General features: G+C 38.8%; 18 protein-coding genes across 25 annotated transcripts; 8 read left to right on the forward strand and 10 right to left on the reverse strand.

Moving 5' to 3' along the window:
- The first annotated feature begins 6026 nt into the window (after nt 1-6026).
- LOC103435082 (protein FRIGIDA-ESSENTIAL 1-like) lies at nt 6027-10100 on the forward strand. 2 transcript variants are annotated; one of them, XM_029103174.2, is made up of 5 exons: nt 6027-6489; nt 7013-7238; nt 7398-7627; nt 7709-9276; nt 9386-10100. In XM_029103174.2, the coding sequence occupies exons 1-5, from the start codon at nt 6045-6047 to the stop codon at nt 9413-9415; spliced, it is 2499 nt and encodes an 832-aa protein (XP_028959007.1). In that variant the 5' UTR covers nt 6027-6044; the 3' UTR covers nt 9416-10100. The 2 variants fall into 2 exon arrangements, with proteins under 2 accessions (XP_028959007.1, XP_008371700.3); XM_008373478.4 differs by having other exon boundaries at nt 6028-6489; nt 7407-7627.
- Nucleotides 10101-14037: 3937 nt separating this feature from the next.
- Nucleotides 14038-15621, forward strand: LOC103434821 (auxin-repressed 12.5 kDa protein). Of its 2 annotated transcripts, none has more exons than XM_008373176.4 (3): nt 14038-14604; nt 14740-14947; nt 15262-15621. In XM_008373176.4, exons 1-3 carry the CDS (start codon nt 14493-14495, stop codon nt 15299-15301), a joined length of 360 nt encoding a protein of 119 aa, XP_008371398.1. In that variant the 5' UTR covers nt 14038-14492; the 3' UTR covers nt 15302-15621. The 2 variants fall into 2 exon arrangements, with proteins under 2 accessions (XP_008371398.1, XP_008371400.1); XM_008373178.4 differs by having other exon boundaries at nt 14272-14604; nt 14743-14947.
- Nucleotides 15622-16881: 1260 nt separating this feature from the next.
- Nucleotides 16882-22426, reverse strand: LOC103427855 (putative E3 ubiquitin-protein ligase RING1a). The gene is made up of 10 exons (XM_008365937.4): nt 22091-22426; nt 21873-21915; nt 20665-20723; nt 19286-19367; nt 19010-19130; nt 18871-18912; nt 17952-18482; nt 17660-17767; nt 17339-17548; nt 16882-17178 (listed from the first exon to the last, which is right to left on the reverse strand). Exons 1-10 carry the CDS (start codon nt 22182-22184, stop codon nt 17149-17151), a joined length of 1320 nt encoding a protein of 439 aa, XP_008364159.1. The 5' UTR covers nt 22185-22426; the 3' UTR covers nt 16882-17148.
- Nucleotides 22427-27067: 4641 nt separating this feature from the next.
- LOC103434820 (mitochondrial arginine transporter BAC1) lies at nt 27068-29681 on the forward strand. Of its 3 annotated transcripts, none has more exons than XM_008373174.4 (8): nt 27068-27376; nt 27872-27961; nt 28108-28209; nt 28396-28500; nt 28575-28673; nt 28754-28942; nt 29038-29136; nt 29264-29681. In XM_008373174.4, exons 1-8 carry the CDS (start codon nt 27284-27286, stop codon nt 29396-29398), a joined length of 912 nt encoding a protein of 303 aa, XP_008371396.2. In that variant the 5' UTR covers nt 27068-27283; the 3' UTR covers nt 29399-29681. The 3 variants fall into 3 exon arrangements, with proteins under 3 accessions (XP_008371396.2, XP_008371397.1, XP_028959008.1); XM_008373175.4 differs by having other exon boundaries at nt 27085-27376; nt 28754-28934; XM_029103175.2 differs by lacking the exon at nt 27872-27961 and having other exon boundaries at nt 27085-27376.
- Nucleotides 29682-29891: 210 nt separating this feature from the next.
- On the reverse strand, nt 29892-32468 carry LOC103434819 (squamosa promoter-binding-like protein 3). Its single transcript, XM_008373173.4, has 2 exons — nt 31918-32468; nt 29892-30793 (listed from the first exon to the last, which is right to left on the reverse strand). The coding sequence occupies exons 1-2, from the start codon at nt 32268-32270 to the stop codon at nt 30697-30699; spliced, it is 450 nt and encodes a 149-aa protein (XP_008371395.2). The 5' UTR covers nt 32271-32468; the 3' UTR covers nt 29892-30696.
- A 10506-nt stretch (nt 32469-42974) lies between these two features.
- On the forward strand, nt 42975-45535 carry LOC103434818 (dof zinc finger protein DOF1.4-like). Its single transcript, XM_008373171.4, has 2 exons — nt 42975-43490; nt 43677-45535. Exons 1-2 carry the CDS (start codon nt 43422-43424, stop codon nt 44742-44744), a joined length of 1137 nt encoding a protein of 378 aa, XP_008371393.3. The 5' UTR covers nt 42975-43421; the 3' UTR covers nt 44745-45535.
- Nucleotides 45536-56144: 10609 nt separating this feature from the next.
- Nucleotides 56145-58524, reverse strand: LOC103435080 (dof zinc finger protein 1-like). The gene has a single exon (XM_008373476.2). The coding sequence runs from the start codon at nt 57347-57349 to the stop codon at nt 56465-56467; it is 885 nt and encodes a 294-aa protein (XP_008371698.1). The 5' UTR covers nt 57350-58524; the 3' UTR covers nt 56145-56464.
- A 684-nt stretch (nt 58525-59208) lies between these two features.
- LOC103434812 (desiccation-related protein PCC3-06-like) lies at nt 59209-60776 on the reverse strand. The gene is made up of 2 exons (XM_008373163.4): nt 60502-60776; nt 59209-60257 (listed from the first exon to the last, which is right to left on the reverse strand). The coding sequence occupies exons 1-2, from the start codon at nt 60640-60642 to the stop codon at nt 59475-59477; spliced, it is 924 nt and encodes a 307-aa protein (XP_008371385.2). The 5' UTR covers nt 60643-60776; the 3' UTR covers nt 59209-59474.
- A 4024-nt stretch (nt 60777-64800) lies between these two features.
- On the reverse strand, nt 64801-65882 carry LOC103434813 (uncharacterized protein ECU03_1610-like). The gene is made up of 2 exons (XM_008373164.4): nt 65689-65882; nt 64801-65591 (listed from the first exon to the last, which is right to left on the reverse strand). The coding sequence occupies exons 1-2, from the start codon at nt 65824-65826 to the stop codon at nt 65007-65009; spliced, it is 723 nt and encodes a 240-aa protein (XP_008371386.2). The 5' UTR covers nt 65827-65882; the 3' UTR covers nt 64801-65006.
- A 2138-nt stretch (nt 65883-68020) lies between these two features.
- Nucleotides 68021-69143, reverse strand: LOC103434814 (uncharacterized protein ECU03_1610-like). 2 transcript variants are annotated; one of them, XM_070821659.1, is made up of 2 exons: nt 69010-69143; nt 68021-68871 (listed from the first exon to the last, which is right to left on the reverse strand). In XM_070821659.1, the coding sequence occupies exons 1-2, from the start codon at nt 69106-69108 to the stop codon at nt 68140-68142; spliced, it is 831 nt and encodes a 276-aa protein (XP_070677760.1). In that variant the 5' UTR covers nt 69109-69143; the 3' UTR covers nt 68021-68139. The 2 variants fall into 2 exon arrangements, with proteins under 2 accessions (XP_070677760.1, XP_008371387.2); XM_008373165.4 differs by having other exon boundaries at nt 68968-69143.
- A 340-nt stretch (nt 69144-69483) lies between these two features.
- LOC103434815 (B3 domain-containing transcription factor LEC2-like) lies at nt 69484-76312 on the forward strand. The gene is made up of 9 exons (XM_017332588.3): nt 69484-69610; nt 71680-71778; nt 72287-72425; nt 72584-74052; nt 74140-74214; nt 74466-74566; nt 74684-74730; nt 74825-74898; nt 75484-76312. Exons 4-9 carry the CDS (start codon nt 73483-73485, stop codon nt 76090-76092), a joined length of 1476 nt encoding a protein of 491 aa, XP_017188077.1. The 5' UTR covers nt 69484-69610; nt 71680-71778; nt 72287-72425; nt 72584-73482; the 3' UTR covers nt 76093-76312.
- A 361-nt stretch (nt 76313-76673) lies between these two features.
- Nucleotides 76674-79796, forward strand: LOC103434817 (small ribosomal subunit protein uS5c-like). Its single transcript, XM_029098313.2, has 2 exons — nt 76674-77928; nt 79331-79796. Exons 1-2 carry the CDS (start codon nt 77249-77251, stop codon nt 79578-79580), a joined length of 930 nt encoding a protein of 309 aa, XP_028954146.1. The 5' UTR covers nt 76674-77248; the 3' UTR covers nt 79581-79796.
- A 380-nt stretch (nt 79797-80176) lies between these two features.
- Nucleotides 80177-86138, reverse strand: LOC103435081 (transcriptional corepressor LEUNIG_HOMOLOG-like). Its single transcript, XM_029098312.2, has 16 exons — nt 85648-86138; nt 85417-85514; nt 84964-85076; nt 84739-84866; nt 84507-84546; nt 84320-84419; nt 83904-83950; nt 83637-83795; nt 83186-83239; nt 82846-82993; nt 82580-82689; nt 82326-82475; nt 81940-82095; nt 81309-81425; nt 81010-81216; nt 80177-80703 (listed from the first exon to the last, which is right to left on the reverse strand). Exons 1-16 carry the CDS (start codon nt 85680-85682, stop codon nt 80557-80559), a joined length of 1809 nt encoding a protein of 602 aa, XP_028954145.1. The 5' UTR covers nt 85683-86138; the 3' UTR covers nt 80177-80556.
- Nucleotides 86139-88366: 2228 nt separating this feature from the next.
- LOC103434811 (uncharacterized) lies at nt 88367-90950 on the reverse strand. Its single transcript, XM_008373162.4, has 3 exons — nt 90763-90950; nt 90486-90643; nt 88367-89049 (listed from the first exon to the last, which is right to left on the reverse strand). The coding sequence occupies exons 1-3, from the start codon at nt 90841-90843 to the stop codon at nt 88929-88931; spliced, it is 360 nt and encodes a 119-aa protein (XP_008371384.1). The 5' UTR covers nt 90844-90950; the 3' UTR covers nt 88367-88928.
- Nucleotides 90951-92180: 1230 nt separating this feature from the next.
- LOC103434809 (nonsense-mediated mRNA decay factor SMG7-like) lies at nt 92181-96981 on the reverse strand. Of its 3 annotated transcripts, XM_070822801.1 has the most exons (7): nt 96818-96966; nt 96031-96169; nt 95677-95916; nt 95335-95585; nt 95097-95219; nt 94790-94986; nt 92181-94377 (listed from the first exon to the last, which is right to left on the reverse strand). In XM_070822801.1, the coding sequence occupies exons 4-7, from the start codon at nt 95506-95508 to the stop codon at nt 92334-92336; spliced, it is 2538 nt and encodes an 845-aa protein (XP_070678902.1). In that variant the 5' UTR covers nt 95509-95585; nt 95677-95916; nt 96031-96169; nt 96818-96966; the 3' UTR covers nt 92181-92333. The 3 variants fall into 3 exon arrangements, with proteins under 3 accessions (XP_070678902.1, XP_028954144.1, XP_008371381.2); XM_029098311.2 differs by having other exon boundaries at nt 95335-95916; nt 96031-96142; nt 96818-96981; XM_008373159.4 differs by having other exon boundaries at nt 95335-95916; nt 96818-96981.
- Nucleotides 96982-102801: 5820 nt separating this feature from the next.
- Nucleotides 102802-103523, forward strand: LOC103419688 (protein RALF-like 19). The gene has a single exon (XM_008357787.4). It carries the CDS (start codon nt 102945-102947, stop codon nt 103314-103316), a length of 372 nt encoding a protein of 123 aa, XP_008356009.2. The 5' UTR covers nt 102802-102944; the 3' UTR covers nt 103317-103523.
- A 4437-nt stretch (nt 103524-107960) lies between these two features.
- Nucleotides 107961-109049, reverse strand: LOC103419689 (VQ motif-containing protein 4). Its single transcript, XM_017327911.3, has one exon. It carries the CDS (start codon nt 108934-108936, stop codon nt 108184-108186), a length of 753 nt encoding a protein of 250 aa, XP_017183400.2. The 5' UTR covers nt 108937-109049; the 3' UTR covers nt 107961-108183.
- Nucleotides 109050-118987: 9938 nt separating this feature from the next.
- Nucleotides 118988-120309, forward strand: LOC103434808 (non-classical arabinogalactan protein 31). Its single transcript, XM_008373158.4, has 2 exons — nt 118988-119547; nt 119805-120309. Exons 1-2 carry the CDS (start codon nt 119136-119138, stop codon nt 120101-120103), a joined length of 711 nt encoding a protein of 236 aa, XP_008371380.2. The 5' UTR covers nt 118988-119135; the 3' UTR covers nt 120104-120309.
- Nucleotides 120310-131000: the final 10691 nt, after the last annotated feature.

The raw sequence follows: 131000 nt of genomic DNA on the forward strand, positions 1-131000 counted from the left end.
CACAGCCGAAAGGTTTAAGGAATACACGGCCAATTTGAAAATTCGATTGGAACAGTCCACACCGTATTATCCACAGGCGAATGGGCAGGCCGAGGCAAGTAATAAAGTGTTGATTGGCATCCTCGAAAAAATAATAAAAGAAAGGCCTGGCATGTGGCATTTGAAGTTGAACGAGGCGTTATGGGCATATCGAACGTCGCCCCGATCGGCGACTGCAACAACCCCATACGCATTGACTTATGGACACGATGCGGTGCTACCAGTCGAGTTGAGCATAAATTCGTTGCGATTAATTGAACAAAGTAGTTTGTTTAGCGCCGAATATAATCAGTCCATGAGACAGGAACTAGAAGATTTGGAAGAGGCGCGACTTGACGCTTATAACTTACTGGTGGCACAGAAACAGATTGCCGAGCGAGCCTATAATCAAAAGGTACGACATAAAACATTCGGCGAAGGTGAATTGGTGTGGCAAACGGTGTTGCCCGTAGGAATAAAAGATCCTAGGTTCGGCAAATGGTCGCCGAATTGGGAAGGGCCGTTCATTGTGCATAAGGTATACGGCAAATGGGCGTATCATCTTAAAGACCGGACTGGAATAGTTCACAAATTACCGATTAATGGGAAGTTCTTGAAGAAATACTATCCGGTCACATGGGAAATGCGTGAATAAAAAATTTGTTGTAGAAAAAAATCATTCCATTAAAATTGATAGGTATTACAAAAATGAGTAGGTCGAATACATTCAAGGAGACGAGGGAAGAAGAGTGCTGAGCAGAGCTTTCAACTCCAACCACCGCACGTCGGCCATAATGACTTCGGCTTGCCGATTCTTTTTGTCCAGCCTCAGGCGCTCGACCCGTTTTTTGGCCGCCGCATACTCAGTTAGGCGATCCTTCCCGCCTGACTCGAAGTCCCTCGCAAGCTCAGAAGCAATGACCGACCGGCGTTTTGCTAGTTCGGCCATCTGACGGTCGAGCTCGGCTAACGTTTCTCCTTTTGCCCGTAGATCGTCAATCTTCGGACGGAGAGTGTCTTGAACGGCCGTGGCGGCTTGCAGGTCCTGTTCGGCCTTCAGAGCAGTCTGGAAGATGCTAAATGTCTCCCGAACGCGCTCCAAGGCAGACGATGCCCGAACAATGGCATCTCCACTTAGGCGACCGTCGGCTCCAAGGTCGTTCAGACACACGCCGAGCAGATCAAGACCTTTGCGCTCAAGTACTTGCGATGGTGAGAGTGACAGGACTTCTCGCAACTGGGCTAGGGCGCTTGGATCGGCAACCTCAGTCGGAGCGGCCGAAGGGCCGGACTCTGCAGTCGTGCTGGAGAGGAGAGCTTTGAATTCAACCTCCCATGAAGCCTGCACGAATAAACAAGGTTAAGCTTAAAGGAAGTCATGACAAGAATAGCAAGAAGGTGTCGTTTTTAACCTGCCGAGAGGAGACCTCGGCCATGTCCCCAGGGTCGTTGCTCGAACCTAAAGAACTCAATGGTCGAGCCCAGTGTCTCAGATTGCTTCTCACTTCACGCGGCCGATGGAGGTTATCTACGTTTGATGGCCACTGAGGCGGCCAGGAAATATAGATAACACCCTTCGGCGCATAGAATTGACGGTGAAAAGAATGTACAGGCACCTGACATTTAGTTTTTCCTTGTTTAGAATTCTAAGGCAGAAAAGCAGTCAGGAGGAAAATTGAAGGTACTTACAAAATCCGAGGTAACCTCTTGTGGAGGAATATGGAAGCCTTGGTCTTGAGGATGGACCGGCGATTCCGCCGTGGCCTCGGGTTCCTCGAGCAGCCGTTTGCCACGGTCGGCTGCCGATGGGCCGACTGGCGCAGCTGCTTCAGTGGAGGCAGGGACGTCCTGGTCCTGAGAAGGAACGAGAGGTTCGGCCACCGCAGTCGGTTCCTCGACCGTGCGCTTGCCACGATTAGCCGAGGAGGGGCCGGTTTGAACCGCCATCTCGGATACTGGAGGAGGTTGTTGACGAGTATGAGGACGACGCGCCAGCGGGACCTCGTCGCTCCCCTCACTCTCTTCCAACACGAAGACCGTGGGCTTTGGATTCTTGGGAGAGGTTCCCTCGGTCGTAGGAACCGCCTGTTGTGAGACAGGTGCCTTCTCGACAGAAGAAGGTACAACTGATTCGCCGGCCACAGAGGCAGGCCGTGCTGGGGCCGTCTCTATGGCCGAAGTCGGCTGTTTCTTGACCCCAGAATGGCCGGCGGCGGGAGAAGGGGAAGCACTGGGAGTCGTCGTGTGGCTGGAGATAACGTGGATCTCCCGTGCACCTTTCTTCGCCAGTTGTTTGACCCGCTTGGCAGGCGGGGAAGGCTCGATAGCTGGCCTGGCCTCTTGGCGAGGCCGTTTGATCAGCACGGCCCTACCAGCGGGTTTATCCTTTTGGGCCACGACCGATTTTTTCCTGGCCGTAGCAGCGGCAACTGCCTCCGTCTTTCTCAAAGGCCGACTACCTAAAAAAGATAAAAGACAATTCAGTGAGGCAAATCAATATGCAAGGTTGATGGAAAGGAGGAAAATGGAACAGGTACCTTGAGTATGAGGGGCCGAGGCCTTCTTAGGTCGGTCGCCGAAGAGTCTGCTCACCACATCTTCGACCGGCGCACTAAAGAACTCTTGGGTGTAATTTTCCCACCACTCACCGAAGGTGTCGGTGCAATGAGTTTCTGGGGTGGCTGGTCGAAGCCGGAATTTTTGGCAGTGCTCTTGGAATTCCCTCACGGCGGTTCTACACTCCTTCTCGGAGGAACGAGGTTCGCGTCCACGGCTTAGGACCGTTCGGGAGGAGAGAAGGGGGATAGGGCAGCCCTGAAGGTAGCCGAGCTGTCGGGCAAGGAAGTTCGGATGATATACTTCCCAACCTGACCGTTTCCCATCACAGCCGAGAGGGAGGTCGCGAGCAAGCACAAACGACCCCCAGGTCTGACGAAGATCGGCGTCCTCCTCCGCGCTCCATGGGGAGGTAGGCAGCCTGATGGATGAAGGATAGTCTCGACGACGACATATTAGGAACTCGTCGTTGGAGAAGTCGTCGAGAGCGAAGAGGTACCGAAATACCTCTTCGGCTTGATGGGGAGGTGTCGGTCGAGAGGCCAGTTGAGGTCCAAGCGCATCTGTTGGTGAGAATTCAGCTATGGTCGGCCGAAGGGAGGCGAAGTATACTTGCAACCAGAGTTGGAAGACCCAGAGGGGACCATTCTGGTGTGGGTCGACCTTGTGGAGGGTCGCCTCGGCCAGGCAGCGGAAAAGTTGGGCGAGAATATTGGAACTCAGTGCCAAGACATGACCACTAGCCAGGGCTTCGGCTACCGGCATGTTCTTGACCAAGCACTTGTTTGACTTGGTACAACAAACGTATTTGTTGTACCAGTAGAAGAGGAAGGCTTCATGCTCTCCCTCTCGCAGGTCCTCTTCTCCTCGGCCGGCGAAGTGAAGATAGAGGGTGTTGTAATTGCAGAAGTTCTTGTGGAGCTTCTGAATATCTTCCTTCGACGGGATATGACCGTCACGGTTCAAGGTCTCGAAGGCCCGACGGTCGAAGAGCGTTTTCAGGTCGATATTCGACGGATGCCCAGAGAGGGTCGCGTCGACAGGGATCCCGGTCGCCGAAGTCCCCAAAATGGCAGTGATATCCAGGACGGTGGGACCAATGGGACCCAGAGGAAGGACCATCGTGTTGGTGGCCGAGCACCAGAAGCACAGAGCGGCTTGGAGAAGCTCCTTGTCGGGGACGATTTCCATAGACGAAAGGAGAATGGCGTCGTAGAGGCCAAGGGCCTTCCATTGCTCGCCGAAGAGTCGTTCCATTCGAACGACCCAGGCTGCCCAGGATGTGGTCGTCGAAGGCCAGGAGCCTTGGGGTTTAGCCGCATCCCATCGCGACCATTCAAACCCTTGAAGCAAGGGTGTTAGGCAGTGCTCCTGGAGAAGGCCGATGATAGTCGCCGGTATTGTAGCCTTGAATAGAGGACCCAGGATTTGGTACTGGGTGCTCATGTCGTTTTCAAACCGGATGGTCTTAATCGAGCTCCGATCAACAATCTTCTGGTGTTGGTCACATTCCCTGGAAAGCTTGGAGATGAAGGACGCCATTGTGAGAAAGAGGCACAGAGTAAAGGGGTTGTCTGGGTTGGGGATTTACAGACGAAGACTTGGAATAGGAGAAATGCACTAGAAATCAATGGCAGAGGATTTCAGGAAGTTTGAGAGCGTAAAAATACAAATGAGGGAATTTCGGTATTTATAGAGTTATGGGGGGGAAGAGCAATCGTTCGAAATTCAAAACAAAGGGCAAAATCGACCGGAGGAATCGTTGATCATGATGAACATTTGGGAAATGCGGTTGAGAAGACCGACGGTTTTAGGTTTTGGGGGCGCACGATCGCGTGTGACGGCGAAGTTAATGACGAAAGACGGTTCGACGCCTGCACGATGACAGGTGGGCTCACGGATTGATGTAATGGCTCGCGGATTGAGATAGTGGTCATAATGGCAAGACGGTTCGGGCAGGCGCACGCTTCAGACGTCATTATCGGGGATTGGCCATGTTGGAGGATGCCACGTGGCGAGTGGTTTAGCAGGAGCAAGATCGTGCGATCGTGTTCAATAAATGCGCCTTGGAACTCGGGTATTGGGATCCTGAGTGGTAGATTCGCTTCTTCAAGGCCGAAACTCGGCCGAAGGTTTTAGGCCGAGAACCTCAGAAGCGAGGGGGCAATGTTTGGGCCCAAAATAACAGTTTGGGCCGAGGGAGGAATCACTTTCGGCCCGGGAAGACGTACGGCGAGAGGGTCATGGGGCGTTCAGCTCATGGGCTTCTAGGCCTAGGTCGGTTAAATCAGAGTGCAAGTCGAGTCCTAATACAATAGGGACCCTCGACGAGATCAGTAAAACTAGAAGGCGAATCCGGCTCAGTTAAGGACTAGATTCGTAGTCCTAGCAGAGATAGGACTGATCGAGGTAATGTCAATCCGGAGAGGGAAACCTAGTTCGAATAGGATTGGAACTCGGGCTCGGTGTTCTGCTACTATAAATACAAGACATTCAGCAATGGAAAAAGCCCCTGCAAATCAACACAAAAATTACCCTGCGCAAACTCTCACAACTTGAGATCTTTTTCTTTTCCTTTTTCGCTGACACATATTCCGTTGGCATCAACAGCACTGTGGAAGCAACCGGTGATATCTTAAGTCGGCATAGATAGCTCTGTCACCGTAGAGTCGGTCGGTCTCGCAGTATCTTCCGTTGGCATCAACAGCACTGCGGCGAGAACGGTCGGTTGCCTATCCAAGTCTCGGTCGAGAAGGGTTTTCGAATCCTTGTTGGTCGAGGTCATCTCATTAGCCTTCTCGGCGAGGTGAGGTGTTACAGTTATTACATTCGGCACATTGCAAGCCGAATTCGGTTCGTGAACTTTGTAAGAAATAGCAGCCTTGTCTTCAGGCTCGAGAACCCAAGAGGCCGAGACGCGTTCCTTTCTCGGCCGCAATCGCAAGACGCAGAAGTCAGTAGCGCGACCCAACGCAGCATCATCAAATTTACTCCTCGGCCGAGCCTCGGCCGACGAGTTGGCACGCCCCGCAATCACCGAAGGAGGTAGTTAGCTTAGAATATATTCGGCCTGCGCGCCACGTAGGCTTTGTAATTTCTAGGGTCAACAGTACTATTCACTTTACCCTTTATTTTGTCATTATCATTAAAACTCAAAGTTTTCAAGCCCTTTTCATTAGTTTTCCTTTTATTCTAGTATGATCTAGTATTATTCATTTTGTCCCCAAATATTTGACTTTCTTTTTCTTGAATAGAGTTGTCTGTCTGCTCTTGGAATCCTTTTTCTGGAGATTTTAAGGATTTCATGATCGTGATCGTTTATCATATATCGTGTAATCATTTTTAATTACGTACTATTTATATTTAATTTAAAATTTAAAATTTTAAAATGATTTCTGACCGCACAATATACGATAAACGATCACGAATTCCTAGGAGGAAAAGTATCCGGATCCTTTTCCATTGATTACATGGAACATCTACGGTTTCTTCTAGTCCAAATAATTATGACATCAGCACTTCCGGTACCCGAATTGCCATGTGTTCCTTGGCCGACGGAGATCAGTGAAGCTCTCAGTCTCAGCGTCCCCACAAACATCCACACCAAGTCTCACCGTACCAACGTATACAGCCGCGCACTCAGAATGCCTCACAGCCGCGATGACCAATCTCTGAAACCGGCCGAATGCTCCGAATACGATATCGAGGAAGAAGAAGAAGAAGACCCCGAGATGTTAGAAGAAGAAGTGGAAGAAGAAGAGGAGGAAGAGCAGGAGGGGGAGGCGGAGGCGGAAGAAGAGGAGGAGGCGGCGGAGGCGGAGGAGGAAGAGGATATGGAAGACGAAGTAGAAGGAAGGGTTGAAGTGGATATGGATATTTCAGATTCACCAATTCAAGCCCATGATCATCAGAACGGTTATTTACCTCTTCTATTAACCTAGTTTATTTACCTCTTCTATTAACCTAGTTTAATTTTAATTTCTTATAATTTGTTTGATTTTTTTGGAATTTCGGTGTTTTTTGCTTCTTTTGACTTCGAATTTTGATTGATTCTGTAAAATATGGCTTGATTGTAGCAATTCATGTTTCAATGCTGTGCCTTTTTAGCTTAATTGGAAAATTTTAGGTGAAATTAAGTAATGCAATTGGGTTATGACGAATTGTTGTAAACTTGGAACTGTAGTTTGAAGAGTTTGGGAAAAGGTTTCGGTTTGCTTGTTTGAACTTATAGGTCAAGCATTCTACTTGATTCGAAATCCGCCCGTTATTCGGTTCAATCATATATCTAGAAGATGAATGTGTTCCAGTTTTTTAGAAAAATTTAGCTCAAGGATAACTGGATTGTTATTGAATACGTATCAACATTCTATCTCTCAACAACATTTTGGTATAAAAGATGATTATGTGGTTGTTAACAAGGATGCTGGAATCCCTTCAGGCCAGAGAACCTCTGTAGACCTACGCGATGATGGCAACAGTCATCTGTGTAATAGTGAGATTATGGATGCTAAAGCCGCCAGCTCATGTAGCGGGGAAGAGATGGCTGATGCCATCCCGATGAGGGATAATTTAGGTAAGGAGGTTAGAGGTATTGTGAATCCAGAGGATGGGATGAAACAAGTGGACATGCAGCAGAGGAATGATAGAAAGCAAATGGATTCAAGGTGAGGTGATGTGTTGACCCTTTATACGTTTAAAATCTTTTCATTGTAGAGCCAAATCCAATGCATTTTTAATATTTAGAGTGTTGGATTAACATGTGTACCTGGTGGCTAATTATTTGCCTTTTGAACCAAACCTTTACCCATCCCACTAACTGTCAGGTTTTTCAGGTTGGGTGCTTTTGAGATAGGGACCACAATTACATCTCCTGCGGTTGAGACTAGTGATCGAAACAAGCACCCAGCTATTATATGTGATTTCCATGCAAAGGGTTGGTGCATTAGAGGTAGTTCTTGTAAATTCGTCCATGTAAAAGATAATCCCAATAGTTCCCAACCACAACCTGAGGGAGATGTTGCTAATTCTACTAGAGAAGTCCAGCTTGATGAAGGTACGTTGTATCTTCTTGGGTATGGATGTCAAAAAAGTGCTCTCCTATGACGTTCTTATTAACACCCTTCTATTGTAACAGGTCTAAGAGACATTACTGAGAGATCAAGGTCACCTGGTTTTCGTGACCCTCTGGCCTCTTCAAGTGGAAGTGATTTTGCATTTTCTTCACATCTCACATCTGAAAAGATCCGATTTTTGGAACACATAGGAAGACAGCACCAGTTTCATGAAAAGCGCAAGTTTCCAACAGTTATAGGGGAGGAATCAAATGTGGGCGAGTCCACTGATGCAAAGAAATTGCATTCATCCAAAGATGATCCAGGCTTTCTCTCATCGCTTAAGGATATAGAAAGAGATGATCAGACACGAAATTGGCCTGCTGATAAAGATAAATCTATATTTATGAGCGGTTTGCATCCTGAACCTGGATTTTTTTCAAATGGATCTATTTCATCATCAGGCAAGTACTTTATAAGGAAGAACTCTTCACATTCGAGCGGTGTGGGGGAACCAGATGGAATTTGGAGCCAGCATGTGCACCGTGTTCATAGTTCCCCACTCATGAACCTTGCTTTGAATTCAAGCTCAAGAAATCTTTCAACTACTGGCTTGTTTCCAACTAGCCGTATTTCATCTTGGACTGGATTTTCTTTGCCTTCTAGTTCTTCCAATCTCGATGCAAGTCCTCATGATACTCTTAAGCTTTTTGATCGAAGTAAGGATTACCGGTCTTGTACTAGATTACCTCCCTTGCTGAAAAGCTCTTCTCCCTTCTCTAGTTCTGAGTTGAAAAGTTTTCCTGTGATCAGCGTGTCATTGCACTCTGCTGAAATTAAAACAAAAATTTCTTCAAATGACTGGGAGCCATCTGTGCCTTTCCGGCCATCTTTTATTCTTCCTTGTGCGTTTCTATCATCTTCAGGGAGGCAGTATGACCCTCTTCATGACAGCATTGAGTTACCAAAGTTAGCAAACATCTCTGGTGAAACTTCTTTCTATCCTGAAGGGGCAACCGTTATGAATAAATTGCATCAGCAAATACATGGTGAATCTGCTAGTGGGACCACGCGGCCAGCTTGTGATGGTGATACAAACTCTATGTCTTCACATAATACATATCATGAGAAGGTATTAGATAATAGCTGCTGTATACGTGACCATAATTCACCTGGCACTGAAGCAGAGACAGTGGGGACTTCTGCTGTATGCCTAAAAGGAACCATGACTGGACAAGAAAATCCCTTGGGCCTGTCTCATCTCAAAGGTAGTACAAAACAAAACAAAGCCAGTACGGCGTATGGTGATTCTAGACATGTAAGTGACAGTTCTGGACACCAAGAAGACATAAAAGTAGATAGATTTAGAGATAAGAATGAAGTGGATGGTGAACATTTGACAGACGGGAATGTACAGCAAGAATCAAAAGCTGTGAGGAATTTCCGTGCAGCTCTTGTAGATTTAGTAAAAGAATTGTTAAAACCAAAATGGCGTGAAGGTAGTCTCAGCAAGGATGCACATAACATGATAGTCAAGAGAGCAGTAGAGAAGATTATCAGTGCTTTTCAGCCCCATCAAATCCCACCAACCATAGAAACAGTTATCCAATACTTGTCTGTATGCCGTCCAAAAATCTCAAAGCTTGTTGAGGTTAGCCTTTTCTTTTTCTTTAATTTTTGGTGATAGTGTGATGAAGCAGATCTTGTGTTTTGAGCATACAATTGTTCATGGAATCTGACAGCCACTTGTTTCATTGCAGGGATATGTTGTAAAATATGGAAAATCTTGAGATGTTAGGCCAAGTGATTTTTCTTTTGCAAATTTTCCTACACAGTTTACTAATCAGAGGTCATGGACGGTTGGTTTAGTATCCCCTGTTTTATATAATCAAAACTGAGTTTTTGTAGAAAGTTTTTAATTTTTTTACAAGATTTATTCTTTCATAAATTATTTATGTTACTGACAATTCATAGATTGTGAGGTAAATGGTGTCATAACTAGGACTTATCTTAGTCTCTGTTATAAGAAAATGGTTATCATTCATTTCATTTTTATGCAAGGAAGATTGCCTTAGGCTTGAATTAACTCAGCTTGAGGGTCTTTGCAAATTTTATCAGGTGTGTAAATGCTGGTTCTTAGTCTTTCTAAGGTCAGTCTTCAATTCTTAGGTGCTGTGGAGTGAAAAGGTTAAATGAAACCTTTTGGTTTGGGAAATTGGGAATTAATGATACCCATTTTGGACCCTGTGAAGTTGAACTTACAGTTTGTACATTAGTCTTCCATGAGTTAGGATGGATATGTAATTGATCAATTTTTGGGTATCTTGATTCTTGAGTTTACGTATACCTTTATACTGCCTACAAAGCACTTGGAGAGTGGCAGTTCTACTTTAGGATAGTAAAGTGTATCGTTCAGAAATTGTAAATACCTAAAGATGTTTGATTTAAATTTATGAAATTCAAGTTGACATATAATTGCTAGCAGTGTAATTTGAAGTTTTACTCTTCCTCCTCCATCCTCATTTTTTGTTATCATGATCTGTAACTGTTCAGATTCTTCTGGGTAGTGTTTCATTATGTGAAGACATGTGGATTGAGGTACTCTTATTTTTCTATGGCATGCTGTTATTTCATACTTTGGTAATTTACTCTCATGTTTGATGTGAAGTGTTTTTGACAGTTCCATTCCCATGTTGGCCTATAAGGGCCCAAATCTTTGAGCTAAGGCAGTTTCTTTTCTTTTTTCTTTGTTTATGGAAAAAAGATCGATATCCTAGTACCTTGTTACTTTATTTCTCCTTCAAAAAACAGTTTATTGTCATGGAGTCCTAAAACTCAGATTTTCTGTCGGAAAATAACTTACATATGGGATTGTTGGTGAGGTCTGATAGCTGCAACTACAAAAGCTGTAAAATGAATCATGCTGTAATAATTTCCCATTTTCCCATCTCTAGAATAAGTTAGGTTTGACCAGATGTACGGTTTCTCACCCCGAGTCAAAATTTGTTATCATAAAGGCCTAACAAGTTTCCAAAAGTAGCTTAGTTTTGGTATGATCAAGATTAGGATTAAGTAAAAGAAAAGGCAAACACAGGGCTTGGGAAATGATCTGTAGTGTTGATGTTAGTGTTAGATCCAGGCTGCTTTACATGATGAATGACTTCAGTACGTTAGAAACGATACTGAGATGCCGTGAATCCTGTAGGATATCAGATAACTTCATCTGATCCCGGTAGGTTGAATTATACTTTTTTTAGTTCTCTATACAATGCACTGCAAAGAAGTCGGGACTGTTTATCGGTTTATGGCATTGACTGCTGCAAAACAGATTTGTATTAGTGACTTTAAGTGACCTGAGACTGTTGAGAATCTATCATCGAGTTGTTTATTGATCAGAGCTTCAGAAAAGAAATTCATATCTGAAATTTATTGATTTTTGCTAACTGAAACAAACTCAGGTTATATTGAAGCCTCGCTTCGAAATCTAAGTTTCTTCTCTACTAATTGAATGGACTTCTGATTAGCTGAAATATAAAGAATTGAAAAGAAAAGGAGCTTCATGTCAACGTGACTTCCCATTTTGTTCTGACACTCTATGTGCTCCCTTGATTGGCTTAGCAACTTGGCATTCCTTGCAAGGGAAGAAAAATGATTTGAATATTTTCTTGCCAAACGATGATCTTGGCTCAGGCTTCTCCTTTTTCTCTTGGTTTCTGGATTCTGGAATTGGCTTAGCATATACTTCTGTGCCACCGGTGGTTTCACTTGATCTCCTATTTCTGGTACGTGTTGCTCGTACTGGACCATTGATGCTAAGCTGGTCAGTCTTGAGACGTTGCATTGATTCAAACGCAGTTGCTTTTGGTACGATCTGACCATTCGAGATCAACAGGTCTGCTGGGTAATGCTTGATTGGGTCAGTGACAATGGACTCTGTGTGACTGAACTCAAACTCTGTGTCTTGTTTGTGAATTTGATTAGCTTTGTTAGTAGGAGGAAGGCACTTGGATTGCTGATCCTGAACACAGATGAGGCCCGCGAATGATAAGGAATCGAGTGAATTGCTATCGGCTGCAGCATCCACAGTGATCTTGTTTTGCAGGCGGGCTGCCATTGCTTTGATGATGATGCTTTCATGGTTCCAAGCTTTCCAGGTTCTATATATACACTTCTGGATAAGGGCAGCAGGTGTTGATTTGAAGTTTTGAACTATTCTTTTTTGTCTTGCTTGTTTATTTTTCACTTCTGCTGCTCTTGCCGTATTGTGTCAGCCATGATATACTCTTCTCCTTCTATTATTTTGGATGGTTAGGCAGCTTGGAAAGAACGAGATATGATGAGAATATTTCGAATATTCAACATAGTTTTTGTGATTCATCAAATGCGTAAAATTTGAAACTAGCCTTTGATCTATTGGTATCTGTCTAGTTTGAGAAGTTTTCAAGTTCGACTTACATAGATGACAATAATGATTTATACTTGTGATGAGTTATGATACCTAGTTGCGATACCTAGTTGCGGCAAGTTCTGTTGGGGTATTTTCGAAGTTTGACTTGCATAGATGTCGAGAATGATGTGTATATGTTAGTGATGAGTTTGATACATGGTTGCGGCTAACCTCGTCGGCAGGCAACTTGTAGCCTTGTGGGTGTTTTTTTTGGGTATGGGCGTGGATGATACCAAAGTAAAAACAAGGTTTGGACTTGGTTTGTGGAAATTATACTTATTGTGGAGTGGTTGTGGGTGTGGCCGGACGCCGACTCCCACCAAATCTGTTGTTCATCTACAAAACCTTAAAAATAAAGATGGCTTCGAGATTTCAAGGAACTTTTGTCTGGTGCTTTTGACCCCTACATTAATTACCAAATTTCCTTTAAGAAGCTGATGTTATCGAGGATGGCATTAGCAATGTTAATAAATTAGAAATGCTAAGGGACTAACCATCACGGGGTCCAGTGGTTGTTGACGAATTTCAGATCCGTATTTCACAAGGCATGCCTTGGGTTCGATTCCTAACGCTTGTGAATTGCACGATGGTAGTTAGCAAGAGGTTGAAATGCCTCTATGAGTTTTCTTAGCCCTCAGAAGAGTGGATTGTCATGGCGAAACAACTAGTTGGTCCCCCTTTTTAAAAAACAAGAAATTCCAAGGGATTTTCTCCGAGAGGAATTCTTCATGAACTCTTTGTCATATCACAGTTTAACGTCCATTTTTGTGCCAATATTATAAAACATTATATTAAAAACATGAGGTGGCAGAGAATCTATAGAGAGCTCCATTTTTTAGAGATTCGTCTTAGAATTTCTCTAATTAAATCACCTACTAACGAACTAAAGGAATTATTTTGTTGGTGGACTTGACTTTGTCTAAATTGATTGCTACACAAAATGATCACTTCACAGGATTTGAGTATTTCGTCAAAAACTTAGGTTGGTTGTTGGGCCTTGAAACCGGGTCCATTTTCTGGACTCGGGAGGTGGATTCGGATCCGGAAGGTGGGTCAAAAACTTAGGTTTGATTGTTGGGCCTTGAAACCGAGTCCATTTTCTGGATTTGAGAGGTGGATTCGGATTCGGATTCCGAAGGTGGGTTTTGGGCCTTAGGTTTAGTTTGGAGGGAGAACAACACAATCTGCCAAATGAAGGGATGACCCGATCGTTGCAGCTGTATGAATCCTTGAAGATGCTCCGAGACCGTTATCTCTTCCAAGTTTAAGAAAATCATATTTCAATAATAAAGAGGATGAAAGTAAACTTATCCTTCTAATCCTATTATGAGTTTGGAGAGAATTAGAACCGATAAGTTTCGTTTTTGAGTAATTAATCTTTTACTCTCTATTTGGCCGTAATTTTTTTTTTCTCGCAACATATCTCTAAACTTGAGATTTATGCAATCCAGTCGAATCCTATGTACCAAAATGTGTCGAGAACATAGCTAGCTACACTAAGTATAATAATATTGGTAAAAAGTTTTAGAAAAAAATTTAACAAATAATATATTATTACACTTGACATACAAGACGTGTTTCCGACGTGCTGAAAAAATTTATCGCACCAAACGAGCCACTGACAAGAATTGAGGGACTTGTTGGAAAATACGAACCCAATCAGAGTTTCCCACATGTCAGTCTGACCCATGTCTCCATCACTTTGTGGGCCCCACATTGCTCTGAGGAATAGGACAAACTTTTTAGCATTGAGCGTACACTTGTGAAGCAAATCCCCAGCTAACTTACATTTAGACCTTAGGTGGATATTTTATGGCGGGACCCAATTTTAGCAAGTCTTCAGTCTTATCCATTTCCTTCGTCCTTTTCTCCACTCTCATTTTTCCTATGGCCACTCACCTTCACAATTATCGTTACCCTACACACTGCATCGGATAAAGGTAATGTTAGATAGACTAAATTTATAAACTAAAAAATATAGAAGTTCATGATTGAATTATTAAATATTGATTAACACAATCATTTTTTATTGATGACATATTATTTAAATTACAAATTTTGCTTATAAATTTAGTCTCTTTAGTATTATTCTTATAATCTTTGATTCAGTAACAATGCCGTCATTCCAGGTGGAAGTAGCAAAACAAAAGATAACAAAAAGATAGTGTTATATATAGACTTATTTTTGTTTTTAAAATTGATTTTCCTTCATTTATTATATTCGACAACTGAAAATTAAGACGATATAAGAAAGTAAAATTGAGTGTATGAATTACATAATTTTTTAGCAAAATTTTAATGGGAGAGGAGATATTTTAGCTTCAAGTTGTATTATAAATAGCACCATCTAGACCTTAGACCTTTAGATAGAGAGAGAAGAAAAGAAGAGAGGGAGAGAGAGAGAAAGAGAGAAAGCAAAAATGGTTCTGCTTGAAAAGCTTTGGGATGATATTGTTGCCGGACCTCAGCCTGAACGCGGCCTTGACATGCTTAGGAAGCCGGCTCCTAAGCCCTTGAATATCAAAGCCAAAGGTACTACAATCATTCTCTGGGCACGACGTTCGTTCTTTCTTCGTCGATCGTTGGCCCTTTTTAATATGTTATTTGCTATGGATTCAGAGTTTTTCACTTTTGGGTTTTAATTATTATTAACTTGGTGATGTGTAGAAGTGGAGGGAGAGTCGAGCAAGTTGACGATGCCGATGAGCCCCGGAACACCAGGTACCCCAGGCACCCCAGGCACACCGGCTTCCGCTCGTGCTAAAGACAACGTTTGGAGGAGTGTGTTCCACCCAGGTAGCAACCTTGCCACCAAATCCATGGGCAACCAGGTTTTCGACAAGCCACAGCCCAACTCTCCCACTGTCTACGACTGGTATGTATACGTAGCCTAACCCTAATAACGCACGCATAGAACTAGTTACAAATTTTTAATCGAAAAAAAAGAAAAAGAACCGATAGATACAAATATGGATACTATAAAAAAAGAACCGATAGATACAAATATGGATACTATAAGTACTGTGATTATATACGTAAAGTTTGTGACCAGTTCTATTTGTGCGTATTTCGAATATTAACGTAAATAGATCTAAGCCGTAGATCGAGGATCTGTTTGTTGGGTTTAGATCTATATGGTTTGTTGTTGCGATCATGGGTTAACCTTTTATGTGTGATGTGATCTCACAGGCTCTACAGTGGCGAGACCAGGAGCATCCATCATCGTTAAGGTGACGAAGAAACAACTGAGCTGACCAGCAGCCAGTCACCAGGGGCTGCATGTAAATAGTGTATCTGTTCATCTCAGTGTTTGCTACGTGCCCCGATGAGGGTTTTCTGATGGCAATGCGATTAGGTATCCTTTTGGATTTTGTACTTAGGGCTTTCTTCCAAGAGAGCTCACTGTCTTGGAATTATATGTGAGATTGTCGTATGAACACTTGTGCGGTGATGATTGTTGGGTCAGATCTACCGTTGGATGGTTGTGAGGAGTTGCTGTCGTGTTTTTGCTATAATCAAATAAATAAATATCTTCTGGATGTTATTAAATGTTATGATGACTCAATTATTTGGTTTTATCGATCACCGGATTGAGTCATTCGAATCCTTAAAATCTAATTTAAGGTTAAATTTATTATAATTTTTAAAGGAAGTTATGTTTTTAATCGGTAATTAAATTTCAAAGGTTCGGATCTTTTGATCCGATGATCTTAGTGGAAGAGATCCGATTCTGATTTTATCTATCCACACGAGATTAGAATCCAATGAGGATTGAGGACGACTTTATACGCTTAAATACATAAATACGTCATCATGGAAGTATTTCAAATTAATAGCTTATTATACAGAAGATATTAGATATTTTAAATCTTTTTTAATATTATAATATATGGTATATAGTCCTCGTATTGTTAATAATTTGGTCTGTCCATGTAAAGGGACCCACATGTCTATGGATAAGGAAGGAGAGAGGATTGCAATTGAGACGTTACGTGAGGTTGGTGAGTGGGGCCCATTGGAAAGTGACAAATTATGATACATTATCTTTTATCATAATCAATAATGGAGTCACTAATCACTATAGTTCATATAGTCCATAATAAAATGGAATCATGGAAATGGGAGATTCATCTATTTCTTTTTGGAGGTAGATTGTCTGTCCTCCTTTTATCATGTTTTTTTTCATTATTTCCTATTTGTGCAACCATAGTTAAATTACGTTAACATGTTTTATTATCTTTATAAAAAATTAATATAAAATGTTGACGTGACTTAATTATGATCGCACAATGTAGGAGATAAAGGGAAGGGCATGGTAATGGGAGGGCAGACAATCTGCCTCCATTCTTTTTTGTTCCAAGGACAAATTAGGTGGGGGCTAGGCTTCGTTTTGGTGCGTTGGATTGAATTGAAATGTTGCTTGCAAAACAATTTACAAAACCCGTAGATTGTAACGTCTCGTCAGTAAGACAATATAATAATACATTTCATTATTGGTGGAATCATCAAAAAGCTACTGTAACGTTTCTCGTCAATAATACAATACTTTTTTAACACCCCGCACATTGTATTATTGGTGACGTCCTGCAACGCATGTAAATCTCTCTCGTTGTTGAGTGATTAGATTGGATTATATAGAAAATGAATTTTGAGAGGGAGGGAGCGAGTTTACTTTCAACTTTGGGATACTGCCTGATTGAAAAGACTATTTTACCCATACCTATTATTCATTCTCACACTCCTCAATTTTCGATCATAAGATTGAATAAAATGAAGAAGAACAAACATTTAATAAGTGTACGCGAGAGGTAAAAATGAGGTTATAAATAGCACTACCCAATTCATATTATATAAGTACATAAAATAACAGTTGAGTTGGTAACAAGCTCGGAGCATGACATGGCGATTTGCATCTGCATCCAAATTGCTCTGTACTTGGCGGCGAGTTTCTAAAGCAGACACTCTCTTCTATTCAACAACATATGCCAGCAGCTGGGTGATCACAATAGACATAAAAGGAGAAGGAGAAGGAGAAGGTAGAACCACTTGTTTTCAGATTTCTCGTCATCGTCGGCTTCAGTTCCACTTCTTCTGATATGCCAAAATCTGCAAAAATCATACATACAAATACGCACAATATTAAGAAAGTAAGGAAATTTTTAAAAACTTCTAGACTCTCTTTCTTGATGCGCAAGCCTTCGTCGCGCACAAGTTTCCGCTAGCTCTATTGGTCGTGTGAACTTTGAAAGAAGTGCTCACTGCTCACCAGATAGCCAGGAATGAGATTGTGAGTTCTAAGTTCTGCCAAAGTTTCTTCTTCTTTTAAAAGTTGCAGGTTTTCTTTGCTTGAATCCAGAACAAGAGACTTGGAAATTTGAATATTGGTGGCAGTTGAATGACTGAATTCGGCATGCAGCTCTTTCACCAAGTATATTTCAACTTCTTCAGCTTGACACGCCGTTCGGAGAGCTACATACTGTGTACAAATAAAACCAGTTTCGGTATGGTGATGAAATCTTCGGAGATCCGAGATTGTGAAAAAGCCATCAAATGAAAAAAAAAATGCAACAAACAGCTGAAGGATCACCTGACATAGTTGTCCAACTGACAGAGTAGACCTGCAGCAAAGATACGGCCGCTGCAAACTTGGTATTCTTTGCTCATCCAAAGACACAAGCAGGAGGTGGATGTCCAACTGAAAGAAATGAGAAAACGTTTGATCCAACCATCTCGGTACTGAAGCAGATTGCCAGATAAAAAGTCTAAATACACATCATATATACATAGCGTGTGTGAAGGAATGATCTCAAAAGGCACTGCTCACAGTCCCCTATCACAGAAGAGTCATGACAAGATCGTCAGCCTAAACTCTAGATTACCTCGTCATCATTATCTCCTGGGTTTCGAAGATACTCTACCAACTTAGAGAGACGGATGTTCCTGGCATTTTTACCACTGCCACCACTTGTACTGCCATACCGTGTATGACTCCGCATGCCACCTTTTCCCCAGGAAAGCCTCTCTGAGCTGCCAACACGCCCCACAGATGCACCCAGAATCTCTGATTTGTTCATTTCATAATCATTTTCATCATCACTATCTGCATTAGCAGCTGCCGATGAGGGCTGATAATATCGATCTCCTCTCCATCTTTTGGATCTCTTCGGTCTTGGTTCTGTGCGCTCATCACCCGAAGATAAATCTCTACCACAATCATCACCATTTACATCCTCATTGTCATTCGACCCTTGATGTTCAGCAACATTTCTATAGCTCCTTCTCCCCCTCGCATTTCGATAGCTACCCCGTGATCTCCTCATAAATGCAGCTGCTGTGGCTTTAGCTGTTGTTCGTTTCCTTCCTAGTGCCTCGGTTTGCCGTCGAAATGTCTGGGCAATGGAAGCTTGGATCTGTGCAAATAAGCTCAAAGATCAAGGGCCCGAAGTAACAAACTAAGAACAAAAAGAAATCTCTATACAGTTCCACTAACTTCATGGTGACGAGTAACACCTAAATGATGAAAATGCGATGATTCTAGTGTAATACCTTATTATGTACAAATTGCATTGTTTTCGGTAATGAGACACAGATGAGACCCACATACAAGTAGATAATCAAGTCTTAACTAAAAGTTTCAAGGAATGACTGTTCCAGGGTTTTACAAAACCAGAGAACTCATCAATTGCATGAGAAAACTAGAATAACTCGCCGTTTGTTATTTTTCTTTATTTAGGGTTAACTTCCAATTAAACCATATACTTATTAACCCTAAAAGAAACTTGAAACTTGAATAGTCACCTGCTTATTGCGAGCCTTCTCCTCTTCATGAAAAGCCAATTCCTACAGGAGGTAATCAACCGTCAGTTCTCTCAGTTATAATTTAACTTACAAAAAACAAAATTTACAGTTGAGATGTTGTAAATCAGCATCGTAGTACCTCTTCCTCATACTTGTCAATATCCGGATATATAGCTGCAATTAAGGAGTCGTAATTTGGGTCATCTCTCAAAGAGCGACGACTTGCACAATGGGTGCGGCAGGCAGGGCATTCATTGTTCCTGCAGCGAAACCCAGTTACCAGTATTGAGAAGTAAAGCCACAAACTCAAATTTTCTAATACTTTGTGACATCCTCCAAACAAAATCTGTATGACAAAAATAACTTGAACGTTCATTTGAATTAAAAAGGAAAAAGTAATAGTTTGAAGACATACCCCAGGCGCATGGACTTGTCAATGCATTCCCTGCAGAAGCGATGCAGGCATTCCATCACTGTCCTTGTTTTCCGAATGATCCCTATAGATACCAATCGGTAAATGAATTTCTTTTCTTTTCCAATGTACGAATGTAAAAGGGACCAATGAGTACTTTGCTTGATATAGTCTGATGAATTGTCTCAATATTTAGAAAAATTCCAATATGAACAAAGAACTATTGGATGTGAAAATTCTCAATCTTTGGACATTAATTTCAGCCTGCATAATTAACATAGATTTAGACCGTCCAAATGGTTTTAAGTTATATTGGCACATCAATAAGGCTGCTTGTGTTTATCAGAGGAAGATATTCAAAAGATAATATAAAAATTTAAGGCTTTAAATATAAAGCTGAGGATATAATTCTATTTCTTCCATTGAATTTACCATGACATAGAAACTTATGTACTTCCGTTAACAGAGTTATGGGCCAAAAAAAAGAGAAAATAATAAGTTTGACAGCATTGATGCTTTGTTGAGCTGAGATGACTGTCTTTCAATTAGTATGTAACTACCTATGAGCTACTATCATGAAAATGTGACTCTGCATGTGAAAAGAGTAATTCTGTTGAAGAATGTAATCCATAAATTCTAACATCTATAAAAAAAACCTAACAACTGCAATTTTAGGGAAGAAGATATAAGTACCAACTCAGAGTCGCCACAGAATTTGCAAATATAACTCTTAGATATTTTTTTGGATAAAATATTTTACAAATTACACAAAAAATTTCTGTCTTTAAATTATATTCTTGTAAAAAGAAACAACCACAAACTTCTGAGAAAATAAGACAAATATTGAGCTCTCTACTATACCCAACTGCAAATTTTATGCAGTATAAAAACGTTAAAAACAAAAAATTTCATGTCTATGTCAGCAGAGCAAACACATTGATAGTGGGCATGGGATTTCTCATAAGGGTTTATGGATAAAGTTGAAACAGAAAACAGCAGAACCAAATATCACTAGATTCACAACCCTGTATTGGTAGCTGATGTTTCGGCACTGACAAAGTGGTACATACAATACATGGTTTCGGACAAGTTAAACAAAACCAATATTTCTGACTTGTATGCAAGAATTTTTTTAGACAAAGGCATTTCAAGATATTCTAATATCAATGCTGCAACACAACAAACGACATAAGCATGCGAAGCGAATATGATGTTCTAGAACTGAACTATCAACTTCCCTTTGATAATAGATAATAAACTTTACTCTATGCTGGTACCCAACAATATTACCTTTTACAAAAAAATAGAACCAGAAGAGATCAAAATGCTTACTTGCCATCTTGATTCAGTTATAATCCAAAATTTAGTATGCCAAGACATACCTAAACAGATGGGGCACTGGACTTCTTTCCGAATTTCTGCCAATTTCACTATGACAAATCTGTGCATATTACCAATAAAAAGAAAAATTAGCATAGAGCGGATGTAATGTATAATATGTCGGTTGCCCTTTGTGCAAGTTTTTATTTTTGCACGCTTATAATTATACAAAGAATGAAAAATGTGTGCACTCCAATTTCTCAGAGGGAAATACAGAACCTAGCACAAAAGAGAGAAAAATATGAAAGTACAGATTTTCTGCAGAAAGAGCATCTGTAAGCATAGCCAACCCCACCTCGAGCCATGATCAGATAAAATAAATCATTGATCATTTTATAATACTGATTTCGTCCTCAAGCATAAATCCATCATTACATGGAACTTTTCATACCATTTCATCAGCCTGGACAACACAAATGCATATCGAAACTAAAACATAAACTGCTGCATGTTGTGGGGTTGCATTTTGCAAGCAGCATACAAATGCCCAATTCAGCATGCATATTGACGTTATTGCCAGCATTGTTTACCATATCCCAAAACGAAAATAAGAACGTTAGTTGCTTTCTTTTATAAACATGTCAACAATTCTATCTAACGAGTAAAAACTAGCAAGCTTGGCGTGGTAAATATTCTGTAAGTAAAACACTTCTATGTGGAAGTTTAGCAGAACAATGAGAACCCAGTAGAGTAAGCAGATTGTTTGTTCCTTCAGCCAAGCACCAACAAGACTGAGAGAGTGAGAATTTCTGCTCGAAATGACCCAACAATCATCGAAAATTTTGACAAGAAGCGAAACGAAAATGATCAGAATCTGCAGCTAATGAGCAAACCAGATTGGGCAACATGCTTGAACCACCCATGCACGATGGAATTTGAAGCTCGAATTCAAAAGATCCAAAACCCAACTCCACCAACCTTCTTCCCAACACAAACACGGCAATCCATCCCAGAAAAACAGAAGAGAAAACCCACATCAACCCAAAAGCCATTGCTTTCACAGTGGCATACACACGTCAATCCACCCAGCTCAAACCCAGCAACCGCTCGATTACCACAAACAAAACAAAACCCAGCACGAAGATAAGCATGCAGATCCCAAATCACACCCAGCATTCAAACATCAAACAGTTACACAATAAACGGAAACGACCACCAAAAACAGAAGAACGAGAAAAGCAATGAAGATAAAAAGAGAGAAAAAGCTCACTCGTCTTTCTCTTCGGTGCTCTGCGACGGGCTTCGATCGGACTCTGAGGAGCAAAAGGGAAGAGAGAGAACAGATGAAGCAACAGCACAGAGAATCAGAGAAAACAAAAATCCAAAAACCATGTGAGGGGGAAGAAACGTGCGAGTACGGTGTTTGTATATGCGGTGGGTTGGAAAAATCTAGAGTTGGGTTTGGGCGTTGGGAGAAATAAGACGTACCCTCTTCGTCTTGCGGCGTTTCGTGGCTGTTTTCGCGGTGGTTCTGCGGAGGATCATCTTCCATGGCCTCATGGGTGCGCTTCTGTGCCGGCATTGCTCTGGTTTGCAGCGGAACTTTAGCAAGGAACGGAACCGTTGTGAGTGAGGTAAAATTGTTAGCTGATTGTGGTGCTCTCGGAGAGAGGAGATAGAGAGGTATGAAGGTGGCGGTGGTCGGCGGTAGTGGGTGGTGGAGTGTGGCTGACCAGAGAGAGGCGGAGGGGCAGAGGCTCGTGGTCTTACCGAAAATTCTTCTATTTATAAAAAATAAAATAAAAAATAAAAAAATAAAAAAAGATGGAGACAATTCAAGCTTGGGTCTTCAGTTAACACGTGTATATGCAGGGGTAATATGGTAAATATATCTTACTTTTTTGCTTTACTTTTTTGTTTTTGTTTTTGTTTTTTTAATCTTTGGGTTTACGTTTAGTTGCTGGCAATTCCTGGATTTGTAGTAAAAATAAAATCATAAAAATTAAAAATTAAAAAAAATAAAATTAAAATAAAAACTCTCTAATAGAACAATTATTCTTTCATGTTACGTATTAATTAATGATCTAAAAAATTTAACGATTAATTTTGCATGCAGAAATATAACAAATTTGTATAAAGATTAAATTTTGCATAAAACCTATACCATTTATTGATACTATCGTCGGAAATATAGAAAGGAGAATATGGATTGATTAACTAACATGCACCCGAATCTTATTTTCTCTTTAATTTCTCCCTATTGCCACCGACTTGTTATTGTTAAATTTGTTCTTACTAAACTATCCCTAAACCGATACAAGTCCATTATCAATCTATCAGATTTGGAGTTTCATGTTTTCTTAACATTTTTGTTTTGGTTTTGAACCTTTTTCGCCAAATACTTCAGTAATAATATCTAAGTTTGAAATTGAGATTCGCAATAATTTTTTACGTTAAAGTTGAGCGCATTGAGTAAGGTACAATATAAGTATGACTAGAGACTAGCCAAAGTAACACGTTTGACATTCATTGGAAGATACTGAGTTTGTCAGAGTGTTAGATAAGTAAATTGTGACTTATTATTCCATGTTTGACGTCTCTTATGCTTATTTTTCAACTGAAAGCACCATGTATCTACATGTATATTCAAGATCTAACCAATAAAGTATCTATAAGACGATGCTTTATTCATCTAATACGCCAATACTCTCCTAAACAATCATACAGAGGGGAAATTGGTAAAAGTGTCCACTTGTTTCTGTTTGATTGAATTCTGGTGCCCCTTGGAAATGAATGACTTGATTGTGTCTGCATGTCATTTCATTTGGCCTTTTATACAATCCAGTCAAGATTTAATATACATAAAGGGATTTAACAAATAGCATGACAATGTTGAAACTGAAAAAGAACGGTATGCATAGATACAGTTTATGCAGATCCTATGCTTCAAGTTTTCTTCGTATACTCGCGCTGCATTACTGATGCATATAGTTCTGAAAAATGGACGTTGGATCTTATAGTGCCACAGTTGGGCGGGAGGAACTGTACGTATGTCCTTGCCTCTGTTGTGCAATTTTTGTTTCCCACCCCTCCAATAAGGGTATCTCCAACTGAAGGTTGATCAGAAGACTCGTTTTAGCCCTTTGGTCATTCAAGAAATTAATATTTTAATGAACGTGCATGGCCAAATTTCTTACTATCTCCAACCGAGGGCCATGTCACAAAAAACCGTCTCCAACTGAGGACCAAAGGGCTATAGTATGAAATGTGAAAAATTGAAATAAAATGAGGTAAGATAGTATAGATAAGTGAAAAATATGTGAGAAATGGTGTAGGAAAAAAATTAGAAAAAAAAAAAAAAAGTGGGCTGGGCATAAAAAGCAAAAAATGGGCTGGAACAAAAAAAAATAAAACCTAAACCCTAAACCCTAAAGTGGGGCAAATGGAAAAGAACAAAAAAAATAAAAAAAATAAAAAAATAGGGCTAGGCAACGGGCTGGCTAAAGATGACCAGCCGATTGACTCTTTGCCCTTTTTTGTCTAGTGGGGTCCACAAGCCCTTGGGCCTGACCTTCGGTTGAAGACAATTTTCGGGCTATTTTCGGCCATCTGGACCTTTCGGTTGGAGATGGCCTAATTGGCTTGTTTGTTTGCTTGATTTAAAAAGTCCTCTTATGCTTCATGTCCTGAATCCTGATTGAGTTTAATCACATTAGGTTTCTCCCCATCAACTTGTTCTGGTGTTGTCACAAAAGTTTTAAAGTGAAAGTTTCCGCTCTCATATCAAACGAACCAACCGGGAAATACACAAGGAGATTTTCCTGCGATGCTTGAAGTTGAAACAGCATCTGCTGTCCATCCTGGTGGTAGTGGTGGCGCTGTCGTTAATTCAGAGGGTCATATGATCGGACTTGTTACAAGGTATGAAGAACTAAATTGTTGTATGCTGGTTGTCTTTAATTATTTTGCTCTGTGTACGGCATGTTTTATAAGAATCATATCCAAAGCAGTGTAGTTGGTTAACTAAATCAACATGACAGATTTGCACTTTCAATGGTATGTGTCTTGATCAGAAGACGCTGAAGTTTGTTATTTCTACCAACGTGTTGCGTATCTACGTTGTTATTGAAGCTGCTTTCAGTGTCATCATCGTCCATTCAGATCTTAGACGTGTTCATTTGATTTATATAAGCCTGTTTAATGAGATATATTCTTGAAACAGTAATGCAAGGCATGGTGGAGGAACAGTTATACCGCATCTGAACTTCAGCATTCCATGTGCTGCTCTTCTGCCCATCTTCAAGTTCTCAAAATGTTATTTAGTCAACTTCTTATTTCGCACGTACTGGTCGTTTAAATTCATTTTCTGTGCTTGAATTTTTGTTTTATTGTTGGTGGCATACCGTATAAGATGTGTGGTGGAACTTGGTTCTTTTTTAGCAGCCGAAGGTAAGCAATCCTGAGAGATCTGACTACTGCAGTTTTTGTTGCACAGACATGCAGGATCTTTCACTTCTCCAAGTTCTTGACCAACCAAGCCGTTGTCTTTCTTCTGTATGGGCGTTGATGCCACCTCTGTCTCCCAAACCCCCTCCTTTGCCGCCTCATATTCCACCCTCTTTACTACAAGATAACAACAAAGAATCAAAAGGCTCTCGTTTGAAAGATTTGTCGCCGAAAGAAAATATGTGTTTGAAAAGCCATCCCAACTTGGCAAGGCAAGAAAACTTCCTAACAATGTTGTTCATAGCAAGTTATGACGTGCCAGCATCCTGCAGATATCTACTGTAGTACATCATATATGCAGCATGAATTTGATGCAACTTGCAGTAAAAACCGTATGATTTTAATTCTACCCTATTTTGCGTTCAATATTGTGGGAATGACTTCGGCGCATGGTATGTGAATGCTCTTAAACCAATTCATCAACGATCCTGTGCAATCCGTATGATAACTTTCTTAATCGTCTTCTTGTTCCACCTTTCCGCTATTCTTTTGCGGCCTTTTTTATACAAAAATATATTTACAGTAAGGAGTAAGAGAGTGAAATAAAGTACCAACAATGCTTTAGGATCTGTTTGGTATCCTATTCGAAAATTTTATCATTTCTTAAAATATTTCTTGAGAACATTTCTTGAAATCAATTTTTTTTAAGATTCAAAAAGATGATTGGTTTGCGATTTAAAAATTTTAAACCTTACGACTTAAACTAGACAAAGAGATCTAAAAAGAAGGGATCGCAAGAGAGGGAGAAAGAAGAGAGAGAGGAGGAAATAAAGTAAGAGATGATTGAAGGAAAGAGAAAGAAATGAGAGGATCGGACGAGATAAAGAGAAAGAAGAGTGAGAGAAAGAACCAAAAGAATGAAGATAACGAATTGGATGAGAGACGAAAAAGGTAAAAAAAAGAGGAAAGAGAAAGAAGAAAAGAGTGAGAGATAGATTTGGAGTGGGAGGGGAGAAAGGAGAGAAAATAAATGAGTGAATTTAAGTTTAAAAACTCTAAAAACTTACTTTTTATGTTTTTAGAGAATATACTATTTTTTTTAGTTAGTCTTAAGTTCAGTTTTTGAAAATAGTCCTACCAAACAAGTTTTTAAAATCTAAAACTTGAAAATTGTTTTTGAGTTTAAAATGTTGAATTTAAGTAAAGTACCAAACATACCCTTAGTTTCTTGTGAAAAATGCATCCTTGTCAGTTGAAAAGTATGCTATTGGAGCCAGAATTTTTCTTGTTAAGTGAGTCTCACGCTATTGGAGCCTTATGATTGGGCTAATATGGCCTTGTAAAGGAGAAATTTTTTAGTATGCTGAAAACATAATTCGGTACTAAGTGTTATATAATTAGTTGAAAACTATAAAAAAAAAAAAAAAAATTCTACCCAAACTACTACTCCGTTAGTAGTCTAATCTTTTATTTGTCTCACTAACCTGGCCCAGAAAAAGAAAAAACCGCCTATCATCCATTGCTCTTGGGTATTCCAATACCCTTTCATGATGTCGCGTTTGAATCCTTGAGAATGAATGCATGATATTTAATGTATTGAATTTTGTTCTCGACAAAAATTTCTCCTCACAAATGCTTAAACTTCAATTTGAGTAGATAAATTTTGTTGAGCTAAAAACTGTGTTTTCAGTTTTGAGGCTCGAACATGTTATCTTCAGGTCCTGTTTGGTACGTGGGACGGGACAGAATGGAGTGGGATGAGACATTCTGTTTCATGTTTGGTGCGCCTAAAACAGATGGAAAGCGACGTTTCACATGACGAATTTTAGGTGAATTTTTGTTCTACCTTACCCCTGGAATGATTCGTTCCACATCTGTGGAACACAAAATTATAACATCTCCGTCTCCTTCTTCTTCCTCCTTGTTTCCATCCAAGGACATTTTTTATCCCTCTCCATTCCCTCCCGTCCCGTCCCGTCTCATTCCGTTTTATCCCATCCCGTTTGCATACCAATCGATACGTCGGACAGTGGGTCTTGTGTCACATCGCACTTACCAAAACCAATCGCACAATATTTGCGATTTTCCCAAAACAGCCCAATAAAATTTTGTATGCGGCGGTCCTGACCCAGAGACTCGCCTCTCGTCTCTCGCGCCGCCGCCTCTCTGGTCTTAGCTATTTCAACAATCCCAGAAATAACACAAGCCAATTCGCACAGAGAGAAAGAGAGAGAAATGGCGGACAGCTCCGGTTACAAGGAGTACGTTGCGGGCTTGATCGCCGGCGTGGCCACCGTTGGAATCGGCCATCCCTTTGACACCGTCAAGGTAAAATCACATCTCTTTGATTTTGTCAACTTTCAGTGGGTTTAATGCTGGTGAGGTTTACTTTAATGGGTGTTGCTTGAAAATTTGATAGAATTTGGAAGTAAAATGTGTTAAACAATGCCAAAGTTTAGTTTTTGGAATCTGGGTAGTTTAAATTTTGATCGGAAAATGTTTGGATTAGTATCATATTAGTGGAAAGAATCAAAATTTAGATGATATACTAAACTTGGTTTTAGTAGCAACTTACAGAGCTTAATTTTCCTTTAGGTATACATTGTTGCCCTGTTTTCTTATTAGCTTGATATTCTGTAAATTTACCTTGGCCAAGCTGTAATCTTTCGATCCATTCGTCGTCTTGTCACATCTGTAGTTGATGATTTCAGGATATTGTTTACCTCTAAGATTATCTTTTGTGAACTGTTAAAATGTATGGACAATTTCTCTTTATGTGTCAATTGTGCTTCCCGTTAAGGTTGTCTCTGAATGTTGAATTAGGTTAAGATGCAAAAACACAACACTTCAGCACACGGGATTACGTACAGGAATAGTTTGCATTGCACTGCAAGGATACTAAGGACTGAAGGCGTATGATTCTGAACTTTATCTAGCTGAATATCTCTAATGTAACGATCTAGAACCATTTTTCTTTCGGAAAGGGTGCCAATGTTATAGAATTTGAGTTTCCGCATCATCTTTTCCAGGAGAGCTGACTGATATTGGGTCCTTAACAGATTAAAGGACTTTACAGAGGGGCGACATCATCTTTTGTGGGGATGGCTTTTGAGAGTTCAGTTGTTTTCGGCATGTATTCCCAGATCAAACAGTCACTGCAGGTTTCAACGAAAATAAAGTGGACAATCTTTGTTTATTTTATTTTGTAATGATCTGGATAATGGCTTCTGTTAGATGCATAATAGCGAACCGGTTTAGTGACTTTATTGATACGACTTCTATAAAGATATTGTATATCTGTTATGGTTCTTATGTGACGTTCTTCTGAATTGCAATGACACTTGAAGGGAAGTGCCCAAGGTGCAGGTCCACAGCCGAAGGTCATAATTCCATCTGCAGCTTTTAGTGGATCAGTCATCAGTTTTATATTATGCCCCTCGGAGCTGGTGAAGGTATGAGGAATTGGATGGTTTTTAGATTGTTCCGTTGCTTCTCACGGTATACTTATTGCACTGCTTTTTTCCAGTGTAGGATGCAAATTCAAGGCACAGACTCTGTGGTCCCAATGTCTAGAAGATATGGCAATCCTCTTGATTGTGTCCTTACAACTGTGAAAAATGATGGGGTAAGAAAATACTGTTATTTCTGGCGACAATGGCAAGCATAACTTTTTATGATCATTTTAGGTGATTGAATGCTTTTCAGGTTAGAGGAATATTTCGAGGAGGTTTTACGACATTGTTAAGAGAATGTATTGGAAATGCGGTCTTCTTCAGCATTTATGAGTATGTCCGCTATCACATGCATTTACAATTGAAATCTGCTTCAACTGACCACAGAAACTTGATTGACGTGGGAGTTGGGATTGCTAGTGGTGGCCTTGGTGGTATAGCAGTATGCATCTTCACAATTTAACGTTCTCTAGTACACAAGCTCACATTCTTATTCCACTAGACTTATAAATTCTGATGTTCTCACCCTATGTCCAGTTTTGGTTGGCTGTTCTACCCTTGGACGTGGCAAAAACCATAATTCAGACGACTCCAGATAAGAACGCAACAAGAAATCCATTTCAAATCTTGAGCTTGGTAAGGACACCCCTTTCTCTCTCTCTCTCTCTCTCTCTCTCTCTCTCTCTCTCTCTCTCTCTCTCTCTCTCTCTCCCAATCCCCCGGAAAATGTTTAAATTGGCCTTTGTTCTTTTTTCCTCTGTAGATTTACAGAAGGGCTGGATTGAAAGGATGCTATATTGGCTTGGGTCCTACTATTGTTCGGGCTTTTCCTGCTAATGCAGCAGCAATCGTCACCTGGGAGTTGGCCATAAAACTATTAGGCATCAAGCGCGACTAAGCATTTCTCTACAATAACCAAATGCTTCCAACCTGTTTGGCAACTTTTAAACCGCATTCAGCAAGAGAAAATTCTTTCACTCAGATGAACTCCAAGGGTGTTACTATGCATTGTTTTCTCGATTTAAGGAGCTCGAACATTTTTTCTACAAGAAAATATCAGAGATTGGAGTGGTTTGTTGTGAGATTTTTTTTGTAATGATTGTTGAAAAGTTTGTATCAAGGATTTCACATGTTTTATTGTAATTTCTGTCAGCTGAAATAGAAGTTTTTCTAACAAAGCAGCCAAGAAGTTTTCGTTGGTGTTTTTCTGTTCTTGATATTACAATTTTTTGAAAGATTAGAGAGAAAGGTCTGGACATGGCTAATTCATATGGTAAATTTGATAGCCCTCCCCGTCCCGTCACACCCGAAATGTGATGATGTATATATATATGCTGTAATATGAGTGAATGTGTTCATATTTGTGGCTATATTGGTATCAACAAGTAAAATACATGCTAAACATAATTAGATTGGTAATATTAACGAACACTGTGACGGTTCATTTCACGTACATGTTATTCATAACATAATAATAAGAAAGATCTTAGGACAAAATACCATGATAATGTATGATAAAAGTTAGTGACAAATTAAAGCATGTGAAGAAAACAAGAATTATCGTTACCAACTGAACAGATCAAGTGGTAGGGTTGTTTCAAATCACAGCCAAGAATCATGAAGCACAATTTCAAGGTTCAAAATTGTGCTAGCAAAGAAGCCAATATTCCTTAATTAATGCATACCGGGGGGCCCGGGGGGTGGGGTGTGGGAGTTTCAGTGGTGCATACGTATAATGAAGGCCGAGGGTTGACAGAAGATAGGGAGCTTATCGTATGCTTAGTAGAAACTAATAAGGGCTCGTTTGAATGTGTTTTTAAAATGGTTAAAAGTAAGTCAATCTTCCTTAATTAATGCACACTGGGGGGGGGGAAGGCCGAGGGTTGACAGAAGATAGGGAGCTTATCGTATGCTAGATGGAAACTAATAAGAGCTCGTTTGGATGTGTTTTTAAAATGGTTAAAAGTACTTTTAAAGAAAATATTTTTTGGTTCTAAAAGCACTTAAAATGTTTTCTGCAATAAGCACTAATTATGTACTTCTTCCAGGAAGCACTTTAAGTGCTTTTCAGAATTTACTTGCATTTTTACTAAGGATTAGTTCTAAAAACATTTTCAACAAAAGCGCTTTCAGTTATTTAAAAAACACATCCAAACAAGTACTAAATTAATTAGAAATGCCGCCTCCATGTCCATGTTATTGTAGGGAGGTCTTCCGACGCCGCTCATTGTGTCCAGCTAATCGCCGGCGACAACTCCTTTTACGGTCATCAAACTCCGATAGGCTGTGAAACCTGTCAATGCACCACCATTCATTCATTATTCGACTCATGACTCTAGTGTCTTTCCTACCATGCACTTGAATGCACTTTTTTAAATGCACAGTCAAGTTTATTAGGGACATATTGACAACTCTAAATAAACTATAGAGTTAAAGAATCAACAAAATCAACGACAATTCGCATTTTTCTTAAAAAGGGCAGTTAATCATTCTTTAGAAAAATTTGTATGTGTGTATCTACAATTTATGTTGATGTAGAACAAAAGGCCGAAATGATTGAAGAGGAAATGGACCGTCGGAAGGCAAAAGGATGCAATGAGAATTTGCAACTTTGGCGTTCGAGTTCCAATTTAGGCCTATGATACATTTTCAAAAAGGGAACGATGCCATGGTTCAAACATACAATGGATTTTGGCCATCCGAGATTGTTTCAGCCTCCAAAACGTAGTTTTAATTTATGTTATAAAGATCGAACATTTGGGTTGTCGTCCGATTAATGTTGAATTATTGTCATTTTAATGTCGAGAGTCCTTTGAGTTGTTTTAGGGGTTGTAACCCGTTTATTTAAGCCTTTTGACTGTTTCAATGTGATTATCAATTATCAATTAAAGTCTAAACACAACTACTTTTCGACTTTCTCTCAAACTCTGATGGACTCCAAAATTCTTGTTTTTTGAGGGTTTACGGCTGTATCTCTCCTGCTTCGTGCTGCGTCATATATATATATAATTTCTAAGTGCATGAAATTAACAAAAATTATGTGTCTACATGAATAGTAATTAGGCAACAATTAAGAAAACCGTTTAGCTAGGCATACTCACTAATATGGAATTCTCTCCATAAGATATGGCATGAAACTGTAGGTGTGGGGTTCTTGCAAGTTTAATTCATACTATAAACTTAAACTACCTGGGAACCTTTTCTTTTGAAAAAACTTTAAGGGAAAAGGTAAACCCTGCATTTCCCAGCAAAAGAGCTCTCTGAAAGAGGGCACTTTATTTATTTATTTTCTTGATCATTATCACATGAGAGAAGAACTCCATAGATAAAAATGTTTGAAGGTTGTCTAAATGTTTAATGGAAGAGTTATTATTTGCAAAACTGTGGTAGTTGAAAAAACGGTTCTAAAATTGTTACCTGCTACACTGCTGGCAAAAGCGCTGCCGGATTCCACCCATGAACACCGCCGGAGCCTTGGCATGAACGTCACAGACCTTGTGGCGGCGGTAGTATTGCTTTAAATCACTCAAGTCAGCATTGCAACAATCTACCTTACAACATGGCCCTGCTGTAGACCCTCCTGCACCAGATCTTCTCCCTGTAGGAGGAGGAGCAGTACTATTCATCATCATCACTGTATCTCTCCTCTCATCCTCACCATCCACTATAGATGGTGTCCCACTCCTACTTTCTTCTTCTTCCTCCTCCTCCTCTTCCTCTTCCTCGTATTTCACCAAGATCCTCTTTCCATGACCTCTGCCTGATTCCATATTTTTCCGACGAAAGGAGAAGCAAAGAAATGAGAGGAGAAGGAAGATGTTAAATTCAAAGGAGAAGCAGGCTAAAATGAAAACATTGATCAAACAGCAAAGGTGTAGAAAAAGGAAGAGAAGCGTGTGTGTGTGAGAGAGAGAGGACCACAAGTTCCATTTGTTACTTTGTGAGCACAAAGTATAATAGTGAATGGTACCTCCAAACCCTAGAAATATTTACTCCAATAACACATCATCTACATATGATTTTTACACTACAACAACATAACACAGTTCAAACTCATCTTCACTAATTAATATCTAACCTCAATTTTAGACTTAATTAGTGCTCGTTTAGAGGCACTTTTCTATAAAACCATTTGGATGAAGGAACACTTTTTATGTGTTTCTCCTCCTAAATGATGTTGGGCGCCCTCTCAAAATTACTTCTAGACGAACCTTTATTAATCACTACTTATATTAGGTACAGCCACGAATTTAGTGACTAAATTTGGGTTCGGCTAAACCAGCTAGGGGTCAGCTACAGCTAGGTTATTTCGAAGGACACTTTTTTGTAATTTGAGATGGCCTGGAGGACACTGAAACGCGTTAATGCATGTGTGATTATTACGCCATATAATTTTTATATAGAGCACAGAGCTTATGTCTAATCCAATCATGGATCAACCTAATCAACAACTCAATTTTTGTAAAAATGAATTTGATTTGTACATCTGTCTATTCGTTACAAGTTTATGTTAGAACGAGTCTCACATAGGTAGAATAAATGACTTTACATGAGTTTATAAGTAAGTTGGATTACTTTTCATGTTGCCAATTGACTTTATAGTAGAACCTCAATTTTCTTCACGGTTTCAGAGCAGGTTGTCCCACGTGTGAAGTCAAACGGCCACATGTGCTCCATGTCACCCCATTGTGTTGTTTACGTATTGGGCTTGAAAATTCGACACATGTGAGGGGGCTTGTTAAGAATGAGTCGCACATTGATGGAATATGGATCTTGCGTGGGCTTATAAGTAAATTGAGTTACTCTCAAACTGATTTTATGATGAAACCTCAATTTTATTCAACCTAAAACCCTATAAAAATTAAAGATATGTTATAATTCATAGGGTTAGGTTTAACTATATGAATATATACATATATAGATATTGCCAGTCCTTTTCATAGAGAGTGTGACGACTCCTTCATTCACAATGTATTATAATTATTGGAAAGTGAAGGGTGAAAGGCGAAAAAAAAACCCTAAATGGTCCAATGAGGTAGCAACAGTGATTATCATGCTTTGACACATATGGTACTATATATTGTCACTTATAAATAGGGGTTGGTCCCCATTTGTACGATCCAACCCATGAGCAAGTTCATGTGCAACATAGAGCACCCGTGGGTTTCAAATCGAATCCCTTAGATTTGGATTAATTAGTGTAACATATTCAAATGTACTATGACGAGAATGGCATATTCTAATTGATTGGGTTAGACATCACAATGGGCGAGCTGCAAACTAGGTATCAAATGTAACACACAAATATGTGTGAGTCAAACATGAGACCTCTTACTTACCGGTGAAGATGAATACCAATAAATTATAGTACTAGCTAGTTGGTAGTTTTTTATTATGAACATTAAACAAACAAATAGAAGATGAGCCTTGCACCAACAAACTATGATCCCTTATTTTAATTGCCAAATGAGGCAACGCATAACTTAACAGTTGCTTATCGATTAAGAAAATTTGGTTCAATTGAGTTCAAATACAAGATGGGTATAGCGTGTGAAATAAAATTTTATTTTTTTTGTCAAACGATAGATTTTATTAGATTAGATGTTAGATTAGCCACCAACGAAGTTTGAACCCACATCATCATGTAAGGATTCCACATCTTTTCACCACTGTGATAAAGGGGCACTTACCGTGTGAAATAAAATTAGTGAACTTAATAAATGTAGACCTAAATAATTGAGTTTGATAGAGAATTTAGTGGTGGAGGAAAAGCCCTTAGAAGAAAGGGGACGGACAAACTCACAGCATGAATGCACCATGATTCACACATCCCATCACAGCTTTTTTCCCTGAATTTTATTTTTTCTTGTTTTTGGACTCGTCTATAGCATAGCATGGCATGAGAAACTGAGAATGACTTCTCTGTCTGTGGCTCTCGGTACATCGTGTGACATTTCGAACAAACAATACAATCTTGTGCATTTTTGCATTAACACATGATATTGCATTGTTAATGTCAATGACATGATGTTGTATTGGAATACATGTAAGTTTCTCTCCAAAGTTTAGATCCGGCATTTATGACGGCCAAATTCAACCCTAATTTGGACACAACTAGCCCACTAGGCCCAAGAAGCTTAACTTAATTACAATCTTGGATCTAGATCCTTGACCCATTTTTGTTTGGGCTGCAATTTTAGCCCATTTTTGTTTGGTTTACAATCTTACATGTAGTCCAACCAAATGGTGGCCGAAGTCATTGAGCCCTTCTTACTAGGCAAAAGTTGCTCGACATTGAAGCCAGTAGTTATTGAGCCCTTAATATACTGGGAAATATTTGTTTAACAATGGGCCCAAATTATCATATATTTTCATGCATAGTACAAAAGTGCATGCGAGATGTTGCGGGTGTTTAAAATGTTTTTAATATATATACATACAGAAGAGGTTATAGAAGCTGGATTTATATACATAAGTTCAGAGTTATCAACAAGATTGGCAATAGTAAATCAGTTCATTTTGAGTTTTAATTTAGATTGAATTTGCATCTACTTAGAGGTCGAGGACCACACAATGTGGACTACACTAGTAGAGTAACCACTAATTACAAGGCTTGATTATTGGCTTTTTCTTTGAGTGATTGGGGGTTAAGTAATGATAATATTGTTTGACTTGACCATATACAAAAATGATCATATAGCTTAATAGTAATACTATAACTACCAACACATACAAATATATTATATAAGTAATGATAATATTGTGTTCTTAACCAACTCAGCTATAAACTTCTTTCTAAGAAAGAGTTTGCAGTAAATAGTTGTTTAGTTGTCATATTAATCATTTTAGCTTTTTCTTTTAGCTAATTTTTTTTTTTAGTACAAACAATATTCTACACTTACATGAGTGTTTGAATTCGAAATAGAGTGAGTTGGAGAGGCAAACCTTAAATTACCACTTACCCATAACTTCTGGTTTTATTATTCAATTTACTTAATGTTAAAAAAAAATTATAGCATTTCATACCGAACAAAGGATGATTCTCTTAATATTTGACGGAAATATATACCCGACCAAATGTCCAACCTTTTCATGTCACGAAGGTTGAAGAGAGGGTTTAATCACACCTAATGCCAATGTTTGGCATAATTACCTCTCTCTCATCATAATTACTTCTTATCACCATGCAATGCATATCCACTAATCACATTCCACAACATATTAGTTAAATATGATAAATGCCAATTAATCAGGAGAAAATGAGGGAAGGTTTGGGGTGAGACACCTTGAAGTGGAATAGTACCACCCTCACTCTCATAATCACCTGTCACAAATCATTTGCCCATTCCGAACAAAGTCAAGCCACATACATGTGGTTGTGGGGAGTTGGCCATGAAAATGAACCATGTGCATAATGTAATAATCGTCGATGCAAATTTCCGCCGTTTTCAGTCTTGATGAAAATGCACCTGCAAAACAATCAACACATTTGATCAAAGACCTAAGCCTCACGCGCCCACGAGGTGGGGGGGTAGGTCAACGGATCTCCGGTGCCTAAATTAGTTTATCTGAGAGAGTAAAGTGTTTAGGGTTTTTTTAGGGGTGCAAAAATCTCTCCAAAATTGGTAGAATATGGTGTATTTATAGAGCTAGGGCTTGCCATATGGGTTTAATGGAGAAATATTCTCTAATTATTCTCAAGATATTAAATAGGAAATAATATCTTGAGATAATAGGGTAATTATCCTAATTGAATTAAATTATGATTACTTACTTGATTGGAGTCAATCTTCACATGAGAATGTATTAAAGGTAGGGTAATAAATCCTTGTATTTTATTCCTTGCCAATGGCAGGTGAGTTGTAGGCAATTGTGTTCAGCTGCTGAGTCATCCAAGGATGTGAGATGCGCGAGGGAGCATCTAAGAAACATGCTCATTTATTGAGGGCAATCTTGTCTTTTTTGAATAAAAGTCCACGTATCGCCTCTAGAATTTTTGGGATTATTTTTTGCTCCACAATAATGATGGTGAAAGGTAGGTTAAATAACCCATAGACTTTCAATCTAGCCGTATTTCTCTTTTTAATTTTGTAAAAGATTTCAAGTTCGAACAACATATATGTTCCATTAATATATATGATTAACCAGCACTAAGGTCCAATTGACGAAGAGGTTTATATTATTACAGTTAATAAGATTAACCTAAAAATAAATGTTTTTCATTTGTTAATGGACAAAAGAATTCAAGATCGACCAACGTAATCATATCAATGTAAGATTACCAAACCATACATATAATTATGAAGGCATGATAATTTATGATTTACAAATCCCTCGATGATCATTAATTATTGTGCATGCTCCTCTCTCTCTCTCTCTCTCTCTCTCTCTCTCTCTCTCTCTCTCTATATGTATATATATAAAAGATGAAGAGCATGATCTGTTGACAGCTTGTTACATAGAATGAGTGATTGACGGTTCTCACTACCATTATGCTCTTAATTAACAATTTTTTATCCAACATTAATACTAAAGTATAATCATCAACTAAATTATATTTCTCTACATATGCATCCGGATTCATGTTCGATCACCATCAATTCTCCTTCCTCATAACATTTAACAATTTAACCAAATCTCCCTCCCTCATAATATTTAACAATTTAACCAACTAATACTATTCTTTGTAATAATAATATAAAAAAAAAACTAAATTACATTTTCACAAAGTGGAAGAAACCTCCATCAACATCGCTGCCCTAATCCATGTCTATTAATACATCGTTGGATTTGATCAGTCTACCAATATACGTGAAACAAGTGGACTCTCTCTCTCTCTCTCATGAATAGATTAGCAATTAAATCAAATAGTGTCAGGGCACACCCAATTTGATTATTGTCCTTATTAATCCCCAACATTCTGAAGGCCCCACGGGACCGGCGGCACTTGAAACTTCTAGATATATAGCAATTAGTCCTTCCAGCCCAGCTTAATCCTAAACAATATAATTATAACATTATAATAATGGTATTAGACTCTCTAATCCTCTTCATTCTTGTGAGCTGTATACCATTTTTAATGGTTAAATATTCTAATGAGCATCCGTGAGTTAGATTAATTCATTAAAGCAAAGTATATATATCCCCTTTTCTCAAATTTGAATGTATCATAAATATTAGAGTATAGAATATCCCTTTACGCTTAAGTTTGAATTTCCTCGTCAAACTTCCATTTTAATAATAATATAAATTAATGCCACACATTGAAGCAAAAATAATTAAGGTGATGTGAAGTACAATGGTTTTGATCAAATCCACAGACTGATGCTTAAAATCGAGCTGAATGGGATTATATGCTTGAAACCAACGTCTTAATTGGAACTAATACCTTTTAAATCCCAGAATCACTTTATTAGGCAGCATAGTACGTAAGTTGACTACTGCATCTTTAGAATCACATGTTGCTTGAGTTGATTACTAATTAAGTTTGGCATTCATCTATTTTATCAGTTAGTGGAAATGGGATTATGATGTGATTAGGTCATCGATCTCCCATCAGAATATGCCCTAGCTAGCCCTACCTGGGTCGTCGGTCATCATCTTGTGTTTTTGTAGTTGTTCCACGCGAGTCCATGTCTATGGAGATGACCTAATCTTCTGACTTCTGTGTAAAACAGTGGCCTCTTTGTCATTGAATCACACATTAATATCAGTACAGCTGCAGGTACATGATGGATATATCTGCAGTCGCCAAATGGAATATGTAGTTCTAGAAAAACTCCATTAGCATTCTTCCTTCCGCATCATTATCTGGATGTATAGATTCTATGTATGGTATATTTCAAGATCAAAGATTAAATTCCAAAAGTAGGCCATTGATTCGATCCAGCACCCCTTTCCGTATTCGGACAACAAAAATCGAAGCAACCAGTCAAATTAATAAGTCTAGAATCATACGGAAAATAGAAAGAAAATATACATACATACATACATACATATATATATATATATATTTTGGGTTATAAGTCGAGATAGCTATCTATCATAGCTTGACATATGTTCTTATGCATTCTCTAATAAGCTTTTTAGCTGAATTTAATGGTTGTCTAATATGATATTAGAATCTGTTTCAAAAAATTCCGACTCTTGAAACCCTAATATATACCATCTCTTTCATAATTAAGTTTTTGAGGCATAGCCTCAATCGAAATGGGTGCTCATATAAATGGTTTAATAAATTAACTAAATAGAGAGAAAATCCAATGCAAGACGATGGAAATGGAGAGTGAGACCTTTGGCTGTCGAGTTGCAAAATTGTATGGGGTGCAATGGTGGTCAGCCTGTGATAAATATAGTTGGCTTGGATTTGATGCTCAGCTGGTCCCCGTAATCTCTCTCTCTCTCTCTCTCTCTCTCTCTCTCTCTCTCTCAACTGAAACAGAAACAGGAGGCTTCTTTCTCTCTAACGCTTTAACCAGGGCCGGTCCTGAGAATTTGGAGGCCCTAGGCGAGCCTTTGAAGTGGGACCCTAAAATTCTCTGATCTCCGATTCTTTGTATATTGATTTGTATAAAAAAAAATTTCTAAATATATAAAAAGTTATATTTTCATATCAAATATCATTAAAAATTAATATCAAAAGAAGATAAATATACAAACATTATTTAAACATTACACGATTAACGTTTTTATACATAAATGTACTAAATGTTTGCAGTCAAGAGTTTAAGATTGAGAATGAAGAATAATAAAACTTGATGATCAAGAGAGTAAATAACAATAAAACTTGATTGACAAGTATAATAAATTCAACGCCAATTGTTTCTCTTGTGTTTTTTTTTCTTCTAAAATCAACATCACACTAACGAATTGAATATTAAAATTATCCATTGAATAAAAAGTTATTGAAAAGAAAAATATATAATTCAAAGTTTTGATTACCTTAAAGTACAATCTTTAAGACCATATGATAGTTGGTTTAAACATTCAAAAGAAATGAAGAGAATGTGAAGTTGGTTTAAACATTTGATAGAAATGGAGGGAATGAGAAGTTAAAAGAAAAAAAGATTGCAAAGAGACTTGGGTTTTATAACTTTATATGCATTTGGACAGATGAATTGAGAGTTGGACAGATGAATTGGCTTCATGTTTTGAACTCAACATCCCAAAGAAAAATAAAGCCAACATTTCCATTGCAGTAACAAATGAATTATGATATTTCTTACTTATTTTTTTGTATTTATATGTTAATTACAAGATATAAATTTTTTTGAGACCCTTCTGAAGTGGGGTCCTAAACGGGCGCCTACTTGGGCTACAGGGCCCGGCCCTGGCTTTAACGTGCGTGTTGGGTTTCTTTCATGTTCTTTCAAATTGGAATCTCTTGTGTTGTCCGATGGTGGTGGGGGTGTGGCCTGCTGGGTGTGGTCATTGCCTCATTACTGGTCTGTGACAATTGGTGTGGGTAAGTAGGACCCAGCCTGATCACCTCCACGTCTATCCCTACTTTGACTACTAAAACCAGTCTCCATTCCTGTCATCTTGCTTTCCCTCACACTCACAACTGCATATTTCTTTTGTTTACTGTGTATCACTTTTACATGTAAGAAATCATGGAAATAAAATTTATACACATTGTTGTAGGAGATAAATTTGGTTAGATAGGGTTAGTTAAGTAGCGCAACTTACCGGAAAATATCAAAATGGAGTTATAAACTTATAACTAGTGGCGGAGACAAATGTGGTCATTAGTTAGCTACTTATGACTCTCATAGCTTGATAAACTTAATGTATATTTATCTGTGTATTTGTCTATGATACTTTTACATAATTGCGGCAAACTAAAAGAATGAATAAAAAAAACATTGAATTACAAGGTGTTGCTTCTTTTGTGCAACATTGAATTACAAGCTGTTACTTCTTTTGTGCAACTCCATGTATAATTATTTGTAGATGTGTTCGATAAAAAGCCTCACTCGATTGGCCTCGACAAAAATCAATAGAATGCGGCATAACTTGATGGATATTCACCAGAAGCTCGATCGACAAAATGATCCCATGAAGTTTTTTTACCAAAATTATGACCCAATTATTATAACATTCTAACTCCGCCACTAGAGTTAACTAATATCAAATACAAATTGTCCTACAATTTTATGAAAAGTGTCATAAGAATGACGTGGTAGGATACTCTTACTCGAGTTTTACAAGAAACAATTTCTTATATAAATATATATATATATAAGTATCCAAGTATACCATTACTATAAATATATTAGAGAGTATTCATATTGATTTACAATTGACCACCAATATATCCATATGGGTGCCCACCAGGACTATGATCAGTGGACCTCCAGTATAGTCCAATTGTCCATGAGGTACAGCTACCAGCATCATCGTCATAATTCAAACCGAAAAAACTATTAACAAACACAAACCAAAGTAGATTAAAGATGATATCCATGTTTTGGATAACAATTGTCCATGAGGTGGGTGGCTTCAATTTTGGTTAACATATAGTAAATTGGGTGTTGCAATTAAATTAACCAAGTTGTAGTTGTAGGATCTAAATCACCCTAACATGCTTAGAGTATAGTATAGATTTGTTTTCCCGCAGTAGCTACTTTAATTATCTGTAGTCAAATAGTCTTACACCTGCTGATAGAATATACATGATCTCAATCTAGTAAAGAGCAGCAACATGCATGATAGTAATATTTTAATGAGAGCCCTATTTTAATTTCCAATTAAAGGTGTAATCAAGTAGAGTAACAGTACAACAGAGAGAGAGAGAGAGAGAGAGAGAGAGAGAGAGAGAGAGAGAGAGATGGAAGTGGTCACTGGGGGAAGGAAGAATAATGATGGGTTGTAGCGAAGGAGGAGAAGATCCCTTGGGAGACTACAAAATCCATTTGTTCCCTCCTCGAACGCCTTTTTCTTTTCCGGAGCCGATGAGCTGCCCTCCACATGCAATTCACTTCTGTTTCTCTGCGGCTCCCTATTTTTTTTTTCTTTTTTGATAGAAACTGCAGCTCTCTATATGCTAGCTTTGGTTTGATTTCCACAGTTTCATCTCTCTCTTTCTCTTCCCTTGTGAAACCATTAACGGTTTTTCTTTGCTTTTTTTATTTCTATTTTTATTTTTCTCAGTAATATTTTGCCAAATTGAGAGAGAGAGAGAGAGAGAGAGAGAGAGAGAGAGAGAGAGAGAGATGAGGAGGAGGAACAAGAACTGCAACAGCAAAGCAAGAGCCCTCGAGAATAAAGCGTGGTGGTCTTTCCTCTGTGTGTTTCAGTAGTCTCTGGGATGTAGACCACCACATTGTGCCCTCTTGTCTCTTTCTTTTTGGAGTTTTCACCAATTCCTATTTCAAATGAATACTTCCCTCCTATATATATATATATATATATCAATTCCTATTTCAAATGAATACTTCCCTCCTATATATATATATATATGTTGTGCTTATTAATTATAAAGTAAATGTTATTGACACTCTAAAAATCTCATTCTACACTTCTCATAAATGTATTTTTCTTTCTAAATATATAAAATTTGGAGTATAGATTGAGAATTTTAGAATGCCAATAACAATTCCCAATTATAATCCTCCTTTCTATTGCATATAATATCCTACCCTACCTACCATTAGTTCAACACATGCCTCCACAATTTAGAGTTGTTAGACTGTATATATGGTCAACTGATTATGTTGAATTTTACAGTGCAATTTACGGATTCATGAATATAGTTATAGTCAACAATTATTCATGAAAAAAACCTATAAACTGAAAAAAAAATGCAATTAATATAAAGTACAAGTACCACTTGCCACTTTCTATAACAAGATCATTAACATATTTAAAGAGAAATCATTTTCCACAATATATATGATGTCCCACCAAATTAACAGTTACACAATTCAGTTTGGATTATTATTAGAGGGTGGTCCTATGCACACACTTTACTTCTTACATACATTCTTAATTTTCAGCTGTTTAATTGAATGAATTAAAGAAGATCAATAGACAAAAATAACAAGGGTGTGTGGGAGGTAAAAATATTGTGTGAATAACACTACCCTTATTGCATGTGGTCCAATATCCTAGTAAATGAGGTGTTGGGTTGCTACCCATACGTCCCGGATTCAAAACTTCTCATTTCCCTAAATTATTGTAATAGTATCGAACTCTCTAAACTCTTCCCCTTCCTCCTAAATAATAGCACTCCCCTTATTAGATTACATTGTTGTCGAAATGGGGATAAGTAACATGTTGATACATGGGAGTTGAGGGCCATACATGTAGTATAGCGTACAATTAATTTCATTAAATAAACAAAGTAAAAGAAAAAGAGGAAGTGGGATTTGCTGCGAAGACTGCATCGAATATTGGGGCTCTAGGGATTCCCTCAACTCTTATCTAGTTTGCTTGCTGCTATCTCTATGCAAATTAAAGGAATGTATGTTGTTAATCATAGGAATGTGTTATTTAAATTTGATTAGCTTCAACTCCTTAATTAGTAAAATTCTCTCCTTCTTGAACCTCCCAAAGATTCATCTCTAATGTCACATTACCTTCCTGTCCGCTTCTCGGATTTCGAATGTCCTCAATATTCTTTCCCATTTTTTAATTCCAATTATAATAATCAAAACCGATTTTACACCACAACCATCACGTGAAATTAGATTCCAAGTAATTAACCCTTAACTAATTGCAATTTTTAAACTAATTCTCATCTAATATTAATCAGACAACACATTCATTCCCTCTCGATCTCCTCTCTCTCTCTCTCTCTCTCTCTCTCTCTCTCTCTCATAGTCATAATATTTCAACTCCATCAAGAAAGACTCACGTCGCCACCTGCTCTTTGTCCGCATACTCTTTGTTTCAACGATTCCCTTCTCAAAGAGAAAAACATGTTGAGCAACTGTGATCATGAGAAGATGGCTCTACTCATCTCTTCAACTACTAACGAATGGCCACAGGTTCCCTTCTCTCTCTCTCTCTCTCTGTCTCTCTCTCTAGATTTCAATTATTAGGCAAACCATGACACAACTTTTGTTGCTTAGCTCTTGGAACAGAATATTTCTCCTGTGTAGTTATTTTTAACCTAGTACCACCGTCTTAACCCTCTTTCTTTCTTTCCCTTCCTTCCCTTTCGATATTTGTAGTTGCAGCAGGACATTCAAATCGATGATATTCATCATCAAAAGGGCTTGAATAACAACAACAATAACGTTAGGTCTTCATCCACGTCTTCGCCGGCGAATCGGGTAATGGAGAAACCAGGTCAAGAACAACTCCAGCTCCAACAGCAAGCCCTAAAGTGCCCTCGCTGCGATTCGTCAAACACCAAGTTCTGTTACTACAACAACTACAGCTTGTCCCAGCCGAGGCACTTTTGCAAGGCCTGCAAGCGCTACTGGACCCGAGGTGGGACCCTCCGCAACGTTCCGGTCGGTGGAGGTTGCCGAAAGAACAAGCGCGTAAAGAGGCCCGGCTCAACATCCTCAACATCGTCAGCCATGGATGGAGGAGCTACTTCTTCTTCCTCTTCAGTTCCTAGCACTACTGCTGCTGCTAATAATAATTCAAACCCTAATTCACAACCATCCCACATCGATCAAATCAATCCGCTGTTTTATGGGTTGTCTAGTAACCCTTTTATGGATACTGCTTCAGGGTTTGATCTTCATCAGTTGAATCATCACGCTCAGCTGGGATTAGGGTTTTCATCATCCTCAGGTACTAATATGATGTCCAGTGATAATTATCGAAACCGGTTTAATCCTGCTTCGAGTTCATCACTTCCTTCCAATTATAGTTCCATGTTTAGTGCTTCCCCATCCACCACAGTTCCAACTATGGCTTCTGTGCTTGCTTCTAAATTCATTAATGGCGGTGCTTTCAAAGATATTCAAGCTAGAGGGCCTCATCAGCAAAACCAGTACTTCCAGTCCTTACTACCCTTCGAAGATCTTCAAATAGCGGCAGGAAACAACGGCGAGGTTGGTGGTGCCGCGAAAGACGTGAAAGTAGAAGATCATAATGGCCAAAACAGGTTACAGTGGAATAATAACAATGGTAGCAGTAATGTGAATGGTAATATGAATTGCCAGAATCAGATCTCGGAGCAAATGGGGCTATCAGATCCTACTCCTTACTGGAACTCATCGACTCTCGGTTCTAATTGGCATGATCCAGCAAATCTTGGGTCCTCGGTCTCTTCACTGATCTAGCAAAAACCCAACTTCATCCTCAACCTTATTTTTCGATCTCAAATCTTCCTTTTACCTTAATTAGAGTAATTTTTAGGGTTTTTTTTAGTTGGTTGGTTATTGGTTTTTAGTGAATTGGAGTGTGGTTTTAGAAAAGTTAAAGGAAAAAAAAAACAAAAAAACTCGAAAAACAAAAAATTGGAAAAAGAAAGTTCATGGGTACAGTATTGGAAAGAAGATGGCAGGAGCTGGGATCGGAGTGATCATGTCAGCAGCAATAAGAGAATCAGCCTCTTGATAAGTTTTATTAATCAAGGGTTGACAATGCCCCCTAATTTGCGCTGAGAGGAACCTCGGATCTTCTTCGTCTCACTGCCTCGAGTACTATCAACGATCGTTATGATCATAATCGTAATCATCATCTTCTACACAGAGCTGAAGTCTCCCCCTCCTTTGGTGCAAACAGCTTCCTCTCTAGTTCAGTAAGTTGGTGTGTTTATTTGGTGTATGTATATATCTGCATGACAATGTTTCCTAATTCCCATATGTGTTGGTTATAATTAGCTAGGTTGGGGTTGGTGGGTTTACTATCTATGATCAGAAGAACTGATTTTTTTTATTCTTATTTTGTTCTTGGGGAGGGGAAAAAAGGGGGTAACTTGGTATAATGGTATACAAGAGATGGGAGACGATTGTTGTTGCAGTGTGGGTAATATATATGTTGGTTTTTCATTTACATGATGTACGTTTCAACTTAATTTGTACTTTGTAGTTGACGATATTGTTCAGGAGCATCATTAACTGGTTTTAAATTTGAGTATGTTTTTAGAAGAATGCTGATATTTTCAAACCATTCACATTAAAAGCTGAACATATACAGTATGACATGATACTGTCTGTACATGATGTTTCACGAAGCTACGTACTAAGGTTAGCTGTACAGAGTATGGGGTGGGTAAAACGCCTAATTGTGGCCAATAACCTCATTAGCTATTGATATGCCCTTTAACTCATGCAATTAGCTACTAACACGCATTTTCCTGACTCGTAACAACTAATGTCAGTAGCCAGCTATTGTCAGTTGTTGCGTGAAGTGAACATGCATTTAGGCTACCATTGAGATTGAGTGAGGTGTTTGTGGAAACTAATGTAAACCTCAAGAATAGTAGATGGTTCGAGCCAAAGCCACAGTTTTCATATCTTGAAATTATTCTATGGGAGACAACAAATATATGGATTTGAAGGTACGTGAGATTTATGCCCTTGGACAATAGTATGCTGGCTGTAGGGAACTGTTTATTCTCCCAATTTATAGTACTACTAGCTTGGGGAGAGGGAGGGAGAGAGAGAGAGAGAGAGAGAGAGAGAGAGAGAGAGAGAGAGAGAGAGAGAGAGAGAGAGAGAGAGAGAGAGAGAGAGAGAGAGAGAGAGATGGTGGTGGAGATTCATTATGCACGTACGTGATGAAGGTTTCACATGGGAATAACTAAGACAAGGTGAATGAATTAATGTATTTATTGAAACGGACAAGCCATAGGATATCTACCTATGAGATATCAGTGGAGATTCTTTGACTTATGCGTGCATGTATATGCAGATTTAGATGATTAACTTAGTTTGAAAATACGTTTATAAGGACTTGTTACCTTGTAAATTTTTGTTAAACTAGCTAGCTAATCATCTGATGAAATTATGTTGTTGTCACAGTAATAATATTCAGTATATAGATATGATATTCTAGACTTAGTGGTAGACAACTGGTAGCGCACTCCTTCAAAAGCTGCCAATTCATGATCTATCCTTGCCAGCTCTCCCCTTGATAATATGAATTCAAAATCTGGTGAGAGCGAAATTCAGATGGAAAACAGACTTGCTAATTTCTTATTTTATGCGGGCATACAATAAAATGTCTAAGGGGAATTTGGAAAATTAGCTTTTTTAAGATTCAGATATATCCAGTTGAGTCCCCTCCAACAATGTGAAACTTTCAAGTGGTTAAAAGAATTTACTAAAACTCTTTAACATATTCCACATTTGGCTACTTCGCAAATTTTCTCTGAGTTCTAGGTTTTGGCTTAGGTTTTTGGAATTTGAGTGACATTACATAATTCATGCGTAGGATGAAATTCGGCCTTGTCTCACATTTATATATACGTGCATTCGTTTTTGGGACAATATATACTCCGTTCTTTTAATTGGGTCCTTTTTGCAAGGGTTTGTGGGTTTAGAATTGGCAAATTAGTAGCAAGAAAACTAGATTAATTAATATGAGCGTGTTTTTCCTAATGAAGATAGGATTTTATGAAATAAGGTAATATATTGTGGTTTTCTGTGGTGGTAGTGCTGCTGGTCCCAATTTATATTGGCTGATCCGCAAGTACTGATCACGATCTAAACTTGCCTCCAAGATGGAACTTGGAAGCCTTCATTATGATATCCATGCCATGTACATGTACTGAAAAGTAACTAGGCAAGTGACGATGCCAACATATGCTTGGTGGTCCTGAGTTTGTATATTGCATGCATGCATGTTTACATGTTGTCTGGATTGAACATCGTTTGGTGATGAGAGCATGTGCCTTATATCGATGATCTAATATATCAATATATCAAAGAACAACCGTGTGATATGATTTCAATGATGTGATGATTGTAGCCTCATTGCATATTTAAATTTATAACATTATGAAGAAATAAGACCATGGTTGTGGAGCACAAAGCCATACTACATTCAATAATTTCTTTAATAATTTAACAATATAACATGTCAGACTATCTTGTAGAAAAACAAAACATTTAGACGATTGATTTGTGTTACCATATCAACATGTATAATGTAGTACCAACGTTTTATTGCAGATTACGAGGTCAGATTATACATCAAAATTAGTTCTAGGTCGATATTGGTAGGGCAATAAAGGGAAGAAACCAAAATGACATAGAAACCTGTTTTGTATCTTTTATAAGGGGTAACTTGTCCAGAAATTCAAAACACAATTAGATTTTAGGGAGTTCAGTAATTAAGAAAGGGAGTGTACTAGGCAGCATGTTGTAAATTAACCTGGACAGGGATCAAATTCTGCTGAAAGCTGATCCTCTAGGGCTGAAATTTGTGTCGTTGAAATTAGGGTTCCAAGCTGCATGTGATGGTGTCTACAGTTTACTTTTGTAAGAAATTACTAAGGCATGTCATTGACAGACCTCTGCAATTGCAACCTCTACAGAAGTGGGGTCCTAGATGCCAAATTAGTCCGGTGGGCTTGGTTTCAGGTTCAGTCTCTATTATTGTCTACTTGTCTATCCCTAAGAAATCCAATTTTTGGGGGGATGCAGGCCCCCCTCAATTGACAAAGATGATCAGCTTCTTAACACATGCTGGTTCGCCTAGCTCCTGCCTCTCATTCCTGCATTTAATTTAGTTCTGGTTTTTCATACAAGCTAGCGATATCGGAACATGGTCGCATCGGCATCGTGGTATGGTAATTAAAGAGATAAATCGAACCATAACCTTGACTTAGAATTCATTAGCAATCCAAAATTAACAAAAAAAAAAAAATTAAAACATTTCAAAAAGTATTTATTGAACGATAATATAGGATATAACAACCTAAGCACCAGGATGTTTTTTTTTAATAGAGTAATGCTAGGTAGACCAACTTTTTAAACTCATTTACAAATCATGTGATATATCACCAATTGAAAATAATATTGTTAACACTTAATCCAATCATCAACAACCACGTCATGTAATTTATAAAATATGATTAAATCCATGTTAATTTGTCTGGATTGAACATTGTTTGGTGAAGAGGGCCTTGGTATCGATGATCCAAATGTCAATATATCAAAGAACAACCATGTGATATGATTTCAACTATATGATACTTATAACAATACGAATAAAGAAGACTACAGTTGTGGAGCACCAAGCAGTAATACATTCTATAATTTTCGTTAATAATGTAACAATATAACATGTCAGACTATCTCATGGAAAAATAAAACATTAGACTATTGATTTGTGTTATCACATCAACATGTATAATGTAGTACCACCGTTTCACTGCAGATTACAAGACCAGAATATAAATCACAATTAGTTCTAGGTCAATATTGGAAAGGCAATAAATGGAATAAATTAAATGGCATAAAACCTGTTTTATATCTTTTATAAGGGGTAACTTGTCTAGAAAATCAAAACACAACTATTTTGATTTTAGGGCGTCGAGTAATTAAGATAGAGTGTTTAGGCAACATGTAAATTCAGCCTGGACAGGGATCAAATTCTGCAGAAAGCTGATCCTCTAGGGCTGAAATTAGTGTCGGGTGAAATTAGCTTTACAAGCTGCATGTGATGGTGTCTAGTCTGCTTGTGTAAGAAATTACTGACATCGTTGACAGACCTCTTGCAATTGCAATCTCTACAGATGTAGTGGGGTCCTAGACGCCAACTTAGCCCAGTGGGCTTGGTTTCGGGTTCAGTCTCTTATATTGTCTCCTTGTCTGTATCCCCAACAAATCCAGTTTTTTGAGGATGCAGATGCAGCCCCCTACCCCCCTCCTTCTCCTCCTCTTTCAATGGACATAATTGACAGAGGAAAGACGATCATCTTCTTAACACACGCTGGTCCTCCTAGCTCGTGCCTCATTTCATTAGTCATTCCTGCATTTAATTTAGTTCTGGCTTTTCATACAAACTTGCGATTTCGGGAACATGGTGAAGCTCGCATCGTGACATAGTAATTAAATAGATAAATCAAACGATAACTCAGAGTCAGAATTCATTAGCAATCCAAATTCATTAAAATTTTGAAAATATCTCAAAATTTATTGATCTAATGATAATTAATAAGATAATAACCTTAGCAACAACAATACTCTTTTATAAGAATTATGCTTCGCTGCTGAAAGAAAAGCAACATTGAAGAAGTATTCTTCCCACTTTACTCACAGCATGGTCATAAATATCATTTGAAAAATAGACAATTAGATTTAAAACCAATTCCTTAAGCAAGTTTTAGGTAACTCCTCCTCCAAAAAAATCACTTTTGATGTAAATCCTTTGACTATTATACAACCTAGGACAACCTTCCTTTTGTGTAAGATGCAAACAAATATTTTTATTTTTCAGTTCCAGCCTGCCCCTAAGTTTAAAAATGGATTCAAACATGATTTGGGCAACACCTATATATTAATTATTATGATTTCAAACGGCAAAACTTATATTTGATTGGCACTTTTTGTTAATTGTCACTTTCATGCTAAGTTCTTATTCATCTTCTTCAACTCTTTTTTCTTTTTCTTTTTGCCCGTGTTATTCTACCTTATATGGAGGCATAGTTTGTATTGAAATTTGTCATGGTGAATTGGTGATAACCTTAACTATAGGTAATATATATTCCTTTTGCTTCTACATGTCTTGAAATTTGCATTAGGTATATAATTGTTTTGGTATCTTTATTGAATGTAGATAGTGATATTTTTCATACGTAGAATTATTTCGTATCTCTTTTATGTAAATGAAGATGTTTTATTTTTCATATACATATAATTGTATTATATATGATTTAAAAAATTATTTTAATATCATTATCATAGGTAAATAATTGCATAATATCAATGTTTTCAAAATAATCATACAATAAGAAATGAATGCACAAATTAGGTTTAAATTGTAACCCCATAAATGTTGGGTTAAACAAAAAAATTACTGTATTGATTGGACCTCAATCAAAAGACTCTTTGATCGTAAAATTGGGTTTATCATACATCACTTATCATATGAATCCAATTGTAAAGGATGAAATTCGTTTGAAATATGGTTTTAATTAAATATATAATCTCATTATATAACTAATGAGAAGTGATTTTCACACACTCTTTTTAATTTCTCACACACTTTTCTTTATTTATGATCATTAAATTAGATAAATTAAACGAAAATTGAGAACAAATTGAACAAATGTGTGCAAGAAGCTAAAAATAGGGTATGAAAATCACTTTCCATAATTAATAAGAGAAATACAAGACGAAGCTCATGTAATCTTAGAAATTTCTAATATAATTCCCTACCAAATACATTATGTTAATTTTATTTTATAAACATTCTGTTACAAGCCTTACGACAGGTATATGAAGGAGCCAGCTAGAAGAGGACAAGTAGACCAATGCGAGGAAATATAGGTGCAGATATGAGACAATGGGCAGTTGTGTGTGAGGCATTTAATAATTAGATTGGTGATGACTGATGGCATGCAGTGCAATTGTAACCCCTTCCTTCCACCCTTCCTTCCTTAGAAGTACCCCCTTCTCCACGCTATTTTCACAACTCCTTCATTTTGATAATGGTCTACGTCAAACCTTTGCTCTAAAGCAACCCTTTGCCATGACAAAAAGAATTTTCAACTTCCTTTCTTGGTTAGTCCAACCCCATCTTCTACATTGGTCCCCTTCTCTCTTTCAGTCTTTATTCCCACTAAAGTTTAAGTGTTGGACAAAAACTTAAAAGGAAATTCGATCACATTATTCTTACGATACTTCTCACAGAAGTATGTAACTCTATGTATTTTGGTTTCACCTGATCTAACGTAGTCTAATTGAATAATATGAGTGTGAAAGCTACCCTAGTAGTGCAGCTACCGAAGTTTCTAATATAGAAATAGGAATATTTTGCAAATTAACTACACTTTTGTGAATCCATCATTACTTTGTCCACATACACTTTCTAAGACACAAAGTCTCAATACCATAATGTGGTCTAAACTTTCATTTTATGGATCATTGACAATTTTTATATTGCATCAAGAATTTATGTGAATTTAGAATATATATGAGTAAAAGAGTGCGTATTCATCACACACATTTTAAAGTATCAGCATTGTTTAATGGGATCGTAGAATAATACCATTAAACAGTGTATATGTTGATTGGCTGAGGAATGAGGATACATATTTACTTTCTAACCATTTTGATTGAAAATCTAATTACAAATGAATTCCTTAATAATTATGCACACACACTATTGTCCTAGATTAGCGCACGTAATTGTCTCAAACGATCATATGGTTTAGGTGGCTTGCTAATCCACAAAACTGTCTAATGAACCACAAGATACCTGCAAGCTTGACCAAATGATGGTGCTCTGGGGCTTTGAGTCCCACATCGATGGGATGTTAATTAGATGGAAAGTCCACTTAATTTCCACCGGAGTTTTTGTATTTTGGCCAAGTGGGTCACCACCACTAATGCATGCTTCGATCTTATAGAAATATATACATCACACATCAAAATCATATGTAAATGTTCGATGCGGAGCTAAAGCTAGACACTGGGTTGTTCCTCCATGCAAAGGGTGGCGGAAGGTTCCCCACACTAATGCAGTAGCACTCTCATCATACTTTGTCCTGCAAGCTGTCTTTACCATCATGCCCTTTCCAGTTTCAAGCCAGACCTCTTTAGGTTGAAATACTCAATCATTCCCATTATTTATAGAAGTCTCTTGGGGCACAAGCAACCGACGATGGCGACCTCCAATGTGCTTTACCGTTCAATTTAGAATGGATGGATGTGGGGACTGAATATTTTTTTTTCCAACGAATAGTTCTTGGCTAAGATAGTGATGGATTTCAAAGGAATATTTACCTATTTCTTTATTTATTTTTATTATGTTGGAGATATTCGAATACTGATTTTAAGTTATTCGTATTTATCGTCTTACACATCCTCATCATATACAAATTGCAGTGGCTTGTCATTCTTTAATCCATTTTTTTTTATTCCACATCAAAACTCCAAGAGCATATTTTACTTTGTTTTGACACAATAAATAGACATGAGATGATCATCTTAGGGTGATTCTTTTTGGATGGATGCTCCTTTTGCACTTGTAGGCTCTGAAGGATAAGAACTAACTAACTATGTAGCATTTACATTGAGAATTCATTTCTCATGTAATATTTGTACTTGGGATTAGTTACTGATGCTGGAAAAAAACAAAAGACATTACCACTAAGTTTAAGTCCTTAATAAGTGGGTACTACTCTAACACTACATAAGCAAAGATACGGCAGCAATTACAAGCATAATATGCACCTAAGATTCTACTAGTTAAGGCCAACATTTAAATTCCAATTAACAAACTATCCATTGCAGATTTTACTCTTAAAGAAATAGTAAGCCAATATACATCAAAATTTAATCACAAAACTGGAAAATTGTTTATTGATATTCAGCCTTTCTCAAAAGCAAATTGAAATGAAACTTGATGAAACTTGTAATGTTTGCAGTAAAAATTATTTCATAGCTTAAGCTTATTATAATTGAAGAAATTGAGGTTCCATAAAATTAAAGGAAAACTAACGAAAAGTCCAAAAAAAACTTTAGTTTTAATAAATAAAAAAATGACAAATAAAGGTGTAGTGAATAGTACCAGTGAAATGTAAAAATTTGGTTTTTCATTAAAAGTGAACAGTACCAAAATGTTTCGTTAAAACTTCCTAAAATTAATTAAAAACATATAGAAAATAGCCAATTATTTATAAATAAATGCAATGTTCATTCTTTTCTTAACGTAAAATTTATACTCTCAACAACGATACAAAATAAGATATACTACAGTCTACATGTCTCAACAATTTCCACTCAAACTTGCTTTGAAAATTTAAATAGTATTCACTTTTAGAGTTTATGGTTTAAACAAGAAATTTTGAGTCACTTGCTATTAGTGTTCTTAAAAAGGGTCTAGGCGTTGGGCGGAGGGAGGCCAAGGCGTCTTCTTGCAAAACGGTGGGAAAAAGCAAATGGGCTCTAGGCGGCCCTAGGCGAAGCTAGGCCCTTTTTTTTTTTTATGAAATTGAAATTGAAAAAAAAAAATTCCTATCTTTATTCTAACTTTCTAAGTTCGCGTTCCCTGCATGCACCTATGTTTATATCTTGAAATTTTGTTAATTTTATAGAATAGGTGTGTATCAACTTAAATTCCGGGATGTTAAAGACAATTACTATATTTCCTTATTTTCCTCCTATTTTGCATTTTATGTGGTTTTAAATTGTGAACTTGTTGTACATGTGTCATCCTACAATACTCCTCACTATGATTATATGACATATATGCTTAATATGTTTTTAAATTTTGGATTTGTTGGATACTCTTTTTGCATTTTATCGTTCTTTTATTATCTTATCATTAGATTTCATACAAATATATTTTTTTGTAAGTGTCAATATACACTTATTTACAAGAAATTTACTTAAATCCGTCTAGACACTAAACGCTAACCCGCCGTCCGACTAACGTTTAGCGAATTTTAGAACCTTGCTTGCTATAAAATAGAAGGGGTGTGATATCCACACACCCCTTTTTATTTCTCCCACACATTTTTTGTTTTCGGCCGTTTGGATCGAATGAATTGAAGAAGATTAACATACAGAAATTCATAAAAGATGTGTAAGAAGTAAAAAAAGATATGTGATAGTACATCCCAAATAGAAAATCGGGGTTTCCTTTTTTGTTGTGCGACAGAGATCTCTCTGTGGCAGACCAAAGATTTTCTTTTAGTCCGAAACCACAATACCCACCTTCACGCCCTCCCTACTGACAAAGAGTCTCAAGTTGATTGAAAGATAAACTTTAAAAGAGTATAAGTAAGTTGTACTGTTTTTTATATTGCTATTTGGCTTTTTATGGAATCTTAATTTTTTTTTTTATGATATCAGAGTAGGTTAATTCATGTGTAAAGTCCAACGGTTACACATTCTTCATGTCACTCAATTCATGCCACATGGTTGCTTTAAAAATTTGCCACACATGAGGAGCGTGTGAGAATATGAAGATAAAAAAGTTTAACATCAATAAAAGAAGAAAACATCAATGAAAGGAGAAATCTAATAGACCACCAATACGAGACTCGTTTACTTTAACACTCATAACATTCTGTATTTGTAGAATAATCCCTCCCAATCCCATATGGATCTTTGCTTTCAGTCTTAATGCATTGATTATTATATGTTAATTCATCATGCGATTGCAAGCCCTAATACATCATTGTTTATGAAATAATTAATTAATAAATGTAGTGCTAATCAACTGTGCTAGTGGTGGTCCTTGCAGAGTAAGATTCATTGATGGAATTGGACTCACTGTCCTATAGAAAGTGGACGGTGTTGTTTCAAATGGAATCAAACCATGCCGGCTTTCTCTCCCTTCCTTTAGGCTCCAATCTATAATTCATTTGACATTGTTGTAAATCTGTGAAGAGACTTATCTACATCTAATACTCCATATGGCGTCACAAATTCAGCGGCCCAATAGTGCGATTAGATGGTGTCGTGTGATTCGTACAAAATATCACATATCGCAATAGTATATGTAGACAAGTAACTTATATCTTCGACGAGGTATTTAAGCTCATCGCACTTAAGCAATGATGAACAATACCATCATATTATTTTGTCATTAGATGTGTTTAAATTTTAAAATATATATTGTACGAATATTAAATCATACACTCGCTTACAATCAACACAATGGTCTCTAACAGCTATGCCTGCATTTGCAGACGACACATTCTCTTCCAATACTTATGCATTGATATGAATTATTAGTATTTTTTTACAAAAATTAAAGCAAGTAAGGAGAGCTTGTAGCTGTAGGAGGCAGGCTTTAACCTGCCAAGTGCAATGATAAATCATAAAGCAAAATTACCAAAAAAAAAAATCATAAAGCTATTTGGAAGTCTGTCTCAAGTGATTCATCCTTCATCAAAAACATTTGCAGTCAACCACCACATGCAACAAGACCTACCCATATGACTCTTGTTCGTCAACTTTTCTACACATTTAGCTAAAACCTTCCTCTGTGCTTGCATTACATCCAGCTTTCTGTTCAAGTACTGTCTTCTTGCTTTTCATCTTTTCCTTCAAGACCTTGAATTAAGTACAAGTCATCACTTTGACATCATTTTCACACAACTTCAACATTTATTGATCACACTACTAATTGCCTATTTAGTAAGAGTTTCGTATACATAGATAGAATTCAACTTTGTTTATTACATCAATCGTCAACAACGTGATTAGTAAATATGGTATAGATAATTGATTAGATATTGACCACATAACCGGTATGAGTTATGCATACATGCATACACAAGTTGAACACATCATCTCTGTTATTTAGATATGTCTTCAACAATGTGTTCAGTAAATATAGTGACTAATCACATACTGACCATTTTTCTATGACAAGAGTCCCACGTACAATTGGAATGCACTTGTCTAAATCCCACGTACAATTGGAATGCCCTTGTGTTATTAGGTTAATCTTCAACAACGTGGCCAACAAATATGATATAGATAGCGTTAATTTTGGAGTATGAGAGCAAACAATAAAGGCATAAAATACCAAAAACAAAAGCACAAATATTTAGCTCAATAGCTTTCGATGAATTTCAAGTTCAAAATACCACCACCTACCCAACTAATGGAATTGAACAAAAGGCTATATATGGTTATAGACCCAAATATTACCCTTTCATTTGACACTTAGAGATCCATATGGTATTAATCATACATACCTTAACCACCAAGTATAATTAACCAATTTAGTAAATAATTATAAGAACTGAAAATTAATGGGTGACACTTAAAGATCCATATGGTATTAATCTCCCTTTGGTATGCAAAAGTCAATATATGATTAATTTGCATGCTTTGTAGGGATACGCATGCCTTAAAAGTCTCTCTCAATTAGGAGAGCCATATGATCCGGGCAGATCAGGCCACTGCTTTGGGTTCAGAGATGGGCCGCCGCCGCTGCTGCTGGTAGTGGTGGTGGTGGTGGTGGTGGTGGTGGTGATGGGATTGTTATGGCCCATGGTCCACAAAGCGCTGTCCGAGGCTGCTGCTGCAGAAGAAGAAGAAGGATTCACAGATGATCTGTTGACGACGCTCTGGGGGGCCCACAGATCATGCTCAGATGGGTACAGAGCAGCTTGATCCAACAGACTGTTGCTCCTAGCGCCGCTCACCTGAAAAAACTGCTGACGCTGCTGCGGCTGCAACGCCACCATAGGAACTGAGAGATTGAACCCCTGCAGCAGGCTCATGTTCGAGGCAGGATCATGACCGCCCCCAACATTGAACGGCTGAGATTGACTCAGAGATTGAAGCCCTGCAAAAGATGACAAGTACCCATGAGAAGAACCAGGGTAGTACTGATGGTGAATAGCCAATCCACCGCTCGGGTTGGCCGTAGACATCCCCACGGACCCGCCGCCAATTCCCAAATTGTTCTGCATGTCCTGCTCTTTCTGTGATGGCTGCGGCTGCACGGTCCGAGATGCTGACGCCGAGGAGGAACCCCCCTTGGCGCGCTTCCCCTTCCGGCATCCGCCGCCGACGGGAACGTTCCTGAGGGTCCCTCCCTGAGTCCAGTACCTCCTACACGCCTTGCAAAAGTACCGTGGCTGAGAGAGACTGTAGTTGTTGTAGTAGCAGAACTTGGTGTTCATGGACTGGCACCGCGGGCACCCGTGCGGCTGCTGGTTCTGCTGCTCCGCCGCCTTCAACCGCTGATCCTGGTTCTGCTGCTCCTTCTGCTCACCCCCCTCCTGCTGCTGTTGCTGCATGTTGCTTTCTCTCTTGTGATGGTCTTAAATTGTTTGATGGATTGATGTGGGGCTTCAAGCGACATGCAGAGGTTTATAAAGAGGAGGAAATTGTATCATTGTGAGGGTGTGCTAAACGTGTCCGTAGCTAGTCCTAGATAATCTACTCTCGAGTCTCGACACCCAAAACTGCCAAAACTAACGGCGATCGTTATCGTTATCTTGCTCTCTCTCTGCATGCCGGGTGTTCCTTCCTTCTTGTTCCCACCCACCAACCAGGGTTACATCCAAACCCATCGGCCATTCACTTCATCATTCACATTGAATAATGAAACAATTAAAGCCCAAGTGATAATTGAAATTTGTGGAAAATCTGGTCTTGAAATCGAGCGATATCCGCGAGGATTTCTTTTTCACCTTCTAGAAACGGTGTCAGAGTTTGAGACGAATCGGTTTGACTTGCTGCTTCTTTTTTCTGGAATTTTGGACGGGTGGCGGATATGCAGAAAACCCAGAAAAAGGAGAGGGGGAGAGGAGAGGGAGGGAGAGGTTGTAGTAATCTGTGGGAGCTAGAGACAATACCGGAAACGATTTTCCGTCACATAACAGCATCTATCTCACCAACCCAGCTCAGAAAAAGTTAGAACTGATCAAAAATTCCCAGTCCATTTGCTTTTGATCCATCAAATACAGGAAACCCAGTACAGAAAAATTCAGCCTTTACCGGAAAACGGTCCAAAGTGTCGGCCTTTCCGTTCCGATATGCTAAAACTTTCAGACCCAATGATAAATATCACCACACAAAAAAAACCGCAGAAATATTATGAGAAGAAAAAGATGAGAGTTTTAGCTGTATTGGGTTTTTAGATATATGCAGGTGTAGGGGTAGGAGATGGACCACAGGAACAGGGGAATAAGAGAGACCAGAGCCTGCAGAGGCGGCAGGTAAGGGCGGAAGAGGGTGGCTACTGGCTAGTGGCGGTCGTCAATGGGTTTTTGGCTGCTGTGTCAGACACTCAGACTTCAGCAACTACTGTTTCTTCTCTCTCTCCTCTCTGTCTCTCTCTTCTGCCGATCTTACTGCAATCATACATTACTCTCGAGTCTTGTATACACAACAATTTTCCATTTCCTTATTTAAAATTTTATTTTGTGGTGTTTTTGTTGGAAGAGTACATATCCTCTTCAGATCAAAAAAAATGAAACTTAAAATATCAAATGATTCGGACCGTTAAAATTTAATTTAACGGTTACAAACAATAGATTATTATAAAAGTTATAATAATTGTAGCTGTTTGATCAAATTTCAATGGTTCGGATCATTTGATCTTTAAACTCTGTTTTTTAAAATCATGAGAGAATCTGTACTCTTGTTGGACAGATTTCTTCTCTTCTATGTTCTATATGACATCACCATGCTAATTAGGGACTAAAATTCTCTCATCTCTTCTTTCCGTCTCTTTCCACAGAGGGGAGAGAATCATTCTCCGCTAATTGGACGCCAATTCTATTCATAATGACAATCGTGTCCCCATTGATAAGAACATTTCCACGGTGACTCTCTCTCTCTCTCTCTCTCTCTCTCTCTCTCTCTCTCTCATATTTTCTTGTATAACACTCAAAGTGTTGGATTAGTCAAAGTCCATTGTCATTCTTCAACAAACTAACTTTGTCCAGAAGAATTCGAATTTGGTTGTAACCTATATTTTTTTTATACAAGTAATAGTCTATGTTAAATTTATCTAAAATACGAATTAAAAAAAATTAAATTTGAGTATAGAAGAACAAAAATACTGCTCTATTTCTCGTTTAAGAATAAAAATGTATGTTTGTGCTATTAAAAAAACAGATGGTTCAGAGCGCTAACGAGGCTCACAACAGAGAACGAAGGTTGACCACATTGTCATTGCTAGTCCACTTTCTGTAAAAATATCGTTTGGTCAAAAAGAAAAATACTAAGGCAAAGTTATAAAATATACATTTGAAAAGCAAAGAAAAAACGAAAAGATGAAAACATTAATGCCACTTCAAACATACCACCTCTGATTTACTAACTACAAGTCTTCAAGTACCAAACATTCAGCTTCAACTCCTTCCATGATATGCAATGCAACTACTGAGCAAAGTTTCCTTCTCGAAAACATCACTATTTCTTCACATCATCTTCAGGCCTCCGAATCCGCCTCCTAACATCCACAACATTCCCCTTCTCATCCAATATCTCCACCACCATCACATCCTCATCCAGAACGTCCACAACATTCTCCTCCGCGGCCACCTCATCGTCTTCAGGCTTCCTAATCCGCCTCGTAACATCCACAACGTTCCCCTCCTCATCCAATATTTCCACCACCTCCACACCGTCATCCAAAACCCCCACAACATTCTCCTCCACCGCCAGCTCATCGTCAGAGTCCGATGAAGTCCCAACCACTGTCTCCTTGATCTTATCCCCCGTCTCCTTCACGGCCCCCCACGCCCCCTTCACTGTGTTCTTCGCCGTCTCTGCTGCCTTGCTCGTCGCCTTCTTCACCTTCTCCGCCACCGTTTCTGCCACGTCCTCTGTTTTCTCCTTCATACTCCAAACATTCTCTTTCGCCTTCTCCTTGGCCTGCTCCGCCGTCTCCACGGCCTCATAAGTTCCCTCCTTTGCCTTCTCAGCCGCAGTGTCGGCCATTTCTTTGGTTTTCTCCTTTGTTTCATAACCGTACTGTTTTGCTTTCTCCTTGGCGCTCTCTGCCGTCTCCGCTGCTCTGTTCACTCCCTCTTTAGCCTTCTCCGCCATGGTCTCGGCTGCGCTCTTCGGCTTATCCTTGAGTTCATCTGCTGGATCCTTTCCTTTGTAATTCACGTTCTCATTCCTCCACTTCTTGTCATCATATGCCCAGTTGGCCCTCGAATCTCTATTCCCTTCTGGTGCATTTCGATCCTGAAGTTCAAGCGTATACCGGATCAAATTAAATTATGAATGCATCAAGAAAATTTTAGAGAGACGGACCAATTATCTACTACTAAGTGCACCGATGTTATCCCTAACTTGCACATACCTTGTGAAAACAGGGGTGGAACCATTCATTATATATTGTATTTTTATGTGATCAATTTTTCGATGTCGGATTCTTACATTCGTCGACAAGTGCTACTGTTAATCACGTACTTATATAACTAATTACCTCGGAGGATTTGGAGGCGGAGGCGAAGCAGACTCTCGAGACTTTGTGAGAGGAATTTCTGAGAGAGAGTGATGAAGGGGTTTGAGGGAAAGACTTGGAGAGGTTGAAGATGATATTTTGTGCCATGGAAATAACTACCATCTTTGCTGTTCTGATTGCTCTCTGTTTGCTCTCTTTCTGTTCTTTCTTTCTTTCTGTTTCCCTGTTAAATTTTGTTTTCCGTCGTGGTATTATATCCGGCCACCGCTTTCTGGGGTTGCTTCTTGTTTGGGGAGATAAGATGGCAGCCCTGTTGCTCGACGCGTGTATTGGTCAATGGGTGGGGGCTCTGCATACTTCCACATGTTCTATGATTCACAAGTCAGATATTACTACAGTATTCTCTTAGGTATTGGCAAGATGGAAAAGCAGCCATCTAGTTTAATTCTAAAAACATTCCTACTCCAGTGAAATTGATATTGAAATTATTTTATGCTTTTTGTCACTCAGTTTTGTGGTGGTATTTATTCAAGGTGTTACATACGAAATTTGTAGACTGGAAATTAAATACTTGTGTATTATAGCTTGTCATTTCTTTTTAACTAATGATAATTTTGTTAATTAAATGTTAGATTAGTCACCGACATGATTCGAACCTATACTATTATGTAAGCGCTCAACATTTTTCTATTACTGTAGTAAAAAGTATTTGCATATAACTTGTCATCGGATAACTTAGTCTGATTTTATTTTTTTTAAATAAATAAAATCAACACATTCGAAAAAAGAAAGTGATGATTACAATTTTTTTTCTAAGAAAATGTTTCTAGTAGTGCTTTTAACACCTATTATCTAATATGTAATTTACGAAGATTACTTAACAATGCGATTGTTGCACAATTTTAAATCATGAATGTCATGTCCAAAAGTTTTCCTTTTTAACACATATATGGCACAAAGGCATTCACGATATACTTATGTTGACCCTAAAAACTACTAAGCCTACGTGGCGCTCAAACCGAATAACTAATGAGTTAACTACGTCATTCGGTTATGTGCAGGGCATGCCAACTCGTCGGCCGAGCTCGGCCGGAGTAAAATATGTTGACACGCTGCTGACTTCTTGATCTTGCGACTGCGATCAAGGAAGGAACCTGTCTCGGTCTTCAGGTTCTAAAGCCTAAAAATAAGGTTGTTAGTTCTGTGAAGTTCACAGATCGTCGACGCCAGGTTCGATCACGATGATTATATTCGTGAGAGTATAAGCAAGTTGAACTGGCACTAGACTATACATACATAAATACTTGAAATAGATGTATGTCTTGATGGTAAATGTGGTTCGGCTTCTAAAACTGATTTGTGAATATCCAATCATAAAACAACTCGGCGTCAAATATGTCGAGCCTAGTTACCTGTAATACCTCACTTCGCCGAAAAGGCTGATGAGATGACTTCTACCAACAAGGACTCAAAAATCCTTGTCGACCAAGACTTGGATAAATAACCAGTCGGTCTCGAAGCAATGTTGTTTATCCAAACTGAAGGTGCTCCTTGATCGGCTGATTCTACGGCTCCAATGTTGTTTATCCAAACTGAAGATGTCATCGGTTGCCTTCACAATGTTGTTTATCAAAACTGAAGATGTATTGGCGAGAAGAAAAGGGAGAAGTCAGGGACGAAGCTAGAAATTTGTAAGAATGGGGGCATCCTCAAACAACAAGGTAAAATAAAAAAAACTCAAGAATTTACTGCACAAAACTCTTATATATTAATCCATAAAGTTTTTCATACAACATCTTACAATATTCTTTGACGTGTTTTCGTATTTTTAAAGTGGTGCATGACAACATCATTACCAATACCATCAAATATCTCTATAAAAATAATCATGTTATCATTCATCTGTTGATCTTCTATTCGATTTCTCAATTGATTCAGAAATGTTATGGCCGAAAATGCTTTTTCAATGGTGGTAGTAGCAACTGGAAGAGTTAGTGCTAATGTCACAAGTATATAAACTAGCAGATACACCTTGTCTTTTTTCCACTTGACCATTTTTTTATAGTTTAATTAGAACTGACGTTAGAATTGAAATGCAATCTATTTTTCTATTTGTAGTTTAATTAGGGTTTAGGAATTAGAATGCAAAAGTACACACACATACAAAATTGAGTGGGGCCGGATGCTCCCTAGGCCCTATACAGCCCTATCCTTGGAAGAAGGATAAAATCTTAAAGTTGTTGAGAAGTTTTGCACATGACAATTTTTGTGTTGAATTGAAGGGAGTCTTTTAGTCGTTTGCCGCTTCGTATTTATAGAGACTAGCATGCCCAAGTCGTGAAAACCAATCCCAATTGCACTGTGACTCTGAGTCTTTATTTGTTGATGCTGACCACGCACTTATCCCATGCATAATCACAATAATAAATGAAGCTCTGAAAACTTTATCTTATATGCACATAAGTCCACGCCGTATCACATCAATCAAAGCTTGATCCCATCTTTTCCCTCCTGACCTTCCAATACAATATTTTTCAAAGATTCAATCCTAATTGCTTCATCACCATCGTTCAAAATCCACGTGTTCCTTTGTAGCAACTTGATGCAGTCCCACTTTACCTCCGCATCTTGTATGCAATCCCACCTTTTCCTGGATATGATAATGCATGCAATTTCATTAATCCCATTTAATTAAAATACTTGGCATTTTGTCAAGATACTCAGTGGCTATGAATCTTCCATATCTACACATGTTGTTTGAACTCCTCCGTTCTTGAATTATTAGAAGATAATTTCCCAATACACTTAAAACTCCAATACGAGAATCCCGAACAGACCTGTGGAGGAAGAAAAGTCCTTGATTTCAATCTGCACTCTTCAAGCTCATTTTAATATTTTCACAAGATAATTACTACAATAATCCAATAGTAATATCTAGAAAAATATTAGAAACAAGCCAATAATGCTACAAAGTTAATCACATTCCAACGTCTAGAATTCTTCATAATCATCCGACAATCTCGATTGCTTGGGTTGAAAATGTAAAATCAGGTCCAAACAACTTATCAACATATAATTAGAAGGACAATTTATAATCCTAATTTTACCTAAATTATTTTTCACAGAAAATAATTGTTGTCTATGTTGTTGACATTTTTTCTCCAATATTTGTCATCACCATAATTCATCATGTTAACAAAATTAGAAGAGCCTGTAACCATCTGTCATGGAAACCATCAAAAACTCATTTCTCAAATCCAAATATAAAGTTGTTGAAGTCTCTCCACTTATTCATCTAAATCCTGTTATTGAAGTCTCTTCACATATGCATCTAAATCCGGTTGTTCCTCCCGTCTATTTAAAAGCTTATAACTCTTGAACATGCATCCGCCATCTACGACAACCTCTTTTCACTCTTTATAGTGATTCCGCCATCTCCAATAACCTTTTTAACTCTAGAAGTATCAATGGTTCGATCCAGGTAGAACTTTTTGAATCACAAATTTCGACATTCACGTTGAAACTGACAATTCAAGTCTTGTGACGAGTACACATGATTTTGGACATCACCGAATTGATGACTTTGAGGGAGGGGAGAAGGAGTCAGGAGTGTGGTTAACCTACAAACCCACTTGTAGCTGAAATTTTGTAGATAGTAGTGCACAATTATGAGTATTATTTAGTTTTCACCAATATCTTAAACTATTTCATAAATAATTTTAATATTTTTGGCTCGTGTCCCCTCGAAATTCTTATTAACCTACGTTAAGCAAAAAGAGGGACAAGCCGCACAACAAACGGGGAGAATAAGCTGCCATGGTATCAAGCTGCCATGCCATGGGTGATCTCAATAACAACCCATGGCAGTTGATTTCAAGCCACATAATGTATAAGAGTTTCAAAATGCTAGGTCGGCTAAGAATAGAATCAGACGTAATTAGCATGATATATATTGTCACCTCCTTTTGGTGACCCCTATACTCACTCTAATCATGTACCGTCACGCTAATCATATTTCAAAGTAGTAAGTACATTCGCAAGAATGAAACTCACATAATTGCTAAATTGTAACACAATATGAGGCTTGTGTGGACTTCCTTTGCCAACACCGCTAACACTTCAAATACCATCATTAATTTTGATTAATTGGTTCTGATTATCGATGTGATTACTGCACTTTTACTTGACCAAGTAATTAATCTAAAGGCATGCATATTATGGGTGTAACAATCAAAATTCTATTATTATTTTTTTCTGATTTTAGAGAATACATAATTCCTTTTACAAAATGAAGTACGTCGATGCATCTCAAAACACGGCTTATTTCAATGGTTTAGATTTATTATTAGAATGCACAATTCATCGATCACAACAGCTGTAAATTAAAAACGAAATATTGTAAGTCTCAATATTACTTCACAAGGCCCTTGCTGGCATGCCGCCTTAGTTGGCATCCATCACATTCCCTTCCGCCACGCCATCGCCATCCACATCAACTTCCACATCACTCTCACTAGTAGTCATCATCAATGGCCACCACCTCCCACTTCCTCATCAGGAGCTACCACCGTCTCCTTAATCTTCTGCCCCGTCTCCTTCACCGCCCCCCAAGCCCCTTCCACTGTGTCCTTTGCCGTCTCCGCCGCCTTACTTCTCCCCTCCTCCACCTTCTCCGCCAAAGTTCCCACCGCATCCTCTGTTTTCTTCTCCATCCCCCACATATTCTCTTTGGCCTTCTCCTTCGCGCTCTCCGCTGTCTCGGCTGCCCTCTGAGTCCCCTCCCCCACTTTTTCTGTCACAGTGTCCGCCATCTCATTGGTCTTCTCCTTTGTCTCGTAACCGTACTCTTTAGCTTTCTCCTTGGTGCTCTCCACCGTCTCCGCTGCTCTATTCGTTCCCTCTTTCGCCTTCTCCTCCATAGTCCCAGCTGCGCTCTTCGTATTCTCCTCCATAGTCTCAGCTGCGCTCTTCGTCTTATCCTTTGCTTCCTGCGCGTAATCCTTGGTCGTCTCTTTCATTTCCTCGGCTTTTCGCTTCGTGTTTTCTAGGCCTTCTCCCATGGTTTCTTTCGCTTTGTCATATCCCTTGTTCTCCCCGGCCGCATTTCGTCCCTGAAATCAATTGACACAAATATGTTAAACTACAATTTTTGACAATACGAGCATACTGCCCTAACTAACTAGCCAAACCCGTATCTGTAAATGTTACCTCGGATTTGGAGGCGGAGATGAAGCAGACGCGGGAGACTTTCTGAGATGAATATCTGAGAGAGGGTGGCTGAGAGAAACGAGGAAAAGATCTGGAGAGGTTGAACATAGCATTATCTGCTACGGAAAACACTGCCATGTTTGCCTGCTCTGTTTTCTCCTTTCTTTCGGTTGGTTTGTGTTATCCTATCACCGTTTCTAGGGTTTGCATGTTATAACGAGATTAGGAAGAGTAAGGTGGCAGCTTTGGCGCTTGACACGTGTGACTGTCAGTTGCTGGGGAGCTCCTGTAGCCTACAAAGATCATCACTTTTGTCTCAAAAGTCGACTCAATTTTGTCTCAATAGCCGACTCTCAATCCCCAATCTTAATATGGGCTCTAGGGCTAAAAAGCCCATATCGTTTTGATTGATTTGTGGCCCAGAACAAGTATGGAAAATAAGTGGGCCATGTTCAAGAGGGTTTTAAAATTCCATCAATTTACTCTTTGGAGCCCAAACTATTCGCTTTTTTACTGCCCCGACGATTTCAGTACGACTGCCACCGAGTATAGTTTCGGAAATCCACCATCTTCACAGCTCAGGTACTTACATATATGTCAATTAACAAGTTCATATTCAAATCCCTAGAACTGTATTGCATTGGGAATTGAGGGGTCCCGCTAAAGATTTGTTCTTTACGCTTTGGGATTTGATGGGTTTTTTTTTTATTTTATATTTTTCATAGAAAATTATAGCATCATTTGGTTGATTTGGTTTTGGAAGCTGATCATTGTTTGTTGTTAATTGGTGTTTCTCTTCCATGTTTAGCTTCGTATGTGCAAATCTATGAGGCCGTGAAGCTTCAATTTACTAGATTTCTTAAGATAAGTCATTTGACAGATCTGTTATTTGCACTCCAAAAAAGTCATTCCGTACTTTTCCCCATAAAAGTTATTTTTCAAGAATGAATTAGGAATTGAAGAAGCATGCCTTATATCTGACCAATGCCATTTCCTGATTGGTTGATTCCATTTTTTTTATTGCTTGCCGCAGATATCTCAAATTTCTGTGATTTTTGGTGAACCATGGTTACATTATTCAGTTAAGTAGAGCATTGTCATGTAATTTGACAAACAAGTTATCTTGGTGAACCATGGTTACATTATTCAGTTAAGTAGAGCATTGTCATGTAATTTGACAAACAAGTTATCTTACAGGGCAACCAAGTTTAGCATTACACTCACCTAGATTAAAATTTTGTCCGAATCTTGATTAAAATAATCCTTAAGGAGAAGACCAAGTTTAGCATTACACTCATAGCTTTTGTCACTCTTGGATGTCGGCCAGCACTTGTCATCCAGGTGTCATTTGAATATTTGGGTTAGGACGTGTCATAAATCTTCTTGTTGAAGTCTCTTCACTTATGCATCTAAATCTTGTTGTTCCTCCTATCTATTTAAAAGCTTATAACTCTTGAACATGCATCCGTCATCTAAGAGAACCTTTTTAACTCTTAATAAATGGAACTATCAATGTGATTCCGCCGTCTACGAGAACCTCTTTTAACTTTGGGAAGTATCAATGTGGTTTCATCCGGGGTAGAACTTTTTGAATCACAGCTGTCGTGAGTCACATTGAAAATGACAATTCAAGTCTTGTGACGGTTCACATGAGATTTCGGACATCATCAAATTGATAACGTGAGGATGGGAGAAGGAGTGAGGAGTGTGGTTAACCTACAAACCCACTCGTAGCTGATTTTGTAGATAGTAGTGCACAATTGTGAGTATTATTTAGTTTTCGCCCATATCTTAAATTATTTCATAAATAATTTTAATATTTTTGGTTCTTGTCCCCTCGAAATTCTTATTAACCTACGTTAGCAAAAGAGGCACAAGCCGCACAACGATCGGGGAAGAATAAGCTGCCATGGCATGGGTGATCTCAAGCAGTTGATTTCAAGCCACGTAATGTATAAGAGCTTCAAAATGCAAGGTCGGCTAAGAATCGAATCAGGCGTAATTAGCATGATATATGTCACCTCCTTTTGGTGACCCCTACACTCACACTAATCATGTACCGTCACACTAATCATATGTCAAAGTAGTAAGTACATCGCAAGAGTGAAACTCGCGTAATTGCTAAATTGTAACACAATATGAAGCTTATGTGGACTTCCTTTACAAACACCGTTAACACTTCAAATACCATCATTAATTTTGATTAATTGGTTCTGATTATCGATGTGTGATTACTGCAATTTTACTTGACCAAGTAATTAATCTAAATAATCTAAAGGCATGCATCAACCTGAACGGAGATGAAGTATGTCGATGCATCTCAAAACACAGGTTATTTCAACGGTTTAGATTTATTATTAGAATGCACATTTTGCAAAAAGCAAATAAACTAATTCATCGATCAAAAAAGCTGCAAATTAAAAGAAAAATTGTAAGTCTCAATATTACTTCTCAAGGCCCTTGCCGGCACGCCGCCTTTAGTTCCACCACATCCGCTTCCATCACCTTCCCTTCCGCCACTCCATCGCCATCCACGTCAACATCCACATCACTCTCACTAGTAGAGTCATCATCAATGGCCACCGCTCCTACTTCCTCATCAGGAGCTACCACCGTCTCCTTAATCTTCTGCCCTGTCTCCTTCACCGCCCCCCACGCCCCTTTCACTGTGCCCTTTGCCGTCTCCGCCGCCTTACTAGTCCCCTCCTTCACCTTCTCCGCCACAGTTCCCACCGCATCCTCTGTTTTCTCCTTCATCCCCCACATATTCTCTTTGGCCTTCTCCTTCGCGCTCTCCGCTGTCTCGGCTGCCCTCTGAGTCCCCTCCTTCGCTTTTTCTGTCAGTGTGTCCGCCACCTCCTCGGTCTTCTCCTTTGTCTCGTAACCGTACTCTTTAGCTTTCTCCTTGGTGCTCTCAGCCGTCTCCGCTGCTCTGTTCGTTCCCTCTTTCGCCTTCTCCGCCATAGTCTCGGCTGCTCTCTTTGCCTTCTCCTTTGCTTCCTCCGCGTAATCCTTGGTCGTCTCTTTCGTCTCCTCTGCTTTTCGCTTCGTCTTTTCTAGCCCTTCTCCCATGGTTTCTTTCGCTCTGCTGTTCACGTTCGCCGACCCGTACTCTCGTTCCTTATTCATCCAGTTCTTGTTGTTGTTGTCATATCCCTTGTTCTCTCCGGCCGCATTTCGTCCCTGAAATCAATTGACACAAATATGTTTACTACATTTTTTGACCATACGAGCATACTGCCCTAACTAACTAGCCTAACCCGTATCTGTAAATGTTACCATGGAGAATTTGGAGGCGGTGGTGAAGCAAACGCGGGATACCTTCTGAGATGAATATCTGAGGGAGAGTGACTGAGAGGATCGAGGAAAAGATCTGGAGAGGTTGAACATAACATTTTTTGCGACGTGAAATACTGCCATGTTTGCTTGCTCTGCTTTTCTCCTTTCTTTCTGTTGGTTTGTGTTATCCTATCACCGCTTCTAGGGTTTGCATGTTATAACGAGATTAGGAAGAGTAAGGTGGCAGCTTTGGCGCTTGACACGTGTGACTGTCAATTGCTGGGGATCTCAGGTGGTTGCACCTGTAGCCTATCTTTTTCAAGCGGTCACCATGTCAGGTACCCTCCAAATATCATCACTTTCGTCTCAATGGTCGTTCTCAAGCCTCAATTTTACTGTGGGCTCTAGGGCTCAAAGCCCATATCATTTTGATTGATGTGGCCCATAAAAGTATGGAAAAGCATGGGCCCATGTTCAAGAGGGATTTAAAAGCCCATCAATCTACTTTTTCGAGCCCAAACTATTTGGGTTTTCACTGCTCGGACGATTTCAGTCCGGCGAAATAATGCCAATTCGGGCACACTCTTCCCCAGCTCCGGTACGACTGCCACCGAGGCTAGTTTCGGAAGTCCACCGTCTTCAGGTACTGACAAAAGCTCCTCTCTTTGCTTGTTTTTTACTACATATATTTCAATTAACAAGTTCATATTCAAATCCCTAGAACTGGATTGAATTGGGAATTGAGGGGTCCCGCTAAAGATTTGTTCTTTACGCTTTAGGAGTTGATGGGCATTTTTTTTTTCATAGAAAAGTATAGCTTCATTTGGTTGGTTTGGTACGCTTTAGGAGTTGATGGGTGTTTTTTTGTCCATAGAAAAGTATAGCTTCATTTGGTTAGATTTGGTTTTGGAAGCTGATCATTGTTTGTTGTTAATTGGTGTTTCTCTTCCATGTTTAGCTTTGTATGTGCAAATCTATGAGGCTGTGAAGCTTCAGTTGATTAGATTTCTTAAGATAAGTCATTGGTGGGAGCTGTTAATTGCACTCCAAAAATGTCATTCTGCACTTTTCTCCGGAAAAGTTATTGTTCAAGAATGAATTAGGAATCTAAGAAGCATGCCTTAGACCTGACCAATGTCATTTCCTTATTGGTCGATTCCGTATTTTTCGTTGCTTGCAGCAGATGATCTCAAATTTCTGTGATTTTTGGTGAACCATGGTTACATTATTCAGTTTAAGTAGAGAGCATTGTCGTGTAAATTTGACAAACAAGTATCTTATGAGGCAAAGGAGAAGACCAAGTTTAGCATTACACTCACCTAGATTAGAATTCTGTCCGAATCTTGATTAAAATAATCCTTAAGAAAGAACAGATGTCTTGTTCTACTTTCAAGTAAAAATATATCGTTGTGTCGCTTTCCTTCTGTGTTGTTCTTTATTTCTGAAAGGAATTAGACCTCACTTCATATTCATACCTTATAAGAACTAATCTCTAACAGATAGTCGAGAACCTAATGAAATCCTTCCTGTTAATTCACTTACTTGAATACATAAATGTATTTACTGCAGTTCCATCTATCATAGAGGTCTATTCGCAGGAGATTGATAAAATGCTAATTTATGTTCTTACATTTATCCTAATAATTTACTCATGTTAGCTCTATTCAGTATTTAGCATATATAACATATATGCAGATCTTTTCTACTCTCTTCACAAAGATATGAATTACTAGAACCCAAATTAAAGTCTTTCCTTTGTTTGGCTAACCCTTGTTAACTTTGATAAGTTTCGCAAAACATAAATTATGTAGTGTTAGGATGCTAGGTTTTTTGTAGGTCCTGGATGTTTTTGACGTCTTACTCTGATTTTCGGGAAATCCTATTCTATAATCCATATAACTTCATTATTGAATATTGATTATACATGTCTCCACTCATGTTTGAAATCGTCCCATATTCAGCCTGCTAATCTTTTTAATTTTGGAAACTTTTCTTGACTAATGCAGCCTAAAACTCTTTAGTTTTGAACACTAGAATGAAATAAATTAAAAGAGGAACATACATAAAGGATAAAGGGAGCTGATTTTCACACACTCTTTTTAGCCTCTCACACACCCCTCTTTATTACTGGTCGTTGGATTGAATAACTCAAACGGAAACAATGGACAAGATTAAACAGGGGTTGTAGGAGGAGAAAAAAAAAGTGTGTTTATCATTTCCCATGATAAACTGATTTACTTACCAATTTGTCTTTTTTGACCATGAGTTCATTCCCCATTGAAAAGGTTGAGTGTTTTTCTCCATGATCGACATATTTATAACCGCCTGGGCAGGTGTTGGCTTGCATGCAGCTTCTCAATAGCTTTCTCAACTCAATATGAATCTGCTTTGAATAGGTTGAGCGTTTTCTCCATGATCAACATCTATAAAACTGTCTAGGGCAGGTGTTGGTTTGCATGTTCCTTGTCGAACCTTTATGCATCCACGTTCCACAACTTGAGCATTTTTCTGCATGATTGACATATCTATATAACGGTCTGGGGCAGGTGTAATCACCTAAGCATGTTTGGTTTGCATTCATTTTTGTTGAGCCTCTTTATCACCTCTATATAAATCCTAGTTATCCTATGGTCTCATCACAATTCGGTATTCAAGGTTTTTCTTCCCTGTTATTGCTATAAATCTGCCGTACCTTCTTTCTTATACAACCAGTTGAACTTTTCGCTGTCCCGGTGATGAATATGCGAGCAAATCGTTGTCATGGAGCTTCCTAGTTGATGTGATTACCACAGTTATTCTGTGGCTAACTTTGTAAGTACTAGGCAGCAATACTGCACTCATATCACTTTTCATTTTCAGCTCTGTTATTATGATATTATACTTGAATTTCTTTTTTTCAGCAGGTACCATGTGTGAATTTGTATTTACGGTTTAAGTTATCAGGCCTCTGTTAGGTTTTCCAGCTTGCTTATGTGCTGTTTGGATTACCTTCGATGCTTAAATTTTGTATATAAATTTTTATTACCTTTACCTTATGGATCTCCCAGATAAATTTGAATCCATTACCTCATGGATGGAGTCGAAAGATATCTAAACGTATTCTAAGAAGGAAGATCATGAATAGCAAAATTTTAAGTTTAATTTGCTTCTAATTTTGTCCAAAACCAAAGATGGTAGCCTCTTTAGTGGATATGGATATGGCAACCGGTGGGAATAGAAAATAATAATGGAAGGCACTCTATTCAATACTTTTCTGTTGTCGAACAGATTATGCTAATGCAACCCCGAAAGTGCTAAGGAGATTTTATTTTTGATGTAGGATGGACTCAAAAGCAGTTTTGATTCTCACTTTGTGATTGAAGAAATACCAAGCAAGCGAGACATGGCATCAAACCATGAACTTGAAGTGATTCAGTGCACGACGAAAATAAAAGCACAAGTTCCATTGAGTTCATCAGGTTGTGCTACCCCCTTTTACTCACATCCCAACATTATAACAATCGTTTACTCACATTCCTAACATTACAACCTCTAACCCTCTAGCTAGAAAAAAAACTTTATATAAAATTTTAAATATAACAATTTAAGAGGGGAAGTTCTGGGTTTGGTATTTCAGGAGGAGGTCTTAATTTGCAGTCTTTGACTTCAATTTGTTTCGGATGGCGATTCTGGTACTTGTCATACGAGGCATTGTCGGGCTCGGTTGCAGAGAGAGGAAATCATCCCTGGAGATAGCAGTCCCTCTACTTCATTTTATAACATTTATAGGCTAATGCTGACGGGCCAATCCACCTCCACCAGTTGTTCTTGGGATGCTGGATTTAGAGAGATAAAAAGTGTGAGTCTTGAGAGTGAGGGAGGGTGAGTCTTGAGAGTGAGGGAGGCAAAGGAGCGAGAAAATGTGGTTTGACAGAAGGCAATGACTGTATGAGTTTGCCTTGGTTTTCCATGGTGTTCTGTGCAAGAAAAGGATGGAGGAGTATGGCTCCACATATGTCCATACAGTCAGACTCTCGTAGCCCAAGTCTACCACATTTGAACTAAGAGAGGAGCCGAAAATGTCACTCTCCTCTCTGTGTCTCTCTAACTCTTCTCTCTGATTCTGTTCTTTTACACACTGGTCGGATGGCTATTCCGAAACCACCAGCCTCCGGCTACTTGTCATTCGCTCCTCACCTTGTTAAACTTTCCATAACACTTCCAGTATACTCTCTCGTTCACCCCAATTTTCTCTATCTGGCACTCCTCCTCAGCCTTTTCTTTAATTTCTTTCGTCTTGCTTCCTTTCCCTCACGTGCTTTTCCCCACTTCTTTGCACCCCTTGCGTGTTCCTCTTGCTTTGTCCACACATGTGCTCTCTCCACTGGCAGCATCCCAAGTTTACCAAATTGCCCATGGCCTGGAGCTTATACAACCCCACCCTCATGCTCACTCACACACACCAACATAAAACCATCCCCTACCTTCTCTGAAGACCAACCCTCGCTATCAACAAGCACTCTGTGTTCATAGACAATGGAGAACTTCAACCCACCATCTATCCCCTCTACAACCACCATAACCTCTGCTCACAAGACAAATAACTCACAGTCCACTTGTGAACCAGTGAGTTGTTTGCCTTCAACTACTTGTAGTCCTTCGGCCACTCAGTACAGGTATTACCCGGCACAGTATCTAGCACCAAATCCAGGCCTGCAATTCCTGCATGCAAATAATCAATACCCGTACCGTCAGGCCGGTCTCCATATGTATCCATTCCTGGTCAGTGCCCAACCGAATATGGTTCTTTCCAGAGAACAGGCCAGCCGAGACCAATCAGGATGGATATTGGATGCACTTATGTCCAAGTCTGCAAGAAATGAGAGAAAGATGGCGAGACAGAGGAGTCTCAGTTTGAGCAGAAACGCAGCCAACGCTGCAGTTTCCTGTACTTGTTCTCCCCCACTGAGCAGGCATCCTCCATTTCATGGGAATGATGGTGATGATGATACTCGTGGAATCATTTCCACGTCATCATCTGGAAATGGTGCTGATTTGCAGAACACCAAAGAACAGCTCTACTCGTTCTGCACGCCGGATAACAAGGTATGGGTTTTGTTTTTTATCTCCTCAAATCTGACTTTCAAATTAGTTTTTCTTTAAACTACTAATTCTGTGTATTTTTATTAACAGAAATTGAGACCGCTTTTTAAGAAGGAGTTAAAGAATAGTGATGTTGGACCTTTGGGTAGGATTATACTACCAAAGGTGAGGTCTTTGTTTGTTTTAGCACTTTCAGTCCCTTTTACTTCTTTTTATTTTTATTTTTCTGAGAAACGACGATGGAAGAGAAAGAACTAAAAAGGCGAACCAACCAACTTCTTAGTTTGATTTCTTTCACTTTTATTGACAATTGCAAAAAGTTTCTGATTTAGACTGCCTAGTAACAAATCCCTTCCTCATTTATAAAATTTTGCTCCAACATTGCTTCTCTTTATGCGTTTTCTCCTCATTCACAGAAAGAAGCGGAAAATAACCTTCCAATGCTCTCCGACAGAGAAGGCATCCAGCTGACTGTCAGAGATGTACATTCCAACCGGCATTGGGAATTCAAATACAAGTAAGCTTATGGACAGTACTATTAATTTTATAGTTTAACGGCAAACCATTTTTTTTGCAAGAGTTTTCTGCCAATTAATTGAAGCCATTTTTTTTCTGCTTGGTTAATTTTACACAGGTTCTGGTCAAATAACAGAAGCAGAATGTATGTGTTCGAATATACTGGTAAAAACCGACAGAATTGCTCTTAATGTTCATTGACAAACACACGATATATCATGTTTGCTGACTTAGAGTATCCATATTTTCAATGTAACAGGCGCTTTTGTTAGGAAAAAAAAGCTGCAGGCGGGAGATTGCATTTATCTTTATGAGGATGAATGCAAGAACCTCGTGAGTCCTCTTTTCTTCCTTAATTACTACAGAATCTGTTGCAAATTAAACTAGGATTTTGAAAGTTGAATACAAATTAAAGAGTCTGAGCTGCATCCCTGGTGACATTAACTTTTTACGTTATGACAACGATATCCTCTGGAGGATAGTGTGAAGATACATAATAAGGTGCATGTATGGATAGAATAGGATGGCCATTGATGAGCGCCTAGTAGATTATGCGTTGGAAAGCACGGGCGTGGCACGAGTATTTTGCAATTGACCCGAGCGTTTAGAAACAGCTCTAATTAGTTGGCAGGAAGACTGAAACGGGCGTTTCAGGCTTGTATTAGTGTACAATTCAGTTAAGTGGGCCATAATAATCCCCTGAAAATAATAATATTTCCTAATGAGAAAATCTAGAGTTTACGGAAAGACCATTACTCGGAGTCATACCATACATAGACTTTGAACTGTCATTGTTTGCTGTATATTAAATCCTGCATTGTTGGATATAAATGTCAGTTTATGCATTAGACTATTTTGCTTCTCTTAATATGATGTTATCTTAACTAAGCTGCTTTTTTCGTCCATGCGAGGAAACAGTACATCTCCGTAGAAAAGGTGCAAAGACCAGTACATGTAGCTGAGCCCTCCTCTTCTAAACAGCGTAATACTACAACTAACCCTACAGATCAAACCATCAAGATCGTCCCCAACATCAACACTAGCCTCAAGGCCAACACCACCGACAACAACAAAACTAACACCAACACCAACACCAACGCCAAAACTCCCAACACCGATGCCAAAACCCTTGGAAGTAACCCCTATGTGGCCTCAAACTTATCTTCACCTTCACCCTATACCTATGTAGCTGGCAACAAAGAAGACGAATTATCTCTAGAACAACTTGTGGAACAACTTAAGCAAGATCAAGAAACTAACATCTTTGCGGATGCTTTGTCTATGGTCTCTAGAGACTATAGGGAACATGAGGAAGCTACTGCTTTGTCCAACATCGCTGCTAGCCATATTGAAACATCTACCCAGCCACCATCCACATTGGCTGTAGGAATCGATCCTTCATCGTCATCATCATCATCACAGACTAGAGCAACAATGAGGATGGTAGATGACGATCACTTTGATCTCGATGACTGCTACAAAGGCCTTGGGATGCTCCCAGAAGTCAACCGCTACAAATACATATGACTATCGTCTTTTTTATCACAACGGGACGAGGCCACAGCGGACAATGACATGCCTTAGCCGGGGATCAGCAAGGACCGTATGCATAAAAATGTGACTGCGTGGTTGAGTACTTTTTTCTGGCATATATAGGAAAAGCAAATTATTTATGTCATGTTAATTTTTACATTCTGATGTCTATATTCTCAAATGGAATAATATTAAAGTATTTTTGTACTTTTAATTTTTCGCTTCAATTGGCATCTTCTTACATGTCTTCCTTGCTTCCCAAGACTTGAAATGGACTGGGCCGGATGGTGAAGTGGACTGGGGCCGGAGAGTTGAGCTGAGCTAAAGTTAGGATGGGTTCCACCTGGCACCTTGTTCCAAAACGAAGGAAGACGTTCACCAAAAACAAAAAAAAAACTCAGACAAAAGATGGGAAAGTACATTGCAACAAAACTAAAAGCTAGTTGGCTCAACATTTTGATTGAGAGTTACATTTATAAGGGCACGATACACGATGAATGGTTAAGATCTAAGAATTTTTAGGATCTTCATAATTTTTATCCGGATTGAATCCAATTCCATCAAAATATATAGAGGGAGTAGGTGTTTTGTGTGTGCGATCGGTTGGTAAAGGGGTTATGTTTGTCATGTTTGTGTCATACTTTATCTTAATGAATTGTGTCGTGTTAATTTTGTTATCTTAACAAATTCTTAGCAGACGACTTGATAATGATCAGACTCTTTAACGAGTTGTATCGTTTCATGTCGGGTTAATGAGTCATGCAAAAAATTGACATGTCTAATGTCTAAACCTTGCAAACGGGTCGAGTTCGTGTCGTTTATGTGTCATACACGTTATCATAATACGTGACCCGATAATGAATCGATTCGTTAATGCGTTTCTAACGAGTGACCCGATAATGACCCACTTGTTAATAGGTTGATCTGAAATCTGTTATTTTCGTGTCGGATTAACAGCAGGGCGTTTTGTGTGTGGGGTCGGTTTGTAAGCCGTCCAATCCTCGATTGGCAATTGCATATTACACATCATCATCGTCTTGACGATGAGGCGATGACTCATCCATCCTTCAAGCTTCTGCCTTTTTGGGGATAAGTCTGTCTGATCCAAAACCCCCACACTGAACTCCAACCCCTCACTGCTCCTCCTGCCATGGCCATGTCCACAACCTCCTCCTCTCTCTCCTCTCTCTCTTCCCTCTCTCTCCACCCCTCTCCCCGCCTCTCCATCCTCCCATTCACCGCCGCAGCCACCCCGGCAACCAAACCCAGAAAACCCATTTCCCTCCTCCTGTCCTCTTCCCGACCCACCACCGTTATCTTCAATGCCGCAGCGGCCGACGTCGAGACCTCCTTCTTCGACAACGAGGACCCCGAATTCGACGGCGTGTTCGAGCCCCCGGAGGCCCCCGAAGACTTCGTCCCCCCGCCTTCCTTCGATGAGGATTCGACCGAGACTGAGGACGAAATTGCCGCCGCGTACGAGGAGCTGTACGGCCCTGCGTACAGCGGCGTGACCATGCTGGGGAATGACATTTACGTGATGGACTCGAAGGTGAAAAAGCTTGGGGCTTTTGGTAAGTTGAAGAAGGAGAAGGTTAGAGATGGGTTCGAGGAGAGGGTGGTTCAGGTGAGGAGGGTGACGAAGGTGGTGAAAGGAGGGAAGCAGCTGCATTTTCGGGCGATTGTGGTGGTCGGCGACAAGCAGGGCAATGTGGGTGTCGGCGTTGGGAAGGCCAAGGAGGTTATTGGGGCAGTGCAGAAGTCTGCGGTGAATGCGAGAAGGAACATTATCAGTGTGCCCATGACCAAGTACCTGACTTTTCCTCACAGGTATTGCCATTTCGGTTTCTGGGTTCTTGCGATTTATTTTTGTTTGAATTGTGCTTGAATTGTTTGTGTTTGATCCTTTGATGGTGTGGGAAATACTGCATTGTAAGGTTTTTTTTTTTTTTTTCTTTTTTTTTTCTTTTTTTAGAATGTGGAATTGAATGTCATTGCATTTCGGGCGATATCTGGCTATCTGCGTAGTTGTGGTCATTTCTGCATTTTAGTTGGGTTTACTTCAATGACAGTGTGTCAGAATTGTGTAAAAATGATACCTTTGGTCATTTGATGGTGTGGAAGGTTCTGCATATAGGAATCTCGTGGAATTTGAATCGAATGTAATTGGAATTCTGGGGTGCGCCCTAGCTTTTTAGTGACTGCCTATCAAAGTTTGAAATATTTGAGACAGGATGGTGCTTGGTTAAACTTGGAGGCTTAGGTCTGAGGCAATATGGGGAGTTGAAATTGGCTGTATATGTGGTTTGATCACATTGCATGCTAGCTATACTTGTAATATGTGTTCTCCGAGTCTTATGGTTGGTATTTGGTGAGTCACTTAAGTGTCATTTATACTTGAAGTAGTCTGTTCAGCCTAGATTGTTTCATGGAACGGTGTCTTCGAATATTAACAACCCCAATTTGGGATGGATGAAGTCCATATTTATCAATAACCAGTGAATCAGTAGGTTGTTGCAGTTGTATGGGAAAGACCATACAGGTACAAAGTCATGTGGTTGAAAGCATTGACGTGTAGCCTAGGAAGTGATTTGATAAATGACATCAGAAGGTGTAAACCATGTAATGAAATTTTGTGGATTCTCATTCAACTTGACAGATTGGTCTTCTGGTGCAAACGATACATGAATTTAAATGGGATCATAAGAATTGCAAAGTTTGGTTAAATATGAAATTGAACTATTCAACATTTGATTAAGTGTAACCTTTAATTACTAAGGGAAGTGGAAATTCATTTTCAGGAATATCGAAGTAGGTTTGGTTGGGAGGTTAATGTAGAATACTAGCAATATTTTCATTACACTTGGCTGATTCCCATTTGAATGTTCGTTACTTTCGTTGTTCAATTCAAACCGAAGCTGATCTATTTTTGGAACACATTAGGTAGCGAAAGGTTCTTGGGAGCAGCCTCTCCATAAATGGGGGTAAGGCTAGCCGACATTCACCTCTCCCAGACCCTGCGTAAAGCGGGAGCCTTGTGCACTGGGTACGAAAAAAAAAAAAAATTAGGTAGCGAAAGGTTGTCTTCATTCTTTTCTTTGATAAGGACTGTTTATATCCTTATCATGGTCCTAAAAGTTGCATGCAATTATTCGTGATGAGACAAAAGCAAATGCCTTCCTATTCTTCTAAGTTTTGCATCTCCTATTTTGTTTACTCTAAAAAATCGCAGATCTGAGGGAGATTATGGAGCAGCAAAGGTGATGCTGAGGCCCGCTTCTCCTGGTACTGGAGTTATCGCCGGAGGGTCCGTGAGAATAGTTCTCGAAATGGCAGGTGTCGAGAATGCTCTTGGGAAGCAACTTGGAAGTAAGAATGCTCTCAACAATGCTAGAGCCACTGTCGTTGCAGTACAGAAAATGAGGCAGTTCCGGGATGTCGCTCGTGAGCGTGGTATCCCGATGGAAGAGCTTTGGAAGTGATAGAACAGAACTAAGCAAAAGCAGCTGTTCTGCATTGTAGATTAATTCTTGTAGTGCAGGCTTCTTGTTGTAAACGTATAAGAGCCTTTTTTTCAATTTTGTCTTCCCTTGAAGCTTTTGATGTTTTAAAACTTGGCGTAGCCTTATCATGTTTCCAGAGAATCTACAATACCACGTTGCATTCAATGCGAAATGAACGGGTGAGATTTAAAGAAATGAATTTACCCGATAGATAATTATACCTTCATCAAAATGGATCTAGAGAAAAATTCATACTCCAAAGCTTGTCAATTGCTTGGCCTGCACGCAGTTGCCTTCTCAATAGCTCCATAGACCATCAATTTAATATCTTTTCCCAAATTTCTCCAAAAATCTCATGCATGCTACATCAATATATATATCTCTACATTTTTGCAATGTAACAAAAATAAAATACTCCTTAGAAAGAGAAATACTAAGGAGATTCTCAAAAGTGGGACTCTCCATAGACTTTTTGCCACCTCACAGTTTAACGTCAATTCTCGTGCCAAAAACATGAGCTGGCAAGTCCATGGAGAGTCCCTTTTGAGAGTATCCTTAGCATTTCTCCCTTGGAAATTATGAACTTGTTTAAACTCAAAAACTACATAATATAATATAAGCAACCATGGCGGATTTCCATTTAACACTCGCCATGTTGGCCCAAAACATGTACATCGAATTTGTAACTTTGAGAGTGCAAATGTGCCTGTATCGGAGACCAGAGGGCACAAATTAGTACCTTCTCCCTCCTGTGCAAAAATTCAACCACTCCGGTGTATGGCATGCACCAGACAACGAAGGGTTGAAGATCCAGTCTCAGACAAATTTGTTCAAAAAGTTCACAAAATCCAACGCTTTAAAACTCCTGTGTATACTATTTGGCTTTTTTCTTCATTTCCCAATTTACATATTCTCCATAGTTTCTCATGCAGCTGCACTTTCACAGTGAAAGGTCTTATTTCCATAGCTTCACACACTGATCATGGCTCACTGAGGCAACCATTTCAGTCTTTGCTGATGCTGACAGCGTAGAAACTATCCCCTGGTGCGCCGGAACTGTCAGTGTCTTGCTGCTTTCGCTTGGACTCCACAACTCAAGGGACTGCCAAGAACAAATGGATAGTTTAGACGAACAAATTTACGATCTTATGGACATAAACTGAGAAACTAATCACCCTATGACTCCTGAACAACAATATTTTCAAACACTAAACATATTCTACATAGTAACCTTGTTTCCAGTTTCTTGAATGTACCAAATGCAAATACAAAAAGTCGGCATCTAGTATTAAGGAACCCGAGAAAACTTGTAAGTGCAGAACCCCATTTTCGTAAAAAGGGAGGTTATAATCACAAACAGCCTCACCAAATTACTGGCCACAATGACAGTTTAAATATTAATAGATACCTGGTAACCACCGATAATCAAGAGCAGTGAATATCCGGGATGAAATGTGCATGATTGGAATTTGTTGCCATTTGATTTCAGTTCATATACGCATTTCCCGTTTGACGCAGGAGACCAAACTCTTGCACTATCTTCACTAACAGAGGCAAGATACTTCCCAGTGGGATCCCAGCAAAGTGAAAGAACATCTTTGGTGTGTCCGGATCCCTGAAAAAGTTTTTCTTTCTGTCAACTAAAATGAGCAAGAACTTGGGACCTAGATGCATTAATAAGAGCTATTGTGTGGTCTCAAGGCTTACCGTCAAGAACAACTCAATCCGTCCGGTCTCAAGATCAAATAGATTGATATCTTTTCCTGAAGCAGTAGCCAAAAACTTTCCAAATTGAGGCTGGAATCTGACTTGTTTAGTTGCTCCCTGCAGTTACTCAATAGGGAGATTGATGAGGAACATAAGTGGTGGCTTCCTAAATTAAAGGGTGTTTTAGTCCTTTAGTCTCTAGGATTTTATTGTTTTAATATCTAGGGGATTAGTCTTCTAATTTCCTACTTTTATAAGGATTAAGATTTAATGTGTTTTCGCTTCCGCTAAACTACCTAATTTCCGCTGCCTACTCTGTCCTACATCAGAGATTTAGGTAAGGCCTTAGGATGAAGTTCCAAGAGAAACTTGTCTACCAAGTTATCTTCAACTTATACATTGGGAGAATAAATTGCCATATAATTGACTCAGAGTTCTAAAGGGTTGAATGATATGCAACATAAAACGATGCTGCTACTGAATTTAAGCGCAGACCTCATACTTATACGATAAAGAAGACAAGTTTCTAGAATTTATTTCTTAAAAACTCTCTCTCAATGTGGGATTTCAAGTTTTAGCATAATGCTACCCTTAAACAATAACAAATGCAACTATCAGTACATATTAGTACCTTAAACAAGCGTGTGCAAGTACATTGGATGGTATTCCAAAGTCGAACTTCATCGTTACTATCACATGAACAAAGGAGATTGACCTGCCTTGGGTGGAAATCCACTGACATTACTTGTTCAGAGTGCCCTACAAGCTGGGACAATGATTTGCTCGACTACAATGGCACAAGAATGTAACAAATATTATTTATCTATGTTGAAGGATCTTTTGTCAATCATTACTTCAAAAGGGTGAATTGCAAGCACGTGTGAGTCCAGAAGATACAAGTATGGAGACAACATAAGACTAGCCAGACCCAACAGGCTTGGACTTGGAGCAGCGCTCGTATGTTCAACTCACATACGAAGACAAGGTCTTAAATTAGTGAGAATGGAAAAAACTTACGTTTGATGCATCCCATATCTTCACAGTTTTATCAAATGAAGAAGTTGCAAAAACGGTTGAGCTTGGTTGAAACCGTACATCTGTAATGAGAAGAGAATGCCCTTCTGAAGTTTTAACAAAATCAAAAGTTTCCATATTCCAAATCAGAACCTGCCAGCAGACTACGAAATCAGCGATAAACTCATAAAAAAGACTACTAGCACTGACTAAGAATGTTATAAACTGAACATGATAGATGGTTTTCATCAAGTGACCTTTTTCTCATGCCCTGCACTAGCTAACAAGTTCCCTTCTGATGAAAAATGGCAGCATACAACCTTGGACTTGCTTGAGTGGAGGGAACCAACTTCTTCAAATGTGAAGCCTAGCAGTTGGTAACAAAGTAAAGTTAATGAAAGCTTCTCATCCTATGGGGAGCAAAACATGGACGGGAACTGCATTGAGACTCAGTCTCAGTATAACAAATTTAGATAGTACAAAGTACCAAGCATTATTATTTTTCTAAATCTCAATGAATTACCTTTTTGTGCATTTTTGTTGCAAGCTGTAGCACGACGTCTTAAAAATCTGAAAGGAGTGCGTGTACCATCAACATTGTCATCACCAGTGGACAAGAAAGATTCAGCATTTTCTTCCACAGGTATTTCTTCATTAGCATTCATTTCGTCCTATGGTTTGATCCCATGAAGAAATTAAGCACAACATTGGATAATAGAAACCCAAGAAATAATAAGTTTCAGGAGAAGTATCCATCAGAAATGATGAGATTCCCCCAAATCAAAGCATTCATTAACTTCCACAAATATCGATGTCATGTGATAAAGGGAACATCTTCATGTATTGCAAGGTGTATGACCTACCAAAGCGCTGCCTCCAGCTCTCAAATAGGGTGCTGTCTTCCTCTGTCTGCCATTCTGATTTTGAAATGACAATGTTAGACAGATATACTTCAGAAAAAAAAAAATGTGAACCATCACCTTCAACCAAGTCAGGAAACTTCTAATAACCAAGTTTCTAATCAAGCATGTTAATCAAGGTTACTGAAAAACCTCTAGTAACTTGCGCTTCTTTTCCTTTACAAATCATCCGAGTCATCATCACCGATCAGTTTTCAACAGGAAAAGGATTTTAAACGTCTACTGAAAACTTATTAACATGTAGCTTGCACTCTGGTTGCCAACATTCGTTTTCGTATCTTTTAGTCAATGATAGAATCAAATAAATCGGGAAGCAGTGTACAAAGACAAGTATGCCAAAAGCATATGCTTGTTGTATCTGCGGGAGGACTTTGTAAGTGATGGTACAGCGTACCTGATCCAAACGCGGATACTGATGTTCTGTTGTCAACATCTGAAGCTGTTGCTGATGGCTTGGACCCTGTTTTTGCTGATCATTCGGAGCCTGTTGTTTCTGATGGTTCAAAGCCTGTTGTTGCTTATGGTTTGGAGCCTGCAAGGCTGAGTTTAATACCTGGTGACCCACCAGGGAGTTTGATCAACTTCAGATAAAATATTAAGAAAAGTGAATCAAAATGATGCTAAAAGAGTTCCAATGGACAAGTACTTATAAACCACTTACTTCTAAAGGCCTCCCATGAAGTGTTCCAGGATTGACTGCAAGCATACCTGAAAACATAAACAGAAAGCAATCACACACCTACATAATGTAAATCAAATATAACACTTCTCTTTGTATGATAGAGGATCAAACGATTACTTCAAGGTAACCATATAATGTAATACTGGTATACAAACAAACATTCGAAGTGATGGACATGATAGTTATAATGTTTGACCACTCCCAAAAGTATCACAAAACATGATCAGAGAGTGCAAGATTGGTCCCGAATCAAACAATAGCAGGAGGTAGTAGATACGTGTAGGTATAGAAGAGATATCTTCTTCCAAGTGTGTTATAACTTATATATATCTGCAATTTCACAGTGCTCTGAGTACTGTAATACCAAAAAATGAAACCCAATAACACTAACAAACCTGAATCCAGATCTTCAGTTACTGGCAATGTGGTACGACGCAATCCATAAAGCCTAGGGTCCTCAGTGACAGCCCTGCCCGAGCTTCTGTTGTCCTGTGCCTGTACATTTAAGTTTATCTATGTAACTCTAGCAATTTGGGGTTCTTATTCGTTTGAGTTGACGGAGTACAAAAAATTTCCAAGTACCTGCTGTTGAGCGCGATTGGGAAGTCGTGGCTGCATATGGCTAACACAAGAAGGGAGAATGTCAATAAAAGAGAAAAATAATGCTCTGGATTTAGACAAAGCCAACTAACAGTAAAGAGGACACGGTATTAAGGAATTGCAAAAATGTTCAAATGAATTGTACAAATGATTTCAAAACGACATCAGCTTCTGATATAATTAATGCAGAGTTACGAAAAGGACTAAGGTATACCTTGACCTGGTTGCAACAGACCTTGAACTAGTACCCTCATAAAATTGTGGAGGCTTCGGTGGGGTGGTTGCTTTACGTGCCGCTCTTGGATGCTTATTCTGTCCTTCATTCTCTCGCATTTGCGTAGCCTGAAAATTGGAACAAAAATATAGGTATATAAAATGATGCACCATCTTACACAAAACTTGGAAAGCAAGACTTCAAATTAATTCAGCAAAATTATACCTCAGTTGCAGACGGTCCTGCCTCGGCCTCTTGAGCCTCCAAGTGCCGAAAGGCATACACATCGTGAAACAAAGACCACCATTCGTGCAAGAATCCGCCTGGACTATTAATGACTGAAAATGCAAGAGCCTCACAGAGTCACAGTTACAATTTATAACTCTAATCAATCAAGTTTTGGGTTATGAAATCATGATTGAAAGAAAAATCGAGCAAATATTCCCATAGACCGTTCAACACAATCGAAAACCATAATTTTAAAGCGAAATTCTAATGCTACATTCTGTACAGCCACGATTAACTCGATTTTTGCTTCTTTCAAACAATGTATGATAAAAAATATAATCAACAAAATTGTGGGTAGTATTTCATTGCAATTCCAACTAAATCAACACACTCATTCATACAAAACTTATAAGCATAAAAGCAGGGGAATTTGAGTAAAAAAGGACTAACCAACAGGATGGTTGAAAACATCAGCCTCCTCCCTGAAAATCGCAGCAGTCTCGTGCATATTTTTTTTCACCATATAGTCATGTAAATACAGATTAAACCTATAACCGACATATCAAAATACACACAGATTACAAATTAAAAACCAAAGGAGAGAATGTGAAAAGAAAAAAAACCAATATTTATTATTTCAAAGTTGATAAGAACAGAGAAAATAGAGCAAATAATACCCACATTTTTTCAGCATCCCAGCGCAGACCTGAACCCATGATCACCTCCCAGGAAAAACCCAGTTGCGTTTTGGAGTAAAGTAAAAACCCAGATGGAAAGTCAGTGGCTTGGAGAAATTAGTGTAACCCCAGTTGAGATCATTGAGGAAGAAGAAGAAGAGGAAACGGCCAGATAGAGAGAGAGAGAGGGGGGGGGGGAGAGAGAGAGAGAGAGAGAGAGAGAACTTAGTGAGCTAAGAAAGTTGTAACAGCGCCATGCAAAAAGGGAACCCAAAGAAAAGGTACAAAGCAACAAATTTGGATTTTTCTATTGAGAATTTCAGAAAGAAAGAGATAAGAGAGTTTGGTGAGTCACCGACTCGCGAGGTTTTATATGTACACACAATGGCAACTCCCGGGTTGGTGACTCACTGACTCGGAGTTTGCCACCTGGCCAATAGCCTCGCACCACGCCGCTTTAACCCAACACAATTTTTGCTGGAAATAGAAGAAAATATAGGGAGGATTGTTCATAGAACCATAAGAAAACCATAAGGAAAAAAATTTCATGTTGTGATTGCCTCCTCACATTTTCTATGTAGAGAAGAATTGTGATTTCGTGTAGGAACTAGGAAGTCGTCATGTTATTAACCATTTGAGTTGCGAGTTATTTGGTTTAAGCGCACATATTACATTAATTGTCCCGCTAAATTACTCATTCAATGAGACTAAAAGGAGAAATTTTGAGGTCCGACCGCTAGCCCCGTCAGTAGTACGACACCACACTTAAGAAACTAGCCTCGCCCACCCACCCCCTCTCCGCCTCGATTTTAAGGCCCACCAAACTCCTTTTGTTATTCATAGAATCAAAACAAAATTAAGAGGAAAAAAATTTCATATTGTGATTGCCTTCTTGCATTTTCTATGTAAGGTGACAAACACTATTTTTGCTTGATACAAACCATAATAGTAGAGGAGAATTGTGACTTCATGTAGGAGGAAGTCGTTGTTATTAACCATTTGAGTTGCCAATTCATTGAAGATAAATTATTTGGTTTAAGCACGTGCACTACATTGATTATCCCACCAAATTATTCATTCGGTGAAACCAAAAAGAGAAATTTTGAGGTCCCACCGTTAGACCCCGTTAATAGTACAACACCACACCCAAAAAACCAACCTCGCCCAAATTTTATGGTTTGACCGTTAGACCCTGTCAGTAGTACGACACCACACCCAATAAACCAACCTCCCCCCCCCTCCCCCTCTCCGCCTTGATTTTGAGGTCCATCAAACTCCCTTCTTTTGTTATTCATAGAATCATAAGAAAATCAAAAGGAAAAAAAATTCATATTGTGATTCCCTCCTTGCATTTTCTATGTAAGGTGACAAACACTATTTTTGCTTGATACACACCATAATAGTAGAGGAGAATTGTGACTTCGTGTAGGAACTAGGAATTCGTTGTTATTAACCATTTGAGTTGCTAGTCTTCGACATTGAAGATAAATTATTTGATATAAGCGCGCGTAATACATTGATTATTCTGACAAATTACTCATTCGATGAGACTAAAAAGAGAAATTTTAGGATCCGACCGTTAGATCCTGTCGGCAATACAACACCACACCCAAGAAACCAGGCCTGACCCACCCAAACCCCCCTCTTCCCCGCCCCGATTTTAAGGCCCTCCAAACTTCTTCTTTGGCCCCGACTCCCCTTTTTGCCAAACACTATTCATTTAGTGCAAATATTTTGCTAAGTCAATTGGAATGGAAGGTGCGAGTAAAAGCTCCATAGTTACTTGAGGCACGCCTTACTCTTATAGCAAGTTTACCAACACATGAAAACTGTACGGACGCCGGGGGCGAAGGTGCATCCCATTCAAGGTCAAACTTTGCCAACCTAAGTCATTACTAAATGAATCATAAATCAATATGGTTACCAAAATTGAGTTGTGAATGGAAGCGGAGGATTCAATGAATGCCCAAATGTGGCAACAACTATTAACTTTGACCATATCATGTACAACACATTAATGACATTTCATGTTTTACTAGATATGATCGGGCAGTACTATCCACACATTTAGTTTTACTTTCTCTACACGTCTTGTTAAGTTTTGTTCTTTTATCTTCTTCAATTCATTTTCTCCGACTGCCGAAAATTGAGAAGAGTGTTTGAGAAGTAAAAAAGGGTATTGCCCATATGACAATTAGGTTAGGCCTTGACAAAAACAGTTCTCATAAACAACACTCGATCAGCATTTGATTTTTTTTTTTTTTTTTTGCTATAATTTAATTTAGTGTAAAATATCGCTTGTAAAATACAAAATGAAAAGACTAAAATAGGTTGCCTAATTAAAGCAATAAAATGGATATCTTCTACCACCAAACGTTGTGGCCTAGCGGGAAAGGTGCTGCTTCTCCACGCTCAGTGCCTAAGCTCGAGTTGGGAAATATTTCCATTCACCATCCTATTTATCACCGTTAGATGAGTTTAAATTTCGAGATATATGTAATGCATATGTAAAATGATGAGTATTATCATCACTTGAGGAGTGGTGAGCAAAAATACATTCTTCAGGTGTTTAGCAGGCTCCTTCAGTGGGCTCAACGCTTGAAAAATAACTCAGTGAAATTTTATTTTATTTTTTTATTTTTTAAGAGAGAAAATAGATATCTTCCAGTAAATACTCGTAAAACCGTAACATCACGTTGCAGTATGCATAAATTTCTCCAAGAAGCCACCAGAAAGACCAACCTACCTTATTAAATTTCACTATAATTTGTTTCCATTCGTTGCTTATATGCCTCACATATTCTTTCCTTCCCTCACACAAGGAAGAAATTGCAAGGAGAATACCAGAAGCGTAATAATACACCTAAGGGCAATGATGACACAAATGGAGAAGCAAAGCTAGGCATCTTAGAAAAATAAGAACAGAAAGGAAAAGGAAAAGCATCTTCATACGAATAAAGGAAAGCCAACGCCGGAGTACGGTATATATATACCAATCTCCAGACAATATGACCCCCACACAATCAGAGAGATGAAGTTTTTGCTTCAGTTCCCGTGTTGCTCGTGTTTCTGCTTCATCAAGCCCAAAAGGAGCAAACACAAGGAGAAAGAGGTCCAGACTGACTGAAAGATGCCACTCCTTCCGTCGATGTTTCTCATGAAACAGTGCAGAACTCTACAGCAACCTGCTTGCTGTTTCGACAACCTTGTTGTTGTCTTCTCATGCCTCTCGAAAGGATTGTATCACAAATGTAATTGTCTTTAATTGAAGTATAAGTTGCCTTTTTAAAGGGATTTCTCCTCGTTTTTCACGACGCCTTCTCTACTCTCCTCTTGATCATTTGGCACTAAGCCTATCTCACGGATTTGATGTTCAACAGAAACCAAACCAGTCTGTGCAAGAAACCTGCAGCGTAAAATCAATCCACAAATCATCAAGGAGTCATGAAACAATAAATTTCAGCTATTTGTGCAAATTTTATCCTCCACACCAATGCATTTCAACAAAAATGACAAAATCAAGAATTACTTGGGTTTTCTTATCTCTTTCTTCTACTGTCTAAATTCACGTAATTAGAAGCTTTCCATCAATGGCTAATTTTCTTAAACAGTTGAGGTTAGTCATAAACAGAATGAAACACCCAAACACTGGCAATAGCCAACTTGCAAGGCTGAATGTATCTCCACCTTCCAGATTAAATAAGTCATATATCAAATCAGTCTTAGGTCGTACAATTGATAAAAGCAATGTCTGCAAGATTTATCCCTGTGCTCACTTTGAAACGACAAATAACACTGTTATTGTTGATCAGAGTACCCTTAGCTTTTCCGCTAATTCCATAGGGATATGTATAACAAGTTCCCATGGTTCACATCCCATGCTCCAAAAATATAATTTAGTCATCTCAAACCTCCCTCACAACAATCTTTCTGTCGGTTGTTTAGAACCATTGAAATTTAAGCGCTGGGATCAGGTAGACAAAAGGTTTGACAAGCTAGAACCTACTCCATAGACAACATTTCATTCACATTTTCACACACTGTGCTATATTTTCTTCATCCAACAACAAAGATACAACATATGCTTCTGCATATATATTAGAAAACACATAATCGTGAACAGACAATAGGTGGGGTATTCAGCCGGCCCCATGGTAATGACTACTGAAATTCTTATAAATAGACGTAGGTTAATGATATTACAAGTGTAAACTGTAAAGGCTAAAGATATGAGAGAGTACCAGCCCATACATCAATCAAGCTTTTCCCCTCGGTGTATTACAACCAAATTACTAACTATGCCGCCAAATCAAGGAGCGCAATGCGCAATCTAATAACATAACACGGTAACCACTATTGTTTATTCACAGTTGACTGATCAACGAGCACAAATCCATTTCTGGGGTATTCACAAGTAACTAAAATATGTTCAAACAGCAGCACAACTCATCAAACAGAAAGAATAGGTTGCAATATGAGCTATATGCATACACATCAGTTAACAATTGGACTTAAAGCATCTACGAGCACAAGTACGCTGACGGCAAAATTGATATCACGGTGACTAAAAGTGATTTTGAGTCAAGACACAGTGACCAAAACCGTGTTTGTAACCTTTCAAACAGTTATCAACAACAAATACTAATTCCATTACATATCCAATAACACAAAAGGCAATAAATTAATCAAAATACATAACATATTGATCCAGAAAAACATAAAAATTAATCAAAAGAGAAACCACAAACAAAAACCCACATCCAGATTTACCAAACTGCAAAACTTATAAGGGGAAAACAAATTGTGAGTGTTTTACTGGAGATACAAATTCAATGAACTTACCAGCTAAGAAGCAGGAAGAGGGTCGCAGTGATGAGTACAAGGAACGCAACGTGAAACACCAACCAAGAGTCACTGGAAGAGAATGCCAAACCCAGCATCACAGCAAGGCACACACCCAGCATCACAAACGCAAATCTCAGCGTCGTCCATGTCGGACCCTGCAAAATTCAATCACCCAAAAAATAAAGAAGCAAAATTTCGATTAACCCCTTTGATTTTTGGCAAGAACTATTCGTAATCGTAGGAAATACAGAAAGCAGGGGGAAAGTGTGCGTACGTTAACGCCGGGAGCTAGAGCGCCGAGAAAGATTGCGTTCGCCGACGAAATTTGTTCGGGTTCTGGTTGCTTTTTGGCCATCGTGCGGCGGTTAGGATCTGCGATTGGCGAGCGGAGAGGATCTGAGTGCGGGGGAGGTGTGGGAAAGCTGGAGCAGTGACGTGACTGGTAGTTAACTGGAGGGAGGAGGAGAACATTTTATTTAGAGTAAATTGTAGCAATCTTCCTTCAATTTTAATCAAATTTGAGTAATGGTCCCTTAACTAAAAATTTATTACCATTGATCCCTCATCTTATCAAAATATGTAAATATGGTCCTTTTCATCAACTTCGTTAGAATTTTGTCAAAATAAATTATGTTGGAAGGACCATTGCTACAATTGGGATCCCTAAACTCATAAAAACATGTAGTTGTGGTCTTTTTCATCAACTTCATCAGAATTTTGTCAAAATGAGTTATGCTGGAATGATCATTGTTATAATTGGGTTAAAGTTGATGGACCATTGATTCAACTGGGTTAAAGTTGAGGGACCATTTCTCTAGTTTGATTAAAGTTGAGGGATCATAGTTGCATATTTTGATGAGTTGAGGGACCAATGGTAATGGATTTTTATTTTAGGGACCATTTCTCTAATTGAGTTAAAGTTAAGGGACCATTACTACAATTTACTCTTTTCTTTATTTATTTTTGTACTGGATTTTTCTTTGCTTTGAAAGTTTGAAGTTTGACCTTTACTTGGAGAGATTTTTCATATGTCAAACGCACGGCTCGATACTAGTTAAAACATGAAGAAAAAAAATTTACGATCAATTGTATTGTAACATTTAGTATATTGAGCCGTATTCTTGGCACATTAAAAAATCTCACTTTTACTTGGATGCATCCTTAGAACCCCACTTCTGGTTAACGGATTTTCTAATTCACACGTGTTACAATTGGAAATTTGTTTTTGTAACATTTTTAGTGACATTTTTTTCAGAAAACTTTTTTTTAGTGACATGCAATTTGATGGATTTTTTGTAAGATGATCTCCAAATAACGATAAATACTGAGCAATTTTGATTAAAACTTATGTACGGTAAAAATACGTCAATTACATTAATTTCGGTCTTGTTCAATATGATGAAGAATTGGGGTCATTTCGGTCGTACTGAACTGATGTAGGGTTGAATGCTGCAATGAGCTTTGCCATGCCACTGCTTGCTCGGGGGATTTCTCCTTCAACTTCTCAGCCTTGAGGGTATTAACAGCCGTTTACCGCTGTTGTTCCGCTTTCATTCCGCTTTCATATGCAGGTTCTTACGCATGATGATGCTCGGGTTAGAAAATACGACACCATGTAAGTGGCACTACGATTTGGTTTGTACGTGTACGCAGGCTCTTCGCTTAGGCATCGATCTATCTGCTCAAGTCCAATTAGCGATACAACATATTAGACATGCATTTTCACAATTCATCACATTTGAGGACTGCAGGATTTCACAACTTCCATCTGCTTACATATATACAAAAAATGCAGACATTGACGTGCATGTTTTGCGACTATCAACTCTACATGTGAAAAATATCTCAATTGTCCAAATAACTAGGACCTCTGAGAGTGGGATCATGCTGCAGTTTCCTTTCTAACTCCTTAAGGTACTGCAGAAGCGGCCGCTGCTCGTTTCTTACATCCCTCACAGCGCCACACCCGTAGGGGCTTGTTCTTTGATAGCCAGGAAGAAGCTTCTCCCTTCTTTGCCCATCTGCATCACCATAATCTAGAGGAAAAGGAGGAACCAATGGTGGAGGGTTGTTTGTACACATTGGCGGATTAGAAGCCACGTGATGTCCCCATCGGTTGAAATGATTTAACCTGGTAGCATCGTAATCATACAAGTTTCCGAGGTTCCTGGGCGGATAAAGAGAATTTGGCCAAGCACTATGGCCAAGGTTGAGACTTTCTCTGTACTGACGCAGCCATTCTGATGATGTCATTTGATGCCAAGGCGGGTGCTTATCCACAAAATTTGGAATGCCGGAACTATAAGCTGGTAGCCCTTGAGTTGCAGTCCAGTTTGCATAGCTGCCTGCCTGTGAATGTGTCGCGTCAGTGTCACAGAGATTGCTGGTCATGCTGATCCCTGCGGAGTTTTTGCAGTCGATGAAACTAGATTCTGTTCCACCATTAAACCAAACAGCGTCATCTGGCAATAAAGGAGCAGAAGGCACAGGAGTTGTATAAGTAGAGGAAGAGGATTGAGTGCTCGAAATTTCATGACCGCTGATAGAATATTCATTTTCACTGATGGACAGAACATCCAAAGATTCTGAAGCTACTTCCTCAATGGGGCTCAAGCTCGAGCCACGTTTACTAATACTGCTTGTGCTTTTCTCCTTATTACTGTTCAAATTTCCTCCGTCCAGGACCCAAGCATTAAGAGAGGGAGGCCCCGCGGTGATTGGTGGCTGTTCCTTCACAGAAGGCTCCCGCTGATTAAATGGCATATTGCGCCAAAAATTAGAGATGTCGGCATGAGAAGATAAAGGATCAGTCTTCGCCTTGTTTTGCGCTATAAGAAGTGATGTGGCACGGCGCAAGCACTCATCAGAAGGTACACTTTGATATGCCATATCTTTCGTAGAGTTAGGATCCTTTAAAGGAGAGGAAATCTTGAGTGGTGCTGAATTATGTCTTGTAAGAGGCCTGAAGAGAATAACTTCTTCCTCTTCCGTGTCAACAGATTGTCCGGTTGAACTTGGATTTTCCTCAATCATCTGTTTCTCACATTTTTTCAGCGCTTCGTGGATATGCTGACTAGGCACTTTCAGTTTACCATCAGAGTTCTTGGACTCAAGTCCTCCTAGTTCTTTCCCGTCAGCATATTCATTTGACTCTGCCATATCGGCTTTGGAAAATTTTCTTTGAGATTTGTCATAGACAATCCACTTTTGAGAACCAGTTGATCTGTCTGCAATTTTCATTGCAGCCTTGATGATTCTCTGAGCACGACAATCAATTCCGCTGTCATAATTGTCTATATGTTCCCGACTATACGAGAAATCTAGTGATGCATGAACACAAGCTACCGGTGCAAATCCCCTCAGCTCATAGTCTTCCCACAAAGGAGTACCTTCTGGATACTTGGCCTCATCCTCGCTGAGGTTGAATTGTTTCAGAAGATCAACAAATGCACCAAAAAAGTAAGACATCGCACTTCTGCTTTTTTCATCGACCCCATACGTTTCTGCTCCACCCAGCACGACAACTAGCCACTCCACAAAAACAAGCACAGCTGGCAGAAGGGGGCAAGGCTCTACCGTACCAGCCTCTGAACATCTTTCAACAAAGCGCCCCATGAAAATAAATGCTGCATTCAGTGCCAACTGTGTCAGCTCTTTTTGCTGGATGTTGATTTTGTCTGTTGATTCTTTTATTTCAAGGGTCTTGATTATATTCTGTACAGTAAAGATTAGTACAGAAACAACTTGGAGTGCTCGAAATGGGCCTCTTCTAACTGAATCCATACGTTGATATGACTCCAATGTGGCTTTTAGCTCTGTGTCATCTAGTGCAATCAGTGCATCCAACTCTCTCATAGTAGATGCAAAAGCACAGGGGAATTCATCTACACTGCTCACATAAAAAGTTCCATAGAGAACATCAGAACTTAAACAACATATAATCTGATACATAAATGAAGAATTGGAAAAACGAGCATATAGATCAAATGCAAATAGATTCAATGATTCAACATTACATGGCCTCGATTACAATCTTCATCGAAACATCACTTCGCTCAAGCAATGTGAAGCAAGTTAACAACTTAACTAAGTAACAATGTAAGCTCAAGTTAAAAATCTATTCGCTTTTACAATCTTAGCTGCTACGGATTGGGAAACCGAACAGAAGTACATGACAAGTTAAGAGATTATGTTAGGATAGATAAAGTAGCATTGTAAAAACAAAATGTGGACAGTCACAATTCAACATAAGATGAACCACCCATACATGTAGCATCACTCCACAGTGGTTAAGTGAGTACCTTGATTTAATGTGAAAGAAACTTAGCGTTCCAATAATAAGAGACCATAACTTTGTATCCATTAAGCAAACATTCTCAGCTTTCACCATATTATCATCGCTTGACTGTGAAATAGTCTGACCACCGCTTCTTTCAGATGGGTTTAAGAAATTAAAGTGGACCTCGCTTGAAAGAGAATATACATGAGATGACCTGCTCTGCAAGATTGTAAGGAGCAAATGAGAACTGCCGAAGTATGAGTATCAGAAGATAATATGAATATAATGACTAAAAACAATAGATGTTCTTGTAATTTGTCCAATTTTACCATTTCAAACAGTAGGATGAGGTTATCTTGGGCGTCAGGGAAAGGTTCTTTAACAGCTAAACTTCTTATACAATGGTACAAAGCAAGGAATTCGTCACCAATATATATTGCCAATACAGCCAACTGCAAACAAACTCACATGTAACTTTCAACTCAGTATCGTTCAAGATAACACATGCAAATATCATAAAGAAATTTAGTTCTTGTAATAGTAACCACCAGGGAAGTAGTAATCTACCTGATTGTGGGGGTTTCCACTATCTGACCAAGTTGCTGCCGCTTCCAAGTAGTGAGTGGCCGCAACTGACCAATTTCGGGTTTGCACATTGGGCTTTTCATACTGTTCTCTGTACCTAGCCAGATCCCCGAGACATACCAAGAAGCGATGGCACAAAAACTGGCACTTCTGCATCTTTTCCTGTTCTGCAAAAGTAAGGTCGCCTTCCTTTCTATTTATCACGGACTCTTCTGGGAGCCTCTTACATTTTCCTAATTTCACAATCACATTCTGGTAAAATTCAATTGCTTCGGATAGAAAGACTTTAAACCCTTCTATATGAATATCATTTCGTAGCACCACCTTATTTTTGCTTTCTGCATTCACTGAACTTCCCTTTATTCTTTTGCGAAACTCATCAATATGCTTGTAGTGAAGCTTCCACAAAGAATACTCAATGTCTTGAAGGTCCAACTGCTCACAATCACTCAGTATGAGATTCTCATAACTAGATCGCACTTTGCGGTACAAGTCCTGAACCTCAGAGCTCAAAAGACCTTTGGAATGGACCATACCCCACAACTGGTTTTCTTTGATTGCAACCTGAGATGACAAAAGTTTCAACATTTTCGAGACTCACAAAGAAAAATTGTACAACAATTATCTGAGATCTTTGAGTTAGTATTAAGTGGTACCAAATGTAGTTGCAGAATTTACCTCAATCAAAAACTTCTGTCTTTCTCTCTGATCCTTGAGGGGCAAAGGTGAATTCGCCTTCATGTTTAACGGGAAAAACTTCTTCAAGTGTTCTTTATCTCCTTTGTGCAAGCTACAATATGCTTATGGCGTAACTCATCTGTTGGCAAACATCACAAGGTAGTGCAAAAACAAAGTATGAGGAGCATTTGCCACAGGCAGTACCAGATTGCGAAGAAAATCGCATTCTAACGATATCTTGAGCATAATTGGACAACTAAAGGTGAGAATAAAAACCCTGAACTGAGCCGAAACCGAAAACCACTAGCCAATTTCATGGAAATTTAGGGAGGGATGGATTCCTAATCTGATAAGTAGTGAAAAGTTGAAGCTGAAATCCACTAAATTTCTCAAAGATCAAAAATTCCACAAAGAAAAAGGAAAGAAAGTAGGCAGCTATTGACTTTTAGGGTTTTAGCCACCCAGAAGATAATGATCATCATCCAAACAAATGAATGTGAAAACTGTCCTAAAAGCAAGAGTCTTTCAAACCTAAACTCTACCCTCAAGGGCCTCAACTTCTTTAATCATGTTTAATTGGTTAATTAGATTATAAATACATTTAATTATAGTTATTATACAAAAAAAATATCAGAAGAAACCCATATCAAATTCAGAGTAAAGCAGCAAATGGAACACAAATATAGAAATTACGGAGGAAAGGAAAAAACCCCAGTAAAATTCAGCAAAACAACATCAAGAAACAATTTTTTTCATCTGAACATGTTGAAAAGGAAGAGAATTGTACCAGGGAGCAAAAAGCAAGTCCTCCTAAGAGCATAAACAAACTATAGAGTTAATAAACTCAGCAGCCAAGTTTGAGTCCTTAACTGATGCTGCAGAAATGCCCACAAATGGAAGGGGAGAGAGAAAGGTGAGAGAATAATGGGGGTCTTCCATTATTTGTCTTTCAGTTGTGAAACAGACAAAAGTGCTTTTATTTGTCTTTCATTTTTCCAAATTATTTAGTCTATGTAGTCTCCCTAAAAAAAAATAAAAAAATCTTTAGTCTATGTTTGGTAATAAAATAATTGATTATCCAATGTTACAAAATGGGGAATAATTAAAATGACTTATCATCATGTGATTCATGTCCAAGCATCAATTTCATCGGACTAGATTTAGAGAGGATGACTTGTAGTTCAAGCCAAGGTAGTAAAAAGTCCAACTTGTTCTTAGCATTAGCATGATACATTGTTGTGAGACACAATGTTAATGCTAATATTATTAAAAGAAGAAGCAATGATCCATTAAAAAAAAGTAATTGGAGAATTGATAATTTACGTGTTAACAGGTTATTTGTTGTTGTCATATCTTGAAAATTGATGTTTTAGACTTTTCGTGTTGTATGGATTGACGCAACTTTGATTTGGCATGTCTGTTTTGGGCCTGTAATATATGAATTCTAAGCAAATGCGAGATCTATGAGACTTGTTAAACAACAAGCTCAAATGTATTTATATTGTTTACCATATTTAATTCGAATTGTAATATTTCAGGGTGTTTTTATATTGGGTGATGTTAGGGAGACTAAATATATAGATAAAATTTTGTAAACTAAATGATATGGAAGTTGATAGGTGAATTATGACTTCAACGTTGATAAATATGTTCATTCATATTAATGATATATCATTTAATTTGCAAATTGTGTCTAAGAATTTAGTCTCTCTCTAACATTATTCTTTTATATTGGCTTATTATATTAACACCTCACAAATTGTTGAATGAACCCCACATACTTAATACACTCCACATTTTTTTTTTCAATTAAAAATTATATTAATACACCTCACATACTTCACTATAATACCCTCACACCCCACATTTTCTGTACACCCCCCATTTCTCAAATCTATATGAGCAAGTCCACCCCTAAAGACTTTACGCCAGCACCCAGCGCATTTATCCACTCAAGTGAACAGTGATAGACCACAATGAATAGTAATAGGCCAATGCATCTTCATCCCTAAAAAAAAAAAGCCTAGTCAATTTTATTTTTAATTTCTAACTTTATAAAAAAAAATATTATTATTATTAAAATATTATTATTTTCTCATCTTCCACACCTCCTTTCCCTTCCATTTATGCACGCCATCCACCCCTGCACTTCCTACATCTCATGCATCTCCTCACCTCCTGCATCTCCACATCTCAACAACTAACTCCTCTACAACATCTCCACACCTCCTGTCCTTCAACGCCGTTGATTCGTCCTCCTGCATCTCCACACCTCTGACGTCGTCGCTTCGTCCTCCCGTCTTTCTCCCTCCGTGGTTCCTTCCCTCTCGACATCCTCTCCCGCCTCGACCAGCTCCGCTCCTCAGCCTCCACAACAACTCCCTCTCTGGCGCAACTCCCTCTCTGACGTCATATGCCTCCAACGCCACGCTGACGTCATATAGGTCGGTCCCAAGGTCTGTCGATTTTAGGCCGGCCTGTGGACTGGCTTAGGCTGGGTGCCAGTCGATTTCACAGGCTGGAGTGAATTGACAAGGTGCTAGCCTGATTTTTTGACTGGGTGCTGGGCTATTCCACCTCCGGTGGAACTGCTCTAACACTCATTTGTAATTTTTAGGGACTGAATCTAACCATTTAAATGTTTAGTTTGTTGAATGATTTCAAATTGAACGATTTGAAAAATGTTTAGATTCATTTGAACATCTTTCAATAATAATTTCAAAGCTACCTTGTTGTTTTCATTTTCTTGTGCATATTTTGGTAGAACCAAGTCGACCTGTAAGAAAGCATCTTAGTACAGTGCAAGAAAGCATCTTAATTATGAATGCCATTGACACTCTGCAATCAATTCGGTGGCCATGGCTTTTGAATTATGAGATTCATAAGTGCTAAGTCTTGAATAATGAGATTGACAAAAGATGCCGCCTGAAATTTTGACAAAAGATGTTGGTTGGGATTTAAAGCATATGTGTGTTTGTTTTCAATTCCACCATTAAAACCATGTGTGTGTGTTTTTAATATTTGGTGGTAATTTTAGGTGTTTAATTCTTCATATAATTCATATGATCCCTAAGAGATGAATACGAACATAGAAGCTTAAATAACGCAGCAAAAACATGATTAAATAATTATCGATGTTGTCGAAATCACTAAAACAATGAAAAATATGAAGTTTTACCTCATGTGAAGCTTGTGAAATATTGATTTCGTGTTCCATTCGTCAAAAATAATTTTTCTCAATCAACATGTTTGTAGTTTCATTTGATAAGGTTCTGTTCAACAATGAAGGGTAAAAGAGGTTTTGATAGTTGAAAAAGATAAATAATACGTTAAAAGTGATTTGGGGTGTATTTATAATATTTTTATTTTTTTAAAACCTAATAAGATCACAATTGTCATTGCATAGTAGAATAAATAAGTCATTTAATATTAAATTTTAGAGAATTTTAACGAAAAGTTTTCGGTACTGTTTACTTTAACAAAAAATCACATTTTTACACTAAAAAGTCAATCCTGATACTATTCACTTTACCCTTTATTTTGTCCTTATCGTTAAAACTCAAAAGTTTCAAACCTTTTTTTATTAGTTTTACTTAATTTTTAATGTGAGTTGCATTCAACATTTTGTGAGATGTGAATATAAAAAACGTTTAGACTTTGTGGGTTTGCAGGATTAAAAACATTACCAATAGGTCATATACGTATGGAGGAGAACACAAGGCAAAATGACCATTGGTCCCACGTGAAAGTCCATTTTTTTGACGTTAAGATCGTCGTGATAAGGATATCTTAGCCATCGATTTAATTAATATTATCCTCTTTGACTCCGGAGAATAAAAACAAGGAAAAATCAAAAAAATCTAAAGGGGAGTAATTATAATAGGTCAAAAAAATATGATGAGTGTGGATAATGTATGGCCACATCATCAAAGCGGGTCCACGTATAGTTGTTGTTAGGTTGCTGATTAGGACCCCTTTAAGCAATATTTTCAACCTTACACAATTTGCATTATATGAATTTGGTGAGCTACAAAACTTGGAAGCAATGCCAACAGGATCCTCTCCGGATTATTTTGGTGAGGATCTTGGGAATTTGTGAATTGTGTTTATTCATCGTACATCGTGCGATCAGTTTTTATCAAGTGCTGTTTATGTTTATTTTTAAATAAAAATATTTAAAATAATTTCTGACCTCACGATGTATGATGAACATATACGATTCACAGATCTTCAGAATCCTCACAAAGAGGATCCGCCGAGGATCTGGACTAGAAGCAATGAATGTAGATCTTCATTCAACAATTGTGGGATTGAAGATCTCATAGTCATTGATGAAACCTTTGTGTGGGTAGTGCAAACATCATTTTTCTTCCTTTTTTTTATAGCATAAATTAAGTTTTCATCCCTCATTTTTCAACTCTATTGATTAAAATCTTATTCATTTTCAATTTTTCATCAAGGTTCCTTGGTTTTAATAAACGTCATTAATTATTTCAATAATAAAATATCTTCCATGTCAATATAATTAAATTTTATTTTTAAATATATTTATTTAGTGTTGGAAACGTAACATTTGATATATATATTTATGGCTTCATTTTGTATCATATATTTTTATTTTACTTTGTACCCATTTTAATTTGCAACCTTTTTTTTTTAAATTGTACCATTTTCTTTTCAGTTTTAGTTTGTATACATATATTAATTTCTTTTTGTGTCCATATTTTTTAAACTTTTATTTGTACTCATTTTTTAAACCTTTTATTTACACCAATAATTTACTAATAATGTACCCATTTGTCTTTACAAATGTACCACTCTGTTATAAGTAAAATGTACCAATTTCTTTTTTGTAAGTACCCTTTTTTTATGTAAAATGTACTTGTTTTCTAATGTAAGACGTATTATTTATTTTTATCTAAATGTACCAATTGTTTTTTTATATAAAATATACCCATTGTTTGTTATACAAAATGTACTCATTCTTTTCTATAAAACGTACCAATTTTTTTTTTGTATAAAAGGTACCAACTTTTTGTATGTAAAATGTACCGTATAAAAATTACCAATTTTTTGTATGTAAAATGTCAATAATATAAGTAATGACAAATCATGGGTTTTATTTAAATATAATTTATGTTAGTGACAAATCATGTCATCAAGATAAATTATACTTTTTTATATAATTATAATTTATTTTTTACTATTTTTAATCCCACAAATCTTGGATTTTATTTGAAATCTCATTAACATAATTAACTACAAATATCAAATTTTAATTTAAAATTATAATAACTTACATATAAATGCATTATTGCATTAATTTTAGGGACTTCAATAAAAAACTGAAAACCAATAAGGTTTTAGTGAAAAAACTTTGATAAATAGAGACGGCATCTAAAGTCACCATTTTTTATATCATATATCATTTATAAGACTTGACCGGACGCAAAATACTTTTACACGAAAGTTTATGCATTCTTTCTTGCATACGTTTACACAATCCTTTTAGCATTTCTCGCTTATCAGCAATAGAGGATACAATGGGAAGACAAATGTGTTCAATTGTTCAATCAACCCAAGTATAAAATGTTAAAAAGAGAATATATTAATGGTTTCAAACGATGGCAAGAGCTATGATTTTACCTTCATTAAGTTCAGCCTAAAATGTTTGATGAAATGTCTTTGATTGAGAATAATATTTTAATTCTTTTGATTGAGAATAATTCTGGTGAAAGTGACCGACCAAGTCATCTGTTGAACACCTCCAACATCCATAAGGCTTCTCATAATTTAGTCTCACCTGAACTGATGTTGATTCTATGCAGTATGAGAGCTGATCTACTCACACAGTGTAAAAGCTGCTCTAATAAGCGTGCCTATCTTGGAACCCATATCCTCTTCGTATCTGGGAAATCTGAGCCTAAAGATCAAATGATTAGGGCTGTTGAAATTTGATTCGTCGACTATAATTATTATAATTTTTAAAGGGGTCTCTTGTTTGTATTCATTAGATCAAATTAAACGGCCCGAATTTTTTGATCCTTAGACTCAGATTTCCCCAGATACGGAGAGGATCTCGGTTCCCTATCTTGAGCCAATCCTAGTAAATACATTGGGAATAGTGCAAAACGGAATACAAACTATGCTATGGGCTACGTATATATAAGCCCATTCTCACATTCAAGCTCAAACCCAATGTGCCACATTTCACAAAAAGGTGTCAAAATTCTGCTAATGCAAAAAAAAAAAAAAAAAAAAAAAAAAAGTCAAAAATCAAAAATCAAAAATTCAAAATCAAAATCAGAAGAGGTTAACCATATCAGTCAACATAAAATAGCCATAAAAATTGAGGACCATAGAGAAAAAGTTAGATTTATCTTCCAATTACAGCAAATGGCGGGTAGAAAAACAGTTGTCCTATACGTTTAAACAATATTTACATGCAACACCAAAACTACAACTATATATATATATACAAAATGTTACTATCAGTCGCGCGTGAGTGTTTGAAACATTTTCAACCGTTAATAAATGTGAGATCACGTTCATAGACAGACAAAAAATCATTTACTTGTCTATGCACGACTGATGTTAGCACTCTATCCCTATATATTAACAATGTGACAGATAAACGAGGAGAAAGAAACGGGCAGGGGGCACCCAAAATATGCGTTCAATCACCAAAAACACCAACCCAACAAACTAAATTTGACCCTCCTTTTTTATCCCAACGAATCAGCTGGACATTTTCCTCTATATACTTCATTGTCCTTCCTTCCTTCTGTCAGGAAGGGCAGAGACAGAGGCCAATTAATAAAGCCCTCTCTTTTCTTCTCCCCATACAAACAAATTGTGTTTTTAATTTGTTTGTGTACGTACGTACCCTACCCCTAATTAAACAAACACCAACGATGGGATTCAAGCTCTACCTGATCGCCCTCATGGTGGTCTTGGCCATGGTGGCTAGGTCATCGGCCAAGGTCCACGATGCCTTGTGGACTCTCAGCCACTTCGGCAATCACGATGATGAGTCGTTGCTCGACAGCGCCAACAGCAAAGTCGGTGACTTGATCGGAGAGGAGAATGAGATGATGATGGAGACAGAGAGCACTCGTAGGACACTCAGAGGCCGCGGCAGGAGGTACGTTGGCTATGGTGCCCTGAGACGCAATGCTGTTCCATGCGGACGCCGCGGTCGGTCCTACTACAACTGCCAAGGAAGGCAGAGGGCTAACCCTTACAAGCGCGGTTGCCAGTACATCACCCGCTGCGCCAGACGCTAAATCTGATCGATGATCGATTCTATCCAGTTAATTAACATGGCCATAAAGGGTACGTACGTACAAGGATATATAGCGAAGAGATAATGAAAGTGGGATCACTCATCGATCATCGCTATGATCATCATCATCATCATTTATGCTTGTAAGATTTATATAATTAATTTCCTCCTTTGGTGTTTTAATTTAAAAGAAAAATATTAAGATGAATGTGTTTGTTTATATTCCTATTATTATTATTAAGGAAGAAATGAAAATAAAGATATATATATATATATATATATATATATAATTCGGTACGTATGTTTTAAATAAAATGAGGAATCAGGATTTCTTTTATTTTTTTTATTTTTTTCTTCTGGGGCTTATTAATTTTCCAGTGTTCTTGGGAATAGCATGCATGCAAATTACGTAGAACCAATGAGGCCAATAGCCTTTGATAATTAATTGTATTGCATCCTTTTCCACATTGGCCTAGTTCTCCTCTGCTTACATCTGGAAATAGCATTGCTGCAGTTGTAAGGAAAATGAATTCTGCCCTCTTTTTATTTTCTTCCTGCACTTTCTTTTCTATTTTTTGCGTTTAGATTGAGTTGATCGAATAAAATCAAAACACGAGGAGATGAGTGCAAAAAAAATGAAAAAGCAAAAATCAATTCCCTATTATAAATATATCTCTATTACCCCCTAGGAAACGATACAATCAGATTAATTAATGAGACTCACACATACCAACAAAATTCTTATCTTTTTGTTTAGTAAAATAAGATTTGTAGTCGGTAAATTTGCTATGCAATAAGCTGTCGATTAAGATAAAAGGACGTTCATGAAACTAAAAACAAAGGAGTGAGATCGAGAGTGCGTGGTGATGTCATCATGCAACTAAGAGTCGGCTAGGTGGCCTGACATTTGAGTAGTGCTTGGCTCGATCCCAATCCCAAGTCTAACCAATTAGTCTTGTAGTATATATTATTGAATTGTTATTAGCGATTTAAAAATCTTATTTTAAATTTTAATTTTTTTGTATTTAGAAAGAAAAATACATTATAAAAAGTGTAAAATGAGATTTTTGGAGTGTCAATAATAACACTTTCTTATATTATAATACACTTAAATATTACAACATATATAAAATAGATTGGGTTGAAAAATAATATGATGAATTGACCCAATGGATGAAGATGAAACTAGGCTAAAATAGTAGTGCTTGGCTCGATCCCAATCCCAAACTCCACTCGTTGACAATCCAATCTATTGCCCCAAGCTTGAATCTAGGTCAATGGTGGACAAAGTCGAATATTTTTAAAGACTCGTTTGAAAAAAGGTTTTATAATAAATACTAGCAGTGAGCACACATTTTGTGTGTATGAATAATCGTTCACCTCCTCCCACGTTCTCCTCAAGCGCAACAGCTTTAGTTCATTCAAACTATCAAAAAAACATCATGATTTCACTTACCTATATAAAAAAATGATGGTGGAACAATTTCTCTTAATAAGTGCATATTTTTATCTTATGTAAATATTTTGATACTAAATTACCATTTTGCTCTCCTTATGTAAATATTGTGTATCAAAAGTAAGGGCAAAATAGAAAAATTGGGGATAAAATTATCATTTTGTCAAAATATACAAAATTACTATTTTACCCTTCTGATATCATCTGTTTGTATTCAAAAGTGAGGGCAAAAAGTTGACAAGCCCTCTTCTCTTAATGGAATAGATTTATTATGCGTTATGTACTAAAAGTGCTTTTATACAAACACTCAATTTGTATTGGGTGTTATTCTTAAGAAAAGCTTGAAGTGTTAAAAAAAACAAACATTTAGATTCTAGTTGCCATTAAGTGCTTCGACACCTGGAACTACTTTTAAATATTTTATGTCAAACGTACACAAAAACGCTTTCAATTTAATTAGAAAACACTTAACTTTTTTCATAATCATTTTCCGTCTTAAAAATATTCATGGGATCGTCGGCATGGCATGGTTGGTGTTTCAAGGACCTTAGTGTTAGTATAATATTAACTAATAGATACAAGTGTTTTTTATTAAAATTGAAGTGAGATGATGGATATTGATTGAAGAGAGGAAAGACCGAATGAGTTTCCAAAAAGTGCGCACATGGAAAGTTTCAAATCCGCAATCAATCCCTCAACAATACTAGCAAAAGTGCCAAACAAAGCAATCTACAAAAATATCGCCCGCAAAAGCAAGCAAAGCAAACAAACAAAAAGCACAAGAGGCCAAGCAGTCTCTTGTTAACCTGCACAACACTCGCCATGTTTTCTGGCTTTCCCGTTTTGATCACAAGTCCCACATTCCTCCTCCTCCACCACTTTCACTATCTCATGCCCGGACCCCATTACACGCGGTTTTTGGTCTTCTTTTTTAGTAAAAAAGCACACCTGAAAACAAACATTGTTAGATTTCAACCAAGGCAGGCAACCGCATGGATCGGAGCCGTCATCTCCGTCCCGACGGGGTCATCGCCCCAAGCATTTGGTACCCAAGATTTGGGGCCTATTGTTTCACTCTTCAAGCATTTGGAATGTATAAATTTGGTTCCCAAATCTCCCTCTAACTAACTCTTCATGTCATATCCTGACTCCGTTGTAACACGATATTGTCCGCTTTGGGCCACGCCCTCACGGATTTGTTCCTGGACAAAAGAACCTCACTACCCAAAACGTGTCATGCTACGAAGAAAGGGGCATGTACATATAAGGCTAGGGACCAACCCTCACCCCGTCGATGTAGGATACTACACTTCAACCCACTCCTCTTCTCCCACCAACCACTCAATTTCAAACCATCTGAAAAAAAGGCCTAATTCATGCTTCCAATCACCAAAAAAAAAAAAAAAAAAAAGAACTCTAAACAAATTGATCAAATAATTGCAAAAATGACTGGCTAGGTAAAACCCATTCGTGCGCCAAATCAACACACTAACAGTGACAGAAAGTTAACCGAATGACCAAACTAAGAGCTGGTTTGGTATTGCTGTGCTTTGAAAAAAAAAGCTGCTGTGAGAATAAGTGGTTGTGCTGTGAGAATAAGCGGCTGTGAAATAAATCAGCAGAGTGTTTGGTAAACTTTTTTGTAAAAGTGCTTTTGGAAAAAAAAACAGTCTCATAGTGGGTCTTTTCATTAAAGGAGCACTGTAACTCCGTGTGCTTTGAAAAAAAATCAGTTTTCCAAAGCTGCAAATAGCAGCTTCAGCTTTTTTCTTTGATTTCAGCTTATTCTCACAACAGCTTCCAAAATAAGCCTTTTTTTTCAATTTACCAAACACCTAAAACCCTCAAAGCTTTTTTTCATAGGTGTTTTTTTTTTAAGCACCTCACTCCCAAATCACCCATAACTTGCAGAAGTTGTTTTTAAAGACCAAATTGATGAATTTCCTATTTCATAAATTATTTTGATTGAAATATCCAATTTCAGAGACCAGCTGATAAAAACGTAAATAAGACACTGTGCACACAGTATGCAGGCTGCCCTAGTTTGCTTGGCATCTTCATCTCACTGAGATAAACAACAAAAGAGTTATGATTCCTTGCCCATTCTTCTACTCTTTCTTTGACAGCTATCCCTAAGCTCTTTTACCCTATTTTACACAATTCACACATTTTTTTTTTTTTGTTCTTTGATTTTCTTCAATTCATTTGATTCAACGATCAAAATTTGACAAAAGTTATGAGAAATAAAAATAAGTGTAAATAACATGACCCTTTACTCAATCAATCCTCCTATTAATCTCCACTTCTTCTCACACGGTCACAATTAATGTCAAAAGGTTTTGGAAGTAAAATTAGATCTCGCTATTTACTTCCCCATTTATTGAAGAAAATAGAGTTGGCAGAGACCATATCAGAATTCAGAACAGCATAATTCAACCTCTCATGCAGTGCATGGTGATTCATAATTCCATTGAATTTAATTCACACCCCCACATTTTGACTTATTCACTCCCAATTCAAATTCTAAATATTTTTCCTTCCTCGCAAATTGTTAGGCTAGTTAATTAGGGCAAAGTATCCACCTCTGTCACTGCAATTCGAATTCTCCTCTCGTAATTAAAAAATAAGGAAAACTAATGAAAAGTCTAAAAAAATTTCTTTTTTAACAAAAAATCATTTTTAAAGGTATAGTGAATAATGCCAGTTAAAGATAAAAATGTGATTTTTCGGTAAAAGTAAACAATACCGAAAGTGTTTTGTTAAAACTCTCATACAAAATAAGGTCGAGTGTGCTTCGTCAGCTCTGTGGTTTGGTGTGTACTCCCCGCTTTCTTGCTATCTTCTCGTCCAGTTGCTTGCTCCATGTTCCTTATTTTACCGCCAAAGCGTCTCCCTTTCATGTAAGTTTCTATTGTATTTTAAAATATGTATGATTTTATTAAAACAAAATTCTACTTTTTTCACCCAATTGGCCTAATATCCATATAAAAATTGGAACACAAAACTAAAAACTGAAAATTTCTCTCCTCCTTTACTTTCTCATCATCCAAACAAGCATTAGGAAATAAGTTGAAGTAAATTCGAAGAGAAATGATTCAAAGAGACTCTCTCAAAGGAGACACTTCATAAACTTTACGTCACTGCACACTTTAACGTTAATTTTTGCGACAATAATATAAAATATTGTGATAAAAACAATTTAGGAGATCCTTAGCATTTCTCATAAAAAAGGAGAGGCATACATTAGAATTTTCAATTGATTAAAGGCTCTCTCTTCATTTCTCTGCAAATATTCCATTACAATTTACCTTCCCTCATCATCATAATAATCAATGTCAACATTAATAACACATTAAAATTACACAAAACTAAAAATTAAAAAAAAAAGAAGAAGAGAAAAGTCACGTTTAATTCAAGAAGATGATGAACCTGAAGCAGCTCTCGGCGACGTCGTCGGGAACAGAGGCAGCAGTCGGGGCTCAGATTCCCGCGGCGTCGTGCTCGGCGACGGGTGAAAGTAAAAACCCTTTTCTTTAATAGCCTTCTCTTCCGCCTCCCTGTTCAAATTCGAACACCCATTTGGATTCGGGCCGTAACTCGGCGTCCCGGACCGGTCAAACGGGTCGGGTATCAGCGGCGTGACAGGGCTGAGAACCAGAGCAGGAAAATCGAGGATGCTCGGAGATAAAATCTCGGGATTCCGCGGCGAGAATCCGGAAGCTGCGGAGCTGGAGACGGGGATTAATGGGTTAATCCGGAGGTTCTTGAGGGAGTTCCGGCGCTCGTAGAGCTTGAAACCGGATCCGGATTGTTGCTTTGTGGGCGTGGATTTGATGGGTGGGATGTGGGTTTTCGGGTGCGGGTCGGACGCGGGTTTCGAAGAGGCTTGCTTAGCGGTTTCGGAGGAGCCGGTGAGCATTTGGACGACTTGTTTGAAGGAGGAGGTGTCAGCTTGGACAAAGGTGGTCGGGTACGGGTTGGCGGTTTCGGATCTGGTGTAGGGTATAGGAGGATGGGGAGTCGGGGTTGTTGGCGGAGCTCCGCCGTTGAGGTGACGGTTGTTGTTGGAGCTGCTCGTGCTGCTGTTGGAGCTGTGGCTGTTTGGGGAGGGAAGCAAAGATGGAGTTGGGTTATCCTGTTGGTGGTGCCTGGGTGAGGATTCCATTGATAGGTTCTCTGAATTTTTTCTGTTTGGTTGCTGAGAAAGTGCAAGAAAATGAGAGAAAATTGAGGGGGGGAGGGAAGAATAGAGGGACTCAGTTTTGATGAGATGAGACTGGTTTACTTTCTTTTGTTTGGTAAGAATTGTTTTGGTGGGATCTGCTCACGCGCTTTGGGGAGAGTGTGGTGCGTACATGTTCCATATCATCATTAAGATCAATTCATTTTCACTAATTCCCCTCATTAATGTAAAAATTTAATTTAATAAACCAAATGATAAACAATTATTTTTATCACTTATAAATAATCATCATGTGATTGAAGAATTGAGGCAATTATCATCATTGTCACATAATAATAGATGTGTCTACAAGTGATTGACAAATTTACAATATAGTTCAATATACCAAATGTATTATGACACTCATCTCATCTCGTGGATGAAAAGTGTAGAAATTTTTCAGTGTGCTAAAAATACAGTTTGATACATCAAGTATTAAAACACAAGTGATTGAAAAAATTTCTTTCAAATATGTAATTATTTATATTATAACACTTAATGTACCTAACCTAACTATATTTTTAGCACACTTAAAAATCTATCTGCAAAGAGAGGCTAATGATTGTGAGTTTGCAAGAAAGATGTATAAAGTTATAAAGAAAAATAAAAATAAAATCGTCAATAGCGCCTCAAAGTTGTCATTGACTTGAGAGACCCCTTTGAGTGGATTAAGTCTTAACTACGCTGCTAAAATTAAACAAATTATTCAATTAGTCAAATACCATACCATACATACATAGTGCACTTAATCTGCAGATTTCCCCCGCAACACAAAGCCAACTCATTTATTTTAGGGTTGTGGTATCCACACATCCTATTTTACTTTTTACACATTCCTTATTAATTTTTATCCGTTGATTTTCATCAATTCATTCGATCCGACGGCCGAAAATTAGAAGGACGTGTGAAAAGTAAAATAAGATGTGTAAATATCACACCCCTTATTCCAAACAAGGATTAAATTCTCTTTAGTCAAACTAAATTATCTTTGGATTTGGATGCAAACTAGATCCAACTTATCTAAAATATTGCTTTGGCTCAATTAGTTAGAAGCATTCATTATTGTGGAATTGGATTCTCACCGGATCCCCTCCCTAGCGATCAACACACACGAACTGTTGATAAAAAATTGTGCGGCCACAATTTTTTTTTTATTTATATTTTTCACTTAAAACGAGACTAATTTACTTTTAAAAATATAAAAAATATTTAATTAGGATCGCACGATTTTTTATCAATGGTATGTATGCGTTGATCCCTAGAATCCCTACGGAGATTCGACGAGGATCAAAATCTCATTATTGCATTTGCACAAGAAAAAGGAGAAGAAGATACGTGTTCGACTTTGAGAAAAACTTAAGTCTTGCAATCTCACTAAATGGTCAAACACTCTTACACATGAACGAGCCTCATTGTACCTCGATACATCTTCTCCAAGGTCGGTATAACTTACTTTGAATGAGTCCACCCTTTATGAGAGTTCACCGACTTGTTGAGTATATATTTTCTCGTTCAACTCCTCCTTTTTTCAAGCTTTCAGAAAGAAAGAAAAAAAAAAAGGTCCAACTGCTCAGCCTTGTAAATTACCATTTTACCCACAGCATTAGCATGAATGCAAGTTTAATCCTGGCAGGTTCATGACCAGTGGATAATGTCAACATCTGCAGAATTTGCTGCACAATGTGTTTGTCATATGCCAATTATTAAGTACGTGAGAATACACACAACAACCACCCCTTCATTTTCTCAAACACATTGAACCTTCTTAAGCAATTAGAACCTTTTTTTTTTCATTTTCTTATGTTTCTTAGCCTCGTAATCCGAAAACTCTACTATGTTGCAGTGTATAGAATGCACTGAATGAATAAAACATTGGATGTAAGGATCTAACATTTAAGGATTGCGTTGTTACAAGTCTCAACTTCTGTACAATCAGGTTTGGTGGGTTGAGACACGATTATAATTGAACTTGCACTAGTGTCCTTGTTGATATTATTGAGCAATGTGCATCAATAACGATTGTAGTTATGGTTTGGATTGGATTATGATGTTGGAATATAGCTTGACATAATCAGATTCATATGTCTCTAGTTGAGAAGAGAAATTTTAGTAAGACTGTCTCTCATATTAGGTAGGTCAAATGAGAATAAAATATAAAGGGCCGCACGCTTTTATGAAATGGATATACAAATGACATGATCGGGCCTCCTACTCAAGTTTTTCCCTTAAATTCTCACCCAAGCGAGGTTGATTCAACACTTGTCCAATCCTGTCAATGCCAGACACCAAGCAAAGCCCTAGATTAGGCATATTATACGGTGATCAATAGACAGAAAGAACCATACATCTAATCCCATTGAAGTTAGAAGCTAACCAAAATTTGGAATCCGAATTTTGAACCTTCTACAAATTTGGGCGGATGAGAGTTTTCAATCTTTGGAGAAAAAGTAGCCTTTGCCTTTACCACAAAGTCAGACAGAGTGATGTTGATACTTAAATGACGGATCCAAATGAGGGCAAAAGTGAAAAAAATAGGTGAATCCAGTTCTCATTTACATCATGAACTAAAAGCCAACCTACCTGTACTATAAAAGTGTAAAATGTAGAAACAAGGGACCACAATCCGGAGAGATTTTTTAATGTTTTGGTATATCACGGATTATTATACAAGTGGTTAAAAAAAAATTTAAGCATCCAACTCCTTGATACGTAGTGTGCCAGGCCGCCTTCTCGACAAATTGAAATTTTTTTCCACAATCACTTTTACATCAATCATGTTTGCCAAGACCCTTATCTTGTTCTTAACTGCATGCATGCCACAGTTCTTACGGTATCTTAAGCTAATCGCGTTTTTATTGATTTGAGTTATCCCTAAAATGACGTCAATGGTTAATCCTACACTCATTGGCCTTGAGCTATCATCAAAATTACATCCCAAGTGTAGCGAAATTCTTGTTATCTAAAAAATAAAATCTTTCAAAAACACAAATGTCAATGTTGTTATGTTTCAAACCTATATGTAGAGGAGAAAGATTTGTATCAAATGGATTTGCCAATGTGATAGTCTCAAACTTAACACGCTTCATCAAACGTTATAACTTTCTCACGTAGCGTCATATTTATTGAGAAACTACCATCACATTTTGAATCCTCGTGTATTGTAAGTGTCTCTTCTTTTAGAGGGGGACGGGGACGAACATTTCGATCCTTGTCCTGATTTGGCCTATTAGGCATGTCCATCTATGAGTGAAAAGTTGTGGATCCACCCACTGCGCACGTTTAGGAATTGAATTAGTTAGGATGCAGACATTTGTGTTTTAAAACCACAACATTTCTGCATATAGCACAACTTGGGGAAGTTAGATTTGAATGCCATTACAATACAAGCCACAATTCTGATTGGGACAGAAGCTGAAAATCCAGTGCGCCTTGCAAATGCATGAAAGGGGCACTCCATAACTTGCTTGTCTTTCAATCCCAAGCAAATAAGGCTCCCCGTTTTGTAATAGTCAGCTTTACCTTTACTTTGCAAAGATACTATTTCCACGACTCGAACCCATAAATGTTAGGTCACGAGGGAACAACTTTTCCATATTGGGACTTCAATGCTTAATTTAAGGGTTGTGGCTAAAATTTTCAATTCTTCGGCAATAAGCAACACAAGACCTGGTTTTCGGTTTAGTTTTTTTGCAGGTTTGGTGGTTCGGGTGTATTGTATGGTTGATTTGAACTGCGGGCACATCAAATGGCCCTATGATTGGTTTTTGGGCTTACATGTAAATGGTTTGAGAAGCCATGGTGTACCGTGGGCTTAACATTGTCTTGTTTTTTAGATTGACCTTCTTGGGCACGCGAAGAATGCATGCAAGTTACACACTCGTCGTCGATGATGGCCATGCATCCTATAACAAACCACCACCGCCAACATCTACCAAGTAGGATCGGTCGTATGAATTCTAGAATATTACTATATTCTGTTTTGCGCTAAATTATTCCTTTAGCTCCAAATACTCCATATATTTTCTTGAAGTCTCTTTTCAAGTCTTCTTTTACCCTTTTTGACTTGAGCCTCCGTTTCACAGTCGCATTTTCTAAGTAGAGCATCTACATGTCTTTAGTTCATGTGTCCAAACCATCTTAACCGATTATTTCTTATCTTATCTTCAATGTGGCTACTCTTACTTTGCCTTGGGTGTCCTCATTCTTTATCCTATTATTTATTGTGTGCCCACACAAACATCGAAACATTCTCACCTCTATCACTCTTTTTTTACAAATGTTATTTTTTGACCACCTTACACTCCGTGCCATAAAACGTTGCGGACCTTATTGTCATTGTATAAAATTATCCCTGAACTTCAATGATTAACAACGATCCCACAATACAAAAGCTCGTGCTCAAGAATGTCTCAAAGTTATGACGTATACAACTTGAACAAACTCAATAAGGCATTGTTCGGGGGGTTGGATTCACTTGATTGTTTCTTCTGATGATTCTAGCAAAAAATTCTCTCTTCACTTATAAGAGAAATTATTAGGTTCGATTTTACTTTCATATTAAAATAGTAATTGTTAGGTTATTGTCTGACTCAGCCTAACCCCACTTCCCAATATCGTTAAGTAAAAAATAAAATAGTTAATCAGAACAAATTTTGTTTTTTGGATCCAAAGGGCAAGCTTCAAACCAGAAATAATCAAGATCTGCTGCGTTGGATTGTGGGAGAAAACAAATCAGAAACTCACCAGAGTTTCTAGAATCGAGAGCTCTATGTCTCTGTGTAAGTCTGCAAATCATTTACAATTTAAACAAACGCATTGACTAGGGCCGGTACACTATATATCGGACGTGTCGGTTGATAATATATCAACCTTAGATCCTCTGTGCTGCACTTTGTTTATTCATGCATTGGAAGCCCCTGCCGTGCTGGTCTGGGAATTAAATGATTTCTCAGTTAAAAAGTTATGTAAACTGGGAAAGGAAGTTGAAGTTTCTTCCAGAAAAGGATCGGGCGAGGATACTTTTTCTAAGGATTCTAGGGATCCCGTAATCGTGACAGTTTATCGTATATCGTACAGTTAGTTTTCGTTAAGTATTTTAAATTTTGAAATAATTTTTTACCGCACAATGTATGATGAACAGTCATGATCGTGGGATCCCTAGGAAAATGATCCGGCGAGAATCCTTTTCCGTTTCTTCCAGGTATTACTTATGTGTGATGATAATCAATATAAATATGTGGGCAATTCATATAGAGTGATATGGAATATATGTGGTTCTTAAACTTTTACACGCGAGCAAACTATGCGCTGATATTATGAAAAAAGTTAAGATTCTAACCAATTTGCAATATAGAAGATAGTTCAACCTCTTAAAATAACATACATTATAACGTCTTTTAAGCTTTGCGATGCAGTACAACATTCCACATCACAAATTGAACATTTACCACATAATCTACAATGCATCCGTAATGCCACAACAAAACTATGCCACTGAAACAGAGTTAACTAAAAGCGAAAACTAAAAACCAAAATGATTGTTGAACGATACAACATCAACAACAATAATAATAACAAAAAATTATCCCATTAAGTGAGTTCGGCTGTATGAATCCTAGAACGTCATTGCGCTAGATTTTGTGTCAAGTTTTCTGTTAGCTCCAAGTATTTCATGTCTTTTTTAGAGTCTCTTCCCAATGCTTCCTAGGAATTCCTCTATCCTTTTTGCCCTAAATCTCTGTCTTATAGTTGTATCTTCTAGAATCTGACCGGAGTACCTGTAGGTCTTCAATTCACGTCCAAACCACCTTAATTGATTTTCTCTTATCTTATCTTCAATTATGGTTACTCCTACTTTACTTCGGATATTCTCGATCTTAATTCTGTCATTTCTCGTGTGTTGATACATCTAACAAAGTATTTTTATCGCTTTTACACAACATATATAATCGTCATTTATGTGAACCAACTCAATAAGGCATTGTTCGGGGGGTTGGATTCACTTGATTGTTTCTGCTGATAATTCTAGCAAAAAATTCTCTCTTCACTGATAAGGGAAAGTATTAGGTCCGATTTTACTCTCATGAATAACATTGATATTATAATATTAATTGTTATGTTATTGTTTGACTCAGCCTAACCATTTCCCAATATCGGTAAGTAAAAATTAAAATAGTTAATCAGAACAAATTGTGTTTTTGGGATCCAAAGGACAAGCTCCAAACCAGAATAATCAAGATCTGCTGCGTTGGATTGTGGGGGAAAACAAATCAGAAACTCACCAGAGTTTCTAGAATCGAGAGCTCTATGTCTCTGTGTAGGTCTGCAAATCATTTACAATTTAAACAAACGCATTGACTGGGGCCGGTAAAGTATATATCGGACGTGTCGGTTCATAATATATCAACCTTAGGTCCTCTGTGCTGCACTTTGTTTATTCATGCATTGGAAGCCCCTGCCCAGCTGGTCTGGGAATTAAATGATTTCTCAGTTAAAAAGTGTCTTCATGTATTTTTTGAATCATAGTGTGCTACACGCGACTTACATATTTTAAATATATTTATATGCATAAATTGACAAAAGAAAAGTCAAATATTTGAAGTAAATGAATAATTTTAGATCATGCTAGAAGAAACTCATCATAAACCATTTAAAGCAACTGAATTCACATAATAAATTCGGTTTCTATAGAATTTACATTAATAATAGGGAAAATAATATTTAATAAATAATTGATTGAATCACATTATTGTTAGCCCATTGTGAGGCTAAGCTCATCCTCCTCCCATTTAGTGTAGATAATATCGTTTATTAAAAAAAATCATTTGATAATTAATTTAATCACATTATTATCCGCGTGCGAAATTTTTTTTTTATGAATAAAATAATATTTAATAAATAATTTATTGAATCACATTATTACTAGTCTATTGTGAGATATTATTTTAAAAAAAAAAACTTTACTAATTTATCACGGGCACTACGCACATCTTAAGATGTTTTCAACACAATATTCATGATTTTCCTTATTGTTTTATTATATTTTTATTTTCCCTCCACGTGGGCACTATCAACTTTCACTCATCCTTCCATTTTTTTATTTTTTTCTCTCTTCCCACTTATATTTATATTATATTTTATGATAACCAAATTACCCCTGCATTATTTGATATATTATATTGGGCTGCTTTTGGATTTTTTTTGGTTGAGGGGCATTCTCGTCCTAATTATTTTGTCGAAGCCTTGACCCCAAATTGGGGCCCTGGCTTTATATATAAGAGATAAATTATGTATACTAGGGAAGGAAGTTGAGGTTCTTCCAAGAATTACTTACGCGTGACGATAATCAATATAAATACGTGGACAATTTATATAGAGTGATATGGATATGTGGTTCTTGGACTTTTACACATGAGCAAATTGTGCTATGATACCATGAAGAAAATTGAAGTTCTAACCAATTTGCAGTATAGAGGATAGTTCAACCTCTTATAATAACATACAATATAAGGTCTTTTAGCTTTGCGATGTAGGACAACATTCCACATCACAAATTGAACATTTACCACAATATCTACAACGCATCCGTAATGATTGTTAAACGATACAACAACAACAACAACAATACTAATAACAAAATTTTATCCCACTTAGTGAGTTCGGCTGTATGAATCATATAATGTTTTTGCGCTCAATTTTGTATCAAGTTTTCTGTTAGCTCCAAACACTACATATCTTTTCTTAGAGTCTCTTTCCAAGTCTTCCTAGATCTTCTTCTATTCCTTTTGGCCTAAATCTTTGCCTCGTAATTGTGGAGCACCTCTAGGTCTTTGATTCACGTGTTCAATCCACCTTAACCGATTTTCTCTTATCTTACCTTCAATTGTAGCTACTCCTACTTTACCTTAGATATCCTTGTTATTAATCTTGTTATTTTTCGTATGCCCACACATCCAACAAAACATTCTAATCTCTTATATACAACATATATATTCGTCATTTATATGAATCATAACTATGTGAATAAACTAAAATAAGAGGCTAGCTAGTAAACGCCACATTAGAGTCAACTAAAACTATTGGGCTATGACCCATGAAGTCAGTGCATGATGCCCCAAAACTCGAGAAAAATTATGATTGAGTAAACTGTAAGTGTATTTCACTTTAATGTTCATTTGCTTCATGTGCCACATTTAATTTGAACCGAAAAATCGGGTCAAATCTGAATTAGAGGGATCCGAGGTCGGCCATTATGCACTCTTATCTTAACTAGTGGCCACCGTAATCAAGAAGTACGGCATGGCGTTTGTTAGGTGGCACCCCAACACACAAACCTCCCACAAGAAGTTTACTATTGAGATTGAGAATGTGAGCATTCTCACCATTATTTTCTTTCAAATTTTCAACTAACTGTATAATTACACTTATTGTATCGTATCGTATTTCTGACTCATCGAAAATCTCTTTTGTTAAAGTATTTAACCAAGGTTTTATATGCAGCATTGAAAATTAACCGAGAATCAAGACCTAAAGTACCGTTTAGTAACTTAGATAATATAGGGTTTGGGTCAACCCTCGAGGGCCTTGGAAAATTCTACATTTGGCTTGCTGCATGGGGAAATATTCCAAATATTGGCTACTCGTTGTGTAGATTAAAAATATTGTCCACGGTTCTAATACATATGAATATTATACTAATTAAATTGTATTTAAATTCATACGCTACTTATTTTTAATCTACACAAAAAACTTTTATTTTGGTCAATATCAGAAGAAAACTTTAAGGGATGTTATTCACGCATTTATTTTTATTTCTAACACAGATTTTTTTTAACAGACGGATCAAATGAATTGAAAAAAGTCTATAAATAAAAATAAACAAGAAGATGCCTTCAATATTAATCAAGAAAGGCTCATTAACGTAATGTTCTTCACAATTATCATCCCAATCAACTAAATCTTTATCCTAAAGCCATCTAGAGTCTTTAGAAAATTCCTCACAAATACATGTGAAACAAATGATACTTTTTAACCAAAATTTTATCGAAAGTTACCCTGCGAAAAAAGTTAAAGTTTTATTATACAATTAGTTGATATTACAGAGAGTAACCCAATTTTTAATAAGTTCTTACAAAGTTTTTCCTTTCATTGATTTGAGACTCTTTTACTTTCACATCCTTACACTCCCCATCACGTGTGAAGAATTTTTAAGGGAAACACATGAACTACAGGAATTGGGTGACGTGGAGCACAAATTGAGTGACGTAGAGCACATGTGACCGTTTAACTTCATACGTGAGTCAACATGTTCTGATACCATAAAGAAGTTTGGTGATACCTTTGCACTAAAACATGAGTCTGGATAGTAACTCAAATGGTGGTTTCATAGTTTTCTTTAAAAGTGATAAAAGAACATTGTATATACACATGTCAAACAACAATTTAACTCTAAAGTTTAACGCCATGTTTGGATGAGGGTTTTGCTAGTTCCAATAGATTGATGCCAAGTTAATAAGGAATGGATTACAAAATGTAAATATAAAAGGGATTATAAAAAACCCTCCATGTGCATTGCATGGGGATGTGAGAGGAATTTGCTAATCTTTACGTGAGAGATCTAATCTTCTCTGCATAACATTTTAGGAAACTTTAACGAAAAGTTTATGGTATTGTTCACTTTAACGAAAAATCACATTTTTACACTAAAAAGTTAATTATGGTACTATTCAATTTATCCTTTATTTTGTCATTTTCGTTAAAACTGAAAGTTTTCAAGCCATTTTTATTATTTTTCCCACATTTTATGATCCATTACTTCATAACTTAAGCATCAATGTATTAAAACTTGAAATACTCTCGTCCAAACGTAGTCTAAAGAATTCTTGACCTAAGGAGCCAATTATTTTCCTCCACAAATAACATTTTTTATTCTTTTACTTTAATATTTTTCCAATTCTCACATTTCTAAAGTCCATTATATCCCCTTCAAATACCAGCCCAGACCAATAAAAAAAAGTTGAAACCAAATTTACCAAGAAAGCCCGCAGGGAATCCTGGCTTAAATTCCTATAAATCTCACTCTTGAGCCACTCACTCCATCTCTCTCTCTCTCTAGAAAAAAAGACTAGAGAAAGAAACAAAACATGGGTTCTCCTGCTGTGTTTGTGCAGCTCTCAGTCCTCCTACTGAGCTGGTTCACTGTCTTCGGTGATGTAATTACCACTTTACCCGCCATTCCTCCACACCACAGCGTTCACTATTCCCATCCAGTAGCTTCCCCAACCCACCCACCGGCTTACCCACCCACTCACGGCCAGCACCACCGCCACCCCCACCCACACCCACCCACTGCCTCCCCGGTGCACCCACCAGCCCACTCTCCGTTTCACCCACCAAGCCCCCACCACCACCACGGCCACCCACCGGTTCACCCTCCTATGTACCCACCTAAGAAACCTTTCCCAAGGAGCTTTGTAGCGGTTCAAGGCGTCGTTTACTGCAAATCTTGCAACTACTCCGGCGTCGACACCCTTAACGGCGCCAAGCCAGTTCTTGGTTAGTCTAAAATTTGTTTACTTTTTACATAATTTCAAAACAAAAAAATGTACATATTTTGCATATATAAATAAACAAAAAATTAGTGTTCTTGGTTTAGTCCAAATTAGTCTAATTTTTACATTATGCACCTAAAAATAGTGTTCTCTTCATGTCCATAGGTACACAGCCATTTTATGAAAATTACAAACATCACATGGTTTTGTTTTACTCATTTTTCTAATAATTTGTTTGAATTGTTTTTTTTTTTTGGGCAGGTGCTACAGTAAAGCTACAGTGCAACAACAGAAAGTTCCCATTGGTTGTGAAGGAAACCACAGATAAAAATGGCTACTTTTTTATCACGGCACCTAAGACCATCACCACCTTTGGAGCTCACAAGTGCAAGGTGTCACTCGTCTCCTCTCCTTCCGTCGCCTGCTCCAAGCCGTCCGATCTGCATGGTGGACTGAGCGGTGCTCTCATGAAGCCTGCGAAGCCATTTATGTCCCAGAAGCTCCCATTCCTTCTCTACAATGTCGGTCCGTTCGCCTTTGAGCCTACATGTCCTCGTTAATTTATTTTACAGTTTATTAGAGCTTGTGTTAATTAATGGGGCTTTCTGTTGTCACTTAAGCCTTAATCCCAGATTAATGTGCCATTGTTAGGGTTTCCCCCTGCCCCTGCATGGTTTGAACTTGAAGGAATGGCTGTTTCAAAATAATACTGCTTTGTTATTTGGGTTACAATAATGAATCGTAATTGATCTAGATTTTGGTTCAACGTACGTGCATATACTGAGTTAGTTTAACTGGTAGTAAAAAGTGATATATTTTCAACGATCAGATGTGGTACTGCTTGTCCTATGGCAGACATGATAGTAGCTTTAGTTTTGAATAAAATAAAGAACGAGACCAAAAATTTGAACCTCGGCATGCATGCTGTCCAGTGCACTGAGCTCCTTGAGCCATTGGATTCTTTGAATTGTCCGTAAAATCACATCGAAGAACCCTAAAATGGAACTGCAGTGCGGCCCCTTTGGTGTTTGAAAAATTGGCCTTTTTACCAAACAAAGGTAAAGGTCCTTCTCGTAACGGATAAGGAGTCAGAACACACCATCATCGTAGATCAACAGTTTGCTTTAAAATTTTGGACATGTGAGAGAGTTATTAGTCAGATCAAATCATGTGTATAGTGGGACCTCATCAAGCAATATCGTGGTGGAGTAGAATATTTAGGGTTGAACTGAAAACAGAGAAAATGTTACGTGGTTGGTTATAACTTGGTTTCATCCATCGAATTTCCTGGATTATACTATACATACATACATAAGTTGGCGGATGTGTGGATTTAACTGCAGTTTCTGTTTGGTCGTCTATTGGCTCTGAACTATGTGCATGCACAAACAAGTTAGGTTTCATGATTGGTCATTATGCATGGCTACTGGCTAGGGCAAAATCTTGTGTTTCAAACGCCTAATGGAGTAGGTGTTTGCAAGTTTACGTTTCTCTTATGCATTCAAGTGTTTGAAAATTCCTCTCGGGCGCCTATGTTATTATTCGGTCAGAGGATTGACACAGAACAATCAGTGTTTCTTTGATAATGCGTAGTATTGAGTGATACATAAAATAAATTGCTAAGATTGAAAATAAGAGATTTAATAATTGTGAAAATCAAATTTAACAGCTAATACATTCGTAACTCTTAAGCGTTTCGTATGTAGTATTGAAGTCACACTATTTGATATTATTCTTTCAGTTTTACTGCTTTTATAGAAAGAGAATGTGTGAACACGGAAAATTCCTGAAACGAAAGAGACAAGAACAACGTGCACAAACAAAATATTTGTATTTGATGATTTTGGGTTACAATCTCTCTCTATTTTGATCATCTGATTCGATCTCCGTAAGGTGTTGATTTGTGGGATGTGCGATTGATCCAAGGGCCGTTGAGGCTTGATCTTGGATGAACGAGGATGAACGGATCTTCAAGGGCTTTTGGGCTTGATCTTGAAGAATGGTGATTGACGGATCTTCAAGGGCTTTTGGGCTTGATCTCGAAGAACAGTGATGAACGGATTTCCGAGGGCTTTTGGGCTTTGAACTCGAAGAACAGTGACGAACGGATCTTCGAGAGCTTTTGGGCTTGAACGGATCTTCGAGGGCTTTTGGGCTTGATCTCGAAGAACAGTGATGAACGATGAACGCTTTCTTCAAGGGTCGTCGGGGCTTGGGCTTGATGAACAGCGGATGAGCGGATTTGTTGGTGTTGTCGATCCAAAGGGGCCGTTGGGGCTTGATCCTTGAGGATGAACAGTTGATGAACGATGAACGCTTTCTTCAAGGGACCGTTGAGGCTTGGGCTTGAAGGTGGATGATTGTTGATCCAAGGGCCGTCGGGCTTGATCTTGGAAGAACGATGAACGAAGAACGCTTTCTTGATTCTTCGGGAACCTGGATGCTTGAGAGCTTCGGAGTTTCAGAGCTTCAGAGCTTCAAGAGTTTTGCCTAATGATTTTTTTTTTGTTCCCCTAAATGAATGAAATTGGGCTTGTATTTATAGAATTTTCCAAGGCCTAATTTTGAATATAATATTCCAGATGAAATAAGTCGTTTCTGCCAGGTGTTGACACGTGTCCTATTTGATGACTTTTCCAACTCATTTCAATTTTCGTTGAGTCACACGCTACGTGTAAAATTTATGTAATACATGAGCGTTGACACTTTGATTTATCGGTCAACATTTATTTACCGAAATTTCGATGTCTACAAATGCCCCCACTTCAAGGCACGTCGTATACATGTGCTTGTCACGTGTAGGAGATGCGTTTTGAAGTCCCTTACTGTTGATGTCGATCCAAGGGCCGTCGAGGCTTGATCTTGAATTGGGCTGGAGATTTCTTCAAGGGCCGTTGAGGCTTGATCTTGAATTGGGCTTAAGATTTCTTCAAGGGCCGTTGAGGCTTGTTCTTGAACTTTTGTTTGAAATTTCTTCAAGGGCCGTCGAGACTTGATCTTGAGGGTTGAAATTGGACCACAAGGAGTTTCATGTGGTAGATGATCTTTGGCTTTGGTAGTGGGTGAATCGGCACGTATTTTGTTGCCCTTGTTGACTTTCCACAGCTTTGATCTTGAACTGGGTTGGAGGGTTTTCTGGATTCCTCCAATTGTTGATTTTCCACAGCTTATTCTTGAACTAGGTTTTGATTCAAGAGTGGTAGACACTTGATCTTGAATCGTACTTGTGATTTCTTCCAAGGCCGTCAAGGCTTGATTTTGAATTTGGCTGGAAGCTTCTTCAAGGGCCGTTGAGGCTTGATTCTTGAAGGTTAACTCGAGCACATGGCAAGCAGGCACGAGGTGAAGGTGACGACTTGTTGCTTTGTTCAATCTTTCTAATCCACACCTGAGCAGTTTGGTCAACGGTATGATCTTCAAGATTGATGGGCTATTCTTCCAGTTGGTGACTTGATCTTTTAAGGATTTGATTCAAGGGTGGTGAATCGGCATGTGCAGCCCACAACGCCTAGTAAGCCGACCCAAGAATTTGAGGGTCAAAACGAATTCACCGTCAGAGTGATTGCAACTTTGATGATATGAGATACTCTTGCTTTTGAAGAAGTAGCGGATGAATCAGCACGTGCTTGGTTGCACTTGTCTCCACATGCTTCAAGGTATCATCTTCATTTCCTTTATCTGTTCCTCAGGCAGATGTGGCATCTTCTCGAGTTCTTCATCTCAGACTCTTTCTGCCGAGTTGACTAAGCATGCTGCATTCTTCTCTGCTTGTTTCTTCAGGCAGATATGGCAGCTTCTCGAGTTCTTCAGCTCGGACTCCTTCTGCTGAGTTGACTGTGCAGACTGCATTCTTCTCTGCTTGTTCCTTCTGCACCTTGTCTCCACATGCTGCAAGGTATCATTTTCACTTGCCTTATCTGTTCTCCAGGCAGATGTGGCAGCTTCTTTGGAAGTACAGCAGCAGTGGGAAACGAGTACTCGAGAGCAGTGCTAGGTAGGCAATCAGGGAATGGTTCCAAGCAGTCGGTTCCTTACCCGAGTTTGAGTGGAAGTTCCGGCATATTGTTTTCTTTATCCTTGTCTTTGTAGGTAAGAATAAGGACAAAGGAAAGGACAGGGAGAACGCATGATATGAGATACTCTTGCTTTCTACCCTGGTGATATGAGATACTTTTGCTTTGGAGTCATTGGCTTGCAGAGGTACCCCAGGGAATAAGGAACATTGAATGACTCGAGAGGCTTCGTTGGGAAAGCATTTTTTTTTTTTTTGAGATGAAGAAAGGCTCTGTATGTCTACCTTGCTATGGAAGGCGAAGGTAGACAATTATAGGAAGTTCTTTGATACATGTAGAGGTACTATTCTTTCACTCGTGTCGGCAACCAATGCGTGATTGATCTATATGGCTTCACGTGCTTTCTTCTTTATAAGAAATCTTCGACAAATTACCCGTGATTTCCGCAAAGCTGAGTTTGCGCGTGATGGGTGCTGATGTGGCTGAAAAAGACTGGCGCCTCTTCGATATCTGGGATCGGCGCTTCGACAAATTGCCCGTGATTTTCGCAAAGCTGAGTTTGCGTGTCACGGGTGCCGACGCGTCTGGAAAAGCAAGATGCTTCTCCGATTTCTGAGCTTGCCTCTTCGATTTTTGAATGGCCTCTTCGAATTCTGAGCTCGCCTCTTCGATCTCTGAAATCCCGTCGAGTGCTGATTTTTTATATAGAGGCACGCTGTTCGTTTCAAAGCACACTTGAATTTTCGCTTGTGAAAACTCCCTTCTTGCACTTCTAAGATCTTGATTTGTCCGATCTCTTCTTTCTTCAATACTTTGAAAATGTCTGGACCCTCCGACCGTCGTTTTGACTTGAATCTTGGTGAAGAGGCAGTCCCGCCTTCTCCAGACAACATATGGCGCCCATCCTTCATATCCCCTACTGGTCCTCTTACTGTTGGGGATTCGGTGATGAAGAATGATATGACCGCTGCGGTGGTGGCCCGGAACCTTGTCACTCCCAAAGATAACAGACTACTTTCCAGGCGGTCAGATGAGTTGGCTGTTAAGGAGTCCCTGGCTCTTAGTGTGCAGTGTGCGGGTTCTGTGTCCAACATGGCCCAACGCCTATTTGCTCGAACCCGTCAAGTTGAATCGTTGGCGGCTGAAGTGATGAGTCTCAAACAAGAGATCAGAGGGCTCAAGCATGAGAATAAACAGTTGCACAAGCTTGCACATAACTATGCCACAAACATGAAGAGGAAAATTGACCAGATGCAGGAATCTGATGGTCAGATTTTACTTGATCATCGGAGGTTTGTGGGTTTGTTCCAGCAGCATTTACCTTCGTCTTCTGGGGCTGTACCGACTGCTGAGGCTTCAAACAGCCAACCTCCGACGCCTTCTCTTCCTGGAGCTCTGCCGAGTTGTGAGGCGCCACCTGATCGTCCTTGAATGTCCCCTGTTGTAAATTTGATTTGATTTTTTTTTTTTTTTTTTTTTTTTAAGTTATGCATAATGCAAATTTGTGTAAAATTTCCAGAAAAAAAATAAATAAAATGGACTTTATTTCTCTCGATGCATTTTTTTTTTGTTGCTATATACATACATATATTATGTACATACACACCATATTATCATAACTTCATTTTCTTTTCTTTTCTTTTCTCCTTCTTTTTTTTATTTTTTATTTTTTATTTATTTTTTTATATAAATATATATATATATATATATTTTTCTTTCTTTTTCTGCACATGGTGCCAGACGCACCATGAAACCCTTTTTTTTTTATTTTTTGTATTATTTTCTGTTTCTTTAGTTGGTGCCCATGCACCCTTTCCTTTTTTTCACGTGGTGCCAGATGCACCACCACCCTTTTTTTTTATTTTTTATTTATTTTTTTTTTTTTGTGTATAAATTTGGGTGATGGGTAGAGGAACTTGCAGGGAGCGGAGCTCGAGTTTGAGGAAGAGCTTCTCGGCCGGCTAGTCGTTTGACAGCGGTCTTTGAAGTTGGTGGCAGCTGCGAGGCAAGAGACGGAGGAGGGTGCAAGAGAAGAGCGGTGCAGCCTTGATGTCGGAGACTTTGCCGTCCCCGTTGCTGCTTGGAACTGATGGGCAGAAGGGGATTGCCGCTCATTGTTGATGGGCCCATTCATGTCGTCTGAAACAACACCAGCTTGCCCGTGAACACCGTATTGATGAGCCACCTCAAGCCCGTATGTAGCTCCAGCCCAACCACAGAGATGGCTTGAAGGATCTGAGTGCCGGGGATGGGGGAGAGTACGGCAAGCTTGCAGAGGTTGAAGAGGAGCTCCGCCTAGGAGCGCTGATCGTTGGCGGAAGACATGAGGAGCACGGAGGAAGATGACTTGCTTGCTGCCGACGGTGCTACCACGGGAGGTGCGAGAGCAGCTGGTCCTGGAGTGAGCGACACCATTGTTGTTCGTCTAAGAGAGACGGAGAGAGAATTACGGTGGGCTTACGGTCTCCGAATGTCACCACTTTGCTGCTGCCTTTCCGTTGCTATCGGCCGAGACGAGGGTGCACATTGCGGTATCTGGGCTCACGGATGGGACTCTCGCTGGGCAGAGAGGAACAAGGAGCAGCCGTCTGAACCTTGGGGGAGTCGACAGCAGCAGGGAGCGGAGAACATCTCTATTTCTTCGGCTGCTCTCATGATCTCCGGCTTTGAGTTTCTGTTTGGATGACATTGGATAACCGATCTCCATGTCCAACAAACATCTGCTCCGCATGGACTTTCAAAACGAGCTGCATGCGTAAGTAATGATCTTTCCCTGATCAGCCGACTGACCATGTTTCACCGTCGAGATCACCACGTCGACTTGCTTGATCACATTCACCGAGCTCTCGTGATCGTACAGATCACCCAGGACGAAATTGACGCCCAGAACCTTGAAGTTCTCGATGACTTTGGACTTTGCTATATTGGAGGAGGGTAGCTTATCGAACCAAAACGTGGGTGGGGTACTGCTGCTGACGGTGCTGCTACAGGAGGAGCGAGAGCAGCTGGTCCTTGGTCGGACCTTTTGACCCGGTGTCTTGTTCTTGCTTCTTCTTCCACTTCTTCTTAGGTTGCCAGAGGGAGAATGCAAATTCTCGTTTCCTTGGGCAAGAATCAAGCTTTTCGTACACAATCCCCGCCACCGGCGGGTTGTTTCTTCTGTTCTGCCGGTTTTACCTGGACCGTACTAGGAACAGCAGCATGTACATAAGGGAAGCCTGCAGGTACAAGCTGGTGTGGCCCGGAGGATTGTGCTGCAGCAAACTGATCATGCATAAGAGCCTGCGAGGATAACTTACCGCCTTTCATGTTGCTGGCAGCACCATTGAGATGATGACGCATTAAGCTTCGCGAAGCTGGAACAGGCCATGGCTTCGATTGAGGAAAAGTCAGGTACATGAACACGCAGGCCACACAGCTCTCGGGTATGAGGTGACTTTCAAGTTGTCGTCCTGGTCTAGGAGGAAGTTCTCCGGCTTCAGATCCTGGTGGTAACGTCGCGGCTGTGGCAGGAATCTATGGCGGAGATGAGCTGCCGGAATATCTGGCAACGTCCTTCCTGAGCCGGCCCTTGACGAATTTGGCAAAGAGCTCGTTGCTGCAGACCAGATCCATGGCGAAGTCATGACGGAGATCACCCTTTTGATCTGCTCCATCATCCCAATGACAACCATCACCGTCCTATCTTTCAAGCGCATCCGTTGCAGCAGAGACAGCAAGGATGAGATCAAGGAGAATTTCTCAAGACACCCACCTCTCCCAGATAATGCACTGTAGCACCACCACCTGCACTATGACGCCGCCGTTGCAGGTGAAGTTGGTCGAGAAGCCAAGGGCAGTTTCGGCGAGGAGCTTGTCCGGCTGCTGTAGTTTGCCGGGACGGAAACCATCTTTCCTGGTCTCGGATTCGCATTGGCAGTTGAAGTGGCAGTTGCAGCAGAATTAGCATTAGAAGATGAGCGTTTGCCCGGTGAAATACTAGTTCGTCTCTCCCTACTGCTCGACCGTTGCTGCTGATTTCTTTCTCTGCTGGGTGTCCTCCTTCTCCTCCTCCCTTGAGAAGAAGGAGAAGAAGGCCTTGACCTCGAGGATTGGCGGTGGGTTTTCTCTTCTGCAACAAGCTCCTAGAGATGTTCGCCGATTTCAGAGAGCAAAGAGGGCCGAGCTTTCTCCATCTCTCGAAGGCACTCACACGCCAGCGCACGCGCCTGACGGTCGATGCCATGATTGGGTCGGTTGATCACCGTTAAAAGCAACTCCACCAGCGATTCGACGGCGAAGATTGGCACCATGTTATCATCGAGAGAGACGACGACAGATGTGACGGAGAGCATCATCTGCTCCTTAAGCGGGTACGTGATGTGGACCCCATCGGCCGGTGTCTGGATTAAGGCTTGGTGAGCGAGGGAGCGGTCGCCGATGAAGACGGCGGAGCGGGGGCCAAAGCGGAGGGAGATGATGGGCCCGTGTTTGGCCTGTAGTTTGCAGATGATAAGCTCGGGCTCTGAGAAGGATTTGATGGCGGATTAGACGGGAGATTTGCAGGAGGAGGCGCATGGAGCTTGGATGGGTGACTGGAATGGAGAAGGGTTTGGTTGGAGGAGAAAACCCGAAGTGGGTTTTTAGAGCTGGGCTTATTGGGATTTAGAAAGATGGGCCGCCCCTTTTTTTTTTAGAAATTGTGGATGGGCCTATATTTGTATATGCACACACACATACGTATATATTTCCTTTTTTTTTTTTTTTTTTTTTTTTTTTTTTTTTTTTTTTCTAAATACATAATAACATATGTATTCATTATTTTTTTCAAAGAAACTGCAATTTAATTTTGTACAAAGAAAATTGCAAATTTTCTTAACAAAATAAATTTGTAATAAAATTGACCTTCTTTAATAAAACATTTATTCTTTTTTTTTTTTTTTGATGTGACTGAACTCGAAAAATTGAACATTCGAGCTGCCTACGTACCCCTCCAAAGAAGGGATCAAGTCGTAACGTAGTTCAAATACATAGATTTTTTTTTTTTGTATTGTCTTTTGGTGCCGTTTGCAGTTTCAACTCGTGCAGACAAGGAGTGTTGGTGTCGTTTGCAGTTTCAACTCGTGCAGACAAGGAGCATTTGGTGCCGTGTTGCAGTTTCAGCTCGTGCAGGCAAGGAGCGTTGGTGTTGCCTTTTATTCTTGTGCAGACCAAGAGCGTTGTGCCATGCAGTTTAGGCTCGTGCAGGCAAGGAGCCTTGGTTCGTGCAGTTTAGGCTCGTGCGAACAAGGAGCTTTGGTTCGTGCAGTTTAGGCTCGTGCGAACAAGGAGCATTGATGTTGCCTTTTATGCTCGTGCAGACCAGGAGCGTTTGGTTCATGCAGTTTAGGCTCGTGCGAACAAGGAGCATTTGTGCCATGCAATTTAGGCTCATGCAGGCAAGGAGCTTTGGTTCGTCAAGCGATCTGAGAGAGTCGTTCCTCGCAATCTTCATAGCAAGGAGCCTTGACTGAGTAGTTGAAGAAGTCTTCTGGGAAGATGTCACACATCGTGATGGGGATGGATGATCTTCGCGTCAAAGTTTCATTATCTCCAACACTTTCACATTGTTCTAGAGGTGAACAGGAGCTGTTTTGCCCCCTTTCCCATTTGTGAGCTTGTGGAGAAGACATATGTTTTTTGTGCAATTTCTTCGGAGTGACATAAGTCCATCCTTCAACTTCACTCAGCTTGACTGGCATGTTTTTGGAGCATGCCCCCAGCGATTGAGGTGAAGATTTTGAGTTGACAGAGCCGGAAGTGACGTCTTCTTCCAGGATTTTGTCTTCTTTGTCTTCTCGGGCCTTCTCTTCAGTGCGGTCCTTTTGGGTTTGTTGCCGTGAAGATTGGCCGGTGTAGATGATGGTGCGCCTCCTTACCTTCAGTGGTCCTTTTGTGTCGACTTCCAAAGTTGCTTGGCGCTTCATCCTTGAAGAAATCAAGCTTTGAACATCGTTTTTTCCTGCTAGACTGTCGAGCTTCTTTCCCTTTGGCGTTGTCTTCCTGTTTCTAGAAGGCTTCTTAGTTTCTTCAAGTCTGTCCAAAGCCGACCGTTGCGGAGGAGATCTAGCTGTGCCGCTTTGTTTCTTGGGCTTTGATAACCTTTCAAAGACTGATCTTTGCGGTGTTGGCGTCTCAAGCCTTTTGAAGACAGAAGTTTGGTCTCGACCATTGATGCGATCAAGTGCTACAATTCTAGGTTTTGAATAATTCAGTCTTTTGAAGACTGAAGTTCGAGGGGCGGGTTTAGGCTCCTCTTTTGGCCTTGTGGCTTGTGGTCTTGGCTTCCTCGTTTTTTTGTAGGTCACCGATGTCCGCCATTTCTTATCACCAGTAGATGCATCTTGGTTGCTTGCCCCCGGTGATGGTTGTGTAGGAGGTGCCATGTGACTTGAACATTGACGGGAATGATCATGCATGCTTCGGAGATGCACAGGATCGAGTGATTCAAACACGATAGTAGTAGTGTGTGCCGCCACCGTGTCTTCGAGGTCAAGCTCGATTTCCCCTTGCTGTGCTAGCTTCAGGATGAGATCTTTCAGTACGAAGCACTTTTCCGTTGGATGACTGATGAAGCAGTGGAATTTACAGTATCTTGGGTTGTCGGTACGATTCATCTCTTCCGGCCGTTTGCACTCAGGCAAACTGATCACCTTCTTGCCCAACAGGTCATCCAGCATGGCAACTACATCAGAGTCGGGGAATGGATAAATCTTCTCCTCAAGCTCCTTCAAAGTGCGTCTACGCATCTCTTGATCACGAAAAGCGTCGGTTTGAATCGCCTTGCCTCGTGTGGAGATTTTGACGGGAGCTGTGTTGACCGTCATCGCTTCCTTGGTGGGTTTCCATGCAGCCTTTTCCACCTTTGTCCCAAGAACTTTGTTGTCCTTGTAGTCGGCGATCGGTTCTTTCTTCCCATGATGGGCGATGCTCAACTCCATATCATGGGCGCGAGTGGCCAATTCCTCGAAGGTCCGCGGTTTAATGCCTTGAAGGATGTATTGCAAACCCCATTGCATGCCTTGGATGCACATCTCGATTGAAGAAATCTCGGAGAGTCTGTCCTTACAGTCGAGGCTTAGATTACGCCATCGGTTGATGTAGTCCATGACTGGCTCGTCCTTCCACTGCTTTGTGCTTGTTAGCTCTAGCATGCTCACAGTGCGGCGGGTGCTGTAGAAGCGATTGAGGAATTCCCGCTCCAATTGCTCCCAACTGTTGATGGACTCAGGCTCCAGATCCGTGTACCACTCAAAGGCGTTTCCTTTCAGCGAGCGCACAAACTGCTTGGCGAGGTAATCCCCTTCGGTTCCTGCGTTGTTGCAAGTTTCAACGAAGTGGGCAACGTGTTGTTTCGGGTTTCCCTTTCCATCAAATTGCATGAACTTTGGTGGTTGATAACCCCTCGGCATCCTTAAGGCGTCGA

Source organism: Malus domestica, chromosome 05, assembly GCF_042453785.1.
Source record: "Malus domestica chromosome 05, GDT2T_hap1".
NCBI lineage: Eukaryota > Viridiplantae > Streptophyta > Magnoliopsida > Rosales > Rosaceae > Malus > Malus domestica.

Coding starts and splice junctions, on each gene's coding strand:
- LOC103434812 (XM_008373163.4), bottom strand. CDS start 60,642: ATGGTAGTTATTTCCATGGCACAAAATATCATCTTCAACCTCTCCAAG. Junction 60,258..60,501: donor CCGCCTCCAAATCCTCCGAG/GTAATTAGTTAT, acceptor CTTGAACTTCAG/GATCGAAATGCACCAGAAGG.
- LOC103434817 (XM_029098313.2), top strand. CDS start 77,249: ATGGCCATGTCCACAACCTCCTCCTCTCTCTCCTCTCTCTCTTCCCTC. Junction 77,929..79,330: donor TACCTGACTTTTCCTCACAG/GTATTGCCATTT, acceptor AAAAAATCGCAG/ATCTGAGGGAGATTATGGAG.
- LOC103434809 (XM_029098311.2), bottom strand. CDS start 96,093: ATGAAGGCGAATTCACCTTTGCCCCTCAAGGATCAGAGAGAAAGACAG. Junction 94,987..95,096: donor TCATCCTACTGTTTGAAATG/GTAAAATTGGAC, acceptor ACAATCTTGCAG/AGCAGGTCATCTCATGTATA. Junction 94,378..94,789: donor TTCTTTCACATTAAATCAAG/GTACTCACTTAA, acceptor TTATGTGAGCAG/TGTAGATGAATTCCCCTGTG.
- LOC103434808 (XM_008373158.4), top strand. CDS start 119,136: ATGGGTTCTCCTGCTGTGTTTGTGCAGCTCTCAGTCCTCCTACTGAGC. Junction 119,548..119,804: donor CGGCGCCAAGCCAGTTCTTG/GTTAGTCTAAAA, acceptor TTTTTTGGGCAG/GTGCTACAGTAAAGCTACAG.
- LOC103434815 (XM_017332588.3), top strand. CDS start 73,483: ATGGAGAACTTCAACCCACCATCTATCCCCTCTACAACCACCATAACC. Junction 74,053..74,139: donor TCTGCACGCCGGATAACAAG/GTATGGGTTTTG, acceptor TTTTATTAACAG/AAATTGAGACCGCTTTTTAA. Junction 74,215..74,465: donor GTAGGATTATACTACCAAAG/GTGAGGTCTTTG, acceptor CCTCATTCACAG/AAAGAAGCGGAAAATAACCT.
- LOC103419688 (XM_008357787.4), top strand. CDS start 102,945: ATGGGATTCAAGCTCTACCTGATCGCCCTCATGGTGGTCTTGGCCATG.
- LOC103435081 (XM_029098312.2), bottom strand. CDS start 85,682: ATGGGTTCAGGTCTGCGCTGGGATGCTGAAAAAAT. Junction 83,951..84,319: donor AACTGAAGATCTGGATTCAG/GTTTGTTAGTGT, acceptor TTATGTTTTCAG/GTATGCTTGCAGTCAATCCT. Junction 82,994..83,185: donor GAGCTGGAGGCAGCGCTTTG/GTAGGTCATACA, acceptor ATCAAACCATAG/GACGAAATGAATGCTAATGA.
- LOC103434814 (XM_008373165.4), bottom strand. CDS start 69,108: ATGGCAGTATTTCACGTCGCAAAAAATGTTATGTTCAACCTCTCCAGA. Junction 68,872..68,967: donor CCGCCTCCAAATTCTCCATG/GTAACATTTACA, acceptor AATTGATTTCAG/GGACGAAATGCGGCCGGAGA.
- LOC103435080 (XM_008373476.2), bottom strand. CDS start 57,349: ATGCAGCAACAGCAGCAGGAGGGGGGTGAGCAGAAGGAGCAGCAGAAC.
- LOC103434820 (XM_008373174.4), top strand. CDS start 27,284: ATGGCGGACAGCTCCGGTTACAAGGAGTACGTTGCGGGCTTGATCGCC. Junction 28,210..28,395: donor AGATCAAACAGTCACTGCAG/GTTTCAACGAAA, acceptor TGACACTTGAAG/GGAAGTGCCCAAGGTGCAGG. Junction 28,501..28,574: donor GCCCCTCGGAGCTGGTGAAG/GTATGAGGAATT, acceptor GCTTTTTTCCAG/TGTAGGATGCAAATTCAAGG.
- LOC103434821 (XM_008373176.4), top strand. CDS start 14,493: ATGGTTCTGCTTGAAAAGCTTTGGGATGATATTGTTGCCGGACCTCAG. Junction 14,605..14,739: donor CTTGAATATCAAAGCCAAAG/GTACTACAATCA, acceptor GGTGATGTGTAG/AAGTGGAGGGAGAGTCGAGC. Junction 14,948..15,261: donor TCTCCCACTGTCTACGACTG/GTATGTATACGT, acceptor GTGATCTCACAG/GCTCTACAGTGGCGAGACCA.
- LOC103434819 (XM_008373173.4), bottom strand. CDS start 32,270: ATGGAATCAGGCAGAGGTCATGGAAAGAGGATCTTGGTGAAATACGAG. Junction 30,794..31,917: donor TTTTGCCAGCAGTGTAGCAG/GTAACAATTTTA, acceptor GTGCATTGACAG/GTTTCACAGCCTATCGGAGT.
- LOC103434811 (XM_008373162.4), bottom strand. CDS start 90,843: ATGGCCAAAAAGCAACCAGAACCCGAACAAATTTCGTCGGCGAACGCA. Junction 90,644..90,762: donor CTCTAGCTCCCGGCGTTAAC/GTACGCACACTT, acceptor TGAATTTTGCAG/GGTCCGACATGGACGACGCT. Junction 89,050..90,485: donor CTCTTCCTGCTTCTTAGCTG/GTAAGTTCATTG, acceptor TTTACGCTGCAG/GTTTCTTGCACAGACTGGTT.
- LOC103434818 (XM_008373171.4), top strand. CDS start 43,422: ATGTTGAGCAACTGTGATCATGAGAAGATGGCTCTACTCATCTCTTCA. Junction 43,491..43,676: donor CTACTAACGAATGGCCACAG/GTTCCCTTCTCT, acceptor CGATATTTGTAG/TTGCAGCAGGACATTCAAAT.
- LOC103435082 (XM_029103174.2), top strand. CDS start 6,045: ATGGAACATCTACGGTTTCTTCTAGTCCAAATAATTATGACATCAGCA. Junction 6,490..7,012: donor AGCCCATGATCATCAGAACG/GTTATTTACCTC, acceptor GAATCCCTTCAG/GCCAGAGAACCTCTGTAGAC. Junction 7,239..7,397: donor AGAAAGCAAATGGATTCAAG/GTGAGGTGATGT, acceptor ACTAACTGTCAG/GTTTTTCAGGTTGGGTGCTT.
- LOC103427855 (XM_008365937.4), bottom strand. CDS start 22,184: ATGCCGGCACAGAAGCGCACCCATGAGGCCATGGAAGATGATCCTCCG. Junction 19,368..20,664: donor CCAGTGCCCCATCTGTTTAG/GTATGTCTTGGC, acceptor TGGTATCTATAG/GGATCATTCGGAAAACAAGG. Junction 17,549..17,659: donor CAGTTGGACAACTATGTCAG/GTGATCCTTCAG, acceptor ATTTGTACACAG/TATGTAGCTCTCCGAACGGC.
- LOC103434813 (XM_008373164.4), bottom strand. CDS start 65,826: ATGGCAGTGTTTTCCGTAGCAGATAATGCTATGTTCAACCTCTCCAGA. Junction 65,592..65,688: donor TCTCCGCCTCCAAATCCGAG/GTAACATTTACA, acceptor AATTGATTTCAG/GGACGAAATGCGGCCGGGGA.
- LOC103419689 (XM_017327911.3), bottom strand. CDS start 108,936: ATGGAATCCTCACCCAGGCACCACCAACAGGATAACCCAACTCCATCT.